At 51.9% G+C, this 101,514-nt stretch overlaps 2 protein-coding genes across 6 annotated transcripts; both read right to left on the bottom strand.

Annotated features, from left to right (window-relative positions):
• Positions 1-38,914: 38,914 nt before the first annotated feature.
• Positions 38,915-67,683, bottom strand: LOC128110924 (cholesterol 24-hydroxylase). Of its 3 annotated transcripts, XM_052738936.1 has the most exons (16): positions 67,453-67,547; positions 67,119-67,275; positions 59,786-59,866; positions 59,114-59,195; positions 55,356-55,429; positions 54,867-54,953; positions 49,749-49,887; positions 49,067-49,177; positions 48,114-48,264; positions 47,877-47,939; positions 45,582-45,654; positions 43,160-43,244; positions 42,529-42,639; positions 40,517-40,605; positions 39,894-39,960; positions 38,915-39,625 (listed from the first exon to the last, which is right to left on the bottom strand). In XM_052738936.1, exons 5-16 carry the CDS (start codon positions 55,418-55,420, stop codon positions 39,455-39,457), a joined length of 1,212 nt encoding a protein of 403 aa, XP_052594896.1. In that variant the 5' UTR covers positions 55,421-55,429; positions 59,114-59,195; positions 59,786-59,866; positions 67,119-67,275; positions 67,453-67,547; the 3' UTR covers positions 38,915-39,454. The 3 variants fall into 3 exon arrangements, with proteins under 3 accessions (XP_052594896.1, XP_052594895.1, XP_052594897.1); XM_052738935.1 differs by lacking the exon at positions 67,119-67,275 and having other exon boundaries at positions 67,453-67,683; XM_052738937.1 differs by lacking the exon at positions 59,114-59,195 and having other exon boundaries at positions 67,453-67,548.
• Positions 67,684-73,848: 6,165 nt separating this feature from the next.
• On the bottom strand, positions 73,849-100,142 carry Hhipl1 (HHIP like 1). Of its 3 annotated transcripts, XM_052738932.1 has the most exons (10): positions 98,732-100,112; positions 93,005-93,651; positions 89,286-89,429; positions 87,000-87,328; positions 86,295-86,421; positions 85,797-85,942; positions 84,298-84,379; positions 79,199-79,281; positions 77,719-77,808; positions 73,849-77,313 (listed from the first exon to the last, which is right to left on the bottom strand). In XM_052738932.1, the coding sequence occupies exons 1-10, from the start codon at positions 99,002-99,004 to the stop codon at positions 76,769-76,771; spliced, it is 2,466 nt and encodes an 821-aa protein (XP_052594892.1). In that variant the 5' UTR covers positions 99,005-100,112; the 3' UTR covers positions 73,849-76,768. The 3 variants fall into 3 exon arrangements, with proteins under 3 accessions (XP_052594892.1, XP_052594893.1, XP_052594894.1); XM_052738933.1 differs by lacking the exon at positions 77,719-77,808 and having other exon boundaries at positions 98,732-99,506; XM_052738934.1 differs by lacking the exons at positions 86,295-86,421; positions 87,000-87,328 and having other exon boundaries at positions 98,732-100,142.
• Positions 100,143-101,514: the final 1,372 nt, after the last annotated feature.

Below are 101,514 nucleotides of genomic sequence, written 5' to 3'. Positions count from 1 at the left end.
CGGCACTCTAGTGAGGACCGAGGTTCAGGACAGCCTGGCACTCTAGTGAGGACCGAGGTTCAGGACAGCCTGGCACTCTGGTGAGGACCCTGATTCAGGACAGCCTGGCACTCTAGTGAGGACTGAGGTTCAGGACAGCCTGGCACTCTGGTGAGGACCGAGGTTCAGCACAGCCTGGCACTCTGGTGAGGACCGAGGTTCAGCACAGCCTGGCACTCTGGTGAGGACCGAGGTTCAGCACAGCCTGGCACTCTGGTGAGGACCCTGGTTCAGGACAGCCTGGCACTCTGGTGAGGACCGAGGTTCAGCACAGCCTGGCACTCTGGTGAGGACCTGGTTCAGGACAGCCTGGCACTCTGGTGAGGACCGAGGTTCAGCACAGCCTGGCACTCTGGTGAGGACCCTGGTTCAGGACAGCCTGGCACTCTGGTGAGGACCGAGGTTCAGCACAGCCTGGCATTCTGGTGCCAGGGGCTCTAACACCCTCCCCTGGCCTCTGCGGGTACCCACACACATGTGGCATTCTCTCTCTGTCTCTCACTCCATCTCTGTCTCTCTCCGTATCTCTTCCTTCCCCTTCCCCTTCTTTCTTCCTTTCTTTGTAGGAAAATGCAACTTAATTGTAAGGAAGAGCTCAGACAGCACGCTCATCCTAGAATGACCCAGATACTGGAGTTATTTGACAAAAATTTTAAAGCAACTATTATAATAAATGTTTCCAGTGAGATAAAGAAAAATATGATCTAATCAATATAAAGATAATACATCTCAGTCAAGAAGTATAAAATATGAAAGTGAACTAATTGCTGGCGTTGTTCCTCATAACCTCAAAGTGGAAAAAAAAAATCTAAATGTCTACCATCTGGTGAACGGGTAAACAAATGTATTATGTCCACACAACGGACTTGACCATAAAAATGAAGCACCGATAGAAGCCACAACACGGGCGGCGTTGAAACATTATGATAAATAAAAGAAGGCAGACACAAAACACTTCATAGTGTCCTGATCCCCTTGTGGGAGAGAGCGGAGTCTGAATGTGAAATGTTCTTCATCCTGCACGAGCGTGAACACTTGGTCCCTATCACTTCTTCGAGAGGCTGTGGAACCTTCTGGATACGAGGCTTAGCTAGCAAATACAAGGCCGTGAGGGTGGGCCTTGAGGGTTAGAAGGCTTGGGTCTAGCTCTTGGCCTCCTCGCTCTCTGGGATGTAGTAAGCCGCAACACCGTGAGTGGAGCCCCAGTCACCGCGCCTTCTCCACGGCGATAAACTCCTCGTCCTTTACAGTGCTTTTCTTGGGTACTTTGTCACAGTGACAGGGAAAGCTAACAAGTACATGAAGTCACAGGGCTGTTAAGAACAGGCCAATCCATAAACACGAAATAGACTCGTGGACACCAGGAGTAGGAAGTGATTGATTGATCAGGAGAGTGGGTTTCTGCTTGGGGTTAATGAAAGGTTACGGACTTAAATATCAACAATGGCTGTATGACTCTGAGAACAGACTGAAAGCCACTGGTTTGAATTCTTATACAGAATCAAGTGGGCCTGGCACATCTGCCCGGTGTCTGAAATCAAAGGGGTCGCTGGATGGACTCCGCGTTGGTGGAAATGACAGAAAAAGTCAGCAATTTGGAGAGAGGAGTAAAAGATGCGTAATCAGATGGGTGGGGGGAGAAGGGAGGGGAAAGGGAAGGGAGGGGAGGGAGGGAGAAGATGAGGGACAGAAAGGGAAGGAGACGGGGAACAGAAGGTCTAGGTGCCGTAGAACTGGGCAAATAGAGCAAAGCGTAAACTGAGTGAAGGTGGAGAGGCAGGAAGGTTTCAGAATAGTAGAGGAGGCAGTGGGGACTTGTGGGAAATGTGCCTGGGGTGGGGGTAGGTCCAGATCAAGGAGCTAAGCCCCCCGTCCACTTCTACATGTGCCCCATCCCCACCCCGTTCCCTGGCTGGCTTCCCTGGGAGATACAGCTTCAGAGGGATTTTTCTTTACGTTTAAATTAGGAGACTTTAAATTGCTTGGACCTGAGTCTGAGTCCCCATAAACCATGTAAAAACCACGAAAAGTCAGGCTTAGTGGTGTGCGCTTGCAATCCCAATGCTGGGGGTAGGCAGAGTCGGGTGGATCCCTGAGACTTGCTAGCCGGCCAGCCTAGACAACTTGGTGAGTTCCAGACCAATGGGATGCCCCGTCTCAAAACAAAGCAACAAAAAATGTGGGCAGTACTAAGGAATGACACCGAGGTTGTCATGTGAGAGCAAACACACACATTCCAAACAAGTAAATAAATAAATTCAGTGTTCCCGGTGTAATGCGCTGAGCAAACCTGTGCACCAAAGCCGGCTGTAGCTGGGGCTAGCCCAAGTTCTTCCCTACAGTTTTGAGGTCTCTTCTTCCAGGGCAGCTCCATCAACTCCACAGTCCTGCATCAACTCTCCCCAGACACCACCTCCCTGCCAGACTCTGCAAACCTGTGAGCTCCCCCCCACTATACAGAAGGGTCCAATCGGCGACCCACATGCCCATGTGAGGGTTTCCTTTAACACAAGCTCTGTGATGATCAAACTTCTTCACCACTAAGACAAGCCTTTCCCCTTGGTCAGAATTAGAATGGACCTTACATTCAACGCACACCTACAGTGTGGGGGTAGCTGTCTCTGTCCTCACCCAGTGCAAAGCTAATGGGAACCCAAAGGTGTACCCTTAAATCAGGATGACTTGGCCCCTGTCCTCATGCAGCTGTCTGTCCCCTACCCCTAACCTGGTATAGCATGGACTTAGCAAGCATATCTTGGACCCAAATCCAAATCTAAGTATTTCCTTAGCTTCTGTTGGTACAGTCATGTGTGTGGCCAAGCAGAAGCCTCAGAATAAATATAAAGTAGAGTTCTTGTCCCCTAGGAAGTCATAGGGGTGTGTGTGTGTGTGTGTGTGTGTGTGTGTGTGTGTGTGTGTGTGTGTGTATGAGCAGAGGGAGGTCATAAGACAGAAAACAACAGTAAAGAAGACCAAGTCCCCTTTCCCACCACTTTGACAGGGAATAAGGGATTTTGTGTTGTTCTGAGAAAGATTTTATAACTTGCAAACATCCTGCATTTTCTCAACTGACTGATTCCCGATCTCCACCTCGGTTTATAGAGAAAGAAACTGAGCTTTAGAGAGGATGTGCACCCCAGAAGCAGTAACTGGAAAGTACTGGAACCAGGCCCCGCTACCAGCCATGAGTCCTGCCTTGCGGTCCCTCTCAGCTGTAGCAAGATCCACTACAGAGCCTCTCTCTTCCTTGCGATCTAAACCCGTAGCCCACTCTCCGCAGAAGTTCAAGCTTGGCTGTGGAAATATGAAGTAAACCCTGAAGTTTCTCCCCAGGCCTTCTTCTCACACGGTCACCATGGTGATGGGAAAATATTATGCAGTGGTGGAATTATGGGAATATGAATCAGCAGAAGCAGAGAGAGACCTCTGGAAAGCGGGGACTCCCAGTGGACACGCTGCCTTTTCAAAGTAAACCCCTGAGATGATGGATTGCCCTCCGCTTCCCGGAGAAACCAGCGCCAGCCTCGCTGCATTAGGGGCTGACCTGCTCGCTCCATGCAAACACTTCTTACAAGAAAAGCAATGGCCATTTATTAGCGTGTTGGCTGCCTGGCAACACAGAGTTATGGAAATCTGCTGGCTTCATTAAATTTTAAACATTGCTCCTTGCCAAGCGAAACAAAGTATTGATGTTGAGCTGGGTGGACATTTAATGTTGTCCAGCAGAATTTCAACGGTGAGGAGTCGAAGCCTGCTTTGGGGGTTGACTGCTGGGGTGGTTGGGATGGGATGGTGATCTTAGGCTGCGGTTGGCAAACCCTCCCCCAAAACTTCTAGCTGATCTAAGTGTGATTTTTTTTTAAAGTTATCCATTGAGTTCCTCAAAATAATTAAAAATAAAATCTAATATGAACCAGCAATTCCACTTCTAGATATACACCCCCAAGAACTAGAAACAGGAGTGCAAATAGGGCCTTCCCACTCATGTTCATGGTAACCCTACCCACAGGAGCCCAAGATGGTAACAGTTCAAAGATCTACTGAAGGACAGACATCCCGTCTGGCCTGTACACAGGGGGACACTCCTGAGCCTTCAGAAGATCATGGCAACACTTGCTACATCACGAGCAAGCACCGAGGATGCGACCCTGAGCAAAAGGTGACGGGTGTAGACAAAATCTCAAGGACAGAACGTAGAACAGTAGTTATCGGAGGCTGGGTGTTGGGGGCGGGGAGATGAATAGCTGTTGTTCAATGGGGACAGAGTTCACGCTGCTGTAAAGTGAACTGAGTTCTGTAAAGCGGTGGTGAGAATGATTACGGACCAGTCAGAACTTATCCAAGTGCACAGTGCATGTTTCCAGTGTACACGTAAAAAATGGTTAGGATGTCAGTTCTGCAACCACTGTGCACTTCATCTTAGGGTTAAGATGTCCGTTCTGCTGTGTATTTTACCGCATGAAGAAACTGCTAATCAAGGCTGAGGATGCAGCTCAGTTTGGAGAGTGTCTGCCTACCGACGGTGCAAAAGGCCCTGGGTTTAATTCCCAATACCGTATAAACTGGGAGTGGTGGTGCCTGCCTGAAATCATAGCACTCAAACAGGAGGACCAGAAGTTAAGGTCATCCTTGGCTACATAGTGAGTTTCAGGGTAGCCTGGGCTACATTAGATGCTGTCTTAAAAAAAGAAAAAAGGTAGCAGGGGGAGGAAAGGAAGCTACCAATAGAGAAATGGCTAATAGAGTATCTCTATGCATCTCTGTACATTGGCTTGGACCCACTTATAGCCAGGTCACAGGTCTCTCAAGCAGGCATTAGGCACATTTCATCAAGACACTTGGTGGTGTTGAGGGTAACATTTCATCAAGAAATCATCAACACTGCTCTTAAAAATGCAGCATTCTCGATGGGCGTGGTGACACAGGCCTTTAACCCCAGCACTCTGGAGGCAGAGACTGGAAGATCTCCGTGAATTTAACGCCAGCCGGAGCTGCATAGTAGGTCCTTGTCTTTAAAAACCAAAACAAAAAGAAAAAAAGCTGAATTGCAGCCGGGTGGTGGTGGTGCATGCATGTAACAACCCCAGCACTCTGGAGGCAGAGGCTAGAGGATCTCCATGAATTTAATGCCAGCCGGAGCTACACAGTAGGTCCTTGTCTTTAAAACAAAAACAAAAACAAAAAGCTGAATTGCAGCTTGCAGCTTGTAATTATTTATACTAATGACAACCCAATGGCAGAGACTATAAACTAGCCCCAAAGCTAAAAGCAAACACCCATCCTGAGATTGGGGCCACACAGAATGGTCTTCAACTGACTGCAAAATCAAGATGAGCAGTTATAGCATGTGATTAATTTTCCTTTCTTGGTTGGTCAAAGGGGGAGTGGGGGGTGCAGCTTCTGCCCTTAGGGATCTTGCCATTCTGGTATGTCAACTGCACACCCTCCTAGATCTGTCTCTACCCATGCCCCACACCCCGCTCCACATATATTCAGAAACACACATTGTACCCAGGGATGTGATTCAGTTTTGATAGACTGAGCGTATGCGCAAACAGTCATGTCACCGGTGTGGTGAACTGGTCTGCGGAGGTCACTGAGGGCCCTTCTCTAAGAACAGATTAAGATGGCTCTCAGGAGGGTCAGCCATAAAAAGAAAAGAGCCTTGCCAGGTGTGGCGGCACATGCCTTTAATCCCAGCACTCAGGAGACAGAGGCAGGCAGATGTCTATGAGTTTGAGGTCAGCCTGGTCTACACAGGGAGTTCCAGGACAGCCAGGACTACACAATGAGTCTCAAAAATATAAAACAAACAATCAAAAAAACTAAAAAACAAGTCTGTTTCTGTTGATATTTGGGACCCTTATTGTTATTTTATGGGAACAAACTTAAGAGTTCTTCCTCAGAGAGAGAGAGACAGAGAGACAGAGAGACAGAGACAGAGACAGAGACAGAGACAGAGAGAATCTTCCTCAGATCTTTCTGTATTAATAGTGGAATCCTTTAGCAAAAACCAAAACCAAAGTATAAGCCTGGTCACTTCCTAGAATCTTTGGCTTCCTATGTCTGTTTGTCTGTCTGTCTGTCCCTCCCTCCCTCTCTCTCTCTCCCTCTCTCTCTGTCTCTGTCTGTCCCTCCCTCTCTCTGTCTCTGTCTGTCTTTCTGTCTCTCTGTCTCTCTCTCTCTGTTTCTCTCTCTCTCTCTCTCTCTCTCTCTCTCTCTCTCTCTCTCTCTCACACACACACACACACACACACACACACACACACACTTCCATTTTGATGCCCTTTGCCATGTCTTAGAAAAGCACCGTTATGACGAACTCCGGCTCTTCTGTTAACAGTAACAGGGAACAGACAGACAGACTTCAAGCACAGCATCCGTCTCCCGACATGACATTAGCGGTAGACAGTTCACCGGCAACCAGTGTGAGCTCAGTGGCTCCAAGTCTCTCCTAACATATGCTGTTGTCACTTACACAAAATCTACAGAGAACAAAATAAGCTAATGTCAGAAGCGGAGCCATGTTTGCCTTGGGGCTTCGGGTGCCATGGTATTCTTTTTCTTTTTTCTTTGGTGTGTGGAATCTAGATATTTGAAAATATTTGTGTTTCTTTTGAGGATCTCACACATGTATATACACTGTATTTTCATCATATTCGCACCCCAGCTCCTCTTAGCTCTCCCTCCCATCACCTCCGCTTCCCAACTTCACTTCCTCTCTTCTATAACCCACTGAATCCAGTGGGTGCTGCCCATATGCGCAGAGGGTGGGACCATCCACCAGGGCATTGGCAAACTACCACGGGCCACACCCCTGAAGACAACCTCCCTCCCTTAGCATCCAGCAACTGCCCACAGCTTCTGGGCTGGCTTGGGTCTCTCAAGCCCTTCTATGCTGGACTGCTTCCTGACAAGGTGAACTCACTGTGTGCAGATCCATGAAGCCATACACTGACCATCTGAATGCTGTAATTTTTTTAAAGTTTATGAGATAAATAAATTTAGAAACAACCCAGCTGGGCCACTGCTATTATTGTCACCATGAGACAGAGGAAGATTCCGGCAGTCAAGGTCACTGTCTGGTTCAGGGCTCACTTTTGGAGCTGATTTATATAAAGTTGTCCCATGTGATCAGAATCTGCCATTTATCCCTCCACATCTTTCTCTGAGTGTTGTTGACTTTCCTGACACGTCATCTCCAACAGGCTGATCTGAGTGCTAGACTTTGTGACCATCACATTTCATGAGGTTTTTTTTTTTTTTCCCAAATTCTGACAGAGATCATTTTCTGTAGTCATGGCTTTCCTACCACTTCCTTATCCAAGTTAGCTGTGACCCATGAATGTGGTCCATACACTTCCTGTCAAATTCTCCAAACACACCCTGGGCAGCTTGGCTCTACTGGAGAGAGGGCAGCCAGGCCCAGTGACACACAGAGATCTCTGCCAGCCTGTGTGTGGCACCTACCACCCTTCTCCATCCACCTGCCTCCCTGTTGCTCAAAACTGTGATGTCTGTCAACCTCCAGCTACCTGACAAATAGCCATCAAAGACCTACCGTGGGACTACCCTGTGTGAATGCTTTTAGAGGTGGGTGGAGCCACTCTGACTTGGAGCTAAAGGGAACAAGGTTTTCAAATCCCCCACTCTGCTGCTGTGAGACTCAGCCCAAGTGAATTGACTCCCTCATCCGTAAGGTGAGGAACACAATGGTGGTTCCTCGGGGTGCAGCAAGGATGAGTGAGTTAGTGTTTTCCAAAGCTCTTTTAATGGGTGTCTGCTGGGAAGAAAGCACCCAAAAGTCTCGCTGGTGTCAATGACCTATTAGCGCTTCTGGCTTTGTCTATGGCTTCTCATTTTCTTTCCTCCTGCCTGCCTTGCTCTGCTTGGAGTCAGCCTTTGCTGTTCTGTGGTAGCAGAGGGCGAACCCACACAGGAGTGTGTTCAGTGAGGTCGCAGTGTTCCAAGTATGAAGTGTCCCAGCTTACACTTACTGACTGAGCACAGGGGTGGGCCTAGAGCCTAGCTGCCCAGCCATGCGATAGGGTTAGTGAGGCGCACACCACAGGCTGTCTGGTCCCAGAGAGGAGCTCACTTACACCAAGACTACCACTAGTGACTCTCACATGTGTTGGGGGATGAAGAGGGCCCCTGGGTTGTCTTCAAGGTCCCTCAGAGAGAACGGGATTATTGTATGCTATAGGAGGCCAGGTGGAGGAGGGACCAGGCAACAGTGGTCACTGGTTACCAAGGAGACACGGAACTAAAGCAGCAGGAGATGAGAAGTCACATCCTCTGAGCAGTGACTTTCAAACAGCCTGCTTAGTAAGACTGGCATGACGGAAGGGGGCAGTTGCACGCAGAAAGCTGCCTTGTTTGACTTCGGGTTCCACAGTCCTGAACATAAGCAGCAACTGAGCAGCATGCGACTGTGCCGGTGACAGAGGGAAGAGGGAGGTGGAGCCCTTTGATGGACAGGTCCCAAGTGCAGGGACTGCGGCTACTTTCACTTTTCTTCTCTCTACTTAACTGTCTGGAGAGATCTGGCTTATTACTCACAGTTGGAAGCCCCGCCCCCAACAGAATGGTTTGAGCCCAGCCCACAGCTCTTGATCCATTACTGTAGACAGTGTATGAAGGCAGCTTTCTCAAGTTCCGCTGCCGAAGAGGAAGGCCAAGGCTGGATTGCTGAGCAAGACAGTCCTCCTGATTTGTGGGTACTATGTCAGGTTCCTGGGAGGGCTGAATGAAAGGAGATGTGAGTGCTCATACTTGTGACTGTGTATAGCAGAAACTTTTTATGTCACCCAGGAGACGTAAAGAACTGAGACCTGCCACCAGAATGCATTGCCATAGAGTCGGTGAAATCCAGAAAGAAGAACAGGAAAAGAAAGGCCCAGCTGAGGAGGACCACGCCCCCGCCAAGCATGCCACACGGCCAACACCGCCTGATAGTGTGCTTTGCTCTGGCACCTCTGGCTTACAGGAAGAGAGGGCACAGGAAGTGGGAGGTCCAAACACTGGCCCCTCTCCCCACCACAGTCACGCGCATTAGGGAAAGCAGATCCCTTCCCTCTGGTCCCACCTTGACCCCAGGCCCCGCCCTGATTCCATGGCACCTGACCACATACACCTGGGAAGCTCTAGTTTGGAGAACTTGTAGATCACACATCTGAGTGGCACCTGTGACCTGTGGGGCCTCTGTACGATCAAGTGATTTCCACGTCTAGGATGCCCTGTACCTAAACAGCGTACAGGCCTATTCTGACCCCTCGATAGCCACTGGCATCCATGGCTACCAGTGAAGCTACAGTCAAGGAAAGCCCAATAGCTTCACAAACCAGAGTCTCGGGCTTACTTAACACGCCCCTCAGGTCCATTGTGTTGGGAGGGAGGGATGTATGTGTGCTTGTGAGCAAGCCTTCTGTCGCCTGGGGCTAAAAATCACTCAGCCCTGCTTAGCCTCTCCCGGAGAAGACATGGAATGCATAATTGATGGACCAGCTATGCATATTCATGAGCTCATTGCCTTCCAAGGCCAGTTGCCACTGTGAAGGCTCCTTACATAATGAACCCCTGTGAGTGTGTCCAGACTCAGAGAGGCCTCCGGTCTTCAGCATCACTACGGGGCTCTGAAACTTACTTTGAAGAAAATTCTCCAAACTGTGCTTGCCTGTGTTAAAATGTGGGAGAGCCAAAGAATGAAGCCTCCCCTGTGGGTCCTGAACCCTAAGGCTGCCCAAACTGGGGTTCAAGAGCAGCGTTTCCGGGGATGTTGAGCCTCTTCTCCAAAAAACGATCCCCATGAGGATGGGTGGAATTCCAAGTTCTTCATGGTGACAGAACCCAGAAATAAGCCCTGTTCAGCCTCAGATAACAGACACCTCAGGTGTCCAGACTGAGGTTACTGGCCTCAGTCGTTCAATCCAGCCAGATGCCTGTGGCTCTCATGGACTCTAAGATGTACTTGCCACACACTTTTGAGACTGGGGTGAGTTGGGGCTGGAGAGATAGCTCAGCAATTAATAGCACTGGCTGTTCTTCCAGAGGATCTGGGTTCAATTCCCAGCACCCACAGGCAATTCACAACTGCCTGTAATCCAGCTCAAAGTGATCTGACAGCCTCATACAGACGTAAACGCAGGCAAAATACCAATGCGCATGGAATAAAAATAAGTATATCATTAAAGAGAGAGAGAGAAAGAGAGAGAGAGACTGTGTATCTTGGCTGATGCCAGAGTTTAAGAAGTGAGATTTCCTTTCTTAGTGGCCTAGAAAATATTTGAGTCTCACAGTCAGTAGGACCTTAGGCTCTGAAGAAATACAGTAATGTTACCATTTGCCCTACACCTACTGTGTGCCAGGCAGTGAGCATGGATAACATCTGCACAGCAGTTGAGCACAGGGTTGGCACACAGTCAGAGGTTCCTTCCTTTGACTACTCTCCACCTTATTTATTGAGACAGGGTCTTTCACAGAAGCTGGAGATCACTGATTGTTTAGGCCAGCTGACCAATGAGCTCCAGAAATCTACCTGCATCCACTTGCCCTCTTCCCTCATCCAGCACTGAGGTTATGTGAGTGTGCCAGCTTTTCATATGGATGCTGTGGATCCGAACATGGGTCCTCCCGTGTGCTTGACCACAAGCACTTTACTGACAGAGTGTCTCCCCAACCCCAGCTTTCCTTCCTTCTTGCTCCTAGGAAGACAGAGCTGTCCCATATCTTCTTCCTTCGTTGGCAGGCAAACATTCACAAAAACTCTTAAGTCCACAATTTACCGAGGAAGCTTCGTGGCTTTGGAAGCATCAGTGCCAGTTGAATTTGGATTTGGGGGTGGAAGAAACCTAAAAGTTTTCCCAAACTAGTCACAACCCAATTAAAACGTTACACATGAAACCCAAGACGATGATTCACAGAAGGCTCCATCTGGTGATTCTCACTACACGCATTTCACATGTGACTCAACTTTGATTTTTTTTTTTCCTCATTAAATGCTAAACAGCACACTTTCTATCACAGTAAAAGAACATTTTAAAAGCCTTGCTGCCTATGAGCATGTGTGAGAATGCTCAGTGTGTATGCACATGAGTGTGTACTCATGGACATCCGTACTGTGGGGCACAATCATCTGTGCGGATTTGGGGGTGTATGCATGGGTCCAGTTTTGTTGACCCACACTGTGCCTCAGGCCCTAGCCGGTTTGACGGTTCAGAATCAATGCTGTGAACTCTGTTAGCATTCTTTCATATGCTCATTTCATACAGGGCCCTGCAAATCCTGCAGCTAGCCTGGGGTGTATGAGGGTGTGCCTACACATTCATGTGGCCTCATGTGTACACACGCCTAATGTGGATGGGCACTACCTGTGTGTGTTCTTGGGGGTGCAAACTCTGGTAGGGCTTTGAGAAAGTGCCTTTCGAGGGGAAGAGCATCTCCATAAGAGGGCCAGAGGGGGCCAGAGAGAGGGCTGCATATGTGAAGATGCTTGCGGACAAGCCTGACTAAGTTCAACCCCCTGGACTCGCTAAGTGCAAAGAGAGAATCAACCCCTTAAGTTGTTCTGTGACCTCCACACGTGCACCAGGGCGTAGCACCCCCACAAATGTGCACACACACCACAAAATAAATAAAATTTAAAAATAATTCTTAGAAATAAAGTGTCCAACGGCGTTTGAGGAAGAAGATCTTTGACATTAGGGGACCGCACAGAGTCTACCACTCCAGAATGTGTCCCTTTGGCTGTTACTCTTTTGACACAGGGTCTCACCATGTGGCCCATGCTAGCCTTGAACTCTAAGGATCAAGAGGTCTTCCTAGTTCACACTCTCAGGAGCTGGGCCTAAGATAGCATCATCCGTGGTTTCAATGTGACATTTGAGCAAGCTCCCCAGACCAGTCATCTCTAAAGTTTTAGGTTTGGTTTGGGAAGGCCGTTGAAGCAGGTACGCTTTAGAAATGTGCTTAGAATTTCACACAGATTCAAACTACATGACCAAGCACTTTGTGACCTTCCATTCCGATTCCCAGGGGCCACAAGCCCACCAGGAATCTGAGGGCAATAATGAGCTGCTAACCCTGGGGAAGTCCGGCCACAGGCCTCCCTCAGCCTCTGCCTGGGCCTCCCGCCAGCCAATGACTCACAGTGGGGCTGGATGGAGTGGCCTGGCTGGTCAACCTTCTATCTCCTGCAACCCTGTATCAGGGCCAGGCCAGGACTGCCAGCCTGTGACTACTTCTTTGGCATGGTCACACTGCTTGACTCTTCCACATCTGGATCCCTCAGATCAGATGTGATTAGCACTGGGTGGGGCCCCCAAGACCCTGATGCCATTGGGGGTGCCATTCCTGGCAGCATAGTTAAGGGCCTTTGGTACACAAATCTGGTACACACCCATGCTGACAGGCTCCTTGGTATCCTGAGGTGCCACCAGCACAACTCCACTCCCTGATCCTCAGGCTCAAGACGACCCTTGTAGAGCCCACTGACCAGATGACATCCGGCAGAGCAGCAGGTGAGGATGTGGATGCTGTATTGTGCCACCTGCCAGAAGGTAACTGCGTAGGTAAGCGGCTCTCTCAGAGTCTCAGTTTCCTCATCACTACAGTATCCCTGTGCTGAGTATGGTCCAGCGCTGAGCCCTTCTCAGCCTTCACTTGGTCTTCATGGGTGAGCAGATGCGCACTTGCCCCTTGGGAGGCTAGCAATGGAGTAACCAGATAACACCCACCGCCAGGCACCTCTTGTGCACCTGGCATTGAGCCAGCTCTCCTCTGGAGCCCAACAACAACAGCAACAACTACTACAGGGAAATGAGGATGTGGTGGGTGAGACGATGAGGCCCAAGGACACACAACCTGTGGGATCTGAGATGAAACTCTGTGGCCTTCACAGTAACTCTGCAGTAGAGACACTTTGCCCAGCCCTCCATGACTATAAACCCCCAGACTCTCAGGTTGCCCGAGGCTGCCTCTCTGGCTTCAGCCTCCTCCTCAGTGTGAAACACAGAAGGGTGGCTGGGGTGCCAGTGCCAGCCTCTCTATATTATTCATGCCTCCCTTCGGCTGCCAGCAGGGACCTGGCCCAGAGGCCTGGCGTTGCCAGGAAAGATAAGGAGCCTACACCTGACTTGGCTTGTGTGCTCCCTCCTGTTCTCGAAAGAACGATGACAAAGCCCTGTTGTTCCTGGCCCTGTGCAGGAAGCCCGACCTCCTCCTCCTCGGGAAAGGGAGATCGACCATTAGTGAGATTGTGGCAGGTCAGGTTTATGGCTTTCCTCCACCTGTCCCCTCCTGCAGTACAGCGAGGGCCTAGAGGTAGGTGCTTGCTGGCCCAGAGGGCACAGGGTTTGATGGAGCCCCTCCTATGTACCGGGCTTCATACTCAAGTCCTGGAGAAATCTATACAGAACTTCGTGGAGTTGGTATTATGCATCCCAAGTGCCAGGTGGAGAAGCTGAGGCTGGTGAGGCTGAGGGAGTACTCACTCAGAATGCATAACTGGCCCACAGATCAGTCAGTGCTGCCCCTTGCTGGGATGCCAGACTGAGTCATGTGTCCTCAAAACACGACTAGGAAAGAGTGAGTTCATGCCCACCCACGCTCTGTCCTGAATACAGTCGTGTCAAACAGAAGTCCACAACACAGAGCAAAAATGCAAGGCCACCAAAGGGAGTCCCAGAGGTCCTTCTGCAGTCATTGCCTGGCCATTCTTCCTCCTTTAGCACAGGGAGCCCAGCAGGCCACATCTAGAAGTCTGGCGGAGCCCCCAGGGCCCACAAGGACTCTGGTCCAGGATCACACATGCCACTGTGGGATGGTAGAAGGCAGGGGTGAGGGATGGGTACTCTGCCAAGCTGGTGACCCCGCTGCCTGCCATGGAGCTACAGGGATGTCATGTCTCCAGGGGTGGCACACAGGAATGCCTGGACACCAACAAACACAGTCCTGTCCTCCCCTGTGATTTCTCACCCCCAGTCACGAAGCACTTCAGAGACTATCAAGTGCAGCTCCCTCCCATCTACAAATCAGGCCACTGAAACCCAGAGAAGGGATGTTACTTACACAGAGGCTCCAGTGTAGCAAGGACAGTTAAGGAGGGCCTCAGACACTGGCCTAGTAGAGGTACTTAATGAAAAGCTCTGGGGCCTGCCCTCTAGCCCGGCAGCCCTGCAGCTGAACCTTGGGCTAGCTCCACTGCCGATCACACCCTTCCAGACTCAGTTTCCCTGTCTAAAAACATCATCCACAGCTGGTGGGATTGTATACCAGTAAAGGGTCTTTTTGAATAAGTACTTCCTGAAAGACCTTGGAGGAACAGTAAGGATCAAGGGGTGTATATAACAATTCTGAACCTACTGTGTGCCTGGTGCTGGGGAAACAGGAGATGCAGACCCTGTCCTCTGGCGCTGTCACACCAGGCAGGAATCAGATGGAGTGATGGAAGCTCTTAAGGGCTATTACTGCCAAAGGAGGCCCCTCTCCCACCAGGAAAGGAGAAAGCAGAGGGAAGAAGGGCTAGCCTGGGGAAAACCTGGCACTCCAGCAAGAGGGCCTTGCACTGTGAACTGCCTGTCAGCCATGTTAGCATCCTTACCTGCTACTGTGATAAAAATACCCTGACAACTTCATGGAGAAAGGCAGATATAGGCCTACACACAGCTCACTTTCCTCATTTTATACAGGCCGGCATCCCAGACCAAGTGGTCCTCTCACCTTTAAAATTGGTCTTCCCACATCAATTAATGTAATCAAGACAATCCTTCACAGACATGCTTAGAGGCCCATCTCCTAGATGATTCTGTAAGACGACAATCAATACTAACCATCGCAGAGGGTGAGGATCAGGTGCCTGAGTCTGAGGCTCTAGGAGTCCTTGAAGAGAGTCGGACCATGAAAGGAGTGTGCCAGGCTCAGGCACTCATGCTTAACACCAGTGGGGAATTCCCCCTTGAAGACTCTACTCACTGAAGTGTCTGGAACTGGGCTGAGGAATGCCCCTGGAAGCATTGGTGTGTGTGTGTGTGTGTGTGTGTGTGTGTGTGTGTGTGTGTGTGTGTGTACATGTGTGTGTCTGTGTCTGTGTCTATGTGTGTCTGTGCGTCATATATGTATGTGTGTGGTGTATGCACGTGAATGTATTGTATGTGTGCTTGTGTATGTGTATGTGTATGTGTGCGTGCATGCATGCGTGTGGAAGCCAGAGGCTGACATCAGGTGTGTTTCTCTGTTGCTTTCCACCACTCACTGAACCTGGAGCTGGGCTGGTGGCCAACAAGTTCCAGCGAGCTTCCTGTGTCTGCCTTCCCAGAGCTAGTGTCTCCGTGCCCAGCTTTTCACACAGGTTCTGGGGACCCAAACTCAGGTCCCCATGCTTGTGTAGACAGCACTTTACTGAGTTGTCTCTGGTTCCTTTAAGGGTAGCAGCAGCTACCCCTCCTGAAACCAGGCCTATGCATCCTCTTCCACAGCCCCTGCTTTCTCAGGGCCGTAAATCAACTCCTCTGAAGAGGACCTGGGGGTAGGGAGGACAGAGACCATTGCCTTTGGCAAGCTGCAGTTCACAGGCCAACCAGGGTTCAGATTCTAGAGGCCATGGGGCAACAGAATCCCACCCTTGAGGTCACACTGCCTGCTGGGGGCGGAGGGGGGGCTCGATCTCGGCACCTCAGGGTGGCGGCAGCCCAGGCCCATCTTCTGCACTAAGGGATACCAGATGCTTCCTCCTTCAAGGGCCTGACCTTGCAGGAAGGGTGGGAACACAGCCAGAGGAAAGAGCTGTTAGTGGCCAACAAAAAGCATATATACTGGATCCCTCCATATTGGTGGGGTGCTGGGTTCCAGGCACCCCGTGTACCAGACCCCAAATCCCTCATCTGAAAGAGGGTAGTGTTTGTAAAGAGCTCACACTCAGCCTTCCTTGCTGTCTCAGTCATTTCCAAGTTGTTTGTTAGGGAAACCTGTCATCTGGTAATGACGAGGTATCCCTAAGTGTTCAGAGCAGTCTCGATGCCGGGGTGTCAGGCTGCAAATGTGAGCCCCACAGATTCAGAGGCTAGCTTTGCTTCTTCTCACATGAAACAGTCCTGCCATTTATCTGAGATGGTTTTTGTTTTAGGTACTGTCTTGCAGTGTTGTCCAGTTTCGCCTTGAACTCCTTAGCTCAAGGAAATCCTCCTGCTTCAGTCTGCTGAGTAGCTGGGACTACAGGCTTCACTGTGCCCAGCAACCCATGAATCTCTTGGTTCTTCATTCACCAAAGCTTTCCTAAGCCAGACACAAACACTCAGGTGGGTTGAAAGGCCAGTGAGGCCCAAACTGTAGTGACCACACAGGACAGTGCATATGATGTCTGGGGACAATAGCCTTGAGATCCAGGCTTCGTGGGAGGAGAAAAAGTATTTCTAGTGCTGGGGAGATAAAATACTTGCCACTCAAGCTTGAGAACCAGAGTTCAGTTCCCCAGAACCAGATGGGGGACAGCAGTAATCCCACCTGTAATCCCAGCATTAGGAGGGAAAAGAGAGGGACTCTGACCAGCTAGAGTAGCTGTATGGGCAAGCTCTGTGTTCCATTGATAGACCATGCAGCAATAGATAATTCAGAAAGAAGTTGAAGAAGACTTCCAACTTCAACTTCAGGCCTCTGCATGCGCACCCATACATGTGAACACACAAGTATGATATATATATATATATATATATATATATATATATATATATATATATATATATATATATGCATGTAAATAAAGAGAAACAGCCCCTGTGTCCAGAGAAGAGCCTGAAGGACTACGCTGCAGTGTGGGAAGATGCAGGGTGCAAGACACATCCAGGGCAAGGATGCCCTCCCAGCTACCAGGGAGATTGGGAGAAGAGGCAGCTAGAAGAAAGGAAGAGGGCAGGTATCACGGACAAAGAGGGTGCTGCTCTCTCTGGGACAAAGCCACCTAGGGAAGAATGTGCACTCCTTCCGGACATTTTCCTGGGTCCCTAGCCATAGCCCTGGGAGACATAACATAACAGTGTGTAGTGTCTATAATGGGCTCAGTAGTGACCCCGGAGAAATCAGGTCTCTGATCCTGAAAAAGCCACTTGGGGTGGAGGGGGTGTTGTTAGAACCTGGAGGAAGTGGTGATCCTGGATTATCAGGTGGGTCCTAACTGCTGTCACAAACGTCCTCACCACAGAGGAGCAAAGCCAGGAGGGCCCAAGTGAGGGGAGGCAGGCAGCCACAGACACCAACAGAGGAGAGGCACGCTGGAGCTGCAGGGCGCACGGAAGGACTTCTCCCCTGTGCCAGAAGGTCTGAAACACCTGGGTCTGAGCCCTGGGACACTAACGTTAGACCCCAGCCTTCAGAATTTCAAAGATGGCTCCTTTCTGTTGTCTTGAGCCAGCCACCATGTTTGTGGAAGTCATACAGGGCCACAGCCCATCGGTGCAAGGGTAAGAGGTGTGGGAGCAGTGAGCAGGCAGATTGGCTCTGGGGACTGAATCCACCTAACTCCTGCAGGCTTTGTTAAAGCCTGGCCATTTGTCTCTGGCTCTGTGGTACCCATGCTATCCACATCCACAGCTCCCTACAGGATAAGGCTGGCATGGATAGAGATGCAGGAATGTGTAATCAATGAGACATTCAGCAGATGTCTACTGACCATCTGCAGACAAAGACGGTCAGGCCCCTGCCTTTGGGGGTCTGACTTCACCTGGCACCCTCTCCTTTCTGTTTCTCCTGAGAGCCTGTCTCAACAGGTCACACGTATAAAACGAAAGCTCTGGGGCTCTGATCAAAAAGGACCCCAGTTCCCCAGCTCTGTCTTTGAGCACATGTGTTAAGACATCGTACTAGTGGCAGAAGCAGCTGGAAGGAAGGATTTACTTGCTTGCTGAGAGGGTACAGTCCATAACAGAGGGGAAGCAGAGGGGGGAACAGCCCACGGCCACGGAAGCAAGAGCCTGAGGTGGCTTGCTCACGTCTTGGTAGATCACTAATCACAGCCGGGACCAGAAGCCGGGGCTGGATTTTAACCCTCAAAGTGACCTCCAACAACCCCCTTCTTCTGGCTCGGCCCCACCCCCACAGGACCCATAACTTCCCAAAGTGGTGCTACCATCAGGGACCGAGTGTTCAGATGCATGAGCCTACAGGAACATTCCACGTCTCTGCGTCATCAGCCTCATCTCGCACACGAGGGGACGAGCGTCAGGAGAGGATAGAGATCACAGAGTGCCTGTGTCAGCCTGGCTCCTCCATCCTGCCCTCCTTCCCTATTCTCCACCTGTGGCCCCTTTGGCCCAGAACACACCACCGGGGCAGAGAATGAGCCTGGCACTCAGCCAGCTGCGGTATCTACGAACATCTGGCTCAGAGCCAGGAGTTCTGCAGGTGTCACCTTCCTTTCAACTGAATAGATTCAGTGAATACCCCAGGCCCCTCAGAGACTCTCCCCTCCTCCCAGCCTGGTTCTGTTCCCAGCAGCCTCCTAATAAGCTCGCCGTTCCCAGGTGGGTTGGTTTCCACTGTGACAGGCTGATTAGGTCCCTCACCTCCACCCGGCTCAGGTTACCGACACACAATCAGTCTAACCTCGGCACCTCTACCAGGCCGTAGGCGCTCGGCACACAGCTGCACAGCCTCACAGGAGGGTGCCTCTGCCTACAGAGCCCTCCAGTGACCAGCGGAACTGTAAAAGTCACTGCTCCAAGTGCCCGGGTGTCCAAACTATTTATAAGAAGGACACATCGATTCCCCTTGTCAGACACTTGGTGCCAGCCAGGCCTGTCTGCATTCCACTGGGGAGTGTCTGTCTTGGCTTGCCCATCCACAGCCTGGCAGCACTTCAAAGCCGAAGGGAAGCTCACCCAGGCCTGGGCCATGTCCATCAGCACCTTCTCCGGTGCCCTTTCCAGTGGGGCTTTGGACACACTCACACGCCTCCATGTGTCTGGCTTCCTCTTTGTCCGTCTCTGATACCAGCTTTTGAAGGAAGGACCCCAATGCAGCCTGCAGCTCCAAACAGCGATGTCCCCTGGAAGTCATCTAGGGTCAGGACCTGAGCATTGCTTCAACTTGAGAAGCAGATGCTGTCACTGTCCCCTTATACAGGTTGGCCAACTGAGGCTTGAGGTCACAAATCCAAGAAGCGTTGGCCAGTGAGTATCTAAGAAAATACACAGCAGCCTTCGTCACCAGAGAAGTCAAAGCCACAGTGAGTTGATACCCCACACTCCCCAGAGTGACCACGATTATAATGCAGTTCCTCCCTGTGGGGATGTGGGGTCAAGGCAGACATGCCAGCTGGCAGTGCTAATGGAACACAAAATAAGCACCCACAAGCCACGGTCTGGAGCGGGAGTTCTCACGCCAACACGGCCAGGTGTGGCGGCCAGTGCCATCAGCTAATGAATGGATCAGTCCCCACAGCGGGACTTGCAAAGAGGTACAATGATGTCCTGACTCTGGCTGCAACAACAAGCTTGGATATTCCCCTAAGTGAAAGAGATCTCAGCTGTACAGCATCCAACAACATACACATGCTCAGTCCAGAGTGGGCAAATCCAGAGACACAGGAAGCAGACTCGAGGCTGCCAGCGGCCCAGGAAAGGGAGAGGTGTGAGCACTGTTGGGTGCGGGATGCCTTCATGTGACAACTGCAGAATGGGCAAGATAAAGGGCAGCGTACTTACTATTTTTTTGAGAAAAGAACCCATGTACCCCTAAAAGGTCTCAAGCTTCATATGCAGCAAGGATGACCTTGAATTTCTGAGCATTATCCCTAACTCCTGAATGCTAAGATTACAGGCATGCATCATGTACTATGTACCATCTCACCTGGTTTTGGGTGGTGCTGGGGACAGAAGCCAGGGTTTTATGCATGCTATTCACTCTACCAACTAAACCACACCCCCATCCCTAAATGGTCGAATCTTACAGCATATGGGTGATATTTCAAGAAAATAGTTACCGAAAAAAAAATGAGAGGTGGGACAATGGAGGCAGGATTTGAACCCACGACTTACCCATACAGAACCTGCAGCTGTAGGTGTCCCTGGCCATTCCTTTTGTTTCCTCAGATGGTCTCAGAGGACCCTGAGCACAGCTCCCTTGGCTGTCCACTCCATGAACCTATATCCTCTGAAAAGCCTGGCCTGGAGCTGTAGGCAGGAGCTGTCCAGGGGCCATGGGGCCAGCCTTCCACCCTGGTCCTTTTGCTGCCCTGAGTGTGGCTAAGGACACCAGATACGTTTGCTGAAAACCTGGCTACAGTCTCTCCTCCTGCCAGGCCTGGCCCAAGTGGAGTCCAGCCTGGTGAGGAGTGGGGACACACAACCTCAATAACCATTACACCTGTTAGTCCTGGTGACACCTATCTGTATCACCTCAGCACTATTGAGATTCATCCCTTTCCCAATATATTCAGCAAGTTTTAGGAAGGACAGAAAAAACGGACAAAAAGTCCATAGGGAGAGTCTGGGGTTTTGTGGCATGGGGTCCACTTTCTTAAGTCTCGCTATCCCCGCAGCAAGGCTCTGCAGCCTCATTCCCACTCTCTACCTGACTGATGTCTGCCGGAGGGCAGGAGAGAGACTTGGCACCTTTGAAGACCAGGGGTGCTGAACTGGGCCCTCCCATCAACTCTTAGGGCTCCCCAGGACTGGCCGGCCTCTTTCCCTAAGGTCTTGCAGTAAGGGACTACCCAGGCCTGTCCACAAGCTCTCCTTGTCAACCCTGGCCCAGTGCAAACCTGAAGTGATCAACAGATACAAACTGGGTACTCTTGGGTCCCTGAAGTGGCCTGGCCCATGAGCCATGGCCTTTCTCCACTATTTACAAAGCACAAGCCACTCCAAAAGGAAGCATGACCTCCCCTCAGATTCCACTGCCTGTAAGCCATGGCCTTTCTCCACTGTCTACAAAGACCAGGCCACTCCTTGAAGGAAGCCTGTCCTCCCCTCAGATTCCACTGCCTGTGAGCCGCAGCTGGTATTCCTCAGACTCCCTACATCCCTGTCCTGTGACACTGGACCCTGGGTACAGGCTGGGTTTGGGACAACTCCACATCCTCTAGAAATTTCTCTATATTTCCAGGAGAGTTGGGCCCCTTAGGATCGACCCTACAGTGGAGGAGCAGAGGGGCTAGAACCCAGGACCCCGTACTTGCACAGCAGACACTTTCCTGACAACTCTCCCCAAGCCCTAAGTTTTGGGTTGGTCTGGTCGGTTTTGTTTTTTCTTCCTGTAAATGTTAGCGTCTGTCTGTTACTTGTGTTCATCCCAGGTGTCTGAGCTTGTGCACAAGTGTCATCTGATAGAGTTGTGACAACCTGCATGAGCAAGCACAGATGGGAAGCAGTGTCTGCAGGCAGGGCACATGCACATACCTGACAGGAACCTGGTTCCACGTATGCCTCTCTCTGTAAGGAATTGTGAGCCCTCGGCAGGGGTTGGGGGGGAGGCACAGGCAACATCATTGCAGCCCTGGACAGGATGGAGAGTCCTACTACCGCAGGTATTGTTCAGCCTATTCTGGTCATGGGGCAGAACCAGGAACCTGCTGCAGTCCCCAACTGCTCCAGCAGATGGCTGGTGCTTTGGGGGTGCCTCCCTGGCCCTGGCTCAGGCAAAGGGAAGAGATACATTTGTCTTTATGTTGTGCACCTGGCTAGGACCCTGTGGTGAACACTCTGGAAGCAATGGACTTACCCAATGGGGCTTTTTAGACAGAGCTGACTTCAGGCCAGGCCTCCAGCTTCAAACCTAGGTCTCTCCAGGAAGCCCTGCTTTCCAAGGACACAGGGAGCAGGTGGCTCATAGTGCATGCTTGGTAAGAACTGTAGCCTCAAACTGAGCACCCCTCTCAGAGCTTAGAGCCTAGAAGGGTATTTGTGGCTGTACCAATATTTGATATTTTCCCACTGGAAATGATGAGGTACGATTCCTAGAAGACGTGGTTCCAGCCAATGCAGGACTGCAGAAGTATTGTGTCCCCAGAGCAGAGCTCACAGCCCCACCTACAATCTCAGTCCTGTTTCTAGTGACGTTGTACATCCTTAGGGAAGGGATCATAGACATCATAGAGGCTGAAAACTCGTGTGTAGTGTGTGTGTGTGTGTGTGTGTGTGTGTGTGTGTGTGTGTGTGTGTGTTACATATGTATCAGTATCAGCTGCACACACATGTAAAGGCCAGAGAGAGTGTCTCTCATCCAACCAGAAATTCACCGTTTCTGCTGGGCTGGTCATCCAGCCAGCTCCCTCTTGTCTCTACCCCCAGTGTTGGGCTTGTAGGCACATAAAGTCATGCCTGGCTTTTTATGTGGGTGCTGGAGATTCGAACTCACACTTGCAGAGCAAGTGCTGATCCCCCACTGAGCCATCTCCCCAGCCCCGCAAACTCTACTTTAAACCAGGTCTTCTCTTGTGATAAGAACCAAGGTGTGTTGTGCTCTGCCCCCTGATAGGAGGTAAATTTTTATTTGAATTCATTTGGCTATGCATATATACTGTCAGAACAGTGGTAAGCTGGTTGGTTGATTAGTTAGTTAGTTAGTTAGTTAGTTAGTTAGTTAGTTAGTTAGTTAGTTAGTTGGGTTGATAGTTAGTTAGTTCGTTCGTTAGTAAGTTCGTTAGTTAGTTGGCTGAAACAGGGTCTTACTCTGTAGCTCAGGCTGGCCTCAAACTCCCCATCTTTCTGGCCCAGTCTCCCATGCTGGGATTGCCGGCCTGTGACTATAGCCTCTGGTAAAGCTGTCCACTGTGGACTGAGTCTTCTGTGGATTGTGTGTGATCGTGCCTACCACAGCCACCAAGCAGACTATCCCTGGAGCTTTCACAGACCTCCTCCACCATTTTCCTATGATCATTTTCTTCTAAGCTGCCTGGGATACCACCACTTGGTCTGTTCTGGGCTTTGCCAACCACAGTCCTCTTTTGCTCCTTACCAAACAGAACACCAAAAGAGACTTTTGGAGCTGGGGAGATGGCTCAGCCGGCTCAGTCAGTAAAAGGTGAAGACCTGAGCTTAGATGTGCAGAAGCCGCTTGAAAAGCCTAGCAGGGCAGTGTGCACCTGCATTCTCCCTGGGAGGAAGGCAGAGGAGAGAGAATCCCTGGGCCTAAAGGACCAGCCAGTCTAGCCAAATCAGTGAGCCCCAGGTTCAGTGAGGGACGCCGTCTCAAACACACAAGCTAGAAAGTCACCGAGAAAAACAGTGTGACCTCGGGCCTCCGCATGGTGCACACATGTGTGAACACACACACACACACACACACACACACACACACACACACACACGAGACTCTTGACCATCAGCAGCTAATGTTTCCCTTAGCTGTGTCGTCCCTTGCTGGAATTGGAACCAAATCTTTCAGAAGTTGATTTTTTTTTTTTGTTTTTCTTTCCTTTCTCTTTTTCTTAGATAACATAAATTTATTGTCTCACAATTCTGTGACCAGAGGTCTGAGACTGAAGTGTGTCTATTCTCTCCTTGGCTAATACATGGTTTCCTGTTATCCTTGCTTCATACCTGTCTCTGTTTTGATTTCCTCTTTTCGACTAAAATTAACAAACAAATTCTATTACATGTGATTTACTGTGTGCACACGATGTTTTGAAGTCTGCATGTGTCGCTCAAATCCGGCAATGAACAAACAGACCGCCTCGCAGGGTTATCTAACGCTGAGAGCAGACGCCTCGCAGGGTTATCTAATGCCGAGAGCAGATGCCTCGCAGGGTTATCTAACGCCGAGAGCAGACGCCTCGCAGGGTTATCTAACGCCGAGAGCCCTTACCACCACTCTCTCTACTTTCCGTGAGTGTGGTATGCCATCCTCAACAACCGTGCCGTCCCGCAGATCCCAAATGTACTTCTTGAGTCTCCCTAAGATTCTGTGCCCTTGTCCAAGTCCCTCCCTGCCCTGCTCCCTGCCCCAGCCCCAGATAAGAACTATTCTACACTCCACATCTACGGACCAGTTCTTTTAGACTCTACAAGAGAGTGAGGTCATACAGCATTTGTCTTCTGATGCCAGACTCATCATTATGTTGGGTGACACAATTCCATGCTGTGTTGTCACAGGTGGCTGGGTTTCCTTTTTTATGGCTGACTAGCATTCCATTGTAATAGCCCACACTCCTTTATCCATTCATCCACCAATGTACACATCATTCTGGGCGAGGGTTTATTTTCAATAATAGCTCAAAAGCGTAGCTAACAAAAGCACAAACAGACAAATGGGATTGTATCCCATGAACGAGCTGTGCACAGCATGGGAAACATCCCACAGGGCTGAGAGACCACCTCCAGGATGGCAGACAATCCCTGTAAAGGACAGTCTGCCTTCTGGGCCCTCTCTGCTGTATCTGTGCATCCAGTCAACTGGGAAAAAAAGTGTTCTAGAGCAGAATATCACGCTGTACCTGACAAGCACTGTGTAATTAGGTCCAAAGTGTCCTCTACTGGACATGTGCAGATGACCTTGTCATCTCTCCCTTACCGGCACAGTGTGGTAGCTTTCCGTAGACTCCGCACAGTGGCAGGAAGTATCAGTCATCTAGAGATGATGTAAAATACTCCAGAGGATGTGTAACTACTTGAGAATTCTTAGATCCTGGTATCTTCAGGGGTCATGGAAGGGTCCCCAAAGAAAAACTGTACGCATTTAACAAAGGGTTAATATGAGGGACACATGAGAAATTCGGGGAACTGGAAAGATGGCCCAGGGGCTAAGAGCATGTACAGCTCTTACAGAGGACCCACATCAGGGGACTCATAACCACCTGTAACTCCAGCTCCAAGGGATCTGACACCCTTTTCTGGCCACCTTAGACACCCACATGTACATGCACATGCATTCAGACACACACAGAGGGAGAGGGAGAGAGAGAGAGAGAGAGAGAGAGAGAGAGAGAGAGAGAGAGAGAGAGAGAGAGAGAGAGAGAGAGATCTTTAAAAGAAAGAAAGAAATCCAAGCCAAGTGTAGTAAGTAATTCATGCCTATAATCCCAGCATTGGGGAGGCTGAGGCAAGATGAGTGCTGTGATTTTGAGGCTAACCTGGGCTACATAGTGAGTTATAGACCAGCCTGGGTCACAGTATATAGACCCTTTCTCATAAAAGTGATTAATTAATTAATTAATTAATTAATTAATTAATTTTTAAAAGGACCATCAGTTGTGGCACATTCCTTTAATTCCAGCACTCAGGAGGCAGAAGGAGGAAAAGTGCTGTGAGTTCAAGGCCAGCCTGGTCTACAGAATGAGTTTCAGGCCAAGCCAGAGATACATAGTTAAGATGCTGTCTCAAAAACCAATAAACTAAAAACTGAAAAACTAAATTAAAAAGAAAAGGAACAAAGAAAGAAAGAAACTCAAATAGCTTGATAGTTAAGAACCAAACAACCCAATCGCAAAGTGAGGAGCCAGGCCTGATGGACATTTCTCAAAAGGAAACATTCAAATGGCCATGAGGTATGGGCAAACACACTCAACACCAGTAATCACCAGAGAAACGCAAACTAAAATCACAGTAAGACATTACCTTGTGTCTGTTAGAACGGCTGGAGTCAAAAAGAAACGGCTTCACAGGAGAAACGCACTTGCCACACAGGCCCAAAAAACCTGGGTTCAATCTCCAGAACCATGTAAAAGTGAGTGGAGAGAATTCTGACTTCACATGTGTACTCAAGCATGCACACCTATACACATATCATCTACACACACACACACACACACACACACACACACATACACACACACACACTACAAAACATTTAAAAAATTGGAAGGCAGCTGAGGAGGAAGAGCCCTCATCCACGGCTGGTGGGAATGTAAGCTAGTCTGGCCACTATGGAAATCAGTATGGAGCTTCCTCAAAAAATTAAAAATAGATCCACCATCTGATCCAAATCTCACTCCTAGGGAAATGGAATCAGTGTGTTTAGGGACATCTGCACTCCAGGCAGCATGTCAAGACAGCCAAGAGACAGAAACAGTCTAAGTGTCCATGAACAGACGAATGGATATTTTTGTGCTTTTAAGTGTAAATTCACATCTGTGGGAGAGCAAGACGGCTTGAAAATTCTCGCCCTTTGTTTTGTGTAATTTGCATGTTGAAAGTCACATGACCTACATCATGAATGTCTGCTGACCACAGTTTACACAATGTGCTCTGGGCTTTTCATAATTAAAGTGGATTACTATAGCATTACAAAAAATCTTGGAGTAGGGGAGAGTCAATAATATTACTATTATTCATTCAGACAGCACTTGCCCACCCTTTTGCCTTCATACATGTCATGTGACATGCTTTGGCCAATGAGATGCCAGCACAGACATGTCCATCACTTCCTGTGGGGCCATATGATTGGTCATGCTGGTATCAGCTCTGTCTTCCCTGGGTGAATGATGGAGGAGAGGGGGGAGTGGATCTGGGCCTACATGGAAACATCCCAATATACACTTCTGTGTAAGGGACCTGCTCCACCTGGAGCCGACTGGAATGGACTCTGCATGAGTGAGAAACCCTTCACCACTGTGAACCACAGCAAACCAAGCCCGTCCTGACTCCAGCACAGTCAGTGGGAACAAAGAGGACATTTTAATGAGTACCAACCTTGAAATAAAAATGCAGCGTACAAGCCGGGCGGTGGTGGCGCACGCCTTTAATCCCAGCACTCGGGAGGCAGAGCCAGGCGGATCTCTGTGAGTTCGAGGCCAGCCTGGGCTACCAAGCGAGTCCCAGGAAAGGCGCAAAGCTACACAGAGAAACCCTGTCTCGAAAAACCAAAAAAAAAAAAAAAAAAAAAAAAAAAAATGCAGCGTACAAAGGACCACTGAAGGGTTAAACCTGCCTCGGCAAACAGTTCCTGTGCTTTATTTTGACGGTATAATATAAAGAAGAAAATGGTCTGTGGCTCTAAATGCTAATAACTTTATTTCTTTTCTTTTACTTTTTTCTTTTTGGTTTTTCGAGACAGGTTTTCTCAGAGTGGTCCACCTGCCTCTGCCTCCCAAGTGCTGGGATAAAAGGCGTATGCTACCACTGCCCGGCAATTTTATTTCTTTTAAAAATATGATAAATCAGGCTGGTGAGATAGCTTGGGATGTGAAAGCACTTGCTGACAAGCTGACAAGCGGAGTTTGACCTCCAGAACCCACACAGTAGAAGAGAGTTGATGCCTTCACATTGTCCCCTGACCACTACTACATGTGCCACTGTGTGTGCACACTAACACACACACACACACACACACACACACACACACACACACACACACACACACACTGTGAAAAAATACAAATACAGGGCCCAGCAAGATGTCTCAGTAGATAAAGGTGTTTCCCCCAAGCCTGATGAACTGAGTATAAGCCCTGGGACCCACATGCCGCAAGCTGTCCCTTGATCACCATGTGTACAAATGGCACACACCCAAACTCATACACACACATATACATGCAAAATAAATAAAACAGATTAAAACATCTTGCTGTCTCAACAATGTTCAATTCCAGTTGGTGCAAAACTCCCACAATGAACTCCTAACGGCTTCCTGTATGCTTGCCTTGTATTTCTTCTCATAATCAGGAAGTTCTCATGAGTACTGGAGACACTGGAACATGGCTCTAGCAGTGAGAACATTCATCTGCTGCTCAGAGTTAAGATCATGTATGAGGGCTGTGCTGAGCCCGTATGAAAGTCCCACTGATATCCAAATATGGGACAGATGCACAGTCATGTGTGGCTAGCCAGTAAGTGTCACATACGATAATGGATAACCTCCTTGAATGCAGAAAGAGAAGGAGGCCCGTGTCTGGATACAGGATAATGAGTGCTCCAGCTGTACTCAGACACCCAGTACCTTAGCACTCCAGCAAGTAGCACAGGGTATGATCAGGCCAGGCAAGCATCCTTCAAGAATGTTGCCCAATGAGACAACAGGATGTAGATTCCAATGTACAGCGTCCCTGAAGCTGCAAATCTCAGGGAAGGGTTCCTGAAGAGGCAGACCCTCATCCCATGTCTGGTGATGGGCTGGTTTTGAACAGGAGAAAGTGGATGAGAGCCCTTAGCACAATGCTGGAGCACAGTGGAACCTGTTAGAGAGAGCAGCTCACAGCGCCATTGCTGGGTGACTGACTGATCTTTCTCTCTTGGGCTCAGTTTCCCCCATGCACAACGTGGGAACTGTGAGCTGGAAGCATGGTATGAACCATGATAAGGGAGTGGCCATCCAGGGCTTCTACCTGCACCTGCTCTGTCCCACACCCAGCCTCTCCCATGAGGTAGTTCAATGTTGCTCAGGTTAATCCCTTCACACGAGCTCTGAGTGCCCACCACATCTATAGTGACACTTTAAAGAGGGCCACCTGCTGCCTCCTGCCTCTCCCAGACTCCACATTTATAGGGAATTGAAAGGCATCGTCTCACAGACTCCCCACAACACCCCAAGGTCACAGTGTCACCTCCCCCTCACAGGTGAGACTAAGACATTCTGCTGGATCCTCCCCGACCTCTTGACCTCCATAGTCTTTCTCCAGTGCCTCTGTCCACAGCACCCCAACAATCCAGATGCCGACCCCCCCCCCACTTGGCTCCAGAGTCTTCACTGGCTCCCTTCTACCTATAGATTGCAGTCACGTGACTAGGAAGAGGGACGTCAGACAACCCTCAACCTCAAAGGGCGAGCACCCCGGAGCAGAGCCTCAGGGCCCAGAGACCCCTCCAAGAGCAGTGTCCCAGAGAGCTTTGCGGTTTGGATCTTGAATGTGTCTTAGAGGTCCATATGTTAAAGGGGCACTATCAGCAGGAAAGGGGGCCCGGTAGGAGGAAGTTTTTTAGGACCCTATTCCCTCCTTTCTCCCCCTCAGCTTCCTGGCTGCTGTGAGGTAAGTCACTCTGCCATCATGTGTTCCCACCACAATGTCCTGCCTGCCACTGGCCCAGAGCCACGGTGCCAAGTGACCACGCGCTGCGGTCCTACAGTGAAGGCAAAGTGACCCTTTCCTCCTTGTGATGTGATGGTCTCGGGCACTGTCACTGTCACAGAAAGCAGATGGACAGTGCTTGGGTTCATCTCCTCCAGAGACGCATACAAGGCTCTGAAGTGGGCTGTCAATCAGCCAGTCAGCGGGCATAGAGGAGGACAGAACCCAGACTGCCTTTCGGACACTGAGCTCACATCACTCCTCTTGCTCTCCTGGAGCTAGCATGGCTGGAGAGCCTTGAGAGGCACAGGGCAGAGAGCCTGCTCAGACCGCCAGAGTGACCCAGGCTAGCTCAGTCCCTTCCCGGAGCCAGTGGCCTGAGATCATCTCAGAGGCCTCCTCTGTGTTCCAGGGTCACTCCTGGGTCCTCTCTGTCCTCTTCACAGTGTTTGCCTACCCCGAATCCAGGGCAGGGAAAGCTGTCAGGCCTCTCCTCGGAGGTCTGCACAGCTGTACTGGGTGGAGGCTGGGACAGCGTGGATTGGGGGCAGCTTCCAGGGGGAACCTGAAGAGCTGGGGTTGGCCGGGGTGAGAAGAGGGGGTGGGGCTGCCTTGGTACCTGCTGAGGGACCCAACATGAGGCCTTGGGAGGAAGAAGTCGGGCCTCCCATGTGCCTGGACAAGTGAACTATGGCTGGCTCCCCCAGTGTCGTGGGAAAATGCCTCTGAATTGATGCAGAGAGCCAAGTACTTCAAGAGCCAAGTACCTGGGGGGCCTGTGAGGATGTCAGGGGCCCTCTTAGCTGAGTCTCCTGGCAAAGGAGTGTGAAGCGAGTTGATGTTTATGGGAGAGCAACCTCCTTCAATGACAGTATCAAGAGGGAGACCGAGGCAGGCGGATCTCTGTTCAAGGCCAGCCTGGCCTACAAAGCAAGTTCCAGGACTGCCAGACAGAGAAACCCTGTCTCGAAAAACAAACAAACAGAGCAGCCATTTCTCAAGGTAAGAGCGGGTTGACTGCGATGGAACTGGCAGAAGTTACACAGGAAGAAACAGGTCACTCAGCAAGCAGACACATACTCAGTTATGCCCCACCCTACCACCATAGACTCAGTTATGCCCCCCACCATATACTCACTTTCACCACCGCCCCATACTCAGTTATGGTTACACACACACACACACACACACACACACACACACACACACACACACACACACGCACCATGCTCTCCAGTAGGACAAATGTTCACCCATCAAGTAAATGAGTTGCTCAAGGCCACAGAGCCAGTGAGTGGAAGAGCAGGGATTTGAACCCTGAGCTGGTCTGACTGCATTCACTGCTATCTGATAATGCAGCGGGCTGCTCTTAAGGCTCAGAGTTGACCGCATACGTCATTTCCCTTCCTAAACCAGGAGAAACAGGCAGCCCGAGGCCGGGCTGCTCCTTCCCATTGAAAGGGACTGGATGCTGTAAGGTCAACACAGGAATGCTGGGATGTGTGGAATTAGTCCCTTCAGAGCTGGGATGTCCAGAAGGTGCTAAACACAGACCCAGTGAGGGATGGGGCAAGGCCTCATTTTACCAATGTTGAAACTAAGACTTTGTCAGGTCAAATGATGCATTCGAGGCACCCCTGCACCCAGGGAGAGTCTAGTCTAAAACGCAGGCACTGAAAAGGCCGTGTCTTCAGTGGGCCGGCAGTTCCTGCTATAAATACAATGCTGACTCCTGGGTAACCTTAGCCTCCTCCAGGCTTGCCCGCCCAGGCATGGGGCCATAAATCGCAGTCTGTACCGCCCGCTGCGCTCCCCTCTCGGATGCCCTAACAAGGTACCACATTTTTTTTTACAGGCTCCAGATAATTGGAGGCAGTGTTGAGCTCTAGCTATCTCTGAATAAAGGGGTGTTGCTGAAGGCAGAGACTCCTGGAATGAGGACCTAACCTGGGTACTGAGCAAAGAAAATGGGGTGAGCTTGGGTCTGGTCTCTGCTGAACGCTGCAGCAGTGGGATGGCCTTGGGCATGCCGTCTGCCCCCCTGGACTTCAGTTTTTTTAGCTATACAGTGGAGTTGATGTCATTCACCTCCAGGCAGTAAATGGCCTATCCAAAACGGCCAGGACTAGGTCCCTTCGCTTCCTTCTCTGCACGGCAGCTTACTTATTGGCGAGACAGCCCCTCGCACTGCTAACCAGCACTGGCATCATTTTAGTGATGCTCCATGTTTGGGGTTCCTTGATTCTTACTGCAGCATGAAGGGGAGAACCCCTTCACTGGCCCCCCTGAAGAGATGAGAGAACTATATAGAGCAACGCCCAAGGGCTCGCAGGTCTCAAGAACGTTGACACTGTTGTCACAGTCCCTGAGACTGGTTAGGGACAACAGGGAGATTCCACGGCAGCTTCCTGGGTCTGTTGCTGGAGGCGGGAGTCCTGGAGAAACCTGAATGTCAGGAGACTCTTTCCTGCCCAGAGCCTGCTACCCTGCCCGCACTGCCTAGTTGGGTTTGCTGTTGTTTAGGGGAAAGGCGTCTCTTTTGTTTTCTATTGCTTTGTGGTTGTTTGTTTGTTTTTGTTTGTTTGAGACAGGGCCTCTCTATGTAGCTGAGGCTGGCCTCAAACTTTAAATCCTCCTGCCTCAGCCTCTTTAGCAGGGCATGTTTCTATTCTCAAACAACGGTCTATGTCAAACTCATATATGGAGGACAAAGACCACTGCACTGTGTTTTACAGCCAGGAAAATGATGCTTGGAGCTTGCCCAGGGCCTCTGCTGAGCCAGGACAAAATGAACTAGTAGTGACCCCAGCCCCAGCCTCCCAGCCCAATGCCTCTCTCCTAGTCAAGGAAGAGACAGAGAGGACACTCTGGCCCCCAGGCCCAACACACATGTACACTCAGTACCACACCATTGCCCTGGCAGGCTAAAAATTGTCTTAGCCTTCCTGAAATACTCTACCTACGGGTGGCTTTACAAACTGCTAAAATGAGGGCTGTGTCCCGGGTGCGGGGAGAGAGCTATTCCGGGTTTGTGTCAGGTGTGGGGCCTGGCCAGCCAGAGACTGCTGTTGGCTGCTCCCCAGGCACCGGTGGCCTCCGCAGCCGGAGCAGCAATGCTTGGCAGCCAGCTCTGCTGGCGCCCAGTGGAAGCAGGCGAGGTCAGGCTGCTTTTGTCCATGTCTCCCTCCTGACACACATGCACACCCAGAGCCAGGCCCAGACTGTCCATCAGATGTCACAGTGCCTCCCGGGACAGCTTGGCGTGCCTGTGAAAGCCCAAGAATCACCAAGGCGAGGTTTTAGGATAAAGACTCTATGGGCCAGAACTGAGCCGTGTCTTACCAAGGATACCACTGCAGGGAGATGCCCAGGCCGTGTGTACCTCTGAGCACCTGCCCTCAGTCCCCTCTTACCCTGTCTCAAAGGAGCCACTGCACTTACGACATACCGGGCACCAGCAGACACTTTTGTACATTATCATAATTTTCACACACTGTGGGTTAGGTAACATACCCACATTCCCATTGTCACCTACAGACATTGAAGCTCAGAGAAATCAAACCACATGATAGATGTCACACAACCTGTAGATCGGAGCCTGGACCGATTACTCCAGAGCTCCACAGTAAATACCGATCATCCTGTCCTCTGCACCCACCCTGCCCCAGGCTAGTTCAAGGAAAACATCACAGCCTGCCACTATTTGAGACAGCCAATCCCTACCACATGTCTGGGCATGTGGGCAGGACCCAGAATCTGACTGCATCTCTTCTCACCTGTCTCCCTAGCCACCTCCAGTCCAGAGGGTTTGGAGGTCTCAGCGAGCTAATCTCGAGCTGGTGGAGGGGCTCAGGACATCCCCATGGGCTCACGGTCCCAGGAAACCTCCCAGGCCCTATGAAACACCCCAGATTCAGGGTTACATGCCTTCCCTTGCATATGGTGTCAGAGGCCATGCACCCTGCACCCACTTGGAAGCCCAGCCCCCAGCTTGATTCCTGCACCCTGCGGTCAGCGCTGCCCCTTCTCCAGGCTGGCAGCCTGAGAATTTGTTATAGGCACAGCTTCCTGCTAAAGCCTACTAGGAAATTGGGGGTGCGGTCAGAACTGAGCTCTGGAACTCAAACTGCCCACGCTGGGCTGCAGCTCCCAGGTGTCAAGCGAGGAGGAAGGGGTCCCCACCTCACTGCTGCCTGCAGCCTGTGGGGGGCCGGGTGCCCTTGGTGACCGGAGGCCTTGCCTTTGCAACCGGAGCCATGGCCGGTAAATATAGCACTGCCACTCACCAGCTGAGGGGCCCTCGCCGTCCGACATGGTGGGGGAGATGGGCAGCCAGCTGGCCACCAGCCTGCAGGGACACTCAGAGCCCTCCACAGCCGTCACCCACCCAGCCTGGCTTGGGACTGCTCTGTGTCCAGCCCCTAGGCAGTGTCCTGCCTCAGCCAGCCTGGCCACCCCCCCATGTTGGGCTGGGCAGATAAGAGCGTGCTCCCGGTGCCAGGAACCTGTGCGATTGGTGGATAATTCTAGGCACTGCCCTCCCTTGCCCGGGGCCTCTCCTCAGCAGCCCCGGAATGTTGCCTGAGAAGCTGTTGCACCTCTGGATGCTGGGCCAGCCCCCAGAACCCCAGCTCTGGAGACTATGGAATGCCTATTCCCTCCCTCCTGGTGGTTGGTCCCACCTCCTAAGCCAGGACCATTTATGGGCATTTAGTGTAAGAGACCATCAAGGGATGCTGCCAGCCAGTGCATGCTGGTACCAGGAGGCATGCAGAGCATGGCCACACTTGTCATTTCCTTCTGCTTTCCAGACAGCCACATCAGGTCCATGTCACAGGCAGGGTTAAGTGACCCTGGAGGGAAACCAGCCTTCTAGGGGTGTAACCGGGATCTGGAGCCAGGCTGTCTGTCTCCAAGGCATAGGAAGCCTTGCCTTTGTTTAGCCAAGAGCACCCACACTCTGGACACGCACAGGGTGCACTCAGCTCTACACGTGTTGGGGAGCTGCGTGAAGTGAGGGAGCTCCCTACAGGGGAAGTGAGGTGACTTGTGTGCTCACACAGGAAACATATGGTTGAAAGAACACATTGCTCCAAGCACTTAGTATGTGCTTGCTGTATGCTTGACTAAGATTCAACTCAGTCCTCTCTGGTTCCCAAAAGGCAGTGGGCAGTTCTAGGGTAGGACCAGGGCTCCCAGGGGCATCCCCCCAGTGTTGTGCTTCCTGGTCCCCTGGGATCTGGGGTCATTCCAGTTGTGGGACACACAGGAAGTGAAGCAGGTTCAAGCGAAAGGAGCGGGGGGCGGGGGGTGGGGGATCCAGGAATGAACTCAATCAGAGAGACTCGGGATGCTTTCACGCTCTTCCTGAAAGAATTGTCTGGCTACAACATCCATTCCAGGAATGTGCGCTAGCAGGGGCAAAGGAAAGAGGTGGCAGTCCCCAGCAGGACAGTGGCAGGGGCTACCGAGGTGCTACAAGGAGCCTCCTGCCTTCTTCTCTGGAGCCGCCCCACCCAGAGGGACAGCCCAGTATCAGCTCCTGTGTCCAGGCCACTTCCCCTTCCTGTCCTTGGCCCCAAGTCCCTTCCTGTTCTCTTTATTGTGGGAACATGTGTGAGGAGAAAAAAAAACAAAAAAACAACAAAAAAAAAACTTGTTTCTCTTGTCCTTGAGATCATAATAGCAGCGAATGAGCCCACTGCATGTATGAGAATTTGTGGGCAGGTGGGTGGGCATGTGTGTATAGCTGTTTGGTAGTGGGCCTATGGAGTGTGTATGTGACAATGTGGGTATGTGCTCCCATGTGAGCGTGTACACATGCACATCCATGTGCCTTATATGCATAGATGTGTCTATGTATGTGAGGCAGGCATTTGCACATGTGCCATCAGGCTTCTGCCAGCTCATGCTGAAGTTGACTATCTCCAGCTCACCAGCATCTGGTGCCAATTCCAACAACTGCTGGTGGGGGGTCACGGCATGGTGGCCACTACCAGGGCTCTAACAAGGCCTTGTGCAGTTCCCCGAGGACCCAGGCTGCTGCAGGGGGCAGGCCTAAGGTCAGGAGGGCAGGGCAGGTGGTCAGGGAATCCTATGGGGAACTGTTTAGCAGAAACCTAGCAAAGGATCAGGGGTATGGGTGTGCAGGACAAGGGCCTGGTATAAGAGCGAGCTCATGGCACTGGCAAGAGACCAGCAGGTAGGATGAGAGATGTTGGCAGGAGCTGGGGCCTTTGGAAGAGAATAGGGAATGGAAGGTCACCTATTTACTGGACACCAGTGGGGCCCAGCCCTGAGCCTGAAGTCGGGGTGACATGGTCATAGAGGAGGCCCACTTCCTATCCCTCTACTCTGCTACACTCACTTTCCCCAGGTCACCTGGCCCGGCCTTGGGTGTCCAGCATCTCCTCTTTGCTGGAGACACCCTTCTCTCTCAACCTTGGGTAGGAGAATATACAGCCACCCCTAGGACCTCAGTGGGCGGGACTTGAAGGCTGGTGCATGTCTACACCAAAAAGAACTGTGCTTCCTGACCAGGTGGCCTTGTCGAGGAGGCCTGACCTCTGTGTGTAGGCTGAGCATGGAAGGAAGGCTGTTTGGACAAGGCCTGGCTCAGGGAGGTGCTCTCATGTGTTCCACCAACTCTGATTAGAACAGACACCTCCTCCAGCAAGGATAAGGTCAGACACACCCAGCTGCACACAGCCTGAGACACACAGAACACACACACACACACATACACACACACTCATATACACACCTGTGTGCTCCAGCACAGTTCTGGAATTTAATTCTGCATACCCAGCCCCCCTGGTCCAGCCCAGGCACATAAGTAAAACGCTCCCTGGGCAGCCTCCAGGCTCCAGGCCAGGAGAGAGGCCGGGCAGGACGGTCCAGCTGCTCTAGCATCCCTGGGTAGGAGAAGCAGAGGGGGCTCCCACATCTGGCTTAGGGCCCTAAGAACCTTACCTTGTAGCAGCAGGAAAGGTTCATGGGAAGGCTTCCCATCCTTGGGTCTGTAACTGGGGCAAGGCCAGTGGACACTGAGGCCCCCACCCTGCCTTGGGCCTTGTGACAGGAAAAACCTCCTTAAACTGTGTCCACAGAACTGGAACCTCATACATATTCCAGGAAGCTGAGCCCAAACATGCCACTGTAAGTAGTGCTCAACAGGCCATCAAGGCTGCCTCTACTATTGCCCTCCCTGGGGTCTCTCACACAGAGACAGGCCCTTGCCCTGGTACAACGGCCAGCAAAGGGCTTGGTCACAGATTCTGCTCTTGGATTAAACCCCAGCTAAGGCCTGAAGACGGAGTGGGAGACAGAAATGGGTCCCTTGACTCCCACCCATCCCCATCCAGGATAGACTCCGGAACCTGGCTGGCCACCTAGACAGATAAGATACTCCTGTTGAAGCTGTCTCCCACTCTTACCCCTGCCAAGCTCCCTTTGGGGCAGCTGGGAACTGAACCCAGCAAAGTGGGTGTTTCCCCATGAGCCAGCACCCGGTGGAACCCCCAACCTCCTTTTAGACTCCACTCTCTCAGAGGATCAGAACCCACACCTTACCCCAGGCAGTGAGAATTCCCAGCATGCCTCCTGCTGGGGTAGCTGCTCTGCTTGGGAGCTGGAGCAACCCACTGTTAAAGGGTCTCAAGGTGTGGGGGAAGTGTGGGGGAGTATAAACTGCCTACCTGAGTGTGAATACTAGAAGCTTCCTGCCAGGGGAGAATATGGATTCAGAGCGCATGCCCTCCCACATTCTTGTGTCCAAGTTTACAAAGGAGGGAACACCATTGCCTAGAGGCAGGCAAGGAGGAAGCAACACTCCAGAGCCCTGGGGAGGGCATCTCAAGCAGTGTGAGAGAGCCTGCACTCCAGCCCCTCCCATTCATGCATTTCTGGCCAGTGATCCCATCTGCAGCCTCTGAGTTCCAGCTGGCTCTTGACGTAAGGTTTCCCCCTTTCCAGCATCCCACAGTCCAGGTCCATCTCTAGGAAAGGTATTGAAAATTGAGGGCCAGGTTGTTGACCAGCAGGACACTGACCTGGCCCCTTCCAACCCCAAGCCCCCAGCAGGGTGTGGAAGGCTCAGAGCACCCTGCCATAATGGGTGAGCAGGTCATCCCAGAGCTGCTCCAGGGTGCCCTCATGTGGCTCCTCTGGGGACTGCAAGTCTTTCCTAAGCCTGGCCTTCCCTGCTAGGAGCTAGCAATAAAGATGTTAATAATGGCCAGAGGGAAGGGATTCGCAGGCTCTGGATTCGTCACTCCATGCATGAACTCGCCTAACTGGTCCACCAGCCCAGAGAAGTGAGTCCTGCTATCTGTCCTCCATTTTGAATGAGGAAACTGAAGTCCAAGCTTCAAAGCCAATGACAAGGAGGGGTCAGGATTTGACCTCCGCATGACTGAGGTCCCACCCCTCAGACAGTCCACTGTGTGGTAGGGTGTGGCTCAGGAGGTCTGGGCATTGGCAGGGGGTGGCAGGGGGCCCTTCCTGACCTTTATCTCTCCTTCCTTTAGGTTCCAGCACAACGATCTAACTCAGGCCTGCAGTAACAGTATGAAGGGCCATGAGCGTGTCCTGACTCCATTATGACTGTGACCCTGACTTTTCCATTCCTGTCCCCTGGAAGGATTTGGGGCAATAAGGATGTGAAGACTCAGGCTCAGAAATTACCAGTCCAAATCAGAGGATGCTAACACAGGCAAAGTGACACTTCTGGAAAGAGCGGCTTCTCCAAGTGAGGCCAGGTTGTGCCCCTACAGTGCTGAGGTGCAGTGACCTGTGACCCTTTCAGGTGGGTGAGGAGGGAGGTGCTGTCCTGTGGGGTCAGGCCCAGCCGTGGCAGAAAATGGGGGCTGGCATGCATGGGGCAGGTGGCCGGTGACCTTGAGAGGTGCCCTGGGCAGGGTGGAAGAGTCGTGGCAGGTCAGGGCTGAGGACAACATGAGAGAGAGTACCCTGGGAAGGGCCTGTGGAAAGGGCTGGTGGGCGCAGTGGCAAGGCAGGGGTGGCGTTGCCTGTAAAACAGAGGCCAAGGCTGGCTATTCCCAGTGAGTGGTGATTCTGGTCCGGGTACCTGAAAGAGAGAGACAGCAGAGGAAGGGCAGCAGGAACCTGCCCTGCAGTTCTAGGGGTGTCCCCAATGCTCTGCCGAGACCAAAGTCCTTGTCCAGGGCAGCCTGGGCTGGGGCAGGGACAGGCCAGGGACCCAGGTACACACTCCCCTGTTCCCAGCTGCACCCCCAGGTCCCAACTGTACAGAGCAAATCACTGCCTTCCTTAGCCTTGGTCTGTCCCTTGGGAAGCTTCTGAGAGCCACTGTTAAGGCTGCCAAGGACCACGAGAGGCAATGTAAGAGGAAGGTTCTCACAGGTCTACACCTCCCTGGCGTGCAAAAGGGGCCTTGATTGGGTGAGGGCAGTGTGTCTCTGACACTGGCTCCCAGAGGAGGAGGAGGGGGAGCTGGGACCATGCCCCCTGGACTGGCAGCCTATAAAAAAAAGGGCTTCCTCTTTCTTGAGGTCTGACACACTCCCAAACCTCAGGGCTGCCAAGAGCCTCCTCTGGCTAGGTCAGTGGGTGCAACACTGTGCCCACAGGTGTGAGGTAGGCATGGATGCCCACCTCAATCACAAGGACCAGGCCCCTCCACACCAGTCTCAAATCAAGCTCTCGATGCCGGGACCCTCCTGTAACCCCAGAGCACTCAGCACCCTGCTGCACAGACTCTACCCATAGGGAATTGGCTTCTGCTAAAGCAGGGCCCTTCTGGTAATAGGCAGGCTTCTCACACAGTGGTACTGTCTGGGCCTCTCTAGGGCCGTTTCTAAGCAAGCAGCTTTCCGGAGCTGTACCAGGCCCCAGGGATCAACCTCATCACCCCACCCTGCACCCAGAAGAAAGAAGAGCATTGTGGCCTGGGCGGCCATTCATTCATGCAGTCAACACACATTTATTGGGCATCGACTCTGTTCCAGACCCTAGTTAGCAACAGGGGCCTCAGAGACGAAGTGCACACAGACCCTGCCCCGTGGCACTCACAGCCTGGCAGGGCAGCTGGTCACATGAGCAGACATTCACAATACAGTGTGGTCAGTGTGTTAGAGGTAGCACAAGTGACCGAGGGAGCACAGAGGAGGGACCCTGGCCCGGCCGTGGGTAGCAAGGAGGGCTTCCTGGGGGATGTGTCACTTGAAGATTTTAGGGAGTGTGCAAGAGTTAGGGTGTCTCTTTTGAGGGTGTGGCCAGTGCAGAAGTTCATAGGAGAGACGATGGTGGCGGTGGTGGTGGTGGTAGAGGCTGGGAGTCAGGCAGAGCCCACCAGAAAGGGCTGAAAAGCCAGCAGATGACAGGAAGCACTGGGGGTGTGAAGCAGGCGAGGGTACAGGCCCGCCAGGAGTCATCATGGAAGGTGGCAGAAGGGTCAGGGGTGCCAGTGGGTGGCCATGGCCTGAGGAGTCTGACCCTACCCAGGGCTCAGCAGGGTGGGGGTGGGGGTGCGGGCTGCCAGCCCCGGGGCCTCAGGGTGCACAGCACTGGGTCCAGTGGCTTGAGTGTAGCCTGCTCTTGCAGTCCAAAGCGCTGCCCAGGCACCAGCCGGAACTCAAGCCTCTGAAGCAGCTTGGCCATAACGACCTTCACCTCCATCTGTAGGGGCAGAGCATGGGAGGAAGGGAGGGAAGAGAGGGAGGGAAGGAAGGGGGCAGAGGAAGGAAGGGTGGGAGATGGGGAGGCAGTGGAGACACATGAAGGAAGGGAGGAAAGGGAGGAGAGAGAGGCGGGGGAGAAACACAAATGTGTAGGCTCTCCTTTCTCGCTCTCCCGTCGGGCATGCTCAGCCTCACCCCAGCCCCCCCTCTGCACGCCCCCCCCCCCGCGGTCATTTCTTGGAGACCCCAGGCCCTACACCTCCTACCTGAGCAAACTGCTGCCCGATGCAGGAGCGGTGGCCCAGGGAAAAGGGGAAGTAGGTGAACCGTGGCCTGCAGGAGAGAGGCCCTTCCGGGTCAGCACACGGAGCAGGGTGTCCCCACAACCGTCCCCTCCTATGACCAGGTTAGGGCCAGGAGCAGAGCCACCTTCAACAAACTGCTGAGCTCTGGCCCTGGACAGATGATGGTTAGCGGTAATCATCTACTTGGCAGAACCAGAAGCTGAGAGGAGGCATTAGCTGAGTGGGAAGCCCCGCCCACTGCGTGCAGCGGTTCTTTGGGTAGGGCATCCTGGACTGCACAAGACAGGGAGAGTAAGGCAAGTATTGACATTAACACACCCTAGCCTCCCTGCCTCTGTGCCGAATAAACCACACGCTAGCTAGCTGCCTCGAGATCTTTCCCCCTTGAGTCAATTTTGTCAGAGTATCTATCCTGGCAACAGAAAAGGAACTTAAGACAGCAAGTGACTCAGGGTCCCTGAGCTATGATGTCCCCCACAGCCCCCTCCTAGGGTTCTGGAGGAATGGATTCTGTGGGTGCAGGTAGCTCATCCCAGAAGCCTTCTCTCACAGACCTCATCATGGCAGCTCACGGAGGGACTTACTTGGGCGCTCCAGGGCTGAAGCGGTCGGGGTTGAAGGTCAGTGGGTCTTCAAAGTAGGTGTCCATCCTCCCCATGACATAGGTGCTGAACTGCCAGGCAAAGGAGCTGGTGTCTCTGGTTCCCAGGGTGTTCTTCTTGCACCTCCCAACCCGCTGCAGACCCCTCCCCCCCCAGCCCCCTCCAGCCCCCCCCCATGGCCCCCCAATTGTCCCCCCCCCCCGCCCCAGTTGATGTGGAACACAGCCCCTTTCTACCAATTTAGAGAGGTGTGACATTCCACTGACCCCCTGGAAAAACCTCAAAGAGGAAGAGGAGGACACTGTGATACACCATTATCCTCAGGGTGTGCTGGACCATCCCATGCCTGGCACAGCCCTGGGGGCAGCCACAGTGACTCTTGTTTTGTAGGTAGGTAACAGGGCTCAGAGGCTTACCTGAAGTCACCCAGCAACTAAGTGGCCACAGACTGAGGCCTGGTGCTGGGAGGCACCTTCCTCCTGATCACTGGAGGCTGACCCCTCCTTCACCTCAAGCTCACTCCAGCCTTCAGGGCAGAAGCTGGGGAAACAGCTGCCCAACCTGAACTCACTGGGCCTCCTGAGAGAGCTGGTACACCCTCTATGCCCTGGGTCTTCATGGGCTAGGTGTCCAGCCCCAGAAAAGCCCCTAACTGGGCTATGGGCACTGGCCACGCTGGGCCTGCCCACCTCACTTCCCTGTGAGAACAGCAGCCTGGAGCTGAACTGTGAAAATGAGGGACAGCAGGAGGCAAGGTGAGGAGCCGGGGGATCTACTGTGAACCAGGGTATTTGCTGGGCATTATCTCATGCACATGAATGGACTGGCTTTGGTACCTGCCACCTAATACCATGCAAGGATGAGCCAGGCTCACAGGAACCTGAGGCTAAGGCAGGGGTGACCAGGGAGCTGGGGAGAGGCCTCCTCTGTACATCAAAGCCTTGAGTGCACCCTCATCCTGCTTTGCTATTCATTCCGTCCCTACTTATGAACAGTTCTGCTGTGCCTGTGGCTGCCTCTGTCAGCCCTGGCGGGGACAGCATCTGGGCACTGAGTGGACACATCCACTCAGGATCCATCCACATCCACAGACAGAGCAAGGCCATGGCAAGCGCTAAACTAAGGATAGTGACCACTCCTGGGAAGGACTGTGATCAGTCCGGGGGGTGGGCGAGAGCATGCAGAGATGGGTGAGCCCAGTGAGTGAGTGAAACACACACCGCAGAACTGCACACAGTCCAGCTGGGTACAACAGGTCGAGGGCAGGAGGAGGAGGACAGCAGTGGAGGAGGGGCATAAGGAAGGAGAAGAGCTAATGGGGGGGCACTCAAAGACTGGGGAGATGGCCAGTGGTTAAAGCACTTGCTACGTAAGCATGAGGGCCAGAGGTCAGAGCACCGAAGCCCACTTAAAATGCCATGTGAGCACAGCTGCCCTGCTGCAACTCCAGACAAACTCCCCAGAGCAGGCTGGCCAGAGACTAGCCATACCTGCAAGCTTTGGGTTTGGTTGAGAGACCCAACTCAGTGAGTTAGGTGGAAAAGGGATTGAGTATGATTCTTGACATCGACCCCCCAGCTTCCACATCCATGAGCACCCATATGCACGCATACATCTCACACACGTGCAGATACACCACACACACACACACACACACACACACACACACACACATACACACACACTGGAGTCACGGATGACTCCAAGAACATTCCATATCTCCCTCCTGCCAGCTCTGGAGCCCCAGGAAGCTGACTAAGGCCCAGTGTCTGCAGCTGCATATGGAGCATTTCCTTTCTAGACCTGTTTGCTGGGCATGTGAAAGGGAGAAGAGGACATGGCAGGGTCACAGGGACACTCGGGCAAGCACAGGGCAGCCAGGAAAGTTGAGTGTCATCATAGTAACAGGCTCATGGCTTCCCTGCACTCAGGGACAGTCCCAAATTGGCCACCCTGGGAACAAACAGGCCAGCCTGCCTGAGGGCCCCACGCACCAGGAGAGGAGTGTTGCCGGGGACTCTGACCCCATCGATCAAGGTCTCCTCCTCCAGCAGGCGGAAGGTGCCCCATGCTGGTGGGTACAGCCTCAGAGACTCTTTGAGGACCTACAGAAGACATGTAAGAGGACGCAGGAACTCAGGAGACCCAAGGCAGTAGCTGTTCCCATCCCATTCCTACTGAGCACACCCCTGTTCCAGGATGGCCCAGATTCCCAGAATATCACCCTTGCCGTTGTGTCCAACGCCTCATGTAACCAAAGGAGAAACTGAGGCCCAATGGGGAAAGACACAGGGGCAGCATTGGGACCAGAAGGCAGGGCCCCTCTCTTCCCAGAGGATGGCTGCCTGGGGCACAGGGGAGCCCTCTGCTTGGCTGAATGGGAGGAGTCTGCTGAGCCAGCTCCGAGGGGGAAAGCTTTGGAACCAGCCTTGCCTGGAGGTTCAATTTCAGCCCCGATTACTAAAGGGCCGCTTTCCAACCCTGGCTACATACTTGGGGGTGGGAGGACTTCTCCATCCTGCTGTTGAATCCAAGGGAGCTTTGGCTCCAAGGAGGGCCCAGCGAGGCGGCAGGCCTGAGTGACGGCCCAAAACTCCCCACAGGTGTCTCACCCACACTGCACACCTGGGACAGGTACTGTAGTCTCCCCAGGTCCTCGTAGTCCAGGTGCCTCTTGGAACCGACCACCTCATCCACCTCGGCCTGCAGCCTGCCAGGTAAGACAGAGAACTCACCTCTGGAGAGAAACCTCTGCTCTTTAAAGCAACGGGCGGAAGGAGGCTTCCCACCAGCACACACTGCCTCTCCCCTTGGGACAGGCAGCGGCATCCCAGCCCGGCCACATCTAAGAGCAAATAGGATCCGTGTCCCTGGATCCTTAAATATCCACCCTTGTTTCTTGCTCAGATGCAGCCTTAGGAAGGAACACGCCCCCACACAGACCTTCACAGAGGATGCCCACCCAGTGGACTGGCAGCAGCCACAACCGGAAACACCAGCAAGAATGGTCCCGGGAGGCTGAAGCCTCAGATGGACCTGGGCCACTTCACACCCCTCAGGATGGCGGTGAGTGAAAAGTGAATAAATTTTCAAGACCTGAAAATAACAAATAACGTGGAGCCAAGGACAGTCTGGGATACGAGTGTAGCACGGGTGAGGACAGAAAGCTGTGTAGCTACCATGGAAAGCAGGGTGGTAGCTCCCCACAAAATTAAAATCAGAATTATGCTCTGGTAATTCTACCTCGGGGTGGAAACCCACAAGCTCTGAAGACAGCAACTGAAGATGCACCTGCATGCCCACAGTCACCGCAGCTGATGCAGCTGCATGCCCACAGTCACCGCGGCTGATGCAGCTGCATGCCCACAGTCACCGCGGCTGATGCAGCTGCATGCCCACAGTCACCGCGGCTGATGCAGCTGCATGCCCACAGTCACCGCGGCTGATGCAGCTGCATGCCCACAGTCACCGCGGCTGATGCAGCTGCATGCCCACAGTCACCGCGGCTGATGCAGCTGCATGCCCACAGTCACCGCGGCTGATGCAGCTGCATGCCCACAGTCACCGCGGCTGATGCAGCTGCATGCCCATAGTCACCGCAGCTGGTGGGCAGTGAACAAGGGACAGAAGCTGCCCAAATGTCACCCTGTCCAGAGAAGCCAAGGTCCCTTCACCCCCACGATAGGGCCAGAGCTAGACTTTTAAAAGAAGGAAGGCAGTTCTAACCTGGACTCCAACATGCCTGAGCCTCGAGGACTCCATGCTGAGTTAACATAACCCAGGCACAGACAGACACACAGGCACAGACAGACACATGCTGTCTGATGTAGCTCTTGCCAGGCACCTAGACAGAGCAGAACACTGAAGGCCGGGAAGGTGCAGCTGCTTAACAGGGCAGAGTTTTGAGGTGGGAGATGGAAAGGCCCCAGGATCGGGTGGGAGCCAGGCTTGCTCCATGGTGTCAGTGCACTCAGTGTCCTTGGGCTTTGAGTTTAAAAACAGCTCATATGTGGCACATTTTCCCAGTATCTGGGATGGAACCTGGGCCTTTGGGTATGCTAGGCAAGTGCTCTGCCACTGAGCAACACCCCAATCTGCCTCCAAGTGCATATTTCTAACACATCTATATGCACATGTATTAATACATAGTATTTATTTAAAATCCAAATCTATTTTTTTTAATTTTGTGTGTATTGGTATTTTGTCTGCATGTATGTGTACCACATACATGAAATGCCTGTGGAGGCCAAGAGAGGGCACTGGATCCCCCAGAACTAGAATTACAAATGGTTTTAAGACATCATGTGGGTGCTGGAAATCAGACCTGGGTCCTCTGGAAAAGCAGCCAGCACTTTTAATCACTGAACCATTTCTCCAGCTCCCAACAAGCTATATTATATTCTCATGCCATCTCTCATTTCTGCCCTTCATGCTGGTGACCATCCATGCTTATATAACAGGCTTGTTCCCCTTCCCAAGAGTTCCACAGCATCTTGCATGGCCGGGGCTCTGAGCTTGGTTCTGTCTGCTCTCTGACACTCCTGTGGGTGCCTATCTGCAAAGGAAGCCAGCTAGGATCTGACCAGCTCAGGCACTGTATCCCATCCCCCCAACCCCACTACCCTCCTTGGTCCCACCACCTAAAGGGCTGGTGGTCAGCCACAGCTGGGATGCTCTGTGCACTGTGGGCAGGATGGGACCACAGTTCTTGCCAGCCTGCAGCTCTTGGCATCTTGGCAAACAAAGACTCAGAGCCAACAGTCCTCGGAGAAAATATTGCCAAGCTAGAGCAATGGGGGTAGAGTGGGGTGGAGGGTCAGGATGATGGCTATGTCAAGGATCCAGATGGCTTTTCCAGAGGAGTGTGGACATGTTCTCCAGGGGAAAGCCGAGAATAGGGCCTGTAGGCCAGGAAAGAAGCACAAAGGCCTTGGGGTAAAGGAAAGCAAGGCCCATTGGAGAGTTCCAGCCACAGCATGTGGGGACAGGCAGCCCTTGGAAAGACATCAGAGAAGCCCTTTGCCAGTCCCAAGGGCAGCATTCATACCTTGCCACGATCTCCGGCTGGCGAGACAGCTCCATCACCGTGAATGCCAGGTGGTTGGCAGAAGTCTCATGACCTGAGGGAGGAAGGAGGGTCACTGGTCTGGGTGGCGCTGCAGGGGCTGCCCACCCCCTGCTCTGTGACCCCAGGTTCTTGGGAGCATCTGAGATTCCACCTCTTCCCTCCTCCATGGCTGTGATATGAAAGAGACGGTCGGTCTGTCTGTCTGTCTTTGCATCCCCTCGGCTGGCCAGTAGCTGAGTAAGCCTGCCCCATGCCTCCACTTAGGTGCTGTGAAAGCCACTCTTTCCATCCTCTGCACAGCTGTGCCCATTTTACAGAAAAGAAAGCCAAAGGGATGTACATGGTGGTGCACACCTTTCATCCCAGCACTTAGGAGGCAGAGGCAGGAGGATCTCTCTGAGTTTGAGGTCATCCTGGTCTACAAAGTGTCTCAAAAAAAAAACTAAAGCAAACAAAAACTTGAAGTTGAAAGTGTTGGAGCTCAAGGCCCTAACCGGGCCTCTGTGTGCCTAGCAGAGCTTTCTGCAACCCGAGGTCCAAGAAGGGGGTGCCCCTCCAGTCACAGGGACTAATAGGAGACCTCCCCAACTAAAGGCCAGGGGTTCTTTCAGAAAAGCTGAGGTCATGAAGGATGCCATCAAGTCGACAGGGTCAAAACCCTCCAAGGATGACTTGGCTGGGGGGAGGGGCACTGAGTCACATGAATGCACTTGAGAGGGGCAAGTAATTCAGCAGGTAGCCACCAGTGACTAGCCACACCATCTCACAGCCAGCGGGCACAGGGAGGTGAGGCCACCTGCTCTTAGGGTCTCTCAGCCAGGACAGCCCTAGGCTGCCTGAGCTGGACAGCAGAGCTCGCCTCCTGGGCCCCCTGGCTCCACACAGGCCAAGGCTAGATCTGGGCTGTGAGGTCAGGAAGGACTGCTCAGTCCTCACCGGGAGACAGGTGGGAGTGTGGGTAGCACAGCAGCCCCCGCTTGCAAGGGGGGAAAACAAAGTTCAGGCTCTCCAGGAGTTCCACACTGGCCCTGCCTCCCAGGGACAGAAAGATCTGCCATCCATTCAGAGGTAATTTTATTTTCACTTTTCTTTCTTTTCTGTGTGCAAGTGGGGAAATACACGTTCACAGGAGTGCATATGTATATGTGTGTGCATGTGCTGACACATTCACAGGGGTGCACAGGCATATGTGTATGTACTAACATGTCCATAGGTGGGCACATGCATACTTGTGTGCATTTACGCAGAGACCAGATGTCAATTCATTCCTTGGGAGCCAGCCATCACCTTGTTTTGAGACAGGGTCTCTCCCTGACTGGAGCTCACTGATTAGGTAGTTAGCTGGCTGGCCAGTGAGCCCCAGGGATCCCCGTCTCCACTCCCTACACAGAGATCACAGCTGTATGTCACTGCATCCAGCCTTTTCATGTGAATGCTGTAGCCAAACTCAGTCCCTGATGCTCACATAGCAAGCAGTTTACCACCTGAGCTATCCCCAGTCATCAGAGATGCTTTTGACCCCATATGGGCATGGTACCCTATAGTCCAGCTCTGACATGGTCTCTGCATGGGCTTCTGCCCATTGGACACATCCCATCCATGTGGCAAAATATGTCTGTCCACTTCTGCCACGGGACCATGACTTGCTCCATCTCTCTTCGCCTGTGCCCTTCCAGTACCCAACACTCATTCATCTTGTCCCATCTGCGGGGATCTCTGCTGCACAGGGCCATGGGAGTGTCCACACCACACAGCCTCACTACTGTGGAGCAGAGAATCCTTATTGTGGGGGAGACAGCCCTCACCAAATCAACTTGGATAAATACAGCCTCACACATGAGGAGGAGCCGGCAGGAGGCAGGCTCTGGACATGGGGATGGTTTCCACTTGGGCCTACTGTGCTCAGTGGGCAATTGCTGAGGACTTCCTGAAGAGGAGGCACCTGCCAGATTGCTGGGGGCGAGGAGGGGCTTTCTAGGTGAGCAATAATACTAAGGAGATGAGCAAGGAATGCTCTTGGAACACATTCAGTACCAAGCTAACGAATCTGAATAAACCTGAAATGAGAGAACCCTAAATTTACAGCCAAGCTTTTCTGAGCCAAAGAAGCCAGCTTCCCCAACAGCCCAGTCAACAGGTAGGTCACAAAGACAACAAGCAGACAGGCCCCCTTCCCCTGGGACCTGAGCTAGGCTCAGACAACCTCTGAACTCAATCAGGGTTAAGGTACCTGGAGCAAAGCTTGGGTTCCTTACCATACCACAAGCTACGCACCCGCTATGAAGAAGGTAACAAAGTTGTCCAGGAGGACCTCGTCGTCCTGGGCTCCCTCTTCAGCTGAAAGGCAAGGATACGCTCAGCCCCACCGCAGCCCTGGCTCCCAGACCCCTGGCTCATGGAGCACCATTTTCTCTGAAGCCAGAGGCAGAGCCAACGGTGAGGAGCGTTGGATGGTGGGACAGGAGCACCCCCCGCCCGCCGGGCCCTGCTCCTGGGTACCCCAGCCCGCACCTTTGAGAATCTGCGTGAGGATGTCGGCGGGCACGTCCTCACCCCTCTTCAGGGCCTCCCGGCGGCGCTGCACCCAATCCTTCCCCACCTGACGCAGCAGACGAATGCTCTCTCGGATTTCCCGCAGCTGCTTCCTCTTCCCTGGCATGAACTGAAGGAGAGCCCCAGCTCAAGGCAGCCCTTAAGGTCTGCAGTTCCCTCCCCAGCCCCCACCCGGAAATCCATACAGCAGCGTGCCGGGGAGAACGTGAGAAGATTCTAGAAAAGATCAAGCAGCCAGGCAGACCAGAACAAGATGACAGTGTCCAAGCATGAGCTTCCCCCTCCTGCACCAAATCCCTAGAAATGGTGGGAAGAGAGGCCCTTCTTCCTCCATGCAGCGCTGGGAAGAAAGGGCCCCTGAAGGAAGGGGACAGTTAGGGCTGCACCGGGAAGGAGAAGTCAGGGCCAGAGGGAAGTGAAGTAGAATCAATGGCTGAAAAGATGGGGCGGCGTTGGGGGCTGCAAGCTCAGAGACTGAAGGCCCCCAGGAACAGAAGGGAGCCCGGAGATTGGCTCAGGAATCACCTTTCCCCTTTCTTCTTCTTCATGTCTGGAATAAGGAAGTGATAGCTGGAGCTACAACAGCCATCTTATGACAATGAGGTGAGGTGCTGAGGGCAGTGGAACACAAAGAGGAGACTCCAGGAACATCTGACATGGTGAAGTCATCATAGCACCCTAGAATGCCTGCTTTGGGGATCGTTCAACACAAGACAAAAATTAACTCCTGACTTAAATTAAGCCACTTTGATTTTGTCCTTCTACTTTTAGGTAAAGCATGCAAATCTGGATTCGGAAGTCATTTTGGACACACTGGCACACAAAACCCATTCTGAAAGTCTCTGAAGGAGGCGGTCAGCACACGCCGAGGCACAGCTGCAATGTGGTCGCCCGGGAAGAGCAGGCAGTACCTTCGCCAGGGTGTTACGGGACGCACTGATACCCTCCAGCATGACCTTCACTGCCTGGGACAGGGGTTTCTGGGCACCCAGGAGCATGCTGGTCTCCATGCCAAAAGCTGCCTGTGGAGAGAGAAAGCTGAAGTCAAGCATGGAGACACAGGGCGCATCCACAGAGACTGGCACATGCAGCTGGGGACCTCGGCCTTGTGCTCTGTCACACACACCTGACAGTGACCAGGAAGAGTCCGACCCCACGGGAAGTCCTGAAGATCAAGTGGACAGATTCTCCCTCCTCCCTGGTCCAATGCTGCTTCACCCACACCACAGTGCACTGTTCACACCCACACCACAGTGCACTGTTCACACCTGATGACCAAGTCTACTATGACCGGCCTAGCCATACCCCACCACGGCACAGAGGATAACAAAGACAGACAGGTCTCAAAGAACATCCATCTTTGCCTTGACCAGCTGAAGCCAGTCCCCATACTTTTGGGGGTTCATTTCTGGAGATGGAGTCAGAACCCCAGTCTCATAATAGGTCACTTTGAATAACCAAGGCGATAAAACGTTTGAAAACTATGCAGAGCATAGAAGGGGAACAGTTGAGTTACAGAAGGAAGAAGAGAGAAGAGGACCCTCAACCCCTGTGCCCCAGCCTTTCCTCCCGCCGGCCAGCACGACCCATTACCTTGGCCAGAATGTCGATGGTGGCACAGGTCAGCATGTCCTGCATGGACACCGGTGTCTGCCCGTCAGCCTTGGCCTCTAGAATTTCCACCAGCTGCTCTGCCTTCTCATTGAATGTCTCCATCAGGCTAACCAAGGAGCTGGGAAAGCAGTACAGGAGTCCCCTGGCTGGCCACCCTGTCCCCTGCACCCTGGCCCTGCCAGCCTCCCAAACTAATCCCAGACTGAGACTGGGGTTAGAGCAGCTGAGCCCAGCCCTACATGGACACTGTCCCTCTGCCCCCCCCCCCCCCGTCTTAATGGTCTCATAGGTCCTCGGCCAATGTGATGCCCCACTCTGACTTAAAGGGATGCGACAGTGCTGAAATTCTGGGGTCCCCTACAGTCCTTGACACAGCTGCCCTGTCTCTCCTTCTGCCCCTGTTTGCTCTGTCTGTTCCCCTTACTTGTCTGTGCCAAGATACCATTTAAAGTCTTTGTTTTCCCATTTCACTCCTGTCCCTGAGCAGCCACAGGACCTAAGTCTATGTGGAGATGAGACCCCAGATGCCATCTGCAACTCAGCTCCCAAAGCAACTGCATTCTCTGCACTGGCACATCCCCCAGGCCCAGAGTTTAGAAGGGTGTACGGAAGGATACACCCCAAACTCAAAAACAGCAACACAGAGGCAGGAAGGGAGGCGAACGGCACGTTTTCCATTACACACTTCTTACCAAGAGAAAATGATGCTTATAATTAAAAGTGTTTAGTGGTAATCTGAGATAAGTGTACGTGAGTAATTTTGTCCTGTTCTTTTAAGATGTATGTATGTTTAAGTGTATGAGTGTTTTACCATGTATGTAAGTGTGCCACACACATGCCAGGTGCCAGTAGAGGCAGAGAGGGCATCGGATTCCCTAGAAACTGGAGTTAGACAGCTGCAGGCCATCATGTGGGTGCTGGTACTTGAGTGTGCACATGCACATGGATGCACTTGTGGAGATAACCAGGTCCTCTGCAAGAGCAGCAAGTGCTCTTAACCAATGAGCCATCACTCCAGCTCCCTCTTTGTCCTGCATTCTTAATCTTGAAATTCATCTGGAAATTTGGAATTATTTCCAAATAGGAAGCTTTTTAAACATAAGCAAGGAAGTATGAAAGAGAAACAAAAAGAGCGCTTTTTCAGTTAGGAAAGAAACTGCTCTGGAGCCTCATCTGCTTGCTGTGACTCTTCCCTGGCTGCTGCCTGCTGAGCATCTTTTCCTACAGTCAGCCTTCCTTGGAAGCACCTCTCAGCACCCTCCTGGACAACCTCAAAATCCTGAAAGCAACTGTTGCTCTCAGGGAGGTAAAAAAAATCTACCCCTAGGGAAGGGAGGGGGCAGACTCTGCCCCCTGCTGACTTCTGCCTGCAACAGCATCCTCCTTCAAAGAACAACACTCCAACCCACTGTTGCGTACAAGTCCCTACACGGTCCTCCCTCCCATCAGCACCTGGATACCTGCCCAGCCTCCAGATGGTCCTCAGGACAGTCTCTCTCAAGCATCAATACATGCTCCTAATGCCTTGATTTCTCTTCATCTGCTCACACGGTCTGCAGGGATTCACTGAGTGGCTGTCCTTTTTTTAGCAATCACAGTCTGGTGAACTATGTGGGCAGTGTGTGGCTGGCCAACACTGACTTTCTGGCCACCACTGTAAGCAGAACAAGTTGCTGCAGTACAGTCTCGGCCCTGTGGTCTTTTGTTTTAAGCATCTATTTATTAATTTACTCTGTGTGTGTGTGTGTGTGTGTGTGTGTGTGTGTGTGTGTGTGTGTCTGCATGTGCACAGCATACATGTACATGGGTGCACATGTGGAGGTAAGAGGATAACCTATGGGAACTGGTTCTCTCCTTCCACCAAGTGGATCCCAGGAATCAGACTCAAGTTGCCAGGCTTGGCAGGCAAGTGCCTTTACTCATTGAGCCATCTTGCTGGCCCCAACACTCTAGTCTTTTCTGGGGAAAAAAACAAACAAACAAAAACTAGACCAAGCTCTTCTAGTAAAAGTAAAGTCTAGGAAGTAGAAAGTGTAAGTGTACTCTCACAGTTTTGTTTAAAGCATGTGATGACATTCTGTGGGGATAACAGCGGAGACTGAGCTGCCAGTGGTTCCTATAGTTCCTTTATTGGTGAGTTAGGACTTACTCAGTCTCTCATGCTTGCACAGTCTCTTCCCTACAGCTTGATAACGTAGGTGTTTACACAGAAACAGTCCTCTCTAAGGAAGCACCTTAACTTCTGGCCAGAGCTCCCAGAAATGCAAAAGAACATCCTGCCACCAAACTGCCACCTGGGAGGGCCAAGATGGCATCCTTGGTGCTGTGTGTCTTGGAACAGTGGACCATTTTGTTCAGGGGGTAGGGGGTGTATGCATAGTATATGTACACATGCATATGGGTGTGTGGGTGTGCCCATGCACATATGTGTGAGTGTGTGAAGTCCTGAGGTTGGCATGGGGTGTGAATGCAGGGTCTCTCACTGAATCCAGAGCTCATTGCTTGAGCTAGTCCAGCTAGCTAGCTTGCTCTGTGACTTCCTGCCACCATCTCCCAGGTACTGAGATTACAGGTGGGCCTCCACACCCACCCAGATTGGGGGGCCTAAATTCTGTTCTTCACGCTCTCATGGCAAGAACTTTACCTGCTAAGCCAATCCCCAGCCCCTCAAGATGTTTTTAAGTGCCTTGGAAAGCACAGAATGAAACAAAGTAGTAGTCAGACATGGGGTCCTCTTTGCTGCAAGGAGTCACGAAGACTGTCCTGCAGCTTTCTTTCTTTTTTAACATTTATTGTGGAAGAAGCAACTTGCAGAAATTGGTTCTCTCCTTCTAACAAATGGGTCCAGGAATTGAACTTAAACTTGATGGCAAGCATCTCTACCGGCTGAGCCATCCCACTGATCCAATCCTGATGTTATGACTCTGGTGAGAACCATCTGGTTGGAATCAAAGTTCCCCTCACAACTGGGGTCTGGGACCACAACACTCAGCTTGCTTGTGTAACCTGCTCTCACTCTCCACTGTTATTCCTTTCCATCCTTACTTTGGCAGCTTTCCAGTAAGGTCCAGACTCTGCCAATTCCTCAGATCTCTCATGGGCATTCTTGGAGAGCTGTATGGGCACACAAGCTATGGAAAGGGATTTCTCCTATTTCTGGGACTCATGATCTCATGAGAGCAATGGGTGGGAGAAACAGTACTGCCTGGGTATGGAAGGAGCCATGGTATGGGTAAGAGCTCACTCAGCCCTGGGGAGGAGGGATACCTCAGCTGGGTATCAAAACAGGCAACAGGAATCCCCTAGGGGAATAAGCACAGTGAGATGGTGTAAACAAGAACACAGTAGCTCCAGGATGGGGTGGGAGCAAAAAGCTAGCAAGGCAGGGGCAAACTAGGGGTGAAGGACTGACCTCCATCTTTCAATTGAAAGTGAGTCACTAGAGGCTACCAAGCAGTGGAGGTTGGGGTAGGTCTGAGTTTTATTGACATCTGTCCCAGGCAGTGAGGGGGATGTATTGAAGGAAGAAGATGGGAGGCAGGGAGGTTATAGGAGAGGCTTGGAGGGCTCAGGAGGGAATGTTTACACAGAGCCCACGGATTATTCACTCGAGACTCTAGAATCTAGAGTGACCCCTTGACTCTAAGCCCTAAACAAAGTTAACATGGCTATCTACAGGGCAGACCATCAGCATGCACCCTGGACGTGATTCTTGGAGGAGGGTGGAATGTCACTGTTTCTACAAGACAGACCCAAGCCTCATCAGGAGGAGATCACAAACAATCCCAGGCTGAAGGACAGTGTGCCCAGCTGTCATTCAGGAGGCAGAGGCAGGCAGATCATCTGTGAGTTTGAGGCCTTCCTGGTCTATATAATGAGTTCCAAAACAGTCAGAGCTACATAGCAAGACCCTATCTCAGAAAAACAAAACAAAACAAACAAAACCAAAACCAACCAAACAAACAAACAAAAACCCCAAGGAAATGACATAAACCTATAAACACACACAGAATGAATGACTAGCATATATATGGATGGATGGATCCTATAGGCAAGTATCTGTGGGTAATAATTCATATATGTATATATATGAATGCAGTTTGTTTGTTTGAGACAGAGTCTCAATATGTAGCCCAGGCTAACCCAGAACTTGTAGTCTTCCTGTCTCAGTCTCCTAGGTGCTGGAGTTACAGGAATGCACCACCATACCCAACACAATAAACATGCATACACACAGACAGAGAACAAAATTACATATCAAATCATGGTTTTAACAAGTCAATATGAATAAAAGACGTTTTTCTATAAATTTGAAATTATATCAGAGTAAAACATTACCTCTCTCAGAATGTTATACACACACTCAGCATGCTACCCCATGACTACAAATGGTATTTATGACCAAGGGAAACAAAGGCATGTCTCCACACAAAAACCTGTGTCCATGTGTTCTGATGGCATTGTTCATGAAAGCTCTACAGTGGAGGCAAGCCAATGCCTACTAACTGAATAAACATACAGCAGCTATGTGGTGGAACATTACTTAACAGTAAAAGGAACTAAATATTAGTACAGGTTACCAACATCATTCTTAGTGAGGAGCCAGACATGAAGGACCACACATTGTGTTGATCCACGTGTGTGAAATGGCAAGAATCCAGATACAGTGGTGACAGGAATTATGGAGTGATGGTGGCACAAATCTATGAAGACTAAAAATTGTTGAATGATACATTCCAAATGAGTGAAGGATATGGAATGTGATGTACAACTCAATAAAAGAGTTATTTGGAAAAAAAAAAAAAAAGGACCATCAAGAATTTTATAAAAAAAAAAAATGAATGAAAGAAACTCAGAGTCTGGGTGGGACGGTTTTGGCGAGCAGGGACTCCACCTTGTCCTCACCTCTGGCTATTGAGGTCACGCAGCCCTTGTTCCCAAGCCAGCCAGATAGAGACTCTCCCTTTTGACCTCTTATGTCCCCAAATATCTCCTCAGCTGGGTGAAGCCCCTGAATGAGGCCTCCCCACCAAAGAGCCCTCTCCAGTCAGCACTACCCCTGGCCAAGCAGGGCCCATCCCACCCCGGCATGCTCACCTGCGACTGAAGGCCAAGTCCATGACTCTTCTCTGCTTGTACCAGCGCCCATAGTCACACTCAGACACCAAGCCCTGGCCAAACAGTCTGCAAAAGACAGAAATTGGGTGCCAGAAGGAAGGTGGGAGCAGGAGGGGCTGCTCAGTGGGCATGGGGTCACCTGCCGGGTGATGGCTGCCTCACATACTGGATGTAGCCAGTTCACAGGTGTCAACGTGGGTGAGATGGGCCATTTAGCACAATAAAAAAGGAGTGTGGTGTGTGTTTCAAAACATCATGTGCATCCTACAAAGTTGCCAATTTTTATATCAATATAAATAAATGAGCAGGGTGGCCCTGTGTCCCAGCATCAACAAACTCCCATGTCCCTATCTGCCCCCAGAGGGGGAAGAGGCATCAAATACCAATGACAAGAGCAGGGGCCACCATGCACAGGGTAGCCATCATGGGTACAGCTCCCAGGGGAGCCCTCCTTCCTAGAGTCCTTACCTCTCCCCAAACACAGTCTGAATCGCTCGGTACATCTTGGAGTCCTTGTTGTACTTGGTGGACATCAGGAACTTCTAAATATCCCCCCAAAACAACACAATCCATGAGAGGATGCCCTCAGCAGCATGCTGACACCAGCCAAGCCCCAGCCCCAAAGGAAATACAACATACATATGACCAAGTGGACTGTCGGTCACATACCAGGAAGCCTGTCTTTAAGCGAGAGCAATTGTAGAGGGATATAGAAAGGGGTCCAGAAATGCTTGGACTTGTCCTATGACCACACAGCTGGAGTGGGCATGGGACCCTACACCATGCCTTCCAAAGCAGTGTGAAAGAGGCCCAGACTGTTGTGAAGCCTTTGAGACACAGGAGAGACCCTCAGGATATGTTCTCTGTCATCAGCCCCAAGCTAGCTTCAGAGGAAGAAGGACTTTCTGGAAGGGACAACTTGCCTCTCAAGAGCTATGTGACATCAATATGATGTTACCCAACAGCCTCTGAGGCAGTGGAGCCCAGTAGAAAATGGCTTGGGTTGGGCTTAGCAACCTGTTCCATATTTGCTAAGGCCACCACCCTGGATGAGTTGGTCCCTGTTGGAGGATGATGGTGAAAGGTGCCTGCCTGGTCCAGGCTGTAGTGAGGAGTAAGTTAGCTCTGCAGCAAAAGAGCTGAAATGGTGCCTGGTGCACAGCAAGCACTCAGTTAATGCCAAGGACACATTAACATCCTGCAGTTCACTTCCTGCTCCATCAACCCGCAGATGCACAAGCTGTTTTATGCTCATCTTACACACAGATGGAAAAACGGAGATGTGAGACTAGCACAAGGGAGCTGGGATGCTGCTGAGTTTGTGGAATGCTTGCCTAGTGAGCACAAAGCCTGGATCTGCAGTGGCCTGCACTGCAGGAAATGGGAGTGGTGGTGGACACCTGTAATGCTAGCACGTGGAGATGGAGGCAGGAAGACCATCAGCGCAAGGTCATCCTTGGCTACATAGTGAGTCTGAGGCCAGCCAGGGCTATGTTAGACTCTGTGTCAAAAAACAAAACAACAAAAGCTGAAACAAGGGAATGTTTATGGTGGACACAGGACTTGAACCAGACAATCCGCAGCCAGGTGAAAGGAGAGTACTCCGGGTTCTAAGATACATTCCAACTGTGGTGCGTGAAGTGGGGTGGGCAGTGGAGTCCACAGGGCCCAGTTAGAGACTAAGTTTGGTCCCAGGAGCTCTGGGAAGGAGTTGGGAACTTCTCTATAATAACTGGGGCTATTAGCTTCTGTGGTCTCTGCCCTGGGGTCTCACACCAAGCTTTCAGCTGACAGGAGCCCCAGAGGTGGCTGATTTTGCACCATGAGAGATGTCAGAGTCTCTCACCCAACCCAGAGACCTCAGCCCCACCCTCACATACTTCAATTTATAAATCAGGCTGTCATCACCCTGCCCACCCAAGACCTACTCCTCTCAAAGGTCCCCCACATCTGTGAGCCCCTCCTCAACTAAACTGGAGTCCCCACTACTGAGGTGTCACCACCAAGATCTCCCACAGCCTGCATCCCAGAGGCTGAGGATCCATGGTTGACCACTGAGCTGAGCTTTGGGGGTGAGAGAGATACACAAGGAACCCCACACCTTACCTCTTCCTCTGGTCACCTCTACTAATGTCACAACGGAAGCAGTAACAGCTAGGGACTTACTCTCTTGATGTAAATAACCGGAAAACTGGGCAAAAAAAAATGTATAAAGTGTGTGTTTTCAGATGCTCGGACAAGCCATGTGGGATTGTGGACCAAAAGGATAGAAAAGCAAGGCAAGGAAGAGCATGGTGACCGAGGGTGTCCTAGCTCTCCACCCAGTCAATTCCAGGACAAAGACACTAAAGTTGACCCAGATATAGCACAGCAGCCATGCTAAACGGCACAGTCAGAGGTCAGGCTCCAGGCAGGCCGCAGGAGGCTGGCAGTTTTAGGCCAGCATTCTAGAGGAGAGCTATGTGTAGACGGAGCTCCTGGGAGCTGCATGCTGCTTCATGAACACGCCGTGTGCACACACAGTAACATCGCAAAACCTGAGATGACAGAATGAATGGGCAGCCTTCGGCTTTGAGGGTCTTGGGGCTCACACACACCACAGCCTTCGGCTTTGAGGGTCTTGGGGTTCACACACACCACAGCCTTCGGCTTTGAGGGTCTTGGGGCTCACACACACTACAGCCTTCGGCTTTGAGGGTCTTGGGGCTCACACACACACACCACAGGGGGTTGAAGTTGCCCTGGCCCAGAGGACACCAACCTCAGAAAGCAAGCCTTCAGGAGAGGCCACAGGATGGCTATTCCCTTACAGAGGGGCTGGCCCAGCCCCCGGAGTCAGGTCTGTTCTAGCCTACACTACAGACTTTCACTCAGGCTGGAAAAGACCAGGCTTATCTGGCAGGAAGTCACTTGTCAAGCTGAAGTCTGGCATCCTTTAAAGAAGTAAAACAGCCGGGCGGTGGTGGCGCACGCCTTTAATCCCAGCACTCGGGAGGCAGAGGCAGGCGGATCTCTGTGAGTTCGAGGCCAGCCTGGGCTACCAAGTGAGTTCCAGGAAAGGGCACAAAGCTACACAGAGAAACCCTTTCTCGAAAAACCAAAAAAAAAAAAGAAGTGAAACAATGACCAAAAAAGAAAAAAAATTTTTTTTTTAGACAGAGTCTCACTCTGTAGTTCTGGCTGGCTTGGTACTCACTATGTAGGCCAGGCTGGCATTGAACTCATACAGATCCCCCTGCCTCTGCCTCCAGGGTGCTGGTATTAGAGGAGTGTACCACCACACCAGACAAATTCATATTTTTAAGTGATTTTTAACTTTGTTCTTGATGCTATGGTTGTCCAATCTGTCTCCTGATGTGTCCATGAAGTTCTAGTTTAGGCCTGGGAGTTGAGCTCAGTGGTGGCACCCTTGTAAGATCCAGGCCTTGGGCTTAATTTCTAGCATTACCAAAGCAATACAAAACAAAATTCAATGGGCTGGAGAGATGGCTTAAAGGTTAAAAGCACTTACTGCTCTCACAAAGGACCCAAGTTCAATTCCCAACACCTGAGTCGTGTGACTCACAACTGCCTGTAACTCCAGCTCCAGGAGATACAAGCCCTCTTCTGGATTCTGCAGGCATTTGCACTCACATGTACATACCCATACAACAGATATACAAATATACACATAATTAAAAAATAAATCTTATACACACACACACACACACATCCTGAATTGTACTCTGTCTCTCTCAGGGTCACCACAGCCACCCTACATGCAGAGAGCCACACCCACAAGTCCACTATGGGAACAGTACCATTTATTGAGACGTTGCTGTGTGCCAGGTATGGACTAGAGGGCTCACACACATCAATTCAGCCCCATTCCTAAGCCATCTGTGGGAGGCCATCATCCCTACTTTACAGATGAAGAAGGAAAGTGGGACCCAGAAAAATGAAGTCATTTGTCCCAGGTCATATTTGAGTTCATTCCTGTAGGTAATACGTGCCTGCTCCTGGTACCACCATGGCCCACTCTCTTCTATCAGTGGGGTACTTAAGCCCCACCTCTGGGAAAATTAAATATATTGTGGTGGTTGGAGGACACAGAAAAGCCTGTAATACATCAGTGCTTTGAGAAGACTCAAAGGAGGTTGGCGAGAAGGGAAATATTAGTCCCTGGGGCAGGGTGTCACCTGCACACCAAGGGAAGGGAAGGACACCACAAGGGAGTCATCTCCTACCTTGACTGATTCAGGACTCGTGACAATGACTGAGGTTTTGTGGAAGACATTGACTCTCACAACAGGACCATACTTCTTAGCCCTGGGAATCAAAGTGACTGTCAACTCCCCATGCCTGAATACCATCATCCCTGGCTCAGTGGGTCCCCACTGTCAGGGGGAGCAGAAACACCCCATTCCAAGAGACACTCAGCCCTAGCTGCAAGTTCTTCTGGGGCCCAGGAGGCTTGGCAGGGTGTGTGTGTCTCTTATCTGTTAACTCCTGGTTAAGTCAGGACTCCCTTAAACTCACTTTCCACACCCATGAAAGAACACAACACAACAGCCTGTGCCAGAAGTAAGCAATATCGTGCATTTAGAAGTGTTTTGAAAGATAGTAAATAACACCCCAAACAATAACTGTTACCTGTACTCCAAGCCAGTTTGCTGGTGTGGAAATTGAGGCTTAGAGATTCTAACAGCTGTGATAAGTCTCCTCAGCTAGTCAACAAAACATCTTGGCTTCACATTGCCTTATCTGCCTATGTGCTCAGGGATGCTGCTGAGGCAGGAGTGCCCTGGGTAAGGTCAGGTGCTGGGAGTGCCCAGCTGGGAGGAACTGACCTGGGGTGGACACTGTGGGGTTCCCACTGAGAAACCCAGGACAAGAACAAGAGACAAGTTGGAACTCACCAATCCAAAAACAGGTCCTGGAGCACACGGCCACAAGCTTCGTCCTTTTTCCAAAAGTAGGGGAGATGTCCTAGAAGGAAGCTAAAAGAAAGGCAGACATCAGGCTGGCAGTGGTCACCCTCAAAGGTTCCCCTTCCCCCACAGGACCAGGTGAGGTGTTCTCGGGAAGCTGGGGGAGGCATGGAGCTGGCTTGAGGGCACCAGGCGAAGGTGCCGATGGTGCAAAGCCTGGTGCAGTGGGTACCAAAGGCTTCCTTAGAAAGCAATCGTCCTTCTGTCCTTTCTGTCAGAGGCCCAGGGCTGGCATCGCAGAAGGACTCAATGGCCTCTGACACTCATGGATATTCACCATGTGCCAGGCCCCACACTAAGCCTTACCCATGGTTCCTAGCATTACCTAACCAGGTTACACACCACAATAGCCATTGTCATCATTATTTATAGGTGGGTAGAGACAGGGGTGGAAGAAGAAATAGCTAGAGAAGGGTTCCAGGGACCAGCCACCCAGCCACCCAGCCAGCCACAGAGTAAGAGTGAAAGTAAGATTACAGAAATAAGAAAAGGGAAAAGCCCAGAGGCAAAAGATAGATGGAATAGTTTAAGGAAAACTAGCAAGCAACAAGCCAAGCTAAGGCTGGATGTTTATAATTAAGAATAAGCCCCCATGTGTGATTTATTTTGGAGTTGGGTGGTTGGCCCCTCAAAAGAGCAAAAAACATCCAACAACACACAGCAGGCACCAGGATGAGCCTCACGGCTTCTCATCAGGGGACAGTATATGTCCTCTTCAGTGTGAGCACCAGATCATAAGCATACCTGCTTGTCCCCTTGATGCACACTCCAAGTGCACATGCTGTATGATTTTATTCCCCTCTGCTCACAGCAGCCTCTTGAAACTACAGTTGGAGTATTCTAGGTCATAGAACCCAGGGCAAGACCAAAAGAAGACAAATAAATAATAGCCAGAGAGTGCTCACGCCACAGTGCGTATACTAAAATAAGATGCCAGAGGACCTGGTGACACAGGAAACAGTCAGGCCAGGCTGGACTTGATGGTAGACCGCTTGCCTAACATGCGCGAAGTCCTGGGTTCCACAGAGTTCAGGAATCTGATAAACTAGGTGTGGTGGTGCATATATATCTGTAATCCCAGGGCTCGGGATGGGGTCATGGAGGCAAGAGGGTCACATGTCAGGCCCCCCTCAGCTACATAACATTTGAAACTAACCTGGGCTACAGATTCCAGATGGTGTGGTGACGGATAAATACAGCAGTAAAGCAACAGAGACAGGCATGTGGGGGATGACATTTAATACAGATAGGGAACAGCCCCTTTACAGGGTCACTGAGGGGCTGGGAGATAACTCAGTTGTTAGGTTGCCACGTAAGCATGAGGACCTGAGTTTTAATTCTAAACACCAATGTTAAAAAAAAAAAAAAAAAAAAAAAGGCGAGGCATGGCGGAGAACACCCTGTATTGCCCATGCTGAAGACGGGGAGATGGCACCCACTGGTTACCAGTGTAGCCAAATGGTGAGAGCTAGGTTAGTGAGAGACCTTGCCTCAAGAAATAAGGTATAAAGTGGCTGAAGAAGACATCTGACATCTCTGGCCTCTACATGCACACACATGAATACAGCACACACAAATGACATACGCGCCTCCCCCCGCCACACACACACACAAGAAGGTGGCATATGAGCTGAGACACAGAAGCTGTGAGAGATTTGGCCACACAGATCTATGGGGGAAGAACACCCCCAGACAATGGTGATAGCAGGTACAACGGCCCTGAGGTAAGTATGTGCTTGGACAGCAAGAAGATGCATATGCTGAGGCAGAATGCAAGAAGAGACAGTACAAGATGGCATCACCAAGGTGGGAGTGTGGACGCTGGAGGGCGTTGTGGACTTTGACCTTGGTGGGGTGTGGGTCACTGGTGGGTTTTAAGCAAAGCACAGAAAGGGTCTGATGTGGTCCTAAATGGATCCTTTCTTTATAGCCACACCGGAAGTGTCAAGGCCCAGAGCAAGATCAGAGGCACCAGAAGCCAGTGGGGTGGAGAGGTAAAGAGCAACAGACCAGGGCAGGGTCAGAGAGGGATAAAGACAGAGCCAGGGTGCAGCGGTATGGGTCAGTGAGAGGTCCAGGACAGAGGCCTGTGGCCTGGACAGCTAGCTGAATGGGGGAGTCTACCATTTACTCAGGTGATGAGCAGTACCTATGGGTTCAGAGCCATCATACCCACTCTGCAATTGTGCCAGGGCCTTCTCTGGTTCTGCCTGTAAGAGGAGCAGGTCCCATCAATGGCTCTGCTTCCTCAAACCATGGGACATCTGTGGGACATGTGCTCCACACAAGCATTGAGAGTTACAAGGAAAGTTGTGCCTCGGTTTCCCAGAGGTTCCTCACCTTTTTGGATTAACCTCTTTCTCTATGAACACCCCCAACCTGGGGTACCTGAACCCATCAACTACTTTCCTTTCCTTTCATTTCTTCCCCTAAGACCAACAACTCGAGACAGGCAGATGAAGTCAGAAGCGTGGATGTGGACCCCTAGTTTGTACCAGCTTACAGAAAGGGCTTACAGCAGTGGATCTCAATCTGTGGGTCGAAACCCCACAGGGGTTACATATCACATATTTATGTTATTATTCATAACAGCAAAGTTACAGTTACAAAGTAGCAAGGAAAATAATTTTATGGTGGGGGAAGGTCACCATGACGTGAGGAACCATGTTAAAGGGTCACAGCATTAGGAAGGTTGAGAACCACTGTTCTAGAGGGATGGGAAGCAGAGATAACATCTGGAGTTCAGAGGAGACTCCATGCTAAAATCAGGGCTGAGGGTTCATAGGAAGGTGCCATGTTCCAGCCAGTACCCAGATGAAGCCACAGGGATGCATGGAGACAGAAAAAGAGAGACAGTGACTGAGACTGAGCAGGTGCCACCAGACAGGAAGAAGCAGGGTGGAGTGAGCAGAGAAGGTGCCACAGTCTGCAGGGGGCAGGGGGCGGGGTTAGGGCTGGGTAGGCGCCTGGGGCTGGCACTGGCTTCAGCAACATGGGTGGAGAGGCCGGGGTCAAAACTGGACAGGGGTTCAAGAGTCAGTGGGAGAGAGTCTGGAGGCCCACAGGCAGGGTCTGCTAGAGGGCTGCTACAGGGGGGCAGAAACTGGGGGCGACAGGAGGGTGGAGAGACAGGCTTTTTCAAGGCAGAGACTGGTGCAGCATGTTACATAAAGATGGGGGAGATACAGAAGAAACCCGATGGTGTAGGCAGGAGGGGGGTGCTGCTGGGGGAGGGCCACTGAGCCGAGGGGACAGGCTGGCCTTGGTCAAGGCATCAGTGACCTGGAAGAGCAGCTGGAAGGTGCCAGTGGGCCGTGGGGCAGGGGTGGGCAGCAGAGGTCAGGGCAGGAATCCCCCCCCGCAAGTTGCTCTATTTGCTGGGGGAAGTAGGAGGAGAGAATAAAAACTGAGTATGCAATTGGAGGGGGAAGCGTTAGGGCTGAGAGAAGGCAAGAAAGCCGCCTGGAGAGGGGGTGGGTGAATGTGCTGGGGCAGGAAGTGTAGGGCAATTTAGGTCACTCCCAGTGAGGGGCCTTGGAGAAAGGTGAGTTCCAGACATCACATACTACGGGGCTGTATTTCCAGAATCATCTATTCGTCACTCCTAAAACTATGCATACTGGGGGGGGGGGGATGTTCTCAGTTTTGAGTCACCTCTGTGAGTCTGGGTCCTTTTTCTCCTCCTGGGCCTGACTGACCACTAAGTCTACACCTAGTCAACTGCAACCTGGGAAGACCAGGCAGAAAGGGGAACTAAAGGCTGTTCCTTATTATTCCAGCAGGGGGCGCAAGGGAGAAAACAAGCCTAGCCCTGGAAACAGGAAAGCAGGTAAGATTGTAAAGGTGAACACTGGGACCTCACACACACAGAAGCCACTTGTCTTAGCCCTCGTGACAGATTGCATAGGGCAGGGCAGGGCGGGCAGAACAGCACTTCCCAGCATATCTGCATTCCCCATAAGAGTGACTGGCCAGGTGGGGATCCAAGGGTTCTATGGATTTCGGCAGAAAAAGAGCAGTAGCCATCTGGAGGGCCCACTGTGAGGCCACCAGAGGGATGTCACCACAATGGTTAGGAGCAGGCTATCTATCACAAATGTGTGCAGGTAAAGACCCATGTGTGTCCCGTACCAGAGGTACCAAATGCTCAGCTGGGAATTCAAAGTCTATTGGGTGGTACCACATAACAGGACCAAGAGTGACACTCTCCCATGACTAAGCCCTATACGTGCTTTGTAGAATAGTCCCCATCCTAGACAACTCACGAACCAGCAATTCTGAGTGGGAAGAAAAGCCTAACACTGCCTCCATCAGACCATCCAGGAGACAATGTCAAGATATCGATCTAAAAACTAGGTTAGAGAAGACCTTTGGTCATCAAGCCCTGTCCACTGCACAGTACCAGGCGAGCAGGGGGCTGATGACGTTTACTGCAGAGACAGGGAAATAGAGACGCAGGAAGTGTTTATGTGGGATCAGAACGTGGGGCTTCAGGCTTCAGCTATTACACAGATGAGAGCAGCGGAATGCTGTACTCAGAGCAGAGAAGGCACATTGGGGGAGGGCCTCCTGCAGAGTAAGGAGGATGGAGGGCAGGGTGGGGGTGCAGCAGCTGCCTCTTGCAGACAAAGGGCTCCTTGCTTGCAACTGGCAAAGCCCTGGAACACCAAAGGACAGACGCTGTTCCACAGCTTTCCTATCCACCACAGGGTGGCCAGTCACAGTTTGTGAGTCCCAGCTTTGAACACCAGGGCCTCTCACTTGTGCCAGAAGACATTGCAGAACTTTCACTTAGTTTAGTTTTATATTTGACCACCAATCCAGTTTGAACTCAAAATTCTTTGAACTTATGCATTGTTCGGTTTGCCTACGAAAAGAGCCTAGTCTGGTTAGGGTTAGCCTCCTCACACTGCTCTGCCCTTAGCACACCTGCGGGTCACAGGTAGATTCTGGTGTCAGAGATGGGGAGAATGACAACATAGACAAGAGAGAGATACAGATTGTTTCAGCTTGTTTGTTTGTGTGTCTTTGTCAACAACACAAGCTAGGGTCATCTGAGAAGAAGGGACCTCAGTTGAGAAAATGCCCCCATCACTGTGGTCTATAGGCATGTTTGTGGAGCATTTTCTCGATTAGTGGTTGATATGGGAGGACCCAGCCCACTGTGGGTGGTGCCATCACTCCACAGGTGTAAGAAAGCAGGCTGAGTGAGCCATGGAGAGCAAGCCAGTAAGCTGTGTTCCTCCATGGTCCTCTGCTTCAGTTCCTGCCTCCAGGTCCCTGCTTCCAGGTGCCTGCCTCAATTTCTTCAGATGATGGACTGTAACCTGGAAGGTGAAGTAAACCATTTTCTCCCCAGGTTGCTTTTGGTCATGGTTTTTTTTTTTTTTCTTTCTTTCTTTTTTTTTTAATCACAGCAACAGAAGCAAACTAAGACAGACAAATATCACTCCATAGAGGACCCTTGAAATCACTGTGCTAACTGAAAGAAGGCAGACACAAAAGGTTCCAGATTGTATGACTCCATTCATAGGAAGTGTCTAGTATAGGCCATCCATGGAGACAGACGCAGACCAGTGCTAGGAATGCTGGGGCAGGCAGACAGGGCATGCCAGACAATGGATACAGGATTTCTTCTTGGATGATAGAAATGTTCTAGAATTACTGATGATGGTTATGCAACTCTGTGGCTCGGCTAAACACCTTCAAAGGGGAGATTTTAAAGTATGCACATTATATCATGTTTGGTTTTTTGTTTGTTTGGGGTTTTTTTGTTTGTTTGTTTTTGTTTGTTTTTAGAGAGAAGGGCTAGAGTTCACTTCTGCCTTCTCTGGACACCAGCCCAACCAGTTCTGAAAGGCCCAAAGCCCCTGAGTTTAGGAGAAGAGACTGTCAGAACAGCAGAAGCTTGTTCATTCCTGAGCTGTGGATAGATGGTTTGGAAACAGAACAGTCGTGTGTAACAGAACCTGGAGATTCCACCATCCAATTTGCAGTCATGTGCATGTGCCAGATGCTGCTGGAAGAGACGTTCAGGGTACCACAGTGAATGAGACAGACACTTAACATGAGGTGGCACAGTGACTTAAGGATCTATGAAATGACTATAATACATTCAGGGGTTCAACAGAAGGGCCCCCTCCCTAAGGGGTTAGCACTCTAGTCAAGCTGTGTGGGCCAGGGGAAGGCCTATTTAGGTGGAATGGAAGGCATAAGTGCTAAGCAAGGGATAGGGATCACAGGGAGACCCCCCCCCAAGGTCAGAAGGAGGACACAGGGAGGGCAGAGAGCCGGGCGAGAGAAAAGTTGTCTCCCTATGTCACCAGCCACAGGGGTCACTCTTGAGTCCAGAAGCAGGAATTCAGGCTGCCATGCCGGAGATGGTACCTTCCAGAATGTTCATGTCCAGGGGTCTTAAAAAGTGTGTCTAATACCACTGTTTATTTATTCATTCAACAAATATTTATTGAGCAAGTGCAACATGCCAGGCACTGGGGATACACCAGCAAACACAGCATCTCTGCCCCCCTGGGGCTCACATTCTGGGATGGGGACAGTCAACAGGTAGGAAGAAGGTGACTTGGGGGGGGGGGTCATGGCCCTGTAAGTCACCCAGGGCTGGGTAGACTTCACATAGAGTGATTGGAGACAGTCTGTTTGATGCGAGACCAAGAAGATACCCCCCATAGGCCTGAGAAAGAAAACAGAAAGATCCAATGGAGAGATGTGGGGGACAGGAAGGCTGGGGGCAAAAGGGGCAAGAGGGGGCAGGTACTGAGTGGGACTGTGAACTCATCAGGGGCCTTGCTAGCTATACAGTCTGCTTCATGTGGAGCTGAATTTCTCAGTAGAAAAGTGATGGGATGGACGCCTTTGGGACACTGCCATAACACATCGACTCTAAGCTTCAGAAAGCTTTTGCCTGACATGGTGGCACATGCCTTTAATCCCAGCACTCGAGAAGCAGAGGCAGATGGATCTCTCTCTGAGTTTGAGGCCAGCCTGGTCTACAGAGTCCCAAGACAGCCAGGGCCATGCAGAGAGACCTTGTCTCAAGAAAGAAATGAAAGGTTAGCCTTTAATGGGGGCCGTTGGTAAACTGGGTGAGGGCCAAGAATGGAATGGAAATACTGAGGACAAATGGAATGTCCCAGGACAGAAACAAAGACACAGGGAAATGTGACGAAAGTACAGTCCAAGTCCCAAAGTTAGCAGTACCCACTTTGAAAGCAGGCTGACCTGGGTTTAAATCTAGGCTTACCAACTGTGTGACCTTGGGCAGGTGACTTCGCCTCTGCGCGCCTCAGTCTCCAGGTCTGAACGATGGGGTAACAGCAGCGCCTACCTGACAGGACTGTCGCTGCCGTCACATTTGTGCGGCCCAGCCAAGCGCGGTGGGCGCCCAGCAGCTGCTGCGGCTGTGAGTAATTTGTTACTAAGAATAGTTAGCGCCCCTCTCTGGGCCTGCGTCTCCGAGCTGGCCGCGCGTACAAGGCGAGGCTGGACCCCCGGCCCGTACGCGGGCTCGGACTCGGTCCTAGATCCCCCCCGGATCGAGCTCCCCAGCCAGGCCCCCACCCCCACCCCCCGCTCACCTGGGCCGCGGCGGCCCGGGGATGTGCTCATAGCGGCTGCGAGCGCGATGCACGAAGGTGCAGCAGAGGCCGAAGGCGAGCAGGACGGCGCTAGCGAGCAGCAGCAGCCCCGGGCTCATGGCTCCGGGCCCGGCCGGGGTCGGCGCCGGGTGCCGAGGGGGCCGGAGGCCGGGACCGACTCGCTGTCAGCGCCGCGCTCCGCCTCGGCCCCAGGCCCCGCGCTAGCCAGCACCGCCCCCGCCGCTCGGCTCCGCCCCCGCCGGCTCGACCCCGCCCCGGGCACGAGGACCCGCCAACCACGTCTCCGCCTCCGGCTCCAGCTCGCAGGACCCGCCCCCGCAGGGCCACGCCCTCTTCGAGGCCCGGCCCCAGCTGCCACGCCGTTCCCGCCCAGAGCAGGAAGTATTCACCAATCACGACCTCGCTTTCGTCTCAGACTCCAAGGCCCCGCCCCTTCTCACCTCCCTTGGGCTTAGGCTCCGCCCCTAAGTTGGCCCCGCCCAGAACGCGTTGTCCTGGCAACCTCGCTTCCTGGGCGCACGCTGCCCGGGCGGCGGCTCAAATCCAGCCCGCTGGCTCCGCCCCTTTGGCACCTCCAAATGCCTCTCCGCGTGCGTTCCAGGCCTCTTCCTTTCTCGCGCAAACCTTCTGGAAACCCTACCTCAGCCGTCCAATTACCGTCTCACGCTGACTGTTCCCAAACCTCTCCCTGGAACCGCAGCGCAACGAAAGTTGGTCATCCCCAAATGTCCTTGCTCTGCACCTCCACTGCGGGCCGGTGCAAGCAGTGCGCCCCACTGCGGGCCGGTGCAAGCAGTGCGCCCGTGTCCGCCCAGAGGCGGGATACAAGAGTCCCCAGACCCGGAGAAACCCTGATCCTGACTGCGGGTCATGGTCCACAGAGTATGCTGCTGTGTGCTCCGCCTTTTCATCAGGTGTGAGCGCTGAGCGCGCCACGGGCGTCTCACTTCCGAGTTTCAATTTGCGAGGGTGAGGGCGAGGGGTCCTCAGTGTGGCCTGCATCGGGTGGGAGATCCGGATGTGTACTCTCCTACACCAGATAAAGAGCCTAGGGGCTGGGGAGTGAGGGAGCTGAAGACCGCAGAAGAAGCTGGATTTCTGGGGACCCCACCTTGGGTAGGTCCTGGAGGGGTTTGAAGACTGGAAAACAGGAGAGCTGTGTACCCACGTTTCCAGGTATAACAGGGCCAGCCCCAGGAGGGACATGGCAGAGGTGGGTGAGTTGCAGGGTGACAGAGCTCTACGAGCTGTGCTCAGTACTGAAGAGGCTTGATTTCGGCCTGGAGAGGCCACCGCAGCCTGAGCAGGTCGGGAAGCCAAGCCTCCAAACCCGGACTGGCCTGAGTAGCACTAGGGGACGTTGCTTGCCATTGCGCCCTCGTGTGGTAACGAGATGCAGTCGCAGGTGCGCAAGCGAGACCTCGCATGGCCCCTGCTTGGGGCAGAGGAAGGTCAGCCAATCTGGTTTAGGCATTTGTAAAAGCTCCTGGAGGCTTTGAGGAGGGTGAGTTGAAGAAACTAGACAGAAAAAGAAAGGTGTGGGGCACAGTGGTACGCACAGGAGGAAGGATCAAAAGTTCTAGGCTAGGTGGATGTGGTGATACACACCTTGAATCTCAGCACTTAGAAGGCAGAGTAGGCCAGGACTACATAGCCAGGGCTACATAAAGCGTCTCAATTAAAAGGAAAAAAAAAAAAATCTAGGTCTTGAGAGTTCAAGGCCAGCCTCGGCAACTTAAGACCCTGTCTTGAAACTTTTAAAAAGATGAGCTATCTAGCATAGAGGTAAAGTGCTTGTCTGTAAATACACAATGCAAGGTCCTGAGTTCAATCTCCAATAGTGGAGGGGGGGGGGACCGCGGACAGAGTAGCATGCATGGTCACCTTAGGCAGCTGGTTATGAAGCCCCACCCTGAGCTTAGAAGACATCCCAAGCTGTGTGAAGCTAACTTTGTGTTGCCTTGTCTGGACTCTGAACAGAGACTCTCTGGAGGCAAGGCTGGATTCTAATGAGCTGTGCCAGCTCACCCCACCATTTTTCTTCCTGTTTCTGGCTAGGATATATCAGTAGTGACCCTGACCCAGGCCCTGCATCCACTCTGTTCCTATGCCTCCATCCCCATCTGATTCTCCTAACTCACTGTAATTAGTTGGGGGCTGCTCACCCAGACCCTAGGTCCCAGGGCTGACTGACTGCCCTTCCACTGAGCAGGTGGCCAATGGCCAGCAGAGCACACTGCCTGCCACCTGGCTCTTCCCTGAGATCTACACTAATACTACCCAACAGGGTAGCCACAGGCCACATGAGACCATCAACTGAAAGAGACATAGTCCAACTTGGGATATGCATGTGTGTAAAATACATACAAGATTTCAGAAATGTAGTAGCCAGAAACTCTGTGTGTGTGTGTGTGTGTGTGTGTGTGTGTGTGTGTGTGTGTGACAGAAAAGGGCATCAGGTGTCCTCTGTCACTCATCACCTATTCCTTCCTTTGAAACAATCTCTCCATGAAACTGGGTCTCACATTTTCTCAGCTAGGCTAGAAGCCAGTGTTGTGGAATGTTATAAATGTTGCATTTGTTTATGTAGCAGAATATTTGTTTAACTCTGTAAAGATGTGTTACATTTGTTTATGCTGCATTTATTTACTGATGTAAAGATGTGTTGCTTTGCCTGCCTAAGACACCTGGTTGGTCTAATAAAAATCCGAACAGACAATAGCTAGGCAGTAGAGGGATAGGTGGAGTGGGCGAGCAGAGGGAATAAGTAAGAGGAGGAATCCAGGGGAGCATGAGAGAAGAGAGGAGGGAGAAAGAGGAGAAACCCGAGGCCAGCCAGGCAGCAACCAGCCAGACACAGAGTAGGGCATACAGAATGAAAGAAAGGTAAAAAGCCCCGAAGCAAAACATAGATGGAGAGAAACAGGTTAAATTAAGTTATAAGAGCTAGCAAGAAACGAGCCTAAGCTAAGGCTGAGCATTCATAACTAATAATAAGTCTCTATGTCACGATTTGGGAGCTGGTTGGGGGTCCAAAAGAAAGCCTGCTACAAGTCAGCAATCAGCAGCAAGCCTGTCTCGGTTCCCCCTTGGAGCTGAGTCACAGGTGTAAACAGGATGCCTGGCATGTTGGGTGGGTACTGGGATCTAAACCACAGTCCTTGTGCAGTAAGAACTCTTAACTGCTGAGTCACCTCTCCTGCCTGGCAAAAAGTTGCTTTTAAGTCACTGATACTTTAGAGTATGTGTAGTGGAGGTGCCCACATATTTGGAGATCAAGAATACAGCCTCAGGTATCCGTTCTCAGCTATATCTTATTTTCTGAGACAAGGTCCCTTGTTGGCCTGAAACTTTATCAAGTAGCCTAGGCTAGCTGGCCATCGAGCTACCAGGGGTTTGCCAGTCTCCAACTCCCATCTCACCATTGTTGAGATTTCAAGTGTACGCCACTACACCAAGCCCCCTAGAAGTTATTATTAAGCCATTAGTATTTAATCATGTATTTGTGTATGAGTGTCCATGTATATTTACATGGGTTCTGGGGGATCAAACTCAGGTCCTCCTGTTTATAAGACAAACACTTTGCCAATAGAGCCTTCTCTCCAGCCCTGGTATTTTATATTAGCTACCTATTAAAATATTTTGAATACGTTGGATTAAATAAAATATTTCAAAATGAAGGGGGACTGGAGAGATGGATCAGCAGTCAAGAGCACTGAATGGGCCTGGGGAGATGGGTCAGTGGTTGAGAGCACTGGCTGCTCTTCCAGAGGACCTGAGTTCAATTCCCAGCAACCACATGGTGGCTCACAACCATCTATAATAAGATCTGGTGCCCTCTTCTGGCCAGCAGGGACACATGCAGGCAGAACACTGTATACATAATAAATAAATAAATCTTTAATAAAAGAAATAAAAACAAATAAAAAAATAAAAGCACTGTGTAGTTGGAGTTTTCCTGCCTGGCCCACAGTCAGGACAAATCTCTCTCACCTGCCAGTCCCACAGCCGTCAGACCCAACCAAGTAAACACAGAGACTTATATCGGTTACAAACTGTATGGCCGTGGCAGGCTTCTTGCTAACTGTTCTTATAGCTTAAATTAATCAATTTCCATTAATCTATACCTTGCCACATGGCTCGTGGCTTTCCGGCATCTTCACATGCTGTTTCTCATCGTGGCGGCTGGCAGCGTCTCTCTGACTCAGCCTTCCACTTCCCAGCTTTATTCTCCTCCTTGTCCCGCCTACACTTCCTGCCTAGCCAATGGCCAATCAGTGTTTTATTTATTAACTAATTAGCAACACATTTGCCATACAGAACATTCCACAGCACTTCCCCTTTTTTTTTTCAAAAAGGAAGGTTTTAACCTTAGCAAAGTAAAATTACATATAATTTGGGAATTTGGGCGTAGCTTCTCTTACTACTTCCTGCTGGAGGGGGGCGCTGTATCTTATGGGGAAACAAAGAAAATTTTAGGATTATGGAATAGTCCATGAGGCTGTATCGTCTGAGCCAGATGCCTTCAAACCGTTCTGGATGTTGGATCATCTGGGCCATGGTGTCATCGGAGACCTTTCAGGGGGTCTTGGCTGGTCAAACCTGATGTGTCTTAATCTGGAACAAATCCATAGCCTCTGGCTTTCTGTGGAAACAAAAGAGACTCTTTTCCAAAGCAATATATCCTTATATCCAAATTTTGAAGTCAAGGTATCTTTAAAATATATATATTGGTTTAACTCAACAGCTTTTACAATCAAATGTTTTTCTGCAGTTAAAAATCCCAAAGAAAACACAATCCAGATTCTCTGTGTAATATCCATTTTTACGTGGCTTATTTTTTATACTACCTTTACTGTCTCTTTAAAGACTTTATTTTTTAAAACTATGTATTTGTTTCTATAACTCTATATATCACCTTTTTTGTCTCTTTCAAGCCTACGTATCTTTTACACACATTGTAAACTATTACATCTGAATCTGTCTTATTGTGAATCTACTGCTTTAAGCTGCAGCAGCTGTGGCTGCTGGCTCCGCCCACCTCAGCTTCCCAACATTGGCAGTGGTTTACCGCCAGCTCTGGGAGCTATCGGGGGTCTATGCTTTTAGCCAAGCAGCGTGTAGCCCAGAAACCTCCCCTTTTGCTCTGCACCAGCAAAGGCTAAATCCATCATGCAGCTCAAAGTGCCACTTGCAAAGGCCTCATTCCCGCCATAGGCAGGTCGAGCACGCACGCTAGGAACCCACCAGTAGCTCAAACCAGCAGCTGCCGCTCATTTGAGAGAGACAATTAGGAACTGTTTTTAGCTCCGTTTTAGAATCTTTTCTCAGGTTTTAGGTGGAAACTCTTGCCACCACGTTGGGCGCCATTTGTAGTTGGAGTTTTCCTGCCTGGCCCACAGTCAGGACAAATCTCTCTCACCTGCCAGTCCCACAGCCATCAGACCCAACCAAGTAAACACAGAGACTTATATCGGTTACAAACTGTATGGCCGTGGCAGGCTTCTTGCTAACTGTTCTTATAGCTTAAATTAATCCATTTCCATTAATCTATACCTTGCCACATGGCTCATGGCTTACCGGTATCTTCACATTCTGTTTCTCATCGTGGCGGCTGGCAGCGTCTCTCTGACTCAGCCTTCCACTTCCCAGCTTTATTCTCCTCCTTGTCCCGCCTACACTTCCTGCCTAGCCAATGGCCAATCAGTGTTTTATTTATTAACTAATTAGCAACACATTTGCCATACAGAACATTCCACAGCAGCACTGGATGCTCTACTAGAGGACACAGGTCTGATTCCCAGCACCTACATAATGGCTCGTAATCATCTGTAACTCCAGTTCCAGGAAATCTGATGCCCTCTTCTGGACAAACTTGAGGCAGGAGCATGGTACACAAACATACATGTACTGGAAACACCAGTACACATAAAATAATATTTTTGTGGTTTTTTGTTTGTTTTTCGTTTTGAGACAGGGTTTCTCTGTGTAGCCCTGGCTGTCCTGGAACTCACTCTGTAGACCTGCCTTCTGAGTGCTGGGATTAAAGGCATGCACCACAACCGCCCAGCTTATAAAATATTTTTTTAATTAAAGAGTAAAAACTATTATACTCTTTTAACAGGGCTTCTGGAACTTGAATTACCTCCACGGTTCACTTTCTTCCACTGGGCAGTGGAACACAGGCAGCAAACCCAGAGCATGGCCCTTAGGTCACAGCATTTCCTCACACAGGAACTCCAATAATGAAACCCAGACCTGAGTCACAGTCAGGATGGGGCCCTGCCACTCATGCTGTCTCTGCAAACTACCTCTGTAGATGTTCCCATGTTGGGGTTTCTATTGCTAGGATAAAACATCGTGACCAAAAGCAACTTGGGGAGAAAAGGGTTTATTTAAGTTTATATCTCGTAGTCCATCATCCAGGGAAGTCAGGGCAAGAACTCAAATCAGGAACCTGGAGGCAGGAACTGATACAGAGACCATGGGGGAACACCACTTATTGGCTTGCTCCTCCATGGTTGGTTCAGCCTGCTTTCTTACACCATCCAGGACCACCAGGACCACCCGCCCAGGGGTGGCACCACCCACAATGGGCTATGATCCTCTCACATCAATCATTAATCAAGGAGACGCCCCCACAGGCTTTCCCACATGCCAGTGTGGTAGGCACATTTTCTCAACTGAGTTCCCACTTCTCAAAGGACTCTAGCTAGTGTTAAGCTGACATAAAAACTAGTCAAAACATCTCCCAATAGAGTACCACTTCCCAGCAGGAACCATTGGGGAGATGTAGCAAAGGTGGATCTGGAGCCACTGCCTGAAGAAGGACAGGGATGAGGGAGACACTGCCTGAGGAAGGACAGGGATGAGGGAGACACTGCCTGAGGAAGGACAGGGATGAGGGAGACACTGCCTGAGGACGGACAGGGATGAGGGAGATACTGCCTGAGGAAGGACAGGGATGAGGGAGACACTGCCTGAGGAAGACAGGGATGAGGGAGACACTGAGGAAGGACAGGGATGAGGGAGCCACTGAGGAAGGACAGGGATGGGGAGACACTGAGAAGAGCCCTGGACACCAATTTATAGCCGCCACGGGGATGGTAACGTTGGGAGTGCTGCCCTCCCCCTCGGGTGAAGGGAACTGACACCCTTGAAGCAGTAAGATCTGCATCAAGGCCGGCTGGTTCCTCACACAGAAGTGGGGGAGAGGCCAGACACCCAGCTGGAAGACTGGGGTTCTCCATGTTAGCTTGAAGGGGCTTGCTCCTCTCATTTTGCTTGTTTCTATGTCGCCCCGATGCTGGTCCCTCCATATGGTATGCCCCCCCAACACAGTTGGCAGCGGCCAGCATGGATGTCACCAAATCAGGACTGAGCTTTCTGTTCAGAAGATTCACGGAGTGCATTGGTTACATCTGTAATGCTACCTTAAGTCCAGAAATCTTATTACCTCCTTTTCCCCACGAGGCTCAGAGAAGTTAAGTGACTGGCTGTCCTCGGGCCACACAGCACTAGAACCACCTTCTAGTCTAATGTGTGTGAGAGGTGGACACAGAGCTGGGCGGCAGTGGTGCACGCCTTTAATCCCAGCGCTAGGGAAACAGAAGCAGGCAGATCTCTGAGTTCGAGGCCAGCCTGGTCTAGTGAGCAAGTTCCAGGACAGCCAGGGCTATACAGAGAAACCCTGTCTCAAAAAACCAAAGCAAACAAACCAAAAACAAAAAAAAGAGGTGGACACAGGTGACTTAGGAGTTGAAGGTTAAAAGAACCTTCTCAGCTAATCCTGACAGACCGAGTGCACCTGCTCAGCATACTGTCCTCCACGCCCAAGCTCCTCCCTCCTAGCAATAACAGACTAGACTGTAGAGACTCTGCACCCCTCCTGGAACTGCCCTGCAAAGACAGGCTCCCCTGGCTCCCCGGCCTCGTGGCTGCACAGCTTTGCTCCAGGAAGCGATATTTTCCTTTTCTGTTATTTCCTTAACGGTTCAGGGACTTTCTTATTGATTTCAGAGAACCACCAGCATCCAGAGCTGCAGAGCAGCCAGGGTGACCCTCCAGCTCCCTCTCAGCAGTGATCCTCTCAACTGCAGGGAACAGGAGCAGAAGTCGAGTCTGCACCAGTTCCTCTGCTTGGAACACCACCAGGCCTGTTCAGATCAGAACTCAGTCAGGAATGGCTTTTTCCTGCAAAGGTTGGGCCACGAGCCTCACCCAGAGCCCTGGCCACAACTGTCTGACACAGGCCACATCCTGTCCTCCCTGCCTGGTGACTCATTTGTTTCCCTAGACCCACCCCTATCTGAAGCTAAGTTACAGCTATCCTGAGCTCCCTCCAGGGGCCAGGCACAGAGCCACCGGTGAGGCCTTCCAAGAGCAGGGAACTCTCTTCCCACAGAGTGGGAGGGAAGCTGCAGGCCCCACCCTCTTTCCTCTGCTCCTTCACCTTGCATCCCAGCTTCCAGGTGTGTGGCAGATGGTAAGAGGAGGGAGGGAAGGATTGCAAATAGTCCAATTGTTGACACAGCCGTGATGAGTGGTCTTGAGGTCCTGCAGGCTTCTCAGCCCATAGATGGGCCCCCGGAAGCTGAGGATCCCCTCGGAGGTGATAGAGACAGTAGAGGATGAAAGTAGAGCCCCACCCCCAGCTGGAGCCCAAAGGCTGAAGGGACTGAGTGTGAGCCCAGGGGTGCTTCTGTCTCAGGAATAGGTGAGGGTCAGGCTTCAGGGACGGAGGGGACCCAGGAGCCTCTCCAGGGTGCTTGCAGGGCACAGCAAGTGGCCTTCGAGGTCCTCCAGGCCCTCTGGTCTGCCTTCCCTCATGGGCGCTTGATTCCTTTCAGCAGCCTGGTCCCTGATGGGCTGCAAATGGCCACAGGCCCCCTGACCCTATAAGATCCTTCTCTGTGGCTCTCAGACTGCCTGTTCTTTTTCTGCGGTGCCTCGGACTGCTGGGTCACCTGCCCACACTCTGACCGTGTTTCTCAGACCACGCTCCTGCTGGTCTGGAGCCTGTCACTCAGCCCTGGCCCTCAGTCTCACACTGTAAAGGCAGCCAGCCTCCCCCACCCGGTGCAGTTCCTGAAGAGTCACTGCCCTCTCTGAAGTGCTGAGAGGTAAGAGATCTTACACAAACACACACACACACACACACACACACACACACACACACACACGGGGACACAGAGGTCACGTGCAGATGAACCACCTCACGGCGTGCCCGCAAGCCGAAGGGGCCATTCCAGGCTCCATCCTCGCAGAGTGGCACAGCCAGGCAGGCAAGGCCAGGCTACAGGTCCGGGTCTTGGTGGCTGCACTCGACGCCAGCATCCTCTTCGTGCTTGCAATTATGCGTGCCCACGCCAGCGTGCGCGCACTCCAGCAGGTTGCGTTCACTGCCCGTGCAGCGCACATCGTCCAGCAAAATCGGTAGCGAGCGGCCCTCGCCGAACTCCGCACGCTTGGCCGCTCGCACCGCGTGCGCAAAGCCCAGCTGGCGACACACCACAGCAGCCGCCTTGGTGTCCCAGGCGTCGTCGCACACTGTACCCCAGTGTCCTCCTACGAACACTTCCACGCGACCGCGGCCGGGGCTCAAGCCAGCGGGCCGTACCAGACGCACCGAGCCGTTCTGGGGCGCAGGGACTGCAGTGCTCGGACGTCCCCGCCGTCGCCCGCCTCCCTTCCGGCCCCCTGGTCTCCGGCTGGGCCGTGCTGGCTTTGTGGGCCGTATAGTAGGCGCCTGGGCATCGGCCGTGGGGCGCCTGCGGCGGGGCGCCTTGGTGGGGGCGCGGGCCGTGGGGCGAGGAATGCTCTCTGGCGTCCGGATGAACTCTGCGCAGAGGAAGGGCCTGGGGTCAGAGGGAACCTGCGGCCAACCTAGCTGGCTTTCCACCCGCGCAGCCCCCAGCCTGTGCCAGGAAAACAGATGCTAAGGAAAGATGCCTGGCTCCACTCAGCTGGCTCCACTCAGACCCTAAGATTAGGGTGCCTCTTAGGGAGCCAGCCGGGTTTGACGGGTCACCCTGACCCCTAAGGATGCTAGCCTGGAGTTGTGTCAGACGCTTCTTCAGTCATTCAGCAAGCCCTGGTTGGCAGGCAGGTGCTGTGCCAGGCCACTGCTGCTGTCTGTCCTAAGCCCTGCTCTCCCAGGAGTCCTCAGGCTACTGGGAAGACCCTGAAATTCAGGCATGGTAAGGGAGAAGTTGTCTGGACAGCTTACAGGAGCAAGGGACTTACTGCTTCCTGTCCTCGCAGAGGCCACAAAGATGGAAGCTAGCAATAGCTTCAGAGTGAGTCCCAGTACAGTCAGGGCTACACAGAGAAACCCTGTCTCGAAAAGCCAAAAACAAACAAACAAACAAAAACGATTGGCAAGGGCCCAGCCCACTGTGGGTATGCCAACCCTGAGCTATATAAAAAAAGCAGACTGAGCAAGCCATGAGCAAGCAAGCCAGTAAGCAGTGTTCTCCATGGCCTCTGCATCAGTTTCTGCCTCCAGGTTCCTGCCTTGAGTTCCTGCCCTGACTTCCCTCAGTGATGGAGTGTGACCTGAACGTTGTAAGCAGAAATAAACCCTTTGTTGCTTTTGATCATGGTGTTTTATCGAGGCAATAGAAACCCTAAGACAGATGGACTGCCGGATGGATGATAGCTGGATGAATGGATGGATCAATAAATGGATGGATAATGACTAGCTGGATAATGGCTTTCTAGATGTATGGTTGCTGGTTAGCAGGATGCATGGATGGATAGATGAATCGGTTCATAATGGCTAGATGGATGCTGGGTGGTTGGGTGGGTAGATGGATAGATGGATGATGGATGGATTCATGAGCAATTGGATGATGGGTGGGTGGATGAACTAATGTTTGGATGGATGAGTGGGGAGATGAATTGATGTTTGGATGGATGGATGGCTAGATGGATGATGATGGATGGATTTATGAGTGAGTAGGTGGATGGATGGATGAATGGATGGTAGATGGATGGACTGATGGATGAATGGATGAGTGGTTGGTAGGTATATTGATGGATGGGCGGGCAAGAAGGTAGATGGATGATAGGTGAATTGATGAATGGATGGGTGAATTTGTGAGTGGATGAATGGCTGATGGGTTGATGGATGGAAGGTGGATGAATGGGTGAGCTGATGGATAGACAAATGAATTTCCTTCATCTCTTGCAATGCAAAAGATCTTACTATCTCAAGCCACTATTCCTACCTAGCTTGGACCCAATGGAACAGCCCCCTCTACCCTTCCATAAGACTCTGTCCCAGGTAGTCATTCACAGCCTTGAATGGCCTTCAGAACACAGGGTTTACTCATGGTTCCTCCTGTCCTGAACCAAGTGGGACAAAATGGAACTATGGAAGACCAGCCCAGACGCTCCACCTCCTTACTTGCAGATAGAAATCTTCTCTCTGTGTTCCTCCCAAGCACTTTGCGTATCCCTTGCCTGATACAGATACCTCTTCTTGTCACATCCTGCCTAAGGCTGCAGCCCCTGGGGTCGCCTACCCACTGCCTGGGACCTGGCTGAAGGGTCTGTCAAACAAGATGCATTGTACTTGCGGGGTCCATTGACACTGGCTGGGTCACATATGTGTCAGACATGTGCTAGGTATAGGGGCTGTGAAAGCATTCTAGGTCCTTCTGGGGCCCCATTCTGACCTAAGGGGTGGCAGGAGCTCCTTCTCCTGCTGGAGAATACTTACTTTCCTTGGGCACAAAGGGGATGGGGCGGCTCTTCACCTTCACCTGAGCAGGGTGTATCTTACACTTCCCTGGAGGTGCCCGTCTGCCAAACACACAGAAGATCAGGACTGGGGGCCAACCTTGAGCATCACCCCCCTCACTCCATATCCCTACCCCCACCCCATCCCCTTCCCTTGCAGTGAGGGTAGGGGGCAGACAGGTGTGCTCAGAGATAGTTTAGTGTCCAGCTATTGAACACCTCTAACCGTAGGCCCTGCAGCACCCTGCCCCTCCGAAGCCCTCCCCCTGACTCCACATTGACCACACCACTTCTTCAATGCCCGTTCCTGCCCACCCCTTCCACCCCAGGCCTGTGAAAAGAGTCTCTCTCCCTGCCTCTAGTTTTGGGTTTCTGGTGGTACGTAGGCCTGGAGAAATTTAAGGCAGGAGATAGTTAAGGCAAGCTAAAAGACACAGTGGGCAGAAGGGAGGAGTCGTGGGAAGCTGGCTTTAGCAGGCCCAGGACAGCCTTGGGGCCTGCAGTTCAGAGAAAAGAGTCTGAGAAAAGTTGCCAGGGTGTGAACAGCCTCCTTCCCCATCCTGCAGAAACACAAGGACCAGAATTCCATTTAATTAGTTTTTGGCTGTTGATCTGTGATTCTTTGAATGGGTCCGACCCTGTTCCCAGACTGCCCCCACGTGGGCCCAGGACTTCAATGGGGGTTCCGTCAGCCTGGGATTGAAATAGCCACATGATGAGGTGGCCTCCTGATAGACTTGGCAGAGGAGGGGACATGTGCCTCTGCAAGACACACAGACTTCTCAAAGCTGGAGGTGCAGCCATCCCTACTCTGACCTCTCATTGGGTAAAGGGAGGAGGGTGTTCTCTCTTAAGAAAATGAAAAAAAAAAATTAATCTTTGTATGCTACACTGCAAACCACCACAGCGGTTCTGTTTGGGCAGTGAGCTGTGGCCCCTGGGCCTTCCTCTCTGTCTTCCTTTTCCACATGTCTGCTACCAGGCCTCTGAGGTGTGACTGCCAGGAAGCACACTTCTTCCAAAAGAGAAAAATAAAAGGGAGGAATCTCATCCACTTTTGCCTGCCTCTGACCCCAAGACCTTGAGCAAAAAAAAATGTCAAAGTCCTGCTGGGTCCTCCTTCCATACACAGGGACAATGAACCAAAGGGAGAGGGTGTTGTGAAATCAAAGGCCAGAAAGCAGCTAAGATGACATCTGGCAGGAACTAGATGCTCAGTAAGTGTCAGGTCCTTAGAGAATCATTCTTTTTCTTGTATTCCCCCCACAGAATATTTGTTTTTATTTTGCGTGTGTGAGCGCTTTGCATGCATGTACATCTGTGCACCACATGTGTGCAGTGCCAGCAGAGGGTGCCTGATCCCTGAAACTGGTCCCAGATGGTTGTGAGCCACCATGTGGGTGCTGGGAACCTAACCCAGGTTCTCTGGAAGGACAACTGGTGTTCTTAAAAACTGAGCCATCTCTCCAGCCCCAGCATTTCCTTTTTAAGTGGAAATAACCTCAACTTCCAAGAACTATGGAGGATGATGATGGCTCAGTGACTCAGCAGACAATGGCTAGCATCCTTTTGAGAGTGATGAGGCCATGTGGAGACAATGACCTTCCTCAGGGACAAGCCAATGAAAGGAGAGCAAGGCTGACTGTGGTCCAAGTATGAAGCCACCCGGATGAAAGTGGGTGGGACCTCGTGGAAAACAACATGGACACATACAAGGGGAGAGAGCGTGCTTATGGCTTTTGTGAGAAGAATTGTCATGAGCCAGGTGGTGGTGGCAACGCATGCCTTTGATCCCAGCACTCAGAGGCAAAGAAAGGCGGATCTTGGTGAGTTCGAGGCTAGCCTGCTCTATGGAGCGAGTTCCAGGACAGCCAGGGATACACAGAGAAACCTTGTCTCAAAAGGAGAAGAAGAGGAGGAAGAGGGGGAGGAGGAGGAGAGGAGGAGGGGGATGAGGAAGAGCAGGAGGAGAGGAGAAGAGGGATGAGGAAGAGGAGGAGGGGAGGAGGGGGAAAGAGGGAGGAGGAGGTGGAGGAGGAGAAGAAGTAGTTATGTCATTAATTGATCAATTTGTACTTTTGTAAATCATTATTTAAAACAACACACACAGTATGAGGAGCAGGGAATCTGAGAATCTGCCTGGAAACAAGATCTATGAAAACATACTGACACTCTCGGCCTTAGCGCCATCTTCCTTGGAACTCCTGTGCCATGAGAGTGAAGTGGAGGAAGAAGCACATGCGCAGGCTGAAGCACAAGAAGAGAAGGATGAGGCAGAGGTCCAAGTAAACATGGCTTGTGTACCTACGAGGCTGGAGGAGCCAGAAGCAAGGGATGCTGAAGGCTGGGACTTTGGTGCAAGTTGTTGGACTGTGTGCTACTATCACTACAAGTCTGATGGACCTGGAACATCACCACCACCTCGCAGAGACCACCTGAGAGACTTTGTTTTCATTACAACCAAACCAGTTCCACTGGCCCTCTGCCCTGGACCTATGGCATTCTGGACTAGTTCTGTTCTCACTTGTGGCCAAGTGTAACTCGTGTACAATAAACCATCTTTGTCGCTGTCTCAGCTGAAGAATCAAAAAAGAAAACATGTTGACTGAATGAGAAGCGGGGTCCTGAGGCCAAGAAGGAGCATGCACTGGGCAAGGGAGCATCTGGGAGTTAGAGGCCTGAGGAGCTCAAAGGCAGCCTAGACCACACAAGACCTTGTCTAAAAAAAAAAAATGCAAAAGAATAACACGAGGAAAAAAATAAGCAATCTTCAGAAAACTTGAGAGATCCTGGTAAGGTGGTGCATACCTGTGATCCCAGCCCTGAGGAGCTGAGGCAGGAGGATTGAGAATTTCATCCCAGCCTAGGCAACATGACAAGATCCTATATCAAAATAACAAAGCAGGCACCAGGGAAATGCCTCCGTGGGTAAAGCACTTTCGGCGCAAGCCAACAATGCATGTTCGGATCTGCAACACCCATACACGAAGCTGGATGCAGTCCCACACATCTGTAATCCCAGCCATCCTACGGTGAGCTGGGAGATAGCTAGGAGAATGGTCCAGACACTCTTGGGCCTGCTAACCTGGAGGCTAAGAACTAGCTCCTGAGAGGTGTCCTCTCCATGGCATGCCACGTGCATGCCTGCACTCACATACATCACACACACACACACACACACACACACACACACACACACACACACACATACACACACACACACACACACGGGGAGTTAAAAATTAGTAATAAATTTAGCCAGCTGTGGTGGTATACACCTTTAATCCCAGCACTCAGAAGACCCAGGCAGGTGGGTCTCTGTGAATTCAAGGCCAGCCTGGTCTACATAAAGAGTTCTCGGACATACAGAGCTACGTAATAGAAAGAACCTGTATCAAAAAGGGGGGGGGGGGGTGCTGGGGAGACGACTCAGTGGGAGGCACTTGTCACACAAGAGTGAAGACTGGAGTTGGGATCCCAGCACTCATGTAAATATAGGGTGGGCATAATAACCTGTTTGTAACCCCAAGTGGAGATAGGGAATCCCTGAAGCAAGCTGGCTAGTCAGAAAATTATGAGCTTTGGATTCAAGAGAAAGACCCTGGCTCAATATACAAGGTGGAGAGCAAAAGAGGTAGACGCCCAACCTTATTGACCCCTGGCTCCCACCTGCACACGTACACATGTGCACCCATACACATGCAAACACATATACTCATATACCACACATACCCATACACACACACACACACACACACACGCTGACAATCCCCTGTTCAAGAAAATGCCCCTCCAGAAGCTGTACATTTTAGAGACTTTAGAAAATACACAAAACCTGCCCAAACACTAGGCTGACACAATGACCCCTTTGTCGTTGTTCACTTTCGTCCCTTGAGAGTGTGCATTACACAATGACCTTCCTGGCCACTGGTCACTCTTTCTGGGGAAGTGTTCTCCTGTGATGGCACCACTCACTCCTGGAAGTGCCTTGTGCTGTTCTGTAATAAACTTCATCTTCTACACAGACAGCAACAGCAAAATTAGACTGGAGAGGGGCTGGGGAGATGGCTCAGCAGTTATGAGCACTGGCTGCTCTTCTGGAGGATCTGGGTGCAGTTCCCAGCACCCACATGGCAGCTCACAACTGTCTGTAACTCCAGTTCCAGGGATCCCCTGGAATCCAACATCCTCACACAGACGTACATGCAGGCAAAATACCAATGCATATAAAATAAAAATAAATCATAATAAAAATTTTTAATCAACTAGAACTAACTCAAGGCCTTGTGTATGCCAGACAAGCCCTCTACATTCGTAGTCTGTCCAGCCCCCTGCATACACACACACACACACACACACACACACACACACACACACACAACTTTTAATCTGATCTCACTAAATTGCCTAGGCTAGCTCATAACTCTCAGAAGCTGAGCTCAAACTTGCAATCTTCCCGCCCCAACCTCCTAAACAGCTGGTGTTACAAGTATATACCCATACGTCTTGCTGAAAATCACTTTTTTAGGCTCAGTATGTGTTTTAGGATTTCTTTACACCTGGTGTGTCTCAAAGTTTAGGGTCATTGGCTACTCTGAGGGAGAAGAAAAAAAAAATCTACAGGCTAGGAAGGGAGTTCCAGAAAGATCATCCCATAATTATTCGTTAAACACAGTCTAGTGTCTGCTCTGTGCCATTCCCAGGACCTGAGGGGTATGACCAGGGTGAGGAGACTTTGGGCAAGTGAGAGACAATGCCACCGCCAAGTGATGACATCTGAGAGGACAGGGTAGGACAGGAGGGCAAGTGGGTCAAGGAAGGCACCTGGAGGCTACAGGTTAATACACACTGGGCATGCTACCCATGGTTAAGGCCCCGGCTTCATTCATACAACAGAGAGCTGAGAGGGCTTTGTTATACACAGAAGGAGTCAGAGTAGGCCTTGAACCAAGGAGGAGGCCTCACAACAAAAACTGAAGCAGGTAGATGGAGGTGGGGATGTGGGAGTAGGTGGAAGATGGCGGAACTTATTGTCTCTGCGGACAGTATGGGCTGCAGGACCCCAGTTCAGGGACTCACCTGGAGGGGTCTATCACTTTGTAGATGACTCCTCGCGCAGCGGTGGCACTGGGCACGCCCGTGGACATGAAGTACAGCTCCCCTTTGGACGGGGAAAGGGGCAATGAGAAAACACTGTCTGCGACACAATGTAGGCAGTCCTGTCCCACCCAGGCTGCCCTCAGGCTCAAAGGCTGACCCCCAACCCCAACCTCGACCAACCCTGTAGTCCCCATATGTCTCATCCTGCCTAGGCCCACAGAGGCTCCCACCTCCACCCAGCATTACCCTGCTCCCTGCTTCACTGGGGTTCAAGCAGGCCTATTCTGCTGGCTATGATCATGTGGAAGCTGGGTCCCCACATCCTGTGTATGCATAAGTGCTGCCTAGGGTGGCCCTGTCCTCTTGGTCTCTGTACTTCGAATGCCCCTGAAGATCACTGGGGTAGCAGAGGTCCTTGTAACATCATTGATGTGTCCAAAGCACAGCTTGAGAGCCAGGGGCCGGGAGAGGCTGTTTAGCTCTGTCTAGAAGCACTGATACTTGACATGATCCAGGGCTGGCCCTGGGCTGGCCAGCTCACCGGCGCCTCCTCCTGGTTTCCTGTCACTCTGTGTCACTCAAATGACTGAGGAAGGGCCCTTGGGAACTGCACCTTCCTTCAGACTCTGTATTGGGGAGGGGAGATGCTGCTTCTAAATCATGTTAACCCCCTACTGACCAAAAGAAAAGGCTTCCAAGGGCTTGGTGAGCTTAAGAACCTCCGTGGAGCTGGGGCTGGGGCTGGGGCTGCCCTTTGGGAAACTCACATTCTAATGAGGGGGGTGGGTGGCAGTACAACAAAAGTTTCCCAGACTAAGCCCTGGGGACTTTGGGCACTGGGCCCTGCAGGGGATACCCCTCCAAAGGCTGTGGTGAGCGTTGCCTGGAAACTTCAACAAGCCTGCACTAGAGCCTGCTGGGGGCCCCTGGCCTTTTGTCAGGGAACAATCCCAGGGCCAAGGACAAAGGCGGGATGCTGGAGTGGGACGCAGCCTCTGTGGTCCCTTCTTCTCTCCCTCCCCCCTCCGTCCCCTGCTGGGAATGTGAGGTCCAGTAACAGGCTAGGAGGCTGTGTCTGCCTGCTTTAAAATGTCAATGTGGTTCCCTCAGTAGCTCAAATACAATCGGGAACCCAGCTCTTCTCCCAACTGCCTACAATTCCAAGTTGCAGATCTCCCCTGATGCTGCTAACACTGGGGGCTTGTGCCCATTATGTCTCTAGCTCTCCTATCCAACCCACCATGGGGGTGGAGGACAGCCACTTCCCTAAGTTTCCACATAAGAAAAGGGAAGCTCAGGAACAGAGTCTCTAGGGCTGATTCAAGAACACAAAAGGAAAAAGGCCAAGCCCCTGTACACAGCCCTCTCCAGCATGAGCCATTTCATGCTTAAGCTTCTTTACTATCAGAAGCATGACCAGGGTTGGTGGTTACAGTCCCAACATGGGCAGAGGGTGGAGGGGGTCCTTGGATGCTCACCAGCCTCATCCTCTGCAAAGGAGATGATATATGGATAGTAGTTGTTTATGAGGCCTGGGAAAGCACATGTCTGTCCACGGCCCATGCAGACCTCACTGTACTTCCACTGGCCTGTCTCTGGGTTCTCTCGGAGGGACATCAGTCTCCTGCAAAGGAAGATGAACTGTGAGGTCATGGCTAGTGCGTTGCACAAGGGGATCCATCCATCCGTCCATCCGTCCATCCATCCATCCATCCATCCATCCATCCATCCATCCATCTACTCATCCATCCAGTTATTCACACACCCATTTCATCCACCTGTCCGTCCACTCATTCTTCCACCCATTTATCCATCCATCCGTCTTTGCACGTAACTTTTTTATTCTACTGGTTGTTCCTAAGAATGACCGGGACTTTCTCCCTGAGGAAGAGACCTGTTTGGTCCACTCCTGAGCACACACATACACACACTCCTTTTACCAGTCAGGAAGAGTGTGGGTCATGTAGGCCACTTACCCACTCATGAAATCACCAAAAATGTAGAGGCCGTTGAGGTTGGGGTACCCGCAGCCCCGGTACACGTAACCCCCAGTGACTGATTTGCCCAGCTTGTGAGGGTAGGCGAAAATCGGCAGCACATCATCTGAGGGGCGGGTGAGAAAGTGGGTTCATCTTGAGGCCTCACAGACAGCCCTGAGCCGCTCATGGAGAGGGGGTGGCCTGTTCCAGGAAAGCTCTCAGGGGGCATAACTGTATTTTTAGGGGTTCAGTAGGACATGCATGGCGAGGAAGAACCTAAAATATTGCTTGAAGGGACCCCCGAAGCACGGGAAGGTCGGGAGTGGGAAAAGTCAGTCCTGTGAAAGAGGCAGGGAACAATGCTATATGGAAGTGGGGGAGGCAGTGATGTGGGGCGTCTAGGGAGGGAGGGAGGCAGGGGGTTCCCATGGGGTCACTCCGTGGAGTGAAAGGGGTCAAATCTGAATTGGAGTTCCCCTGAAGAATGGGGCAGATCTGGGTCTACAGACCCAGGGAGGACCTAGGTTTGGGGTTCTGGGTGAATGCTGATCCAAGCTGGGGAGTCCCCAAGGGGATGGGGTGGGACAGAATGAATCCTTGTTGAAGGTCTGTGCAGGAGAGAGTTGGGGGCAGGTCTAGTCGGAGGAAGGGAGAGGACCAGAGGGATGCTGTTTGGAGGTCCCCAGGGACGCAGTCACCCACCGAGGGAGGCGTTGGCACACAGCTTGCGGTCATAGCACTCGAAGCCCTCGCGAGCACGCCAACCGTAGTTGCGGCCCCGCTCCACCAGGTCCACCTCCTCGTACTTGTTCTGGCCCACGTCCCCACAGAACAGGCGGCCCCGGCCAGTGCCTGACACCGGGTCTCCGCGGTCGAAGGAGCAGCGCCACATGTTGCGCACGCCCAGGGCGTAGACCTCGGGCCGCGCTCCGGGGTCGTCCACAAACGGGTTGTCAGGCGGGATACCGTAGAGGAGGCCGCGCTCCTTGCGGTCCACGTCGATGCGCAGCACCTTGCCCAGCAGCGCCGACCTGCGGCCGGGGCGGAGAGCGCCGGCGGGTTACACTGGGTCCGCGCAGGGAGCAGGAAGGGTGAGCCATCCCTGAGCCCAGCCCTGCTCAGCCCATCTGCCCCGGCTCTCTCTGCACACCCTCCTGCGTGCGTGTCTGTCCCGCGCTCGCTGCGCAGCAAACCCTGCTGGAAGCCCTAACTCACCACCTGTCACAGCTGACCTTTCAGGTCAGAGCTGCCCTTCATAGAGGGCACTCGAGCAAGGACAAGCCACCATCCGGCTTGTCGTTCAGTTGCACCAGGCCCTAGAAACCCAAGCTCTTCACCACGAACGTCTACGGAATGCCATTATTCTAAGCTGTAATACCGTGGGTGCTGCTGTTCACACAGCTGGGCTATAGGGTGAAGACTGTACTAGAAAAATAACTCGCATTTTTCTCGTAGTCAACCAGGTGCTCCCATATAGTGGAGACCACAGAGTGCTGAGCCATTGAACCAGAACAAGCCATCGAAGCCGGATATATCAAATAGTACCAAATATAGTTGAGGGAGAGCGGACATGTGTTCTAACTTCCTGGCAGCTCTAGGGGGAGGGGGAAAGTAGCCGACGACTTCATTGATCCCATGAGCAAAGTGGTCCACAACGGGAAAACGGCTAAAACAGTGGTGGTTCTCAACTTGTGGGTCGCGACCCCCTTGGGGTCGCCTATCGGATATTTACAATTCCAAACAGCAGCAAAATTACAGTTAGGAAGCAGCAATGAAATAATTTTATGGTTTGGGGGGGTCACCACAGCATGAGGAGCTGTGTTAAAAGAGTCCCGGCATTGAGAAAGTTGAGAACCCTTGACCTAGAAGATACCTGGAGTGAGCAGGGTGGGGGAGCACAGCTTTTCAGGGTGGCTCCTGCTGTGCCCACTCAGGGCACACATGCTTCCCCCTCCGTTAGCACATGGGAGCTGACTCCTTCCTCCAGGCCGCCCAGCAAGGCAGAGTTCACTCAGGTGACACATTTACGTCCCTGTCACTGGCACACAGCATTAGAACCCAGTGTTTCCCTCACAAGTGTCCTGTCACGGTGATAAACAGGCCAGTGGCAATGGTTCCTCCCTGTGGCCAGGCACTCCGGCCCCCCACCCTTACACCCCACATCCAGCTCTAGGATCTACAGACAAGAACTCCTAGCCGTAAAGTGGTGCTTTTAACTTCAGCTCAGTGATCCAAGGATCCTGGTGTAGTTTCTCAGCCTCAGCTCTAATCACGCGGCCGATGTGAAAAGGGGGGATGTTTCTTACTGTCAAACAGGGATGCACAGGCCACACACCGTAATCCACACATCTTCACTACGGTTACTTTCTTGGCCAAGAGAGGCTGCGAATTTGGAGTAAAGGAAGGGGAGAGGCTGGCTGGGACCTCCTGGACATCCCTGTGCACGTGCACAATTCTCCATGTGTGTTTATGTGTACACACACACACACACACACACACACACACACACACACACACACACGAAAGGAGGAGGAGGATGAGCCATTTGCTCAAAACAGGAAATAGATAAATGAAGATGAGATTGCACTCAGCTTCTGGGTCTCTTATGGGAGTAAGAGACCTACCCCAGATCTCCCTTTGTCATGGGAATACATGCCTTACCCCAGCAAAGCCCAGCAGGCCAGAGATCACTTGGAGAAAGCCCTATCTTCCCAAAGGCTCACTGCTGTCACTTCTCGGGTATCTGTGACAATGGGTGCTGTGCCTGACCCTTGACAACCACTGGCACCTCCTTTCCTCATGACAATCTCCCACTGAGCTTGTCATTGTCCTCGCTAATCAGTGGGGGTAAGTGACTTAGCTGGGGTCCCAGCTAAATGCAGGCTACCACCCTGCTCTGTGTGGGAGGGGCAGTTGATCTCCCTCCAGGAACACTCAAGAAGCTCTGTGTGCAAACTGGTGCCTGAGCAGAGAAGAAGCAGGGCATACTTGTTTTGCGCATTTCCAAACGTCCCAAAGGGGTCTCCAGCCATCCCGCCATCTCCGGTAAAGATGTAGAGGTAGCCGTCGTCCCCAAAGAGCAGCTGGCCCCCATTGTGATTGGCAGCTGGTTCTTCAATCTCCAGGATGATCCTAAAGAGAAGATAAGTAACCCCTCAATAAAACGCCTTCCAAACAGTAACCCCCAAACAGCACTAAAACCTTCTCTCAGATGCCATTTCACCATGGAAAAGACTTTCTCTCTCTTATAACATTTTTTTTCTCACAAGGACCTACAGGTAGGTTATGCAGGGATAATTCACATCACTGTGTCAAGGAAGGACCCGGATGCTTGAAGAGGTTGAGTGATCGAGGGCACACAGGCCATCAGCCTCAGCGCCAGGACCAGGACTCTGGGCCAGTGTTTGTCAGCTGCTGTCCACCCCCGGTACCCAACAGAAGGTGGTCATCTGGTCATTACCACACCTCGTGTCCCACTGGTGAGTCAGAGCACGTTTGACACGCTCCTTTGACTGTTAGCAATGAGCTGCGCAGGGCAGCGGGGTGGGCCCTTTACCCACACACCCCTGGGACCTCCCTATTGCCGCTGGAGGAAACCTTCCCTGTGCCCAGTCTGCTGGCTTTCCCTCAGGGCTTGCCATGGATTGGGGGAGACACAGCCGTTCTCTCTCGAGAAGCCGCGGGTATACGATATGAGAGTATAGATATAGAATATAGAGACACGAGAGTGACTGAGGTGGACACCTCAGCCAGTGGCAGAACTCAGCCACACCAACTCCTCCAGTTGATTCCTCTACCCTGGTAGCGACCACAGACAGCAGTTGGTGTTCTTAGGCCATTGGCCATCCACCAACCACCCTTTTGCAGCCCTCTCCCTGCCATGTGGTTAACTCCCTGTACTTGAGCCCCCCAATAAAATGAGTCCCGGAACAATCAGGTTCAACAGGATCAGCCACTGCACTGACCTCATTCTCTCTCTCTCTCTCTCTCTCTCTCTCTCTCTCTCTCTCTCTCTTTCTCTCTTTAGTTTTTTGAGACAGAGTTTCTCTGTGTAGCTTTACGCCTTTCCTGGAACTCACTCTGTAGACCAGGCTGGCCTCAAACTCACAGAGATCCGCCTGCCTCTGCCTCCCGAGTGCTGGGATTAAAGGCGTGCGCCGCCACCACCGCCCGGCCAACCTCATTGTCTTTTAGGAAAACAACAAAAATAGGACACAGGGTCGACGTCTTTGGATCCAGACCTCGAGGCCTTCCTTCATCAACAATACTGGAGCTTTTCCATGGTGAGGCTGATGCATATGATGCTTACAGAGCCCCAAACTCAGGGTCCTCAAAGCAGAGGACAGCTCAGACTGCTCGTCCCTCCAGCCATGGGAAGACACTGACAGCTGACCTGGTACCAATGATGGCTCCCTCTTGCCAGCCCTGCCAACTTCTTCCCCTGAGTGAGTCAAGTTCTACATGATGTGCCCAGAGGACACTCACTTGACACCTCAGTCTAAAATGTGTGAATCTGAATACTTCCGAAGTCAGGATTTTTTTAATATTTTGTTTTATTTTTATTTGTGTGTATGGATGTGCTTCTGCCGTGTGTGCAGGTATCCTCGGAGGCCAGAAGAGGGCACCAGATCTGCTGGTGCTGGAGTTATAGGCTGTTATGAGCTGCTCGATGTAGGTGCTGGAAACTGAACTCAGGTCCTCCTGAAGAGCAGCCAGTGCTCTTAACCATGGAGCTATCTCTTCAGCTCCAGGATTTTTGGTTGTTTTCAGGCAGGATCTCCCTATATGTCCCTGGATTCCCTGGATGCCCTAGAACTCACTATGTAGACCAAGCTGGCCTTGAACTCACAGAAATCCACCTGCCTCTGACTCCATGGTGCTGGGACTAAAGGCGTGCGCCACCACAGCCACTTGACCCACCACACCCACCTGGTTTTTTTTTTTTTTTTTTTTTTTTTTTTTTAGGCAGGGTGTCAGGTAGCTTAGGCTAGCTTGGACATGCTATATAGTTGGAGATGGCTTTGAACTCTGGATCCTCCTGATCTGGTTGCCTCCACTTCCTAAGGGCAGTGATTACAGGACATGTGCCCACCAATCTCAATTTCCAACTTCAGTTTTTATCACGAGTCGTTTTTTATGTCACTGTTGAAGAAACATGTATTTCATCCTCCATCTACCCTCTGTCTGGTCCATGGGACAAACTTTCTCCCACCAAAAAGTGGTCTCCCAGGCTTGGGTACAATCATGAAAATTCTGTTTTCCTTTTTTTTCCCCCTCTGGTTGCCAGATAACTCAAAAGTCAAAATTAATTGCTATAAAACAAGGTGTCTATTAACCCGCAAAGCTACTGTTTTGAACTGTTTCTCTTTCTTATATGTCCCATATCAACATTTCACAGTTTCATCAAATACACAGTGTCCTTTTATTCACCTTTTCACCAACACACCTGAGCCTGGCCTTGTTCCTGCTTGCTTTTTATGTGGGGGGGTAGGGACAGGCAGTATCACTGAACTACATTTCCCATGCTCCTTTGCTAGCTGAACAATCTCAGCCAATAGAAGGCCTAGGGGAGCCAGGGGTGGGGCTGGTGTTTTATTTGTGTTTCTGGCAGTATCTATACAATAGCTGCTCTTCCCCCATAGCTCCAGTCTGGTTGGCCCCCAACCAGACCTACCCCACAGTTCTGAGGCATCACTTCTCCCTGGGTTCCTCCAGCCATAGGAGCAGACAACTTCCTCCAGTGGCCCAGACTCAATGCCTCCTTTCCCAGGCTGTCCTTCCAACACTCTACCAACCAAGACTCTTATTTTCAGTATCCACTTCTGCCTGGGAGAGTCTCTGGGGCAGGGTGACCAAGCCAGGTCAACTCCCCTCTGAAACAGTTGGGCATAAGTAATAGAGGGTAGGTTCTGCAGGCACTGGGGGGCCTGGAAGTAGGAGCAGATTAAATGGGGTAAAAACTGGACACCAATGCCTGTAATTCCAGTACTCAGGAGGTAGAGACATAGAACATCAGGAGTAAGGTTCCAGGTCAGCCTGGGTTAAACAAGACCTTTGAGAGAGAGAGAGAGAGAGAGAGAGAGAGAGAGAGAGAGAGAGAGAGAGAGAGAGAGAGAGAGAGGAGAGACAGCGAGGGGGGGGGGGGGGAGGGAGGGAGGAGAGAGAGAGAGAGAGAGAGAGAGAGAGAGAGAGAGAGAGAGAGAGAGAGAGAGAGAGACTGGGGCAGGAAAGAGAGCCCCAGCTGCCAGAAGACAGAGAATGAAGAGTTAGGGGCAAGAACGGCAACTTTGGACCAGAGCCCAGCAGGCCCAGTGGCAGGATGTACTTCTGTGGACAAACCAGGACTCCAGCTTGGATGCTTCCAAGCTGTGTGACCTAACAGGTCACTTGCCCCCTCTGAGCTGTGACCTCATCCAGTTTTATGAGTCAGATGAAATGACTATCTCCAGAGCCCGCAGCAGAAGAGGAGAGAAGCAGCTGGCCCACGAGGCCAGAGGCAGGGGTCAGGACATGACCCCACACCACGTCTGTTCTGCAAAATCATTCTTCCCCAGGCTCCAGAGCATGTGATTCAGGCCCCCATGGGGAGTGATAAATATTCACAGTATTTATGACAGACTCGCTCACGCAGCCTTAACTGCGTGTGTCACGCAGCCTCCCACGTGACCACTCAGCCCTCCCCTTGGCTGGGGCTCCCAGAAAGCCACCTCTCTGAGCCATGATCCACGGTGTTCGCATCATCCTCTGAGACTCTGAACTCGCTGATACGGATCCACTCTCGGAAGCCGACCCCCACAGAGTAGTAGACATAGAGCTTGCTGGGATGTGGGAAGTGGGGGTGGAAGGCGAGGCCCAGGAAGCCCCGCTCATCCCCTTCCCAGGGTGATGTAAGCACTGCTTGGCTCACATTCAGGAAGGGCTTCTCCAGGCGAGAGAGGTCAGGCAGGTAGGTCCACACCAGCCCCACCTGCTCTGCCACGAAGAAGCGGTGGCTGCCATCCCCAGCGTGTACCATGGCAACAGGGTTTCGAAGCCCATTGGCCACCTCCTCCAGACACAGCTGCAGGCAGCCTTTGGCATCAGCCACCACACGGCCCAGGTTTGAGTTCAGGTTCTCGTTGACAAGCAGGCTTGGGAAACAGTAATCGGTGTCATCTAGGGACAGGTAGCGGCACAACTTGGCCCTGTGGTTCTCCAGGGCCCAGAGCTCACGGTCAGGGGAGAGGTGTCGAAAAAGGCCTCGGCAGGTCTGCCACATGTCCAGGCAATAATCCTCACATAGGCCAGGCACTGTCCGCAGCGGGGTGGCCGGATCCTCGGCATCATAGAGGTGGGCTGCATAGGGTGAGCATTCCTGTAGAGACAGGAGGGCTCAGAGATTCCAGGAGGAGAGCCCACACACACCTGCACAATTTACTCCTTGCTTTTGTGTCCCCATTCAAGGGTCACCTCCTAAGATCTGACCTCCCCGCCATTACTTCCAGGCCTCTGACTACTTAGAAAAACAAAGCCCCCCCCCAAAAAAAAAAAACAACTTACTCTGAGCCTTCATTGTACCAAAACATAATATTCTGTTTGGTATTGTCTTTTTTTTTTTCCAGAATGTGCATTCTATCAGAGCAGGAATGTTTTATCTTCACTGCTATATCCCAGACCCTCACATAAACCCAGGGCACAGTAGGCCACAGCAAATGGTGAGGGGACAGTGAAAAATATTCTTCCTTGCCAGTCTTCTGGCCACCTCTGTGTACCTTTGTCAAAACATTCCTACATCTATTCTTCACTTAATGTTTCTGAGTACTTCACAGGGGGGAAACTGAGGCTCAGGGCCCCCAGTGTTATCAGGAATATGCTCAGGTTAGTAGCATATGGAGGCATCTGAGTTTGTAGTCTCAGATATACCCTACTCTCTCCATAACCAGACAGCCAACATGTACACAGGACCTGTGCGAGTGTGGGGTGAGGCCCAAGCCTATGTCTCCCAGGATACCCCAGGCCATCTATCCTGCCCTCAGACTCAACTCCTTCCAGCAGGACCCTGGAACTGTCCTCACTGCAGCTACCAACACAGAAGTCTGTGAGAGTAATGCATCTCCTTGGGCACTGCCTGATCAGAAAGGCTCACAAGGTCCTTTCCCCAGTTCTGCCTTGGGGTAGAACTCCTCACTTTTTCTACCGTATAGGCTTCCCCATTTGTGAGATGCTATGGACCTCATTCAGGCCCGCCGTGGGCGCTGTATGGGAGGAGAGTTAGTGTCTCAGAGAGCAAACCCACAACCACAAACAGGAGTGTGTGGATAGGTAACACATCCTCATCTCTTCTAGACAGTTCTGCCGTGGAGTCAGTCACATGGCCCCTTCCCAGACCATCTCCCTGCCGGGTCTGCAGCAAAACTCTCTAAAACCCAGGCTCCATGGGAACCTCTGTGGAGTCCATCACACTGTGGTTACTTTTCTCTGGTGTGAAAGACCCTTGTTGCCACTCCCCCCCAATCCCAGAGCTCAGTTCAGGATCGCCAGAGGCCTTAGAGATGCAAGTCCTAGAGAGAGAAGACAATGGCAGCTATACACTGCCTGTTCTCGCTGGGAAACCAGGCTGGGCTGTAGCAGACACCTCAGCAGAAAGTAAGAGGACAGCTAACCTCAGCATAGTGCTCCTAACTCCAGGCCAGGGGCTCCCTACTGTTACAGCTTCAGTCATTACATGGCCTGTCCCCTGGTCCCTCTGTTGGTGTGGGCTGAGTCCCACCTGACAAGCTAAGGGTCCTCCTGTGTGTTCTTGGCATCTCTGATCAGTCACTGTCCCCATCATCTTTCATATGTTCCATTCTGCATTCTGTGTATGACAGGCCAGACAGCCACACCTCAGACTCTGAGCTGGGCCAGCTCTCCGGTGATCCTCTAGATGCTATTGTGGGCCAGCAGCAGCCAGGGGGAGTCCAGAGAGGACTATGTACACATAGGCTTCACGGCCTTTCTGCAGGGCAGAGTCACTGTGACTCTAGTGTTGTATATGAGGGACTTAGGCTAACAATAGTGATATGCCAAGGATTGGCCAGACCAGGACTCACCCCCAAGCTTTATGACAGCCAGGCTTGTGCTCTTTACACCAACACTTCACGCAACTACCACCAACACTTTCCACCAACATTTCACTCGGCAGAGCACAGACTACCAGGCACTGGCCTTGGCTCCAAAGACACAGTAGAGACAGGATAGAACCTGATAGCCCTGCTGATGGTAAGCTAAAGCTAGTCGTGGCTATTGCTCTGATCTCTTTGGCTATTACCTCATCACCCTTTCCTTGTGAAAACTTACCCAGAACACTTGGAGGGCACAGGGGATCTGGGGACCTGGTGAGGACCTTGGCATCTACCCACATAGTAGCCACTGAGGCTAGCAGCATCTTACATGCGGTCTCTGTATTCTTTCTCACACACAAGACCAGAGCCACCCAGAATTGGTAAATGACTAATTAGTAAATTAGTAAAAGGAGCCAGTAATTGCTGCTGACAGAGAGGGTGGACAGTCACTGGACCTCGTGTCTGGGGTTAGGCAGCGAAACATCCACAAGAGCAAAGTGTCTGCCACCTGATGGCCCCAAGGTTGCCACAAACCAGTTACTGACACTCATGACTCATGGCCTCAAGTCTCAAGGCTTCTTACCCCCCCCCCCTGCACCCCGCCAGGAAGACTGGGTTTGTACACAATGTTCCCTCTGTGGGATGCTCCTTCCTCCCTCACTTCCACATCTGGCAAACTCCTCTTCATGATGCAAGGCCCAACCCACAAGTCTCCTCCTTCCTCTTTCCCCGGGGTAGGATCCTGCCCCTGGGATGCTCAGGACACTCTGTCTCTGACTCACACAGGTCACCTGGTAATCTGTCACTTCCAGAAGCAACTGTCCTCTCCTGCCATCACCTCTGCTTCACCAGAGGTGGTCTGGCTGCTCTGCCTGGCTATGACTCAATTATTGCTTTGCCTGCCTGTCCACCCCACAGACTGCAGGGCCCTTGGGGACAGGCGTCCCAGGATCCAGCACACGGTTTGGCTACAGGAAGGGCTTTGGAGCCAGCGCTTAAGTTCCATGTGTGATGTTTGGTAAACTCCTTACCTCTCCGTGCCTATGTTCCCATCTACAAAATGAGGAAAGAACTCCAACCTCATATAGCTGTTGGGAGCAATGAACTGAGATGCCAGGTGTTTGTTCGGTAAATGTTCCAATAAGATGAACCCCGAGGGAGTAACTCAATGGTCACTCTTCCAGTCAGTCCCAGATTTCTGAGGGCTTTTCACTACTTGCCCTGGTACCTTGGGGAAGTCTCTTGGTTGTCTGTCTATCTCCTGGAATGAATGGCGAGGCTTTGGAGGCTAAGTCTGTGACTTGCCAACTGCCTCGGCCCAGAAGCACAGAGCCAACTCCTCGCTGGCCCTGGAGAAACGTCTGCTGAGTGCATGAGTCTGTTAAGCACCATCCCATATCACTATTCAGTAACTCCATTGATGAACTCATGCATCCAGCTACAGAGAAGTTAACCACATGTGAGCTACACACCAGCCACACTGAAGTTGCCACGTGCAACCATTGCCTGATATATTTTCCCAGAGGAGGGCAAAGCCTCAGGAAAGAGCCTCCTGCCTCTGCAAGACAGCTGTAAGTCCTGCATGATCCTTGACGGAAACCTGTAGGTAAGGCTCCTTGAGATTGGTGGCAGTGAGGATGGTGCTCCCATGCTCTCCCAGGACCTCCTCAGGGAGACCATGCCACAGCCTTGGCAGACCGGCTGATGCAAGCTCAGTCCAGACATGAGGTCACCCCCAGAGACGCCTTACTGGAGGTACGAGCAGACGCTCTACCATAGCTGCTCAGGCCAGGCCATTTTGGGCAGGTTCCCAAGGAAAAAGAGGTGCCTCCTGCCAGCAAACAGCCTCAGGATTGGCTCCTTCCTCCCCCCAGTCCTGTCCATCTTCTTTGCCATTCTGAGCCCAGCACATGGTGAGTACCCTCTAAGCAAGCATGGCCTGGGCGTAGGAACCCTGCTATTGACCTGGGTGCTGCAGGGAGACCATGGTCCTGTTCAGGTGGACTTCCAGGCTGGGGAGAGAGGTGGGTGGTCCACCAAACTTCTGGTTCTCTTGAGATGCACAAAGTGGGAGCTTGGTAGCTACAACATGAGAACACCCTAGAGCACCGTGCTTTCCCTACCCCCTCTCCTCACCTCACCCAGCACCCAGGTGCCCTCTCACCGGGGCACTGAATATGGCCCGAAGACCCACCACTGGGCCATGTCACCCCTGGACAAGTGCCCACCATTCCTGAAGTGGCCCCTGATCCTCACATTCTCCCTGGACCAACAAGTAAACAATAGAGAAATTCACCTACAAACCCCAATTGAACCACTCTATCTGTGTCATTTAATCTTCATGGCATGAGGTCGGGCTAGAAATCTGTCCCTGCTTTAAAGATAATGTAGCTGAAAGACTACCATGAGCCTCTCAAGTTCCCAAGCAGGAGAGAGATGGTGATATCAGCCCCTTTATCTCGCTCCTCTAGCCTGCCCCCTGCTGGCTGGGACTGGAACTTTGTACTGCCTGGTGGGGCCCTTCCACTGATGAATCCCTTCACTTCAGAGTCCTAGGTTAGGGGGTCAGCCTTGGGGTTTCCCTGACAGGCTGGCATTCCTGAGATCAGATCAGTTGCGCAGAGGAGACAGAGGGGGTTGTGGTCAGAGACACTTGACATTAACAAGAGGAAAATGGTAGTTCAGTGTGGATCAAAGTAAGGTTTCCACCATCAGAGAGGAGATGAGATGGGTCTGGGGAGAGCCTCTCCCAGGTAAGGAGCCGGGCCAGTGACAGAACAGAAAGGTGGGTGTTTTAAGCACGTAGAAACCCTACAGGCCTTGGTTCACCCTGGCCCCGAGAAATGGGCCCTCAGACTGCTCATTAAGTCCGCCTGAGGAAGGGTCAGACTGCCCAACAGCCACGCCCCATATTTTGGCCACACCCTCTTCGCATCCTGCCTTCCTCGGCCTAGCAAAAACCTCACCCTGGTACCTGAAAGGGTCAGGACTCTCCGAGGTGGGGCACTGGGGGCAGATTCCAGAGCATCCCAAAGAATAGGAGTCTCTAGTCTTTAAGAGGAACCGAGGCCCCTAAAAGTCCCAACATCTTTGCAAAGCAAATGAATAACAAGAGATGTCCTGGGATGCCTGGTCTTCCAGCCTGGTACCAAGTCACTCCCTCTTGGACATCCAAGCTCCAAAGTCCGGTACCCACTCCTAGCCCTCACCTCTGTGGGGTTGCCATTGCCTCAAAATCCGTGACCCACTCCTGAGTCTCGCCCTTATGGGGATGCCATCGCTGCTCCGCCCCCCCCCCGCCCCTCCCAGGGACCAGGGCCCCGCGTGCCCCGCCGCCGCGAGCCCGTTCACCTGGCACAGCAGATCCAGCGCGTAGCCGGCACACGTCGCCCACACCCCGGCGTCCAAGCGGGTCTCCAGGGCCCGGAAGCGCCGGGCCAGCGCCGCGTCTTGCTCCGCGGTGCAGCAGCCGAAGGAGGAGTACTGCGCGCAGAAGCTCAGCGGCTGCGGCGGCCGGAAGGGCGGCCTGAAGTCCAGGCACTGCGGGTGCGCGGCGGCCAGCAGAGCACGCAGAGCCAGCAGCGCCCCGGGCCCGATCCCGGCCACAGCCCGTCGCCCCGCCATCCGCCCGGCGGTCTGCAGAGGGAGAAGTAGAAGGCCAGCCAGCCCCTCCGGGGCGCCCCCCAGGAGCCGAGGGCCGCACCCCCGAGCGCCCGCCTCCCGCCTTGCCTGCACCCTCCCGAGCGCTCGAGGGGAAGCCCGTGGACTTGCCCCGCAGGCTTCGAATCAGGGGACTCCTCTCTCTGGGGGGGTCACCTCTGCTTGGGAGCACTCTGCAGTACTGGAGAAGCGCGGCACAGCCTGGCTCCCGCTCTTCGGGCAGCCCCCTCCTCCTGGCCCCGAGCCTTTCCAACAAGAGTAGTGGCCTGGCCTCTGGGAAGCCCTGATTGCCCGGTTTCACAGTTCCACCTCTGAGTCTCAGCTTCCTTACTTGGGGCGCTCGCTACTTAGCCGCCAAGGAGCAAGAATCCCAAAGCCCAAAGCAGGGACTCCTGGGTTGTAGTCCCACCTTTCTCTGGACCAGACAGGAACTTAGCAGAGTGTTTAAAAATGGAGGTGTGATGCAAAAGACAGGTGGTGTTGCCCGGGACCTCACAAGAAGTGAAGCCTGAGCCTGGGGTGGGAGGGAAGAGGCGGCAACACCACCGTCCATCCTTGGCCCTGCCCAGGCTTCTGTCTTCCCCTGTCCGTGGAACTCTCCACCCGCAGCCCAGAACCCATGGCCTCAGTCCTTTCTACGTAGGAAGCCCTAATGGGTGTATCTCCTGGGTAGGTGTCCACAGCTCCATCCCCAGCACTTGTCTCACCCCAAGAATGCACATAAACACTGCCTCATGGGCCCGGACTTCCATAACACCCAAACCCCTGGCACTTTCCCAAGAGTACCCCAGCACTGGCTTCTCCCTGGGGTGCCCACCCTATCAGTTCTGTCTCACACACTCTCACAGTCTTCACCTCCAAACTCAGATACCCATTCTCTGCCGTCTCTTTGAACTGTCCTGTGTCGGTCTGTCTGTCTGCCAGCGTTGCTTAGTGTGGTTAGTGTTGCTTGGATTCCACAGAGCTGTGGTTGGAGCCCGAAAGGGGGTTGGAGTGGTAGCGATGAGTCAAGGTCTTCATTTGAGACCAAACATCTCCTCTCTAAGTATTTAGAAGTGAGCATATTTAACACACAGCGGACGGCAGAGGTTGAGAAGCCACACGGGGTGGGACAGTGAGACAACATTGAGTTTTTCGACAGCAGTGGTGGTCCACAAAGTCCCTGGTGGCAGGAGGTGGCTATAGACAAGAAGCTATGACCAACAGCTACAGCTGGACCCTCAGGAGGGAGAGGGGGAGACAGCCACTGTCAGATGATGGGGGGGGCAGCAGGGGAAGTACACCTCCACTTCTGCCTCCTCCTGCTCCAGTCAGTATCTATTATAGACTGAACTGAACATGGATGGCTGAATAGGAGTCTGGAAAACGTGGTCTTGGGAGTTGGGTGGCCACACAAAGTGCTCGGCAACTGCAGAGCCCAGGCAGGGAAGGATATGGTCACAGCTGCCTGGTCTCAGGCTGGTGGTCAGAATAGGGTAATGATAATACACCACTTGGGGAAATTCCTGGAGGCTGGATGTGGATGAATATGAGTGAGAGGCTATGGGTGGCACAATCTTAGGGTCATGCTCTTTTTTTTTTTTAAAGATTTATTTATTTATTATGTATACAGAAGAGGGTGCCAGATCTCATTACAAATGGTTGTGAGCCACTCTGTGGTTGCTGGGAATTGAACTCAGGACCTCTGGAAGAGCAGTCAGTGCTCTTAACCTCTGAGCCATCTCTCCAGCCCTAGGGAACCCATCCAGGATCTCAGGGAAGCCCCATCGTGGTTCTGGCCGACGGAAGGAGGAGGACTGTCAGGACCCTGAAGCAGGCTGTGTCTCCAGGAGAAAGGGCTTTGAGACTCACCATGAGGAAGAGAAGGCATCCCTTTACATTGATGACTCATTAAGAAGACAGTCACCTCAGACACAGTATGAGGGCCGCAGCAGCCAGGGGCATAGGGCCATAGACATCCCCTCTACCCCATCAGCAGGCTCTGGTGTAGCAGCAGGTGACGTGACGGCTGCAGGACACCCTCTGTCTGAGGAGAAGCGAGTACTCAGGCAACAAGGAGCAGCTATGTAGACACCCGGTGGGTGCTTCAGGCCTCTAGCACCTCATCAGATGCTAAACCCTAGCTAGACTCATATTATGTCCTCACCCCGGAGCTCTACGTCTCTCGGTTTGTGTTGTCCAGGACATCACAACTGCTTTCCAAAACAAAACAAACAAGCAAACCAAGGCACAGTGCAAGGTTTGAAGAAAAGTCTGACTGAAGAGGCCAAACTGCCATGACACATTTGCTAGAGCTATGGGGCAGGGAACTGGGAAAAGCGATGATTCAGACGTTGAGACTCCCGTGGTAAACAGGGAACTGTGGGGGAAGAGATGGGCGATGTAAACACAGACAAAGCTGTCAGATAGAGGAGTTGAAGGCCAAGCCTGGGGGAGGCCCTGGCTCCCGTCCCCAGCAAAACAGTCTTTGCAAA

Source organism: Peromyscus californicus, unplaced genomic scaffold, assembly GCF_007827085.1.
Source record: "Peromyscus californicus insignis strain IS unplaced genomic scaffold, ASM782708v3 Scaffold_15__1_contigs__length_86483966, whole genome shotgun sequence".
Classification (NCBI taxonomy): Eukaryota; Metazoa; Chordata; class Mammalia; order Rodentia; family Cricetidae; genus Peromyscus; species Peromyscus californicus.
This window is presented reverse-complemented; position numbering and strand designations above follow the sequence as displayed.

Excerpts from the sequence above, each read along its gene's own strand:
- LOC128110924 (XM_052738935.1), bottom strand. The coding sequence starts at position 67,571 with ATGAGCCCGGGGCTGCTGCTGCTCGCTAGCGCCGTCCTGCTCGCCTTC. Across the intron at positions 40,606-42,528 it reads CCGGCAACACTCCTCTCCTG|TTCAGCACCTATGTCATGGG; the intron begins GTGCGTGGGGCC and ends TTTGCCTGGCAG. Across the intron at positions 39,626-39,893 it reads TCGGGCAGCAGTTTGCTCAG|ATGGAGGTGAAGGTCGTTAT; the intron begins GTAGGAGGTGTA and ends CTGCCCCTACAG.
- Hhipl1 (XM_052738932.1), bottom strand. The coding sequence starts at position 99,004 with ATGGCGGGGCGACGGGCTGTGGCCGGGATCGGGCCCGGGGCGCTGCTG. Across the intron at positions 89,430-93,004 it reads GTGGATCATGGCTCAGAGAG|GATCATCCTGGAGATTGAAG; the intron begins GTGGCTTTCTGG and ends TCTTCTCTTTAG. Across the intron at positions 87,329-89,285 it reads TTTGGAAATGCGCAAAACAA|GTCGGCGCTGCTGGGCAAGG; the intron begins GTATGCCCTGCT and ends CCCCGGCCGCAG.